General features: G+C 40.7%; 3 protein-coding genes across 4 annotated transcripts; 2 read left to right on the top strand and 1 right to left on the bottom strand.

Annotated features, from left to right (window-relative positions):
* Positions 1-52851: 52851 nt before the first annotated feature.
* Positions 52852-75575, top strand: tmc3 (transmembrane channel like 3; the record flags this gene model as incomplete). The annotated part of the gene is made up of 22 exons (XM_084574441.1): positions 52852-53237; positions 54532-54678; positions 57295-57370; positions 58890-58971; positions 59234-59340; positions 61316-61414; positions 61686-61828; positions 62510-62657; positions 63933-63976; positions 64512-64659; positions 65048-65157; positions 65279-65357; positions 65904-66176; positions 66485-66613; positions 68400-68467; positions 68770-68898; positions 71664-71774; positions 72284-72409; positions 72521-72599; positions 72922-72964; positions 73056-73329; positions 74690-75575. Exons 1-22 carry the CDS (start codon positions 53116-53118, stop codon positions 75573-75575), a joined length of 3423 nt encoding a protein of 1140 aa, XP_084430567.1. The 5' UTR covers positions 52852-53115.
* Positions 75576-76601: 1026 nt separating this feature from the next.
* stard5 (StAR related lipid transfer domain containing 5) lies at positions 76602-85656 on the top strand. 2 transcript variants are annotated; one of them, XM_084541970.1, is made up of 6 exons: positions 76602-77309; positions 77509-77558; positions 79035-79167; positions 79768-79885; positions 81946-82039; positions 82145-85656. In XM_084541970.1, the coding sequence occupies exons 1-6, from the start codon at positions 77208-77210 to the stop codon at positions 82293-82295; spliced, it is 648 nt and encodes a 215-aa protein (XP_084398096.1). In that variant the 5' UTR covers positions 76602-77207; the 3' UTR covers positions 82296-85656. The 2 variants fall into 2 exon arrangements, with proteins under 2 accessions (XP_084398096.1, XP_084398095.1); XM_084541969.1 differs by lacking the exon at positions 76602-77309 and having other exon boundaries at positions 77331-77558.
* A 112-nt stretch (positions 85657-85768) lies between these two features.
* Positions 85769-119622, bottom strand: il16 (interleukin 16; the record flags this gene model as incomplete). The annotated part of the gene is made up of 27 exons (XM_084541924.1): positions 85769-88406; positions 88494-88625; positions 89076-89307; positions 90018-90119; positions 92595-92760; positions 92925-93037; positions 93580-94751; positions 95434-95524; positions 96483-96539; positions 97490-97642; positions 98589-98726; positions 98949-99172; positions 99862-99949; positions 100324-100456; positions 100944-101061; positions 101650-101896; positions 103231-103304; positions 103925-104039; positions 104611-104721; positions 105479-105627; positions 107535-107640; positions 107879-108022; positions 109451-109568; positions 111560-111699; positions 114044-114320; positions 114612-114855; positions 119610-119622. The coding sequence occupies 27 exons, from the start codon at positions 119620-119622 to the stop codon at positions 88240-88242; spliced, it is 4824 nt and encodes a 1607-aa protein (XP_084398050.1). The 3' UTR covers positions 85769-88239.
* Between the last annotated feature and the right edge of the window lie 7504 nt (positions 119623-127126).

Below are 127126 nucleotides of genomic sequence, written 5' to 3' on the forward strand. Positions count from 1 at the left end.
CAACATGCCAGAAAAGTATGTGTAGATAATCAATAGTTATTAATTAATATATTAATAGTTACGCTCGCTTTTTGATCGATCTTTCACCCTTACTCATCCTAATCACAAGTTGCAATGGCTTCTAAAAGTGTAAAATTGTCAACCTCAAGAGGGAGATCCACAACCTCTATGACCGGCATGGCCGGCAGTGCCAGGTCTAAGGTGGGCTGAATTGGCCAGAATTCAAGCAGCGTATGCAACTAAAGCTGAATATAGAATCAGCTCTGGAGGCAAACACTAGAGATGTGAAGAAGAAAAGAAAGAGGAAGCTGAGACAGAGAAAAAGTTTGACACAGAACTAGAGGTAACAGCAGCAGATGCTGTTTTTTGCAAGTTATGGATGAAGCTACAGCGTCTGACAGTAAAATACAACGTTACCAGTGAATGTGTCCATTCATGAAACTCCCTGAAACTGAGTGGCCTCTCTCCACACTTGCTTCCTTATTGTTAATAAAAAACACAAGCACGTTTTGACTCTTGTATCATTCAAATATATCTACTTCATACTACTTGGGATGCCTTCATGTGTGGGAGAGAGAGAGAAGGAGTGACCTCACAGGTTACAGGGATAGTTCCCAGAGTTTCCAGCTCTTCTACTTTTGCCAAAATAACAAAACACCTATTATGCATGTTGGCATGTTTTGCCTAATTAACTATGTCATATTGACTTCAATTCAACATTTCAAAAACAATTTTAAAATTTTGAAAAACCTTGAAATATGTTTGTATTGGTGGATTGGAGCCTACAAGTGGATCAGGGTTAAGTGTGCATTTAAGAGCTGGACTGCCCAGGGGATGAAGTTCATCTTCCTACAGCCTGGACAGCCGAGTCTGCGTCCTGAGGGCCAGCCACTGAAACTCCTGTAAAATCCTGTGAGCTGATTTCACAGTCTGCTGATCATATACGGCAGTGAGAGTTCAAATAGGTTGTTCAGTGATTGAATATAACAGGCTGACCAGCACTGAATGTAATATATGGTACAGATTTTGAAAAAGCATTAATAGGAGGAAGAGGCCTTTCTTCTGAGACCATTAAATACCTGTACTCTCATGCAGCAGCAAGTAAGACAGTTGAGCCCATTATGCATGTGAAGCAAAATCACTAACTTCATTAACTGCTTACAATTCTAAATGATCTCCAACGTGGCAGATGGGATCTTAAAGCTTGTCTGGATCTTTACTCCAGACAAGTGAGCCATCCCACAGAGTCAAGGTTTTACAATTACAGTAAAATTCTGTTGCCCAGAGACTGTCATCAGGTTTCAGTCACAGCTGACACAGTGTTTTTAAGTTATTTGACTGTTAGTAAAAGTCAGATCCATTTACTGAAATCAATAAACTTTTTTTTTTTCTGTCACATCAAGTTTTATATTATGGAGAATTCTCCTTTTCAGACCCTTACAGCAGTGCAGTAGTGACTTTACTGGAGGAAAGGATGCTTTCCAACAAGATTCGGACTCTTTTGTGGACAAAAAAAGACAAGACCTTACATCCCTGTATTGACTACAGAGGTTCAGTTGACATCATTGTTAACCCTTGGATGCACGAGTGACTGGACCCTACACTCTTCCATACGTGGGCCAGAAATGACCCGTGTTAGAATGAATGTGTTTTTAGGCCACTTTTGTCATTTTGTTTAAAAATAATCATTTAATCGTTCAACAACAATTATTTCATGTTTGATCACTGGGGATAAATTGCTGTCTGCAGGTGAGCTAGGCTAATTTGTTGATACATGATAATAACACACACAGTAGTCATGAATGACATGCACATTTCTGATGTTAGAAAATGCAGATGATACTTACATGTATCAGATCTAGCTGTGTAAAAATGTATTCTTAAGGGGTGACACTTATGAAACAGTCTGTGTGGTCCACAAACTATATATTCCTGACAGTCACAGCTGATAAGAATCAAAGGTTCCCATGAAATTCCATAGGAAATGAAGGCAGGTTGTGAAGGCGTTAAACAGGTTTTTGTTTCGTACAGTATCCCGATGAAATTTCCTAAGAAGGCTAGAAAACTAGCAACCTGCAAGGACACCCCGCCAGTCAAAGCAGACACACCCTTAATTACTCAGAACTTTAAGACTTCACTTTGAATGGTTGACATAAAAATGATATTATTAAATGGAAATTCACTCCCACACCGTTATCATGAATGGCAGTTCTTGGGAATTCTGCAGTGGCTTCATTTTTTAGCACAGGAATTCACGCTACTGTTCTAGCTTATCTGCACTTATGTTGATGTTATTGTGAAACCCAGGCTAAGCACTGATAGAGGGAGTGGGATGACTTTTGCTGACTTAACTTGACATAACTTGACATAGCTTGAATGGTACGATTATTGAGTAAAAAATTCTAATTTCTGGTCTCTGCTATGCCCATAATGTCTCAGGATTCTAACAACACTTTTGCTCAATCTATATAAATTTATTGTCTTTGTGTTTGGTTTTGATTTGCCAACTATTATTTAACAGCTGGAGTGCTGTTCTGTTGTTCCTTTACAAGTTTTGTGTAAGAAATATGAGAACAGAAAAGTGTAGCCAGTTAAATTATGTATAATTTGAGAATAAAAAAGGTTAGAGTTTACCAACAATGTGTCATTTTACTAGTAATTTGGGTGAGATGATCATTTAAATAGCCCATGAAGTGAAAGGCCGTGGTCTATTTGACTGGGTGAAAACATTAATAATCTCCAGGAAGTTCCAAAACACAAAACACACACAAACAGGTTTTTGAGCGTATGTGTGTGTCTACTGTGCAACTACTAGACTGTAGCTTATAAAACATGAGCCTGTTTGACGATTCAGCTGCCCCAACTGGGAAAAAAACAACACTGTCATCTGCCATTAGACCCTGACCAATCCTGTCTCAGTGTCAGGGATCGTTAATAAATGTAACCCCCCAGGCTGCCCTTAGGTAAATGTATGTGCAAGTGGTCAGCAGATGTTAGCAGCAATATTTATATATACTATATTTATATATGATTTGGAGTAATACGAATGTGCATGTCCTTCAATTTCTGTTTCTTCAGTCTGTTTCCAGGAGACACTGGCTTCAGTTGTTGATTGCTAAAAGTATCAGTCAGGAGGAGCAAGAAACATGCACATAGTAAGTACTTTAACATGCACATTATTATCCTGATATAAATTTTAATCCCCGATTTCTTAATTTCTAAGACAATCAGTTCTTCAATAATTTACCACACCAACTAATGATGAACCCATTTAATGTCATGCTTCACTTTAGTTTCTCCACTGGTAATGGAAAGGAGCATGTGATTAGGATGCTTCAAAAAGCAACCAAACTTGTAGCTTAGCGTGAACAGCAAGTGACTGCTCAATTTCTTGCGACTGAGAACGATCACAGTCTTTCACCTCAGCGATATCAAACCGCGCTTCTAAAAATACCTAGTGAGCAAGACAACATGTGTTGAAGGGAGGAAATGATCAGTGGTATCGGAGCATGTAGCCTGTGTCCATCCTGTCTCCTCTCAGATATGAGGCAGGTCCTGGAGACCGTGTGGAAGATCTTATTGCTGCTCTCATCTGTTCTTCATACATGCGTGGGTATGTGTGAAGCATGAAAATACATTTGGCTCCTTCTAATGATGAACCAGTGCGTTCCTTATCGTTGCAGATTGGAAAGGTAGTAGACATCTGAACATGAATAGGTGTACTGTACATCTAGCTTGCTGTTGCTTTTATTGGCTCCTTTTTTATGACAACAAACTACTTGCAACTATAACACTTTACAGTCATAGTGCACATTAAAACCAGAGCTTCATTTGTGCCAGATTTTGTTCTGGGTGATAGGGCTAGCAGGGACACTATAGTAGCCATACTGTTGGGGTTGTGCAGCAAAACCACTTACTGTTTGAAAGAACTAGATCTGAGAAATTGCATTTGGTCAGCTGAATAAATGGACTTTTCTCTTGAACACAGTCTAATCCTGACAGACCATGCTGTTGCTGGAGAGTGCGACCAACTTAACACTTCCCATCAGATAGACAGCACTGAAGAAGGGCACCTACCTCTGTAAAGAAACAGTTCACTGCCCTACTTCCTTCTAAATAGGTCAGATCAAATCACCATAGGCCGTAATTTGCATCTCCAAGCACTAATTATAAAAACCCTCCTCTCACTTTCAGTGCAGTGCGGCTCTGAGCAGCACTACAAGCTGTTGCTAAATGCTTAATACATATACAGTTATACAGTACATACCAATTAAATTGTACCTCTGTGTCTAATTTAGGGGAAATAGTTGGAGCGTGTGGGTGGTCCCGAACAAAATGCTTCAGTACTTCTGGGTACTCTGGGAATCTGAAGAAGACTACGAGTGGAATTGAGATTGCAGATGGAGAAGCAAAAATAGTTGCATATACGGTAATTTTGGTTTCCAAACACAGTACACCGGTGTTTCTATTGTTAGGCAAAAGTGGACTCAGACCGTCAAGGATTATGGCCAAAAAAAGGCTAATTGCTGGTATTAAATAGGGATATATAAAAGTCAAATGTGCTACACCTATCATCTATCATTTTTACAATTGACATGTGTCATATTCATATTCCTCAAGGAATAGCAGTAAAAATAAGAGGTTTCTAGACGTTTCTATTTGTCTAGCCTTTTATTACCTCCAGATTTAGTTACAACACTCAACACCACCCCCAGATCCAGCTCACACTGTGTTGATTTCAGCAGTGAGACAGAAGGAAAACAGGGGATTTAGCAGTAAGACGAACCTCTTAAAATCACTGAATACACCATCATCCTATCTATCTATCTATCTATCTATCTATCTATCTATCTATCTATGTTATGAATGTTTTATGGTGTTGAGGCAGGCCAGAGGAGCCCTGAGAAACACAAAGCTGGCCAGCCTCCAGGCTACCAGAGAGAGCCTGGGTGAGAGGGAAAAACTGAGAAAGAGTGAGAGAGAGAGAGGGAGGGGGAGTGACAGAAGAGACAGAGGGATCTAAAAGTCAGACAGATGGGTGGTTGAGCTCAAAAGACAACCAAGGACAGTGTAAAACAAAAACAAGATGGGATTTAGAGGGATAGCGAGCAGAAACATACTATGATTTTATAGACACCACGGATGTCCAGACTAGTAAGTGAGTAAGCTAGTATCAAGTCCACTAGTAAACAAATAAACAGAAAACATGGTAGGCTGAGATCATTTTGTCAAACCGCTCCAAGAATGTACAATACATAGTGGACTTAAGAGGGTTTTTGATGGCTCTGGATAGTTTGATGATTGGTTTGTTGTCAGTGTGTTGGTTTATTCTGTTCTAAAGAGTTTGAAAATCCTTTTTTTTTTTTTAAATTACAGAGTAGTATACAACCAGACCACACTCAAAGGATTCTGTGGTCAAACAGGACAATAGTGGTTATACTTTATTTATTTTCCAGGGTCAGCGTCTGAATGTTACTTCGCTCTTGACGTCAATATCACGGTCCAGTGTTGAGAAGTCATGAACACATCTGGAGGTTAATACTTAATTCAGTAATTAGTTGAAGTAGTTGAACATCTTTGCTAGATTTGGGTGTTGGTGGTCACACAAAACAACATATTCTAATCTGGATGTAACTTTTTCAATATTTTATGTCAATTAAATAGAAAAAAAATAATTAGCGAATTAAAAAAAAGCAATAGTTGCAGCATTTGTAGTTTGTGTGACCGCATTCCTAAAATACTGGTTTCTATGGTTTTCATGTTGTAAACAAATCCCTCAGGAAACAAAAGTGCTGTCAGCGTCCCGAACATGTCTTTGGCTTTCAGCCCTTGGTTTCCGCTAAGAATGAAAATCTTCTCTACATAATTACAGCTCACAGCAATGAATTGGACAACAATGGAGCTCCTGCACACAGACAAATTAAATGTACAGCAGATGTGGGTCATGGTGTGAATGCAGATGTAATAATCGTTAGCAAAAGGTTTGTTTCATTGTTCACTGGGGTATTCACATTGGATAGTTTATGATAAGAAAAGAGAAATCTGCCTTGACTTTAAGAACAAAGTCTCTCCAACATGTTTTAAGGCCATCTGAGTCCCCACTATCTCAAGGTGTGTGTTGAAATACTACAGCTAATCCCCCCCCCCCCCCCCCCCCCATTAAATACTAAGACAGTATACAGCACTTCAACATGGAAGATGACAAAAAAGTCAGGGGTATCTAAGATAGTACTAGGAGTCATATTACCTACATGTACCCTGAATTATACTTCGACAGTAGGCTATAATTATTATTACATGGGGTGTATACCACCACATCTCTACCAAGTAAAACACCAAGGAACCAAGGATACTTGATAAAAGCAGTATTTTCAAGATGCAGCCCTTCCTAGGTGTTGCATTTAACCTTGGTTCAGTTTGTGTTGACAGGTCAATCAAGACCAAGTTCTGACATGCTCTCATCATTACATTCTTGCGCATAGTTATGTGTTTGGTCGTAATTTTGTCCTAATTTCTTTGTCCACTTGCATGTTTTGCTGTTCATGGCTATAGTCGTTCATTTTCTCCCTCTCTTGCGGAAAGTTCTTGGAACAGATGGTTGGCTTGGTCTGCGGGGTCCAAGACAATCCTTCCTGCCCTTTTCCAGAGCCTGCTGTCCCGAAGTGCTTAAATGGTGGACAGCTGACACTCTGGAACTTGTCATTTATTTCATTGTCATTTATTGTTAATAAACTGTTTTATCGCTCAAATTTCTTCTCGTGTAGGTCTCGGTCACTCATAATATTTTCTGTATTACTGCCAAGCTGCAAGGGTTATCCGTCTTAATTTAATAATGTTACACTTTACTGTAACGGATAGACATCAACCTCATTCTACTGTTGCGACCATTACTGTTATGGTGCAAATATGTATCCATGTCTCCACATTTCTATTAGAGCAATTTTGAGGATGCTGGTAGCTGAACTGTTTGTTTGGCCCTGCACTATCCACGGACTCTGGGGAAAAGGAGGCAGCAGAGAAGACAAGCTGCTCCCACTACCAGGCAGATGGCGCTGGAGTTAGGAGAGAGGGAGGCAGGGGAGGCAGGGCAGAAAGGGGAGGTGAAGGAATGCAGAAAAGAGATGATAGGGCGGGGTGGGGGTAATAAGAAAATATTGATTATTAAGACAGATAGGTACGCTGGAGGAGAAAAGAGACACAAACTGGTCCAGCAGATATTTTAGTATGGGTTTAGGAAAAACACAGTGAGCCAAAAGATGCTTTCAGTGACAGGCGAACACCTAGCATTGCATCCCTGCAACTGGTGTGTGAGTGTGTTAGTCTCACTTTATTTTTAAAGGGTTTTAATTATTTATACTTTGCTGTAATGTATTAATTTAAAGTCAATTTATCAGCTTCTGGTGCCTCCCATCTCGTGGTGCATGTCTTAAATGAAGTTGGCTCAAGACTACCAGTGAAAAGACTAAATCACGAACACTGAGCAACAGACATGGTATGAGGCATTAAAGGGAAACGGATTTGTGTATCTTACAAAATGAACTTTCGCTATCCTGTGATTGTTCCTTGTGGTCACAGCTGACAATAAACACTACTTTATATTTTAAGGTATTTTCCCTTCTAGTCATATGACTTCATCCTAAAATGGCAGCTGAATTAATGACTTCAATAACAAACTCCTAGGCTGTTTCTCGATACTAAGAGGGCAAACTGCAATACAGGCTCTGGAGGACGGCAGACAGCAGCAGCGCACTTGATGATTATTCTGCCATGCCTTGTACTAAGTTACCTCCTGATGCATCCCTGATGAAACAAGTGGGCCAAGAATATTGATAACCACCCCTAGACGCCCTGAGTCGTTTAATTTAGCTGTGGAATGCTAGGGACTGTGTTCCAGATTAGGTGTGATTAGACTAGAAGAAAATGTCAACAGAGATGCATTTATTTTGACAGGGATTCAATAGCAATTGGAATTGATTATACACACATGCACACTGGTTATGCATATAAGGCAGGGAACTGAAAAATACTGTGGAAAAAAAAAACACAGACAAATGTTTCAAGTTCTAGCCTGCATCTGTATTTACCAATTTTTATTATAGAATTGTTTTGTTCCTGCGTATTCACAGACTTTTCATATAGCAAAAAAAAAAAAAAATGTTGATCACACAAAACACCAATCCCATGGAGCGTAGATGAAAGGTGGCCGAGACAAAAGAGAAAAGATGGAGTCAGAATGTGGAGCTGATGAAGCTGGGGAGGTAGAGATGTTGTGTGTGGGAGACAGGGGACTGGAGGGAATTATAGATCTCTTTGCCAACGTGAGCAGCATAGAAAGTATTCCCCCTCAGGGCTGTGTTTGAATTCACTTCACAGATGAGGATAACAAGGAGGACTCAACTGTACCCATAAAAATAATATTCACTGCTGTAATAAAACAACCTGACTTTTGATACCAGTACATTTTATGGAGGAGGAGTAAGACATATCATCAACACTGACATTCCTGAATTGCCTGTAACTGCTGAGATAAATGTCTGTATCAGATACTGACTACGTGTGTGACCTGATAAATGAAGATGTCTGCAAAAAATTTGACTGAACTTCACCTTTATTTAAAATTGCAATGGAATTCAAAGACCAAAGAAGAAGTGCAGTAAATACTAGTGGTGTGGTTCTAGGATGATAATAGCATTTGGTCCACCTGGCCTTGCTGGCAAAGCTTTCCACTCTTAAAACCCTTAATTAAAAAACGAATTAAGGATTCTCTCTTCTTCAGAAACTGTTTGTGTTGTTTTGAGCTGACCACAGTGGACTATTTAATCAGTATTTCTCCACACAGTCTATTCTTCATGAATGATGAATGAATGCCTGCAGATCCAAAAGTATCCCTTTAGCTGCAGAGTGCACTAGTTTAGTCTATTAATGTGGTGAAATCTTATCATTACAATTCGTATATACAGCAATCAGCAACATTAAAACCACTGGAGTAGTAAATAACATTGACCATCTCGTGACTATTCATTGTTCTGCTGGGAAACTTTTGAACCTGGCATTCATGTGGATGTTACTTAGACATGTAGCACCCACCTAGACCAGACCAGGCACCCCCACCCCATAGCAATGACACTCCTTGATGGCAGCAGCCATCCCCAGCAGGATGCAGCCTGACACAGATACACACACACAAACAGTTTAGGAACAACTAAAAAAATCATTAAGAACAGCACAAGGTGTTGACCTGGCCTCCAAATTTACTTGTTACGGCCCCTGCCATTTCTGCCCTGTCAGGTATGCAGATAACACACAGGAATGTGCTGTCCCTCATCTGCCACTGGAGACTCATCACCACACCCCTTCGAAGGACCGATTGGTTGGGGTTCCTATTTAAATGTCGTGCTAACATCACTCTGCGACGACTGGAACTGAACTCCAACAGTTTGCCCCCTACACAAACAGTGTATTTCGACGTGTGCTTATCGTTAGTACGAATAACCTTAGAAATATTTAGTTAGTGAGAACTTTATTATTTAAGCACTATGTTTTGTTACCTAAGAGCTGGACTTCTCAGTTAAACACTTTTTGGTTCAGTCTGGCCAGATTTTCACAGAGGCCCCTCACCTCAACCCATAGGACCCAAAGGCCTACTACTGCTCAATTACTCAATTATTTGACACAATAAGCAAAACACAGACTAAAACGGGGCAGAATATTACAAAAAATACATGAATACAGCATACAAACACACAGCTGGAACTATATCTCTAGCAAAGAATTGTGATGTTCAACTTGGAAAATGTTTTAGTAATTGACCTTATGATACTCACTTTAATTTAATGTTTAAAGTTCTCATTTAAGCTAGATTTTGTTGAAATTCAAAACTCAGAAACTAATTTCACAATTTTACAATTTAACACCACAACATACAAGGAGCTCTGGTGTCCTCCCTTTGGGCTAATTGCAGCTCTGCTGGATAACTTCAGAGGGGTTTTCTTCTTTGTTCAAGAATGTGACTGGCATGCCAGAAGGCTGTCTTCACAGGAGCTGTTTTATGTATTTATTTTGTTTTCCATAACCTTAACGGGCTGAATGAAGCATGTCTCTGTAAGAGCAGCTTCTTTCTTAAGTGGCTGCTATTTTCTGCAGGGCAGTCAGGTAGGAGATGTGCCACTGCTGCCACTGCTGTCTGACTGTAAAAACATCCACTGCTTCTCTTTCACGTGCAGAAACAGATGTATGTGCACACACTTATATACAATAAAATACTGCTTTTGAGTTCTCCAGTGACTGACATCTTCAGGCAGTAGTGGCCCATTCATTGAACAAGCTAACCTTTTGGGATGGATAACGTGCCATGCGGTGTGAAAAATGAAATGAAATGTGGCGAGTGCAGAGTTAGAGTGAGGGGCGCACGTCCTTGCATTTATCTATCAGTGTGCTGGAGTGTGACCGCCTGCAGTAACCCCTTATCTCCTCTCTCGTCTAAAAGCTAACTGCTGGAACGTGCAGAATCCATTTAGACACACAAAGGTACAATGAGGCGGTGTCACATAAAAACCTAGGCTTTATATTTGATATAACATACAAATTTATCGGTAATAATAGGAATGCTGAAATTGTCACCTATTGGAATTCAGTAAAATAATCACAGAATTATAGAACAGAATTACAATATTCATGCACAGAGAAATTTGTATTAACAATCCAGCCAAATTATACTAATTCAATGGCAAATTCATCAAATCATGTTTTAAAATCTTGAATAAATAGTCAGTATTGGTTCTGAAACTCTGGGAGTGTGTTTGCTGAAGGTGCTGAAGCCACGCCCAATACTGCAGCCTGTCTGCTGTAGTGGCAGTGGTTGTACCTTCTGACCGATAACATGCTGGTATAACTGAATACTCAGTTTTACCAGCATGTTATTCGTTTTCCAGTGTGGAGGACAGTTAGCAACAATGTGGTATCTTCATTACTGATTTGCATCAGTATACTGCATACAGTATAATTCAGATTCAGAAAACTGTATTTGTCCCAGGGGGGCAATTCAAACAAAAAACAGAACAACAAACAATATGTACAAAAACTATGCCATAAATATTTGAAACTTTCCAAACCATCCAGAGGATGTAAACATGACTGTATAAATACAGCGCAGATAGGGTTAGTGTAAACAGAAGTAACAGGGATTACATATTTAAATTTTATAATATGGATAATAAATAATAATAAATAACAACAGAAGACAGGAAGAAAATCTGCATATTGATTTTAATGGAAGGAGAGAGTCTTCGGGTTAGAGTCCATTGTGAGTATGTGTGTTGGTGGGGGGGCTGGAAGGCTCGGAGGTGTGAATGTGCTGTGGTTGTGCGCTAGGGAAGAGACAGACAGCGGGACAGAGAGTAATGTGTGGGGGGATGGCGTGTTAGGAGTTGGAGTTCAGGACCAGGATAGCTCTGGGTACAAAGGTGGTCCTCCTCCTCTGGGTTCTGAGACGCTGTCCAGAGGGGAGCTACTCAAATGCTGAGTCGAAGACATATGGGGGGGGGTCTTTGGTGATCTTGCCAGCTAACCTGAGTGCCTGCTGGTCATGTACGTGTGTGATAGTTCTGACAGGCAGGTTAATGATCTACACACTGAGGCAGTGCTCTGCAGCCGGTTTCTGTTCTGGAGGCTGATGGAGTGGAACCAGCAGGTTATGGAGAATGTGTTGATGCTCTTGATAAATTTCAATCAGGCTTTCGACCTCACCACAGTACAGAAACAGCTCTCATTAGAGTGTTGAATGATATAAGGTTGAACACTGACTCAGGCAAGGTGTCAGTTCTGGTCCTGTTGGATCTCAGTGCTGCTTTCGACACTGTAGACCACAGTATACTGCTGAACAGGTTGGAAACCTGGGCAGGACTCAGCGGAACAGTACTACATTGGTTCAGGTCCTACTTGGAGGAGCGGAGTTATTTTGTGACCATTGGAAGCTATCAATCCGATCCAGTGGCTATGACATATGGAATTCCCCAGGGGTCAGTTCTTGGACCCCTTCTGTTCAGCCTATATATGTTGCCTTTGGGTCAAATTCTCCAGAATTCAAATGTCAACTATCATAGTTATGCAGATGACACACAGATATAGCTTGCATTGTCTCCAGATGACTGCAGTCAAATAGAGTCATTGTGTCACTGTTTAGAGAAAGTCAAAAATTGGATGAACCAAAACTTCCTGCAGTTAAATCAAGAAAAAACTGAGGTCATTGTTTTTGGCAATAAAGAGAAGAGGGTTACTGTCAGTAAACACCTTGAGTCACTGTCTCTAGAAACTAAAGACCAGGTCCGAAACCTTGGCGTGCTGATAGACTCAGATCTGACCTTCAACAGTCATATCAAATCAATCACCAAAACAGCCTTTTATCAACTTAAGAACATATCCAGAATTAAGGGCTTTATGTCGCAAACAGATCAGGAGAAGCTGATTCATGCTTTCATTTCCAATAGACTTGACTACTGTAACGGTCTTCTGACTGGACTCCCCCAAAAAAGTATCAAACAGCTGCAGCTCATCCAGAACGCTGCAGCTCGAGTTTTAACCAGAACAAAGAAATCAGAGCATATCACCCCAGTTCTTAAGTCTTTACATTGGCTCCCAGTCAGCTACAGAATAGATTTTAAAGTTCTGCTACTGGTTTACAAATCACTGAATGGTTTAGGTCCAGAATACATGAATGACATGTTAGCAATGTATAAACCCAGTCGAGCTCTGAGATCGACTGACTCAGGTCAGATAGTGGAGCACAGAGTTAAAGCCAAACACGGTGAAGCAGCATTTAGCTGTTACGCTGCACACAAATGGAACAAACTACCAGCAGAGCTGAAATCAGCCCCAACTGTAAGCACTTTTAAATCCAGGTTAAAAACATTTCTTTTTTCATGTGCATATGGCTGAGCCCTTTTAAATAATTTTAAATCGTAATCTTGGATTTACACTGTAAGTCCTCTTAATCGTTTTAATATATGTATATATATAATACACTTTTCTTTTTTTTTCTCTTTTCTTTTTTTCTTTTTCTTTGTTCTTGCTTTTAACTGTGTGTTCTAATTTGTTCTGTTTTTATGTAAAGCACATTGAGTTGCCTCTTGGTATGAAATGCGCTATATAAATAAAAATGCCTTGCCTTGCCTTGCCTTGCCTTGCCTTGCTCTCTATGAAAGAGTAATAAAATGTCAGTAGAACTTATACAGATCAATATTATTACTGGAAAATAGTGTTCCCTGAACAGATTTCACATTAGCAGATGGAATTTGTCTAGTTTAGCTTTTCATATTGTGCTGAAATCACATAACATTCTGCTTGAGGAGCCTATTTTTCAAAAGGTCTTGGTTCAGTTGTTTGGTCTACACCTGGGTACCACTGACTCAAGTGACTGAGCTCTCACATAGGTCATACATGAACCATATTAACTGGGAAAATGGTTCAATGGTTGATTTTAACCAAATCAAACTGGTTAGGTGTGAAATTGCAACACGTACTATAGAAAAAGAATACATTTAAAGATTGTAGCTCTGTGCTGTACCCTGTTTAAAACTACCCACCACTATGGCTGCAAGGTTTAGAAATTCTAACGTTTGGTTAGTGGTGGGAGCTAACTTTAACTTTGGACTCTCCTTCAAAGGCATGCTCCTCTTAGTCTGTATTTGCCTCTTCCCACAAACATAAAATCCTTACGTACAATTTATAGTATTTCCTGTCATAGCTACAGTATATGGATGCACAGATGAGGTTAGTCATAGCTTCTTTCACAGCTGACATTTTGACTTGTCAGTGATGGCTTTCCAAGATTCTCGAGGAGAATTTAAAACATCAGAACTTTCACACTTTTTAATAAAAATGTTTAAATCTTCACCTGTAACATAAAGACGTCATTTGTCTTTATTCATAAGTGCTGGTATCCCTTTGAAATTATGTTTTCTCATGTTTACCCGGTTATTACCTCCAATTTGTGTGGATAAACAGGGCAGCATCAGTCTGGGGTTATGATGTTGACACTATTTTGAGGTGCATCCATTAGGAATATCCACAGCATCAGCAGCAGACGGGAGGTCTGAATTTACTGATGTGAAACATCAACAGTCTTTCATTAAACCCCTAGAAATATGTTTACATTTGAGTGAACTTGTGGTGATAAATGTTGGGGTGGTGAGTCCTTCAGCTTTGGCCAGGGATTAGTAACTGACTTTAGGAATGAGATTAGGTCACGGTCATGGTCTACCGGCTGAGGTGTAGATCTCACCCCGACTGCTTCCATCAAATGTAGCAGGAGGTGACTGGCATCATAAATATTTGAGTTCATAAGGTTACAGAATTTCTGTTCAAAACATAAAGAATCATCTTCTTCTAAAGCACATACTCACATACTACATGCAGAAGGATCTTGTAGTTACTTCAGATTTTTGCATTTTTGTTTTCTTTTGCTGTTTGGTTAGGCAGACACCAAGATGGGGTTTGGAAAAAGATCACTGTTTGGATTAAAAGACACTTTCACAGATTTAAATACACTTTAATAGTCAAACGTCTCCTTTGACATAAGACTGTCTGACATATTCTTGGCTAGTACTGAGACGAGTCCTGACTGCAGGAGGGTGCTTAGCCCTGCAGTCAGGACTGGCAACACTCCTGGTCATCTATTTGTTAAATAAAACTATTCAGACAGGACAATTAACAAGGTTATTTGAAACTTGAACGTTGTAAATTACTGTGCAGGTGATTGCATAAAAGGTGATTGCTGAAAAAATATGTCACATACAATATCAAAATAGTATCATATCACAGACATAATTAAGGCTTTATGGGTTAAACTGTTTTGATGAATATTTTGTTAGACAGCTGACAATCACTGTGGGGTGCAAATCATTCCAGCACTTGAAGACACTAAATTATGTAAGAGTTAGCCGACATGAGAAAATAAGGTTTCATATTGTTTCTTTTTACAAAAATGCAATCAAAACATGCTTACGTCTACGGCCTCACACTTGTATATATATATTTTATATCTAGGACAGCGCTGTCATTAATAAATCTGACATGACTTAATAGCTGCACTCATAAACATCATCAGACCTGCAGACGGATGAATAATGCGACTGGCCTGCAGCCACCAAAATCAGGAAAGACTGACTGTCATTCACCAACCAGCATCAACCCGCCACCATCTGTTCACATAGGCTGTTTCTAGCAGGGCTGCTGGCACTCCATTCATGTGCATATCCAGTAGACACTGAGAATACAGCTAAATGAGTCTTGAGTTAAAATGATTGAGAACAGATTTTTTTATTAATGTAACACAGACAGCAGAAAGAATCCACAAGAAATTGTGAGATTTGGATAAAAATGTACAGGTTACAACAATTGATAATATCACTGCTAGTAGTATTAGGAGAGAGGCTGCTGTTTGCCTTGTATTTGAAGACTGCAAATGTCCACAATATTCTTTTTGACTGAAGAGTGTGTAACAGAGCACAACAGCAACGTTCAATCACACACAACAAACACATACAGTACACATATAGGGAGCTAGATGTGTTGGTTTTCAGTAGCCTTCTCAAATCACCACAGCACTGGTTCCATCTCCTTTATGTCCATAGCTGAGGTGCCTTGAACAAGCACCTCGACCCCATTAACCTATTAAACATGAATGTCTGAAGTTAATCAAAAGCAGTCAGTAATCTGAAGACACCCTAGTCTGCAGTGGGGCTGAAGGTCTACAAGATGGTATGATCTTCCCATAAAATAATTACAGAGCTGACAAGAAGATGTGCAAAGTGAAACGCTTAGAATATAAATTTTTGGGAGGCACTTTTTCAACTCTATTGGAGTAATTTGTAATTTGTAAGATACTTCAGCAACATAAAAAACACATTTAATATCATTGACTATTAATGGAGCAAAACAAGAGCAAGCCCTGATTTATTTACAGCACTGTAGCCAGGCTCAAAAGAAGTCATAGAGTCAAGGATGTTTTAGCCTTAATTAACTCGACCATATAAAATCACATGAATTAATCCTTAGTAACAGGCAGTGTGTCGCAACCTTTTAAGTTTGCAGTAATTAAGACTTCACTCAGAAAACTACCTTAGACCTAGGTGCCAACCACACAACCATACCCAACCCTCCTTATTCTTCTCGAATGAAAGAAAAATCTATCAGTCATGTTACCATTTAAGTAGAAAAGGTTAGTTGGGGTTTTCAGTCTTGTACTAGAACACATTCTAAAACAGAAACAGCATCGGTTTAAGTGTCTCCTTGTGGCTTCAGACAATGGACTTGTCTCAGAGCTTGTCCTGCTAGGTCTTAGTGCTGCATTTGACACTATTGATCACAATTTTACTTCAGAGACTGGAAAGTGTAATTAGGATTAAAAGAACCACGACTTGAATCCTGTTTATCAGACAGATTCTGATGTCTGTGTCAGAATAATCCTAAAGAGATCCACAGGGTTCTGTACTAGGACTACGGCCTTTTACATGACACGTTTCCATTAGGAAACATTATTAGAAAACACAGCATAAATTTCCATTGCTATGCTGATGACAACCAGCTGTATGCATGTATGAAGCCAGAAGGAACAAATCAGTTCTCAAACTCCAAGCATGCCTTGGAGACATAAAGGGTTGAATAACATGTAACTTTCTAAACTCAGACAAAACCAAAGCCATTGTATTTGGCCAGACTGCCTTTTTCCTGTGCAATATTGTTAAAATTAGGACCATGCTGTCTCAAGGTGATGCTGAAAAACTACTTCATGCATTTGTTACTTCCACACTGGATTAATGTAATTTATTATTGCCATGTTGTCCAAACAGCTCTCCAAAAAGTGGTCAACTGATTCAAAATGCTGCAACACTGATGGGAATCAGCAAGAGAGATCATATTACACCAGTTTCAGACTTTCTTCATTGGCTCCCTGTAAAGAATCAGAAGAGAATTTAAAATCCCTAGTCCTATTAGTCTGCCCTAAATGTCCAAGCTCCAACTTATCTAGATTTGATACACCCTATTATTCTCATAGAACGCTTTGCACTCAAACCACAGGCTTTGAGGTAGAATGGGAGGTAGAGCCTTCAGCTATCAGACCCCTCTCTTGTGGAACCAGCTCTCAGGTTTGGGTTTGTGAGGCAGACTCCCTCTCCACTTTTAAGGTAAGGCTTAAGACTTTCCTTTTTGATAAAGCTTATAGTTGAGGCTTGCACTATGAAGGAAGCTGTAAACACTTCCCAGGTGCATGATGGTTGTCGCCTGCCCATTGGGACTCTTGGCCCTTGATTGCTGTGTTGTGACTTTTGGCAGTGCAGAAGCATAATCTGCGTGCTTCAATTTTAGCATGTCTCCCGGGGGCCTTAGCGGTTATAACAGCTTGTCCCATCTTGCAAATGGCTATAGGTCCAAGCCATCTGGGGCACTTCCTCTATGCATTGAGCACTACATCCATCTACCCTCCTCTCTTTCACCATCTATGCATCCATGTGCTACCATGGCTAGTGATTAGCTCTATGTCTCTCTCTTTTATCAGCTTGCTTCTGTTGCTCTCTCCTCCTCCTCACCCTGTTTTATTTCTTTCTAGCTGGTTGGCCTCAAATAGATGGGCCCATTTGTATAAGCTTGGTTTGTCTTGGCTTCTGTACTTTCTCCTAGCCTCAGTGGCCTTAGAGCTTGCTCAGGGAGGTTTGAGCCCTGGGTTCTATAGAGCATCTTGAGACAATGTGGATTGTGTTTGATGTAAATAAAATTCAGTGGAACTGAATGAAACATCACAGGTCACAGAAAGCAGTATATTTAACAAGATGGAGTGCAGCATAGGGGTGAATTTTATGGCATGATAACATAAGTCCCATTTTATATTTTAGACATTTTGAAAAATTACATATCCTAAATTACCAATTAACAGTTAACAAATGTAATTACAAGATCCAAATTCATGCTGTTCCTGACTATTTTCAGGAACAGCAATCTACAACGCCCCACCCCATGTACAGTAATGTGCCGCTAGTGTTCAACTCTCCATGTTAACTTTAAATGGCAACTACGTATTCAAGTAACTATTCAGATAAGTAATTAACCTAATTTACACAAAGAATAAGTAAGGGATAATGCCCGACGAGGTGTCCATTAAATCCATTTAATGAATGTAGTCCCAAAACTTCAATGTTTTTCCGTTGACTTGATACATTCAGTATAATATCAACCCATCAAACGGTGCAACAGGTGTCACGAAACTCATGAAACTCAACACCTCCAGAATTTCAGGAACAGGATGTTTTGAGTGGTGTTGATGGCTGTACACCACTCAAAACATCCTGCACAGCAAAAAAGAAAATACTGAAACAAAAAAAAGAATATTATTTCTGTTATCTGTGTCAGTGTAAAGTACGAAAATACTGATACTGAACTTTGTGTTGTAGCCATGTTTATTATGCTCACCAAAGTTGAATATACACTACAAAATTTGTCAAATGAATGGTGGTCTACCTGTGGCTAGTGGACCTCTATTTGAACTTCTTCGAACTTAAGTAAATGTTGTAATAGTTAGATGTATTTTAGTTTCAGAGGTTTCCACACCTACTTCAGTCAGTATGGTTGTATGTGTGCCTAGACAAGTAAGAATTTGCTTGCACCTATGCCTGCATGAGGAATGCCAGATGTATTTAACTCTGACATCTCACATCCTCCGCACCATAATGGTTTTCTTCAACATGGCGAGGCAGAAGATTGATTGTATCTCTACTGCTCTCACAATAAGACCTTTGAGAGGCGATCTGCTGGGTCAGAGCACATAGAAATGGGGCAGGGGGTTCTCCACCTCTGGTGACATTCGACCCAAGCCCCCACCCACTGCCATCCCTGTGAATTGCCACTGCTTTGTGCTTGACTGGACACTTATTGAAGAAAACAGCGGTGGCCATGAGAGAAGGAATTCCCCCTTGTGGCGTTACACTAGACTGGTGCTGGTAAAGAAATCTTATTTTTATAGCAAAAGCACCTTCCTCCTAGGTGTGTGGAGGAGGAATATAAATATGTACAGTAAGAGATCAAGACTTCAGCAACACTTGTATTATATGGAACAACATTATCAGACTTTCAGGCTCAGGGCCTATATCACACTGCAAACAACCCTTTAAATAATGTATGAAGTTAAACAAATGATTTAACTGAATCTGAATTTCTCCCACTGCATCTGAGCCAGCACACAATAAATAAAAAATTTGGCTTAAGGACGCAGATTCAAGATGGAGATTTATCCCATCAAGACAGGACAGCACAATAACAGTCCCCTAACTGTTGTACTTGTCTCTCCTTCTTGGACCAGATCCCATCTTTGGAACATCAGCCAAACCTACATGTCAGGGCAAGATGATGAGATCCACCCAACGAACCTACAGTCCTTACAAAAAGCTGAAATGTGACCAGGGAATACCTAAATACCTATGGATGTGCTATATATGAGGAAATGAAATGAAAATCCTATATTCTAATCATAATCAAGCATAGCACTCGGGGTCATTTTTTATATATATATAAGAGAATCTAAGGTGGATTTTGAATTTGTTTTGTGTTGCTGAAATAATGGTAACAGTAATTAGTCTAACAGATGTAGTTTTAAGACGACAATTAAATGCTGGCAGTGCATTAGCACAAAACAAATTCCCTGGAACTTTTTGCTTTTTCTCTGGAGGTTTCATTCTTACATGGAAAGCACTGAAAAAATAATCTCCTTCAGTCAGCCCACATACAGCTTAAAATGTCTTTCTTTCTTGAGGATATGGAGAGTGTGTGATAAGATAAAGCAGCAGTCTGTGGCTTAAATTATCAGTGGCTGCCATGCAAAGCACACCTTTCCGCAAAATCCTGTTGTGCAGTGTTTAGTTAGTTGTCACGTAAGATTCTTGTAATAAGAAAAGGGTAAGTTAATATAAACTCATTGAGTGGTTTCACTCTCTGCATATCCAGACACTTGAGCAATCATGACTGACTACCACTGGCATAATAAATGAGCCTCTGCCAGCCCTGTCCACACCTCTTTAAAAGGAGGTTTTCATTATGACAGAAGAGTGTGTGTGATGGTGCGGGTGCATTCGTGTGTTTATTTGTGTGGTCTGGGATGCCAGCGCTGGGGCCCGACCAGTGATGTGTCTGAGATGTGGTCCTCCTCGGCGCACTGCTCCTTTCTCCTCACGAAGCTGAAATTCAGGTCAGTTTATTAAGTGAGTCTGGCAGTGGGCTGGGTGAGTCACCACTGACACAAACACGCAGAGCCAGTTCATTGAGCAACTGTAGATGTTTATGCACTCGCATATTCATAGAGGGAAACATAATATGACTGAAAAAGACGGCGTGCAGAATCTTTGTTTAAAGCTGCAGTAGGAAAGAATGAAAGGGCTTTATCAGAATGAAACACACCAGGACAAAAGCAGAGAAGAGTGTCTGTGTCAGTTCCACATTTATTTTTATTTTCATTTGTAGAAAAAGTATAATCTGTCTTCTTATACATATTTGCAGTGTACCTTCTAAACCATCAGTTGCTGAGACAAATGGTAAATGATGTTCCTTTCGACTCATTTCTTTAAACGCAACTGTTCTGTGTTTTCCATTTAAGCTTGCACACTTACAGCATCTTGACATGCATTATCGTGGGGTGACATGTGTTGACCCAGAGGCAGATTTGGGCCCCTGACAATATGTTGCCCTCAGCTGCCCATACTGGGAATTCGGGAAAAAAAATAAATAAATAAAAATTATCCGAACAGTTGTTACATATGTGTGATCGTTTTCCTATTGCCCTGCATGCCATGTCCTGTCAATTCAATACAGTCTCACTTTGAGAGTAGGCGCACTCCAACTTTCTGATGAGGAGTCAGTGTTCTGCTTGCTAGGCTGAAGATCTGGATGTGGGAGAATGTGATCCTGTGACCTTTCGGTCCCAAAGCTGCTTTTCTGACCACTACCCCACAGCCCCCCCACCCCATTCTCTATTAGTGTTTCACTAAGGCCTTTGATTCTACACAACTGACTGCAAGCACAACTACTTTCAACGATTCATTTTGTTCAAGCGTTTTGTATATTCAGCAGTTGAAGATGCAACACCCCACTGTCACAAACAATACTGTAAAATTTGAGTGGTGTATTTAATTGTTGATATACATTTATTTGTTTTTTGTTCATCCATTTGGTGTGAAACGTGTGAAAAGATTTTTACTATGTGAGTATACGTCTTGTCATGCTTCCATTTGTTACCTTGCTATCTGACCAACAACCCAGCATAACAGCGTGATCCTAAGGGCTACCTCTCTTTCAAAATATTATAATGAGATATCCATTGACTCATTTGTGGGAAGTTGGGAGCTTTAACCTGCTGAACATTACCTAAGCAACTAATGGATGTTTCTATCTACTACATGTAAAACTGCCCTGCCCTTAGTGGTGTTTACCATATATCATAATAACTACAACATAAAAGACTACTCCCAAACAATTCCAGGGATCCACAGGTGACATTTACTGTGGCTCCCTGACACACCATTGTTATTTGGGTTGTTATATATGTGTCATTGGTTGCCATAATAAAGAACTGCACGTTAGCTTTCATAAATAGAGCTGCACTTAACAGACCAACACAAACAGGAAACATCCATTTACATGGCAGCTACCTCCAGCTAATCCATGACTCCTTCCTTTTTTTATGCTCCATCTGGATATGATTTGACTGTAGAGGGGGGAGACATGCTGGCCCTACCATACCGAGCCAAGAAATACTTTTTCTATATTTGCTTTACTTCCTTGGGAAAATAGTGAGGGCCTTTAAGTTTTGATGGAGGAAAAGGAGGGCGAGTGAGCTTAGCAGTGAAGAATGGACCAAACAGAGTGTGGAATTGTCAAGAGGAAGAAAAAAAATTAGAAAGTGAGTTAAATGGCTCTCTTTCACTGGTCTTCATATGCTCAGAATACCAGGATAGCAAAGCTGAAACGAAAACAACTTTTGAACCTAGGCATTTGACAGATGTTAAAATGATGAGACTTTGGAAATGCATTTTATGCAAGTAAGCTTAATTCTGCCAACCCTTCTGTAGTAGCAAGTAAGGTGAGAAGAGCTGAGGACAAGAAAGAAAATATATGGGAAGAGGAAAAATGAAGAAATTTGGAAGGAAAGAAAAGCATCTGGTTGTGATTGCATGGAGAGGCATCTCCTCTGCCTCTCTCCCACAGTATTGTGCTTTCCTCCGACAGACTAAAAGAGCTGCAGGAGGTGAGCACTGCCAGGAAAAATAAAAGTACAGGCAGCATGTTCGGGAGTGGAGGCTGAGGAGGAGGAGGAGGAGGAGGAGGAGGCGGAGACGAGAGGGGTTAATGTTGGAGGGAATGGTGGTGGTGGGTTACTGTGAACAAAGGAAGTCAGTCAGGCCAGCTGCAGAGGGCTAGAGTAACATATAGGACGAATAGGTCTTAAAATAAACACAAGGTCCAGAGATGGATGTCTGGCTGGCGTGCACTCTGGGACCCACATCTGGAGGTCTAACTAGTTTCTATCATTAGACCTCATTACTGCTGCTCCTCCTCCTGCTTGCTGAAACCTCCACAGCCAGGGACAGCAACATCAAATTGAGTATCCATGTGTGTTTCAGGCTGTTTCTGGTGATATTTTCTGCTTGTTAGTGGCATGTTTTAGTCCTGCTCATTAGCCCTACAGAAGCCCTGGCATTTGGGAGTAAATACAGAGGCAGACCAGTTTTCATTGAGGCCAGTTTATATTATTTTTTCACCTCATAGCATTTGATTCATGATACTAACACTAAACAGTTCACCAGAAAGAATTAACATATAAGATGTTTCCTTTTTAACGGTGTATAAACGTGATATGTTGTACATGTTTAACCAACTGTTACCATTGGTTAAACTATTGTGTAACATCTATACAATGATGTGTTGGAAGTTTGAGGTTCACTCAAACTGCACCTTGTAGTTATACATAACATAACACCGTTCCTTATAGGGGGTACTGAGCTGCTGATCTTGGAAGCAGTATCCAACATAATAGTTCTCTAGAATCTCCACCCAGCAGTGGACCATCAAAGTAACTTTTCTACCAGTATTATTTGTGCAAAATGGCAAAACTATGTATTACCCATGTGTGTAAAAGTCTGGCAAATTTTAACTCTGCATGATCAATAAATGTAATCACAAGTTGAGAACTATCATTGCTTAAAACTAGGAGATGTTCACTCAGTCAGTGCAAGATGTCTCCGAGCAGCTCTCCATTATGGACAAGCCACTGAACTGACACAGCTCCACTGTAATGAAGAATGTTTCAGAAAATCATTCCTACCACTCTACCCTCCACCCTACCACACTTTACAAACGTTAACCTCTGTGTGGCTACAGGCATACAAGACATGTTATTATCAGAATTCTGCTGGATGCACATTGTGGCCAACGTGTCTGTTGTCAAAATCAAATCTAGCATAAAGGACCACTGTGCAAGGTTCAGTGGCATCTATGGGGTTCCAGATGGTGACTACCAATTGTACTGTCACTGTTGCAAGTTAAAATGTCAAAAACAAAATCATGTGTATGTGCCAACCTCATTCACTAAGCAGGTGTGGAAGACTGTATTTTCTTTCCATTACAGAGGCAACTCCCAATTTTCAGTTTTGGATACACTGTTTTTTAAAGAGTTGCACAAGTTAAAGTAAAGCTACAAAACTAAAACTAAAGTTTGTATGCCATGCCCTACTTAGTGTATGACCTGGAATGAAATATGTGTATGTGTTATGAAACCAGACCAGTGGAGTCCAGCAAATGACTTTCACATACACCCACCAGGGAAAAAACTGATCATGAATGGACAGACTACAACTAAACGTTGCATTACTTACAGTTACAATCAAAATTATTTAACCCCCACTGTAAATTAGGTTTATTGGTAAAATGTACAAACTAGAAGCTGTTTGCAATAAACAAATCAAACAAGAACAATTTAAATAGCTCTCCAAATTCAATACAAAGTTCCAGTTTTAATGACTGCTGCAGTCTCAAAATTATTCAAACCCCAGAAGAGAATTCCTCATAAGGGCACACATCAAGCATGGTCTCAAGCACACCTGATTCAACCAATCAAGGGCTTCATTAGATGCATCAGGTGTGCTTGAGATAGAAAACCTCAAATACCTCGACTGTTGATGGTGACATTTGATTGCATGTTAGAAACATGGCTAAGTCAAGAGAACTGTCCAAAAAGGTCAGAGAAGAGATCATTGCCTCTCAAACAAGGAGAAGGATACAAAAAGCTAGTCTGGCTTTCGCCAGCCTGATCTGACGGCGGATTCTTTTCCGCCCTGCAGATCAGTCTAGAAACCCACACATTCACTTCTCCTGCAGCCGATCCACTTTTTCTGGAGCCAATCACGAACGGGCTTATCCACCTGGCGCGCTATTGGTGGGTTCAAAACGATGACGTCAGAGAAGCGACGGTAAAGTCGGCAAGCTGCTTGTTGTTTACATGAAACATGGCAGCCACCAGAGCACAGCTATCCGTCGACGCCGCTGTCGCTGCTGTTTTAAAAGATTTCAAAGGCAAGTTTTCTTTGAAAACGGAACAGAAACTTTCTGCCATTGCTGCTTCTGCAGACCGCTGATCAATCCTACAAACCATCCACGTTTGTTGACACGTTTCCTGCCTGGAGTTTCGCGTCGCTCTGCAAAGTACGTCACCCGGATCAATGGTCTGATTGGTGAATGACTATCCAATTGCGTAGAGTCATTTGAACTATGCCCGTTGTTCACGCCTCTTGTGCAGTAGAAATTACATGGCAGACTCCCCAGACTAAGTTCAAAGATTGAACTTAGTCTGGCGAAAGCCAGACTAACTAAAAGCTAGCAAAGGCACTGAATGTTCCTAGAGATACAGTTGGAAGCATAGTTCACAAATTTAAAGTTAAAAGAACAGAGGCTACACTACCTGGACATGGCAGAAAAAGGAAGCTTCCTGAGGAAGCAGGTGGTCAAAAGCCCTTGACTGACTGCAAAAGACCTGCAGCAAGACTTGGTGGCAGCAGACACTGAGGTTTCAGTTTCCACAGTAGGGAGCTTAACGCTGAAGGGCTTCATGCCCGAACTCCAAGATGTACACTACTACTGACCCAAAGGCACAAGAAAAGCTGTCTCCAATTTGCTCAAAACTATATAAAAAAGCCAAAGAGGTTTTGGGAAACAAAACTGGAACTTTTTGGGGCCTATGGATCAGCAGTATGTCTAGAGGAGGAAGGACTGAAGCATAGGCTAAAAAGAACACCCTGCCTACAGTGAAGCATGGCAGTGGCTCAGTGATGCTCTGGGGCTGCTTTGGTTCCTGTGCCACTAGAATCCCGCAGCGTGTGTGTGGGGGGGGGCACGCGGGCAAGATGGATTCTATCAAGTATAAGGAAATGTGGGCCTTGCATGAACATGCCTGCACATCCACACTGACCGAAACCAGTCAGATCTGCAACTTCCAGCAGTGAGGTCATTTTAAGCTGCTGTGTGTGATCATCCACCCTTATGGTTTCTATCATACTGTATTATGGGTGCTTGCTGCTTGTTGCCATTTCTGGTGCCATTTCTGACGACTGATCAGGATTGTATCTAAATAATACTATCGACTATATAAGCCCCATTAAGCTTTTACCAGTGCAAAATGACTGAAGAGTATATATATGAGCATACCAGCCATGTACCTGTTTAGGCACTACTCTCTTTTTTTTAGTTACATCATTACAGAACTGTACATTCAAAAAAGCATACATTTGCCTTAGATTTGTTACAGTCAGTTTTCAAGTCCAGCTCCTTCCTTGCTTTATTCTGGTGCATCAAGCAGCAATAGGTTGCTTACCGCCATCTCAAGGGGTGGAGGGCCAAACACACCAGCTGGTACTTGCCAGATGCTGAGAACCACAGTTTGTTCCTCTACCATCCACAAAGGGCAACACCGAGCCAAATCCAGGTTTGGAAACAATCTTCAACAATAAACATAAAAGCTTTAGTTTATCCTTTATCAGAACTATTTTCAGACAACATTAACAAGACAAAGGACTTCAGGGATGAAAACCACATGGTTGGCTTTTCAAATGCACATATGGTTAACATCCCACCTTCTGATAAAAGGCACTTCCGGAGGATTTTTTATGGAACCATCCAAGACTTTTCCTACAAGTCATAAGTCAGGGTAAGATGGAATACAATACTGAGCGACCAGTACAGTGTCAGCAGTGATGATGTGTTCCCAGAGTGGAACTGTGTGCTGTGAATTCATCACTGCATCTTGTAACAACTATCAACAATGGTCACCAAAGAATTAAACTCAGTAATATGAGTAGCCAAGTGATAAACCGCCATTGTGGCAGTTTTATAGCAGTGCTGTAGGCAGTGGAGTACGTTTTAGGACCGAATTCCAAAACTAAAAAGTTTAAAACAGTGGCACAGATCATCCAAATCACTGCCAAATAGAGGAAAGCTGAATCATCAGCAGTTTTGCAGAATCATCGGGTGTTCTATTTGACATGTATATGTTGTGCCCTTTGAATGTCAGAGTGAATGACTGTGTGCTGCATGGACATGTCCAGAGTCAGAGTTAATTCCCCCACTGCCAGGTTCAACACTGGCTCTGCAGCAGCTGTCAGGTAGACTTCATCTGGCTACACCGCTCATAGACAGGAAGGTCATTTATCACAGCCCTGCAGCTCAGCCGGGCTCTTAATCAAATGCATATTATTCGAATCCGTTTGAAGACACAAGAGTTTGATTTCATCTTCTTTATTAATCATCCAAGAAGGCAAAGTTCCCTTTTCTCCCTCTAGCCGTTTCTGAGGTCATTGTAGGACACCTCTTTAGGAGGAGACCACACTGAGAGCAACACAGCACTGTCAAGTTGGGGATTTGCCAGCCTCATTAACCACCAGACAAGACAGCAGCTCATGTAGAGGCATCAAAACTGCTTTCTGTCACAGTCTACACATCCACTGGGACTTCTCTGCACAGTCGAAGTGAACAGACCGCAATAACACCTGGGCATTCTCAGTAAAGGGCACTTATCAGGTCATTCGAGTCGTATTAAGACTTAAGATTGAATTTAGATTTAAATTAACACAGGAGAAAGCCAGAGGAGTGAAACTATTCCACAGGTTTCCAGTTTTGTTGAATTTGTTTCAAGAGTTTATTATTGTATTGGCCCATTGATAATTGTATAGAAGCTTGCCAAAGCATTTAGTTAAATGTCTGGAAATAAGGAGATAACAGAACACTCGTCGCTTTTACTACAGTATTACTTAAATCTGTTGTGCAGGGATTGCTGTGGAGAGGGAGTTTTTTTGTCAGCATTTGATTTACAAGGAAAAATAGTCACGGAAAGAAAAGGAACAACAATGGACATGACACCCATTGAGAAATGGTAACAGAGGACAGGGTGATGATTTCGCAGTAACATGCCAGGAATGTTCAGCCAGCATGTGGTCTTTTTGAGTCTTTCTCCACACACTGTAAAGGACATGACCTAATCTTGCTTTTGTTATGAAGAGAAATTGGAACTAGTCTCGGGTACCACTTCAAGTCATCTTAGGTAAAACTGAAATAAACGTTTAAAAAAGTTCACGTTTCCTTCATGTTTATCCTTAGGGACAAAATGAAAGTGGTATGGCCTTCTCCAACTGCATGTGGGGGTAGGTGTTGCTGCACACAGTGCAATATTTTCCATAGTACAATTTACTTGATAGAGTGAACGTGAACCAACATGAGCCACACGTTACTTTAACAGTGAGTTCTTGCCTGTTCTGTCAGCATTTTTCAACAACAACTTCCAGGCACAACAGTCAAACTTCAAAGTTGATGTTTCTGTGTCTAACATTAACTTGTCACCTCAGAAGGCCTCTCAGCTCAACATTGTCCTGAAAGAAACTAGTTGGTAAATGCCTTACCTTGCCAAAGTTACCTCGAACATGTCGGATTGTAAATTGTCCAACAACCAATGGCAATTATTAAATGTATTTCCTCTGAAACATATTGGCTGTGGATGCTGCAGAGTAGTGCTAATATTATATCATCCCCTTTTACTGGCACAAAGGATTGTTGGGTATGGAAGAAGCGTGCATTAATAAAACAGTTTAAAAACTACAACAAGTTTTGGAAGCAGAGTATACAGAGCCTTCAGAATCCACTCGATACCAAGTGACATGGTCAACTTAATGGTGTCCGACTCTTACATCAAGAATAGACCCTCCACTCCCACCCCAGCTCCTGCGTAAATCCACTGTTTGTGTTTCTGAGGCTTGATGGCAGGTCAGGTCAGTTCCTGATGATTTGCCAACATCCAGCCCTTGTAGATGTTTGCGTAAGTGCGTGTGTTCATTTTTTTTTAAGTTTGCTGTGTCAGGGCTAAAGGATGCAGGGCACAAAGGCTGGTTTGTATTTCTGTGGATGGTGACATACCTCTATAACGCTAGCCTGAAGCTGGATGGCCTAGTGAATAGTCCATTCTGTAGCCAAAATGTAGTTAAGCGTAAACCCTAAAGATGCATGAAGAAATTTTAACCACTAGGGGCAGAAACTGATAAACAGCTGACTAGGCTGCTATGGCAAATGTGTTGGCAACGTAATCCACTGGGCAAAGCAGATCTTTATTCGTCCTTCTCACATGCAGTTGACAAAATAGATCTTCTTTTCACACACACTATAAGGTTGTAACCACATATTTGCTGTGGCTGTGCTCACAGTTGAATGGTTAACTTTGTTCAACAGTCACTCAAGCTGGTTTGGACTTGTAATGGCAGTTTGCTGTTTGAAGTTCATAGTTCGATTTTAACAATCATCAAAGAGACTTATGAACAACAGCTATTAAAATCACAAGAGGGTTAGATACTGACGTCATGTTTGAGATTTAACTGAAGGTTGAGATGAGCCATATGCAGGACGCAGGTGGAGGGAGGCAGGAGGAGGAAATGAAAGAGCTTTCAGTAACAGAGAGCAGGAGGTGCTGCAGTGACATGCCAGGAAGTCCAAAAACAATTAAACTATAACAGAGAAAGTCCAACAAAAGCTGCAATGCACAAAAGATTATCAAACAGAAGAGTTACAACAACACATGGTACACAGGTAGGAGCATCCTGCAATGAACAGCAACAAAGACACAAACTGACAGGAGACAGCAGGAGGGGGAGGACTATATACAGGTATGCACGCAGAACTAATTGGAAAACAAGACGCAGGCGGAACTAATGAGGGAAGAAGAACACACACTAGACAGGTGAGAGCAATCACAATGGAGGGAAAAAAGACACAGGGTAAGAGGCTATTACAAAGGAAAACCTAAAAGGTTATAAACACAACATGGTGGAGAGACAGGAAAGTCTAAAACAAATGGGGGTTTAATTTGAAACCCAAGTTCACATGAGTTTATAATAATCATGTCACGAATGATTGATTTTATGGCAATGACTGTAGAAATAGTCAGTTTAGAAGATGTTTTATACAAAGTGTTACATTAGCACAATCAGGGAATGTAAGCTCCTCACCTACTTCAAGTGTAATGACGAAAACGTGTGCTCTATCATCAGTCACTTTATTTTCTGAGGATACATTTCAAATTGGTAAAGCCAAATAGATGACGTCAGTATCTTTATTCAGTTTGGTCCTTACTGAATTTGATCTGTACATGAATTCTTCAAAATCAAAAAAAGGAATCTCAACAATAAACATACACAACATTATATAAGTAAAATTAGACTCGAGGAATCTGTTGTCTTTATTTGTTTTCTGTAATATATTATTTTTTCTTTCATCTTCCCTGATTATTGTTATAAATTATATTTATGAACTGGCATGGCTGAATGTTGTATAATGTTTCTTTTCTTTTCCTTTCCTTTTCTTGTTGTGTTCATATGAAAGCTGCTGATGTGTGGTGTTGCTGCATAGCTGGCTGTTGCCTGTTGGCTTACCACTATAACCACATAATGCACTTTAATGCGGGGTTGCTTTATTCTTGTCTTATTTTATTATTATTTTATTTTATTTTTTTACTTCAACTTGCTATTCAATAGCTAATTCCTTACTGTTGAAAGCTGACGTTCAGGAGTTGAAGGAGTAACTCAACACTATAATCACCAGTTCCCCATGAATGAAATGTCAATAACTTTTGAATAATGAATACACTTGAGGTACTTTGTGCTTCCTGTTCATCGAGCAAGAGTGGCAGAGACAGAGTGTCTGTGATCCTTATGTTTAATCAATGCTGAGTGATTAAGATATCCTGCTGTTATTCTGGCCTTACATCTTTAACAGGCTTCTGGTTCCCAATTAAGTTAATTTATGTCAGCTACAACAAACAGACAGTTCAAGCCAGAAGGAAACACACCCTATCAACACTACACCGTCACATTTCGAGTCAAAGTCTAACACTTTAATTGGAGACTGCCTTGAGTCTGTTATTTTGTACCCACTTACACAAGTTACTTTGACTTTCCCTCTTCAATATTAAATGTCCCTTAAACTGGTCTACTTATTTTGTTGTCTATCAGAAACCATATTGCATAAAAGCACAAAGAATACAAAGAAGAAGAATAAACTGAAAAACAAGATCCTAAATATTTAGTGTTCCCTGCATGGCATGGCAGTCTTTACATCATATTTCACAGTAACTGCCTCTTTTTTCACAATATCTATTCTTCTAGCTGTCACCTAATCTCTACTGTTCATCTGTGTTGTTTGGAGACATTTAAACCTCAACAGACTTGTGTTTGACCAAAAGCAGATTTAGTAAACACTTTCTTCCAGGGCAGTGTGACATGCTGTAAAAACGGTATTAACAGACAGCTGATTATTCAGGATAGGTTTTCATTTGGGTTAGCGGGTCCATAATTCACTCTGCCGAGGGACAAATAACAAAGATGTGAGCCGTTAGACTGAAACAAAGAGCTGAAAGATGCTAAAAATCCACTGTAAAGTTCATTTCCAAGGAGCTTCAACTTTTACATTACACCGAACCATTTGCTCGCTCACTGCTCATATAAAATAATAATAATTCAGCTTTCACTAAAAGCCATTCCATGTTATGCTGCTCTGTTTGGATAGCCATGTTAGCATCAGCAACAGGAAGGAACCAAAAATGCCGCTGGTGGAGACAACTGGCAGTTAACTACTAAATTGGCAGTTTCTTCCACTACCTTGCATCTCAGCCCCATGGGTGCTGTCACCCTTTTCTCCTGTTCTACATGGGTCAGTGGGTCCAGTATACTCATCAGCAAAGTTACTATAGCAAATGAGGGAAAAATAATGATCGGCAATTAGCAGAGTGGTCTCTCTAACACACCCTGACAGAGCGGCTGGGTGCTGCAGTGTTCACCTGTTCTGCTCTGTCTTCCTCTCCTTTTCCTTCCATCCCTCCAGTAGCACAGCAGTGTGTGAATGGTTGTGAATGTCGTCAGTGCTGCACTGTATCGAGCAGCATCATGCGCCGTGCAGCCAGACGGAGCCGAGCAGGGTGAAGTGAGGTCACAGGGAGGACAGCTGAGTGCACTGTAAATGTTTATTTGATTATAAACTGGAGGGGGGATGATTGTATACACATCTTTCTATTTCCTGGAAGAGTGTGTGTTCTAAATGTTAAAACCATACATGTCTACCTATTGTTCTTCTCTTCTGGGATGAGTGCTTCATTCCTGCTCTGTATAACTGCTGCTGCTGCATGTCTGTCTTTCATTCCCGATGAGCATCAGATATCTGTTTGATGTAGCTGCCAGAGAGCGATCACATGAGCCAGACATGACATTAACTGCTTGTGTGTGTGTCTGTGTATTAGTAAAGTGTGTCCCCCTTGCACGAGTATTTTCCCTCTGTATCAATAAATGTCACAACAATAAATGTAGAGAACTGAAGTTGCAGAGAGAGGAGACAGAAAGAGAGACCCCGCCCCAGAAAAGTCTACAGCACGGGACTGCTGCAGCAAGACAAAAACACTCACAGAGTCACTCTCACACATATCCATGCACACACATACACAAATGCACTTATAGAGGAAACAGAGAGAAGTGAGAGTGGGAGAGGGTCCCCACCCCTGTCTGTCTACATTGCAGCAGTGCTGCAGTCAGACAAAAGGGGAAGAAAGGTTTCATAACAAGGTGGCCGCCAGCGTTACAGCAGCCCCTAGTGGCCTAACATCAGAGTGGTTCAGAGCACCACTGACAACAACAGGGCATGTACACCAATCAGCCACAACATTAAAACTACTGACAGGAGAAGTAAACAGCACTGACCATCTTGTGACAATATAATGTTCTGCTGGGAAACTTTTGAACCTGGCATTCATGTGTATGTTACTTAGACATGTAGCACTCACCTAGACCAGACCAGGCATATAGATAAACATAGAATACACAATGTTTGTATAAAATATACGCCATATTATACAAAACATTTTTAAGGGACTCTTAAGGTGTCTAATTCTCAGCATGGTTATTCGACTGGAGCGATTGCTGCTTCAAGCCTTGCAGTTGTGACTGAGAGCAACAGAGTGCCTGTAGATTTGAGAGTATCAGCAGGGGTACAAGGGGTGAAAAGTTCAATTGTATAAGAAGAGGCAAGGACACACACTGATTTAAAAAAAAGCAATACATTTTTTAATCAATTCTAAACACTGCTGGTAATCAGTGCAATGCGCAAGAATTTCTTGTAAGAATCCAAGCACTGACATGGTGGTTGATTGATTTCTGGATCAGCCCAGAAAATAATGACTTACTATGATCTAGAAGCAAAACATGAATGAGAGTCTGTGCATCACTGCATGAAAGGATCTAATCTTGACAATACAGTATTACAGATTTGACCACTGGCTGATTTGGAGATTTGGCTGACATATTTTAAAAAGTGTTGTCATGGATGGAGTGTAAACCTCGGGAAACTCAAATTTGTTTCAAAACTCCTATGTGTTTTGGGACCGCCATCACTTATGTTTTGTCCTTGCTCAGAATTAAGAAATTGCTAGACTTCCAGTACTGTGTTAGGAAGACAAGCTGTGAGTGAGGCAACTTGAATGTGGTCTGTTAGATGAATAAGTGAATACACATTTGTGTATTGGCCGTATAAAAATAGAAAAGAAATATTCAAATTGGTGATAACTTGACCCAATGGTACTATTTATGGAGAACAGTAAAGGACCAAGAATAGACCCTTGAGGAATGCCACAGGCAATATTTGCATACTTAGATAGGCAAGGTTCTGTCACTCAGTTAAGAATTTAACCATTCTAGAGCAATCCCAACCACACCTTCTGTTCTCAATTTTCTCAGTCAGTCAGTTAAAATTCCATGATCAAACACATCAGAGTGGAATTTATCCTGTTATATCCTGTTATATCATTATAATATGTATGTTATCCTATTTTTAGAAGTGCACTTTCTGCACTATGGTGAATTTTAAAATGAGATTGAAACTTTTCAAAGAGTGAATAGTCACTCACAAAGGTTATGAGCTATAAATATGTTCACTTTCTCCAGGGGGAGGATTTCGTGTCATTAATCTTCTGTACCAAATATGACTGGGATATAAGGTAAAAGGAACAGACTTGAGGGTCCTAAATAATAACTTAAGTCGTAACCACAATTTGAAGCCCTGAGATGTGAGAAGTGTTTTGATCTCTCTCTTTACAGTGCTGGTAAAATATTTTTGAAGTATTTTTTTTTTCTTTCTTTTTTAAATGCCATTAAAATTATAGTTTAATTTGGTATATTTTGATTTCCTTTCTGGGTATGTACGTATGTTGGTACTAGGGCTTTCAATACGTTATTAAAGCATTAATGCAAAATCATGTAAGTTTTGACTTTTATTTTTAGCATGTGATTAGCAGACTTTTCTGTGATTTCCTGTAGTTTGGGTAATCAGAAGCGATGACATCCCACAATGTAGAAACAGCATATTGTCTCAGCATGCAGTAGCTTTGAATTTATTCTGTACAGTATTTGGCTTTGTGTTGGACTGTGAAAAAAAAAAAATCCATTTAAGGTACAGATTTAAAAAAAAAAAAAAAGAAAAAAATTCTTTGCTTTATGTTAATCGTGCTATTAACTGCAGTTCAATCTTTTAAATGACTGACAGCCCTAATTGTCACAGTTGGTGTGCAGTAATATGTCTGTTTCATGACAGATATAACAGCAACAGTCAAAGAAAAATGTATATCTATTAAACTGTATCCCTACTTAATGTAAGTATTTACTTAATGTAAAATCACATTAGTCCATGGTTTAAAGACCCCCACTTTTACACATTTAACAGCTACTCTTTACCCAAAACCCACAGTAAGTGCTCCTCGTAGAACGTAAGTGCTCTGACAAAGCCACATGACCTTGGAAAAGGTTTACATTAATTGGAGGCAAGCCACTAGAGTTTGGTAAAAAATAAAGTGGCTTAGTTATGTAACTTAAGATGCCACCCCACCAACAAAATGTCCACAATATTATCCATCAGCCACAACCTCTGTGTGGCTGATTGCTGCAATCAAACCCATGCGTCACCCCAGACTCTTCCACTGCCACTCGAAGGCCAGTGGGTGTGCATAAATGTAGCTTTGTGCAATTGTTTTGTCAAACAGACGAAAAGAGAAATAGATGCAGAAAGGTAAAAAATAGTAAAGAGGAAAAATGTCCTGGTAACTCACATATTAAAAGCACATATCCAACACTATCTTTATAACACGGTACAGTGTTGTACACAAAGAAACAAGGAAACGTTCAATGCTAGCATTAATGCATGTCGATGGGCATTGTTTGATATAAGGAGGCATAAAAAATGAAAAAAATAAAGAAAGAATCATCAGTTCTGTGCTTGTGCATGTCCTGCATTTGAGTCTCCAGTGTGTCTGCAGGTGTCTCCCCTCCCTCACTCTGCATCAGGTGATAGAGTGCACCTGCTCGCCCATCAAAGAAGGGGAGCACAAACATGAGAGAAGCCCCAGAGGGAAAGACCAGGCCATTTATTTTACAGTTTAAAAAAAATATTACTGTCACTCTCCTCATCTCTTTCTCAGGGAAGGCAACAGGATATAATTACTAGTGCCTTGTGCATATACATGAATATTGAATGTACCAATGATACCTCCCTCTGTATATATGATTTTAGAAGAAATCACATACTGTTCCTTACAGAGATGTAGTTTATGCCTTCACCTATGGTTTCTTTGATAAAGACTCCCCCCCACCCACCCCCACAACACACACACGCACATACTCCCATGAAACTGGAATTCAAATTCAATTTTCAATTCATTTTACAGAACCCAGAGCCTGACAGAGCAAGCACACAGATGGTGGCAAGGAAAAACTCCCTTTTCCCTTTTTCCTTTTCGCACACCGGGAATGAAAGACCCTTTAAAAGCAAGGAACCTAGAGCGGGGGGGGATCTGCCTACATTATCACGGTTTTGAATTATATTATTAATTTGCTGAAAAACCTCTCTACATGTACACCGATGAGCCACAACATTAAAACCACTGACAGGAGAAGTAAATAACACTGACCATCTTGTGACAAAACAATGTTCTGCTAGGAAACTTTTGGACCTGGCATTCATGTGGATGATACTTAGACATGATCCATAAAGACTCCTCCCCTCAGCCCACAGGACCCAAAGGCCCCCACTAACAACATTCTGTTGCCAGACACCACAGGACACGCTCAGAAGGCCCATGTCCATTCTCTGATGAGTCACAACTGTTTTGGAGGCACAAGGGAGACCTACACAATATTATGAAGGTGGTCATAATGTTATGCCTGATCGGTGTATTATACATATGGAGCTTTGGGACTGAAGGGTCACAGGTTTGCATCCCCCCGCATCCATGGTTGAGATGCCTTGAGCAAACACCTATAACTGCTCCCTGCAACTGCACAGGCACACTGCTCCGAGTGTACGCACTGCTTTGTGAATGAATGGCTGGGTCAAATGCAGAGAAGAATTCCTCCATGTGGGATCAATACTGACAAAATTATTATTATTATATGATTTAATTTGTTGGTAGATAAATGGGAGTGATCACAAAGCTTAATCTCGTGTTTCCGTACCACACCTTCACAATAACCTGGCAGAATAAAGCTTTAGTTAAGCCTTCAAGAATTGAAAATCTTACAGAGGAATTGAACTGAGCTATTTTGGCCAGTTAAGAAAGGTTGGAAATAGGGTTGGAACAGAACTAGGTTTCTGTGGTAAGAGCTGAAAACAAATCCCTTCGCTTTCATCAGATCCTGACACACACACACACACACACACACTGTAAAAAATAAAATAAAATAAAATAAAAGAAGCAAATCTGCAGGGACTCGATAATATTCAGCGTTAGCTTTAAGGTGTTTAATGAGATTAGGTGGTATTAATCATTGAGCCAGTGCTTCACTCATCACCCTAATTTAGGATGATGATCATCATGAAAGGACGAACCTTCTGCTAGAACAGATATATTTTTACTGCCCGGCTTTGACTCTAAGCTTGTCATGCTGGAACAGCAGGGTCTTGGTGACTGGCACTCATGCTTTCAGGACCTTAATCCACATTCACATCCACATCCACAGTTGACTTGCGCTCTCCTTCCCACCACGCATTTTCTGCTACATGATCAGACTGCATGGCGAAAAGAAACGATAAGGTGAAGAGCCCTTCCATCGCACCTTTGTGTGTCTATCTGTTTGTGAGGATGGATGCTGTCAGCACATTATTGCTTTCAAAATCCCCTTAACTAAAAATTAAAATGAGAAGAGCTTCATTCAATGAGGCTGGCCTGCTGATTTTTTTAATTTATTTATTTATTTATTTTTTGGTTGTGAAGAGAAAGAAAAATCTACAACATTTGCTTTCTACCTGGGACTTACTTGCATGTTGTCTGACAGGGCTATTTTCAATCTGATCGATTTGTCACACGTTTCTTCTCTGGGAGCAGCATGCACCAGTCATGTCAAACTGACCAGTGCATCAATCCATTCCTCTTAACTCAAGCTCTGATTTTGGTTTCATAGATTTCTGGAAAAGTCACTTACAGCCACCTTCAGAGTGAATTGGCAAGCTTCGTTTCTTGGGCACCTAAAGGGTTATGGTAAATGGTTTGGTGTTTATAAAGCACTCTTCTACTTATTGGTACTCAAAGCACTTTACAGTCACAGTGACACGTCCACCCACATCTGCACAAGCGCACGCACATTCACACAGTGCATGTGTCAGTGCCATGCAGCTGGTGGTTTAGTGTCTTGCTCGGCATGTGGCCCCATACAGCAAACTGGCTAACTCTGTGGACGGTGGACAACCCGCTCTACCTACTGGCACCAAATCCTCATGTTATATCAAATCATGTTTGCTGTTTTTATCTGTAAAGGTACCAGACGGTCAGCATACTGCTCAAGCTAACTGTTCAACCAAAATATTTTTTCCCCATCACTGGTGCACCATCAGTGGTTTAAAGAAATGAATCAGAGCCCTTTTCCTTTGTGCCAGAATGATACTGAGTTGAGCCAGACCATTCTCCAACACTGACACGATGCTGTGGAGATAGGTCTGGCTATGCAAAACTATTGAGTGAGTAATGCTGCTGTATTAGCATGAAATCAATACACGCAACCGCAGTTTGAAGATTGTTGTTAGATTTCACAGTGGTTCAATGGAGAGCCACCCACAGACCAGCCAAAGCACTTTCATTCATTTTCATGGAAAAAAATAGGAATAGACATACTGTCCATGACAAAATGACAACAACCTTCGTCTAATAGCAGCTTAGGAGCAGGGTCATGGGTAGGACGTTATCACTGTTGACAGAAGTGGTGCCAGTCATGACAAACAGGCTCAGTAGGGTTGACAGAACATTTACTTACATTTGTGACTTAGAATTCTCTTATTAGCATAACGTTAAAAATAAGAATCATCAATCTGTTGATACAAAACGTGTTTTTATGTCGAGCAGTTGGAAGGAGAACACAGTCGACCACATTCACACTTACTGAGCTACCTGTCAGCATGGACTGTCTGCCTTAGTAAGACGTATGTCAAAAAACTGCCTCAGCGATCAGGAACGTCACAGTATTTTTTGACATTTGAGAAACAATCGAGGCAGGAAGAATTACAGGAACGGATCTAAAACAGGCAGCAGCAGGAAATCTTGGAGCGTGTTGACTCTTCATTTGTAAGTAGAACAGACATCTCTGATTACACAGGTCTGGCATCACTTACTGTCTTTTTTTTTTTTTCTCTGGAGCTCTCTGTGTCTGATAAATATTGGAGTTACGTGTCAACCTTTTTGAAAGTTGTTGAATGTGCTTGTTGATTTATATGCATGGTGGGTTGTCAAGAAAAAAAAAGCCTGTGAGTCAAATCAATATGCTAATCCTACAGTTAGACACGTTGTTCAGCTTAAACTTTGTCTGTTGGCATAAGGATGGATTTTGCTGAATCTAATAGTAGACAACTGTATCAACTAATACTTATATAAAGAAAAGAAAACATGCCACTGCAACACACCAGTATTTTCACTATCATCTGTACGCCCCCCTTTTTTTTTACGTATTTCTTTATATCTTACCAGTCTGGTGGACAGAAAATGATATGATTGTCTCTTCTCTTGCATAATTGTGCAGCTCAATCTGACTTTCATTATATTTCATTCAATCATTCTTTTATTCTTCTTTGTTTAAGTAATACATGTGTTGTAAAGTGTCTTGATTGTCATGTTTGTACTCTCTTTCTACCAATTGCTAAATAACCAAAGCCATCCGCCAGTTTACCGTGATGAAGATGAGCCTATCAATCCCAATGTACAGAGTTCAGATGCGCGTTACCTCAGACTTCCTCCTCCCGCTCTGCAGTTCCATCAGAAAGCTGTGGAAAGATGAGAGAGTTCACAGCGAGTTCATTGGCACTCGCCCCGACTCCCTCAACTCTCTTTCATGTCTTCACAGCGAGGCGGCTGCAGTAAATGCAGTCTGTTTGAACATGCCTGGCTGCTCTGTCTGCATAATGAGCTTTTTACGCTGACTTCACATTCTGCTTCCAATAAATATACACTTACAGAAATCTGTGAGGATGATTAACACGTCCTAAAACTGTGCATCCAGTCAGTCTCTCTTTACCACACAATATCAAATAACAGGCTGACAGACGTGTAGAGTTTCTTGTAGATGTTCCACCTCTCATCCAAGTAGCTTATTCAGATCTAAATTTGCTTCTAATAGCTACTCGGATGAGTGGGGAAACGTCTTCAAGAAACTGTGCAAGTGCAGTTGCCCTTGTTTTCAGCCTTTTTTTGGATATACTAGGGCCTGGATGATTGCATGATAGGATATAGCATAGGATATGTATTGTGGTTGCACAGAATACACAAAAGCTGTCAAGAAAGCCCTGTACAGGTTATGAACCATACTCAGCTCTGTACTGCCCTTTAGTGGAGCTGTTGAGCATAACATTGCCAAAGAGATGGCGCCATGGTGATGGTGAAGGGACAATTTTAAGAACTGTCCTGATGAACAGAGGTCGACATTCAGTCCTCAGCATAGGCAAAGCTTCAAAAGCACTGAATCCTATACTTCCCTTGATGCACTGTGATCTTCATAGGACCCTTCATGTCTGGTAAATGTCCCTGAAGTTCTCCCTGAAGACATTGTGATGCAACTGAGCATCATATCCCTATAGAAGGATGTTGTCAAGATTTAAACAATCTGTGTGATCATGTTGAGATTTTGATCCAACCCTTACACATTATCTTAGCCTGCTTAACCTTATACATCTTCATACTTTAAACACCCCCCAATATGAGTCTCTTTCACCTCTGAGACTAGCATGCACTGTCAACTTGAATGTCTTTAAAAGGGGTGTGGTCAACTGTCTCTGTCTCTGTGAAGCAGTGTAACTTCCTATTTTTCCAACACTCTGTCTCTGTCTCTGTCGGAGTGGAGAATCGATAACTGTCTGTGACAGTCATTATCGCTGGAGTCTTCAAAATGGCCTGGGAAATTTGCCAGGCTTAAAGTCTTCATCTTCATTCTCTTCTCTGGACCTCTTTCTTGATCTTCCAGATACTAGTCCTTCTTTTTGTTGGGTGTCAACCTCTTCTCCATTAACTGCGTCTTCAAAAAGCTCATCACTGCTACTACTGTCACTACGATCATAAACAGTGTGAACACTAACTGTGTCACTGTTCACGAGGCTTCTGGTCTTTTTGCAGATGTGCTCATCTTCTTCCTCATCATCCTCCCTGGATCTCTTTTTAGATCCACCAGGCTGGGGGTCGTCTTTTGTGAACTCCTGGTTGGCGTCCATATAGACGTCTGCACCATCATCAGCATCAGAGTAATAAGAATCTGATCCGTCAGTGTCACTGTCAGAGGTGTGGTTGGAGTCACTATCGGTGAATTCAACCCACCACCAGAATCTTCCTCCTTCAACTTCTTCTCTGTCCTCCTCTCTAGACCTTCTTCTGGAGACACCAGGAAAGGGGTCCACTTCTGGGATGTATTGGTTGACCTCCACATCCAGATCGTCTTCAAATCCGTGATCAGCATCATCAATTACAATGCCAGCGGCAATTGCATTGTTGTTGCCAATGTTGTCAGCTTCATCTGGGTGCTCCGGTCCACGCAATATGCCCCACACCAGACCAAAGGCACCATCAAATATTCCAAGATCCATGAAAAAGCCCATCCATGCTAGGATTCCATTCAGAATTTGATTGGCTCGGGGCTGATCTCCTCCTGGAAAAGGTTGTCGGTAAACCGGTTGGCCTGCAGGAGTATTTAATAGTTAAATAAGATTTGATCTAAATTCATAACGTATAGTAAACACTCTATGTCTGGGGTTTGTGAAATGATACTTACGGTTACCACCACTGGAGGTCCCATCTCCTCTTCCATCCATTGTGTCTGAAACTACAATAACAAACATTATTAATAACAATATTAATGTTCGTCGTACAATTTCACAATGTTTTTATGCATTTAAAATATTTAAATCTTAATTCAGTGAATTGTAGCACAACTCCACCAATGGGTTTCTTGACTGTATGATTTAAACTGCACTTTTACTATGACATGACTTTTTTCCCGTCATGTAATATTTGTCCTTTTCACAAAATCACACACAGTTTAGCATCACTAAACACTGAGATGAATATTATTACAATGCATTTTCCTTGTGAAAAAGATATGATTAACTGCGGCATAATTTGTTTGCAAAGCACGATGTGACTTACATGTTACTTGCTTTACTTCTGATTCCCCCTATCATGTACCAACCACCCCTGCTGCTGATTGGCTATTGTGTTTGCTTGTTCAAAGCAAGTCAAGTTTCAACAGTTAGGAGACCATGAGGCGATATTTGCATAATTTCACAAAGAGTCGATTAGAATTCCAGCCTACAACTTAACAGTGCATGCAGAGTCTCAAAGGAATAGCTTCTGCTGACATGATTCTAGAACTCCTTTCATCCTTGGACGGACAGATCTCATGGAATGCACTGCTACTGAAAAGCTACTAATATAACAACTAATACAGAAAATAAATACATTATGTTTACAATGCACACAGATCAACATTTTCCAGACATCTTTAATATATTTCTCTTGATTAATTTGACCAGATAATATGCAGCCACTATTCATCAGGGTTTTTATTTATTTATATGTTTGTTTGTTTGTCTGCTTTTTGGCACATTTTAATCTTGCAGTGATAACTGTCTGAATCCTCTGACTGACTGACCTCTTCATGGTCTTTGAAACTGCGTTTTGGCTTATGCACATTATAAACACCAATCAGCCACAACATTAAAACCACTGACAGCAGAAGTAAATAACACTGACCATCTTATGTCAATTCAGTGTTCTACTGGGAAACTTTTGGACGTGGCATTCATGTGGATGTTACTTAGACATGTAGCACCCACCGAGACCAGACCAGGCACCCCCACCCCATAGCAATGACACTCCTTGATGGCAGCAGCCATCCTCAGCAGGATGCAGCCTGACACAGATATCAGGTTTGCACTCATGGCGTTCTCTCTGACAACATCTTGAGGTGGTCCCCTGGACTGATTTTCCAATAACACTCAAGGGCCACACATACACAGCACATTAGGTTGGGTGATTGTGGAGACCAGGACATCTAATGCAAAACTATTTCACTCTAATCTCATTCATGGTCAGATAGTGCTTACATAACCTAGAGCCACGGTTCCTAAACCAGGGGTGAGATGTAACTTGCTGGCTCAGGACATTTGGGCATCACTACGGCTGATCCACCCCCCTGAGATAAAAATCATTACAAAGTGCAGTGAGACCTTAGTGTTCTTTTTGAAATTGTTTGCCCTGTGAATTTCCAAAATGGACCTGCAGCATCATATGTCTTAAGCTCTATTGTTAGCTTCCAGTTGTGTGAGTAGTGTTGTGTAGTGCATGTTAATATCAGCCTTATTTTCAATTTAAATTAAAAAATCTCAGTTTGGTTCTCAGGTTTATCATTGCCTGGTCAAACCCTTCAAATAACCCATTTCCCTTATCCTCCCCCTACTTAGTACTAGTAATAGGATATTAGTACTTATTTTGGAGCCATACTGTATATCTAAAAAAGTGGTTGTTGATTTTTTATTTATCTATCTTGTAAATTATAAATTATACCTTATCATGTGTAGCAGTACCTTGCAGCAGCTTGCAACAGCTCTTATTCTATCTCTCTTTTTTCCAGTTAATTCACTTTTTGCTTCCCGTTTTGTGGAGAATACTTTTACTTTTTAAGACTGTATTGCACTTTCTTAGTTTTATTTTTTATTGGGAGTCTCGTCATATTTTTAACAACATCCAGACTGGCCGGCGTAACTATGCAAGAAATGGCCGGCGTGCGCATTGTCTACAGGAGGGAACAGCTGATCGCCCTGCGTAGCGCTGTAGTGCCACACGTAGGGTTGCCAACCGTCCCTTGAAAAACGGAATCGTCCCGTATTTAGAAACAAAAGTTCCCGTATTGAGCTGAAACGGGACGCACTTTGTCCCGTATTTCCGTTAGAATCAAAAATAGTGTATAAAATGTCAATCGAATTAATGAATAACAGGGCGCTTTATATGAACATTTACGGTAAACTGTGACCAATGAGGTGACAGCGGGAATCCCGCTCATCTCATTGGTCGAGGTACTGTCGCTTGCGAAGAAGATACCGGAAGACAACAAAGCAACAACTTCTCCTCACACTTTATGTTTGCACTTTTCTTATTGCACTATTAACAGAGGAATGTTCTGCTTTCTGTTGTTTTATATTCATTTCTACAGTTATAAGTTAAACAGGACAGGCTTTTGTTTAAGAAAGATATTTATTCTGTTAATTTTGTATTAAAATTAAATTGTTGAATAACAATTTAATTTCCAAAAGGGCTAAAAAAAAATTCACCACACCGGGAAGGGTGAAAGCAATCAGGTCTGCCGGTCCTGCCAATGAGGTGTCCCTTATTTATTTTTCAGGGAGTTGGCAACCCTAGCCACACGCCACTGTTATGCAGGACAATTTTCATCTTCTGCGGGCAGACAGAACAGCTGACAGTGGTAAGGAGGAGGCCTGGCTGTGTTCGTGAACGAGAGGTGGTGTAAATCTACACACTGCACGGTTAAAGCACAACTGTGTAGTAAGGACATTGAACTGTTAGCAGTTAGCATGAGGCCATACTATCTGCCACGGGAGTTTTCACATGCTATTGTGATAGCGGTGTACGTCCCCCCATCTGCTAAGACAGACACAGCTTCTGATGCCCTGCTTTCAGTTACCAGCAAGCTGCAGACACAGCACCCACAGGCCCTCTTCCTCATCTCTGGAGACTGAGGTGGACTGCGGAGAGTGAGGCAGCTCCCAGGGACTGCTTCAACACCACTGTGTGGACAGAACTCTGTGATCCACATGGGGAGGACATCAGTGCCATGACAGACTGCATTACAGGCTACATCAACTTCTGCTTTGAGAACACCGTTCCCTCCAGGGTGGTATGGTGCTTCTCAAATAACAAGCCGTGGGTTAACCCTGAGATTAAAGCTCTGCTGAAGGAGAAGAAGAGAGCCTTCAGATCAGGGAATAAGGAGGAGCTGAGGACTGTGCAGAAGGAGCTGAAAAAGAAGATCAGGGAGGGAAAGGCCAGCTACAGGAAGAAGATGGAGGAGCAGCTGCAGCGGCAGGACATCAGAGGGGTGTGGAGAATCCTGGAAACCATTTCGGGCTATAAAACACCCCATACACAGGTTGAGGGGGATCGACAGTGGGTCAACGATCTAAATCTACATTTCAATAGGTTTGATCAAGCACCCACTCCTCCCCCCATGCAGCTGGTCCCTCACTTGCTGACACCTGGCTTATGCCCTCCTCACTTAGGCCTCGTCCACACGTACGAAAACGATCTTTTCCCTCTCCGTTTTCCCTGGCATCGTTTCAAGAATATCTGCGTCCACACAGATCCGTTTCAACACGACTGAAAACGCTACTTCATATTCCAGGCCTATAGGTGGCGCTGTTTCAGTTTCAGAAATTCACCAAAAACGGAGAGGAAGAGGCGGAGCATGCACATAAAGCTTGAGCGCTGTTTACAAATCGGTTTTAGAAGAAACCAAACTCAAGGAGAAATGATATTTTGCCCTGGTAACCCTAATAGGCTCAATATCTTCTCCAGCAGGAACACGAGCATGTAGTCTGCCATTGTTGTTGATGTTGTTATGAGACGTCTCGCGGGATACAAGAGGTGGAAGGCTGCTCGAGGGGTGTGGCGATGGTGGCGATGACATCATCGCATGCGTATCTCTCCGTTTTCCTCTGTCCACACAAAAACGCAAGAGCTGCGTTTTCGGATTTTTCCACCCTGGGACCCGGTTTCAAAAAAGTGCGTTTTAGGGCTATGCGTTTACAGGATTCGTGTGGACGATGGGCCAAAACGATGCAAAACATCTGCGTTTACACCAAAAAGCGTTTCTGTGTGGACGGCCCCTCAGCCTCTCACACCTTTGGCTCACCAGACCATGTAGGCTACTCACATCTTCTCACCAAGATGGAGCCACTCATCCCCCACCCTTGTCCTTCACAGTAGACCAGGTGAGAAAAGAGCTCAGGAAGATAAAAGCGAGGAAAGCAGCTGGACCGGATGGTATCAGCTCCAGGCTCCTTAAGTCCTGTGCAGATGAACTGTGTGGAGTTATGGAGCATGTCTTCAACCTGAGCCTTGAGCTGAGAGTGGTACCACAGATTTGGAAGACCTCATGCGTGGTACCGGTGCCCAAAACACCGCACCCTAAAGACTTCAGCAGCTTCAGACCGGTGGCTCTAACATCCCACCTGATGAAGACACTGGAGAGACTGATGCTGGGACATCTCCGCTCTAAGGTGGGCCCATCCATGGACCCACTACAGTTTGCCTACCGTCCTAATGTTGGAGTGGAGGACGCTGTTATCTTCCTGCTACACTGAGCTCTCTCTCACCTGGAAGAGCCCGGCAGCACTGTGAGAATCACCTTTTTTTGATTTCTCCAGTGCGTTCAACACCATCCAGCCCGTGATTCTGAGGGACAAACTGGAGAGGATGGGTGTGGACCACCAGCTGTCCACATGGATCCTGGACTACCTCACAGACCGACCACAGTTTGTGAGAAACAGGAACTGTGTGTCTGACCTGCTCACCAGCAGCACGGGTGCCCCCCAGGGGACTGTCCTGGCCCCCTTTCTTTTCACCCTCTACACAGCAGACTTCAGACATAACACCAACAGCTGTGTACTGCTGAAGTTCTCTGATGACTCTGCGATTGTAGGCCTCATCAGAGACGATGATGACGCAGAGTACAGAGGACTGACGGGGAACTTTGTAGACTGGTGTCAGTGAAACCACCTCCTGATCAACGCGGGGAAAACCAAGGAGATGGTGGTGGATTTTCGTAGACGCCGTTCTGCCCTCCCCTCACCAGTGAACATCCAGGGAATGGACATTGAGCAAGTGGACTCTTGTAAGTACCTGGATGTTCACCTAAACACCAAATTGGACTGGTTGCACCACACTGATGCACTCTATAGGAAGGGACAGAGCAGGCTCTACCTTCTGAGGAAACTGAGGTCTTTTGGAGTGAAAGGGGCACTCCTGAAGACCTTCTATGACTCTGTAGTGGCATCAGCCATCTTGTATGGAGTGGTCTGCTGGAGCAGTGGCATCACAGAGAGGGAGAGGAAGAAGCTGGATAAGATCATCAGGAAGTCCAGCTCTGTCCTGGGCTGCCCCTTGGACTCATTGAGGGAGGTGGGTGACAGGAGAGTTCTGGCTAAACTGTCCTCCATGCTGGACAATGAGTCCCACCCCCTGCACGGTGACCTGACAGGACTGAGGAGCAGCTTCGGTGACAGACTGCTTCACACTCGATGTGTGAAGGAAAGATACAGAAGGTCTTTGCTTCCTGCTGCTGTTAGGCTCCACAACTAGCACTCCTAATATGTGCAATATATCTATTATTTATTATATCTCTGTCATTTCTGCATGCTGTTACAAACTGCAATTTCCCCATTGTGGGACAAGTAAAGGTTTTTCTTATTCTTATTCTTATTCTTATTCTTATATTTAATCCACTGGAATTTCAACCTATTTTGGCCTGGAAGAGTATAATGATTCATGTGTCTTCGACGGTTCAACAATCAGTGAGCCACTAGAGAGCGCCATAAAGCAGCATTAACACAGCTCACACAGAGCCAGATGAAATTTAGTGCCTGGTATCTCGAACAGGAGGCAGCACCATAATGGTATAAAGCCTCGCTGATTAATAGGCCCTGCAAAATAATATGCACACATAAGAATGCTCACTGGTAGATTTCATTGATTTGTTTTTATAACCAGATGCCTTCACACAGTTCAATAATAATGTGTGCTTGATTATTCCTCAGCTTGGTTTTATTTAGATTGAGGTGCCCCGCTTAAATGCACCATGTTTGCCCTCCATATAAATGATGCATCTGCATTAGTGTCAAGCTAATGAATATTAACTCTTAACTTTTTTCCAGAGCTTGGTGTCTCTGGATCCGGGTCCACATTGTTTCAAAGCATGTTATTATTGGAATATTGTATTATTTCTTTTCTACCTTACTGAGGATTGATTGCAAAGTGAGCATTTTTCGCCAGAGATTGTGCCGTCATCAAAATACAAGAGTAAGAAGATTTGTTTGAATATAATTTTGCCCCTTTGTTAGATCAGATACGGAAGGACTTTCAACGGTGGTCACTGTTGCCTCTTTCCCTTGTGGCCAGGGTTAATTCGGTTAAGATGAACATCCTCCCCAAATTGTCTTATCTCTTCCAGTGCATACCTGTCTTTCTCCCTCAGTCTTTTTTTCACAAATTGGACAAATCAATCACTGAGTTTATATGGAACAGGAAGGTCCCTCGTTTGCGGAAGGAGCTGTTGCAGAGACCAAAGCTCCTGGGGGGCTTGGCCCTTCCTAACTTGAGGTTTTATTACTGGGCTTCCATCCTTAGAGTAATTCAGTTTTGGATTTCTCTGGAAGGGGCACCAGCTCCTCCATGAAGGAGGAGCTGTTTAACAGAAAACAGATGTTTTCTGTTAAACCTGCTTCGTTGACTGCCCTTGTCCATCTCCTCTCAGCTTTTCTCTCGCCCCTTTTTGCAATAATATCTTAGTTAAATCTACTTTTAAAATTTGGAAGCAATTTCGACGCTGCTTTGGTCTACAGACCTTCTCTTTCCTAGCACCTTTGTCAGCTAACCCTGTTTTTCATCCTTCCTTAGTTGATAGGGCTTTTTCTTTGTGGTCTGACTACGGTATCAAGGCATTTAGGGACTTGTATATTGCTGGTACATTTGCATCCTTCCAGCAACTCTCAGAGAAATTCCATTTGCCTAGACAGCATTTTTTTAGATATCTTCAAGTTCGTAGTTTCACCCGCAATCTTAGCCCCAATTTCCCAAGTCTCCCGGAAGCCTCTCTAATAGACTCCTTTTTAACCCCATTTCCTACCATTAAGTGTGCTATTTCACGTTTATACAATCTTATCTATTCTTTGCAACTAGCCCCTCACCATAAAATTAAAACCCAATGGGAGGAGGATCTAGGGGAGGAGATCTCGGAGGATCTGTGGGATGCCATTTTGCACCGGGTTCATTCCTCATCTATTTGTGCTAGACATGGTCTGACCCAGTGCAAAATTCTACATCGTACCCATCTCACTCGAGTTAGGCTTTCCAGAATCTACAATGATGTCGATCCCATATGCATAAGATGTCATCAGGCTCCAGCTACCCATGTTCATATGTTTTGGTCTTGCCCTTCACTTCTTAATTTTTGGACACAGATATTCAACTCTATTTTTGTTTGTACAAGGGTTCAAATTGATCCAACAGCATTTACGGCTTTGTTTGGGGTTTTACCTCCTATTCTGCAGCTTCCTAAATATAAAGCTGACTTTGTGGCCTTCGTCTCCTTATTGGCTAGACGTTTGATTTTATTGAGGTGGAAGTCTCCTGCGCCGCCTTCTCACTCCTCCTGGATCAGGGACATCCTCCAGTTTGTGAAGTTGGAGAAAGTTAGGTGCTCGATTCATGGTTCTCTTGAAAAGTTTAATAAAACTTGGGGTCCATTTTTTGCACATGTTGAGGGATTGATTTTTACGGCTACCCTGATTGTCTTCTAATTGTGAGTTTTTCTTGTGGAATTTGTAGCATGCTGGGAATGTTTTTTATTTATGTCTGCTTAAGTGAACATATTAGATATTTATTTAGCAGTGGGTGACCAAGTTGTGTTTTTGTTTTGTTTTTATTATTAGTTATTCCGTATCTGATTTTATTTCATTTTTTATTTTATCTCTTATTTTTATTTATTTATTTTTAATTTTACTTGTTATACTTGACACTGTTTTGACTCTCGTAATGTCACCTCTTGATTTTGTTATGTCACTGAAAAATCAATAAACAAATGTTTAAAAAAAAAAATTACAAGAGTAATACTGTTGTATTTGACGATGCTGCTGCAAGGGTTTTGTCAGTGCATTTTTCCTCGTTTTATAGAGGGGTGAGAAACGTGCTGAGAGACAGCCAAATGGCTTCCTTCCTGTGAGAAAGCCTGTTTCTATACATCAATACAATTGAATACGATTTCATGATTAAAGTGTACACTAACTGAAAACCCTTTTTTTTTTATTTCAAATTCAGAGTGCCTGCTCACAGCACATACAGTATCACCATCAGATCACTTACTGACCACACATATCTTGACCACATCACTTGGACTGCTTTTATATCAGTAAATCTATTGGATATAAATCAGTAAGTGCATTGTACAGTGCCGATGTTTACATAGGATTAGAGCTTTCTCACCAGACTCATGACATTTTTAATTGTCTCAAATTAATAAAGCATGCAGCTGTTAAGTATATGTATGCCCAGCCTTAAGAGCCTGATGTTCTTAACCCCTCCATCTGTTGTTTGATGGAGACCAAATAAAAACCAGGAGGGAAGAAAACAACATGATTATGTACATGGTAAATTCTAGAATATTATACCATCGCCACAGTGAGGAAATTAAATAGATAGAAATAAAGACATAAATAATTATTCAAGCTATATCCTGTATGTAGATTCAGCTCACACAACAAAGGACAAAAAGAATGACAGAAGACATAGCTTTCATTTCCACCGGTCAATATGATGCTGCAGTGCTATTTTGGAAATTTAGAGCGGGCTAACGGCCTCAAACAGCACCGTGAGCAAAGCACTCATCGTATCATTTTCACAAGGAAAGTGCACTTTGAAGTGATTGTTTATGTCTCAAGGGAACGGGGCACAGGTTGTATTGACCTATGAATCACTGTAGTGGTTAATAATCCATTTTGACTGTAAAGGCTGATGATCTCTACAGAAGTGAAATACGAAAATATCTGCAGGACATCAAACAATGAGGACATGTTGTGTCACTGGACTTGGACTCCAATAACTAAAGCTAATGTGCTATAGTTTACAGCTGACGGGGACTCGCGAGTGTGAATGGTTGGACAACCTCTAATTCTGGCCAAGGTCAGAGATGTTGGTCTCTTCAAGTTGTAGCACGGTGCTGCACAAAGACAAATGTGGTCATTTGTACAGGAAGGCTCACCTTACATGGGTGGTCCAGGACTATAACTCTTCAAGCACCATCAAGCAAAACAGAGCTGAATCACAATGCTGGGAGGAATGAAGCAGCAGTCTCCTTCTGGCCTAAGCTTAAATTTTTAAGTAATGTTCATTTTCTAGAGTGTCCATGTGGATTAGACTGAAACCATGAGGTGGTCTGGTCTAGGCGGGTGCTACGTGTGTAAGTAACATCCACATGAATGCCAGGTCCAAAAGTTTCCCAGCAGAACACTGGATTGTGACAAGATGGTCAATGTTATCTACTTCTCCTGTGAGTGGTTTTAATGTTGTGGCTGATGGGTGTATACCGTGTAGATTTCTTGTGTCTCATCACACCGATAAGTAAAGGTGACAATGTATATGTTCAGTGTTGTGTGGCAGAGTGGATGTTTTCCTCCGCTATTCTACAATATAATATATATATATATATATATATATATATATATAATTGTATAAAAATAAAAATATAAAGGAAACCAAAACCTCACACCAAATCAAAACTCATATCTGATACTTACCTCCCAGCACCACCGTCATTCCCAGAGTCAGTTGTCATATCAGAATTCTAGAGCACTTGAACATCTTTTTGTGTTTTTTTTTTTAATGTTCATTATACTGTATATTTGTCTCCAGTGCCGTTTCTCCTTTGTTCTTATCATCTGGTTTGATGTGAACCTAATCAGGATGAAGGTAGCTTTGTCAGGTTGCAGTAGAACTCTATTACTCTCTAGAGCATTGTTTGTGTGTGTATGTGTCTGCGTGTACCACTGGGTTATTGAAACATCTGGGTTGTCACACATACTACACCCCAGACGTGGTACAACATTCACCATGCCTGTTAAGGGATCTGCCTTTGTTACAGGATCTCTAGCGTCAGACACAGCTGCCCTGACCACAGCAGAGAGGACAGAGAAGTGCCAAAAACAAGTGCTTCACATAAGGCAGCGGATTAAAATCAAGGTTTAAACAAGAGTAATGTGGTCACAGCTTTGAGTTCTGCCTTAAAGACTGGCAGCTGACTTGTAATCAATCAAAACATTTTTGTATGAGTACTCCACAGAGTCCAGTTAAAGAGTCACCAATTAAACGGGAGACATCTGTCTGGCCCTGTCTATGTGCCTTCTGATGATGCTTCTGCCCCTCAGCTTTAGTGACAACTGAACATAGCCTGGAGCCAAATGAACAAAAGGCACATCCTAAAATAAGCCTTATGCAGATGTATAATGGTTGAATTAACATGCAGACTGCAGTTTAATATGAACCATTTTATATCAAATGCGTCTTCTACTATCACCAATACATCTGCTGTTAGCTCTGACCAACATTTTTGAATCATGGAGTGTAGTAAATATTGCTTGTCTAAATTCTTATGCATAACCCTAACCCTAACAATTTATATATAGAGTATTTTTATAGAGTCACTTCTGTGTTGGACATCCAAATATTACATGATCTCAATGACACAAGGTGTGTGTGTGTTGATTCCCTTTTTACAATTGGTTCCTCTCATAAAGGCTTATACTCATAGAAGCGGGAAGACAGCTGATCGATAAACATTTTCAGAAGTTTTTACTCAATGTAAGTTAACGTTCCTGAAAATGAGAACAATCTGACTTGTTTTTGCATTTCAATATCTCCTCAGAGAGACCACAGATATCTCAAAATGAGTGGTTTCAGTCTAAAAACAAGTATAATGCAGGAAAAGGTGCTTAAATTTAGTATGTTGCTAGCGCCATCATCTTTAAATAATAGTTATATGTTAAACAACATATCTTAACATATCTTACCGCTACAGTAAAATCAAGTAAATTTGTCAGTGGTATGGGAATATTCTTGAAAAGAGGTTAAATAAACACTGGAATTTACAGATACTGAAAATCCGTAATCCTAGCAAGAACTGCTGAAGACTTATCAAAATTATGTTTCTGCTTGTGGTCGTGATAAATGTAATGGCAAACTTTATCCTTCCGATGAGATAAACATAGTGTTCACTCACTTTAATGTGATAAAGGATAGACCGGTTGAACAGAACAGTTTACTCAGTTGTGACTTTAAGTGCTGTCATTGCTCTGTACTGTTTTTTACCTATGGACATATCTAATTGCGGTGCTGTGTTGTAAGACCGATATTAAAACAATAAATTACATTTAGTCATTATATGTTTTTAATATGTTAAGAAATGAAACGAAGAAGATGCTTGAAATAAGAAATTCTAACTTTTTATGAGGTGGCTTTGCCCTTGTCTGTGTTCACCTAAAACCTTTTGAATTGTGGTTTTAAGCACTAGCATAAGCATTTTAAGCATTAACTTATAAGAACCTGTAAACAACTCAAAAACAAGTTCTAATAGCTTAGTTAGATAATTTAGGAACAAACACTTAAAGCAAGTCAAATGGTCTCACATAAGAACTGCCTTGTAAGAAGAATAGCATACTTAGCTCACATACTTAGCTTGATTTAGAACTACAGATGGAATTTATTCATTCATTCATCACCCCTGCTGCGTCCATCTTTTCTTTTTTTCTTTAAAAGGATTAATGTAAGCATGCTGTCCTTAAACTGAATAAAATCAAATTTAAAGATATTTCATCTTTGTTAGATTTCAGTTTTTATAGTACAATAGAACAACTTAAGCAGGACAAAACACGTCACACGTCAAACAAGCAGTATTTATAGTATTTATGTGTATAAATCAGTCACAAGCTTATTTGTGCTATTAACAATTCTCAAAACTGTATACTGTATATATATATTGCATAGGTGTGCATATGTGCGTGCATGCGGTGCTGTCCCTTTAAGCAGTCAGGAGAGGCTCTGATTGGGCAGATGAGTGAATGTGTTTCAGTCTTTTCTCTGCTGTACTGTTGCTCCAGAGCAGCAGGTAGCTCAAGTACAGATGCTCCAGTAGAGTCCGAACGCATACACACCCGGACAGCATGAGTACAGTGTCTGATCCTCTGGTTGGGAGCAGTAGGTCCCTGTCTACAGCCAAGAGACACAAGAGTATCAGGAAGAACTCCAGGAGGATTTATTCAGCCTACCAGGACCACCAGCAGGGGTGAGTCCACTCACTCTTGTTTTATTGGATAAATCTTACTTTGATGAGGATTTCTGGGAAGCGTTTGTTCTTTTCTCTCACAATCTCTTCTACTCTTAATGACTGTCATTTTTCTGAGCCTTAATTGACATCCTGTGGGTTACGCAATTAGTCATTTACTAAATCTAATCATCAGGGGAAACTACAAAGACTCTCCTGTGTTCTGTTTTACTACACTTCCATCCGGGATCATGCTTGTTGGACCACTCATTTATTCAGTCTGAATTCATTTATTCCACTAGATAGACAGGTTTAGAAATGTAATTACTGGAATAAAGAAATGTACTTTATCTGCCTGAAGATGGTTGAACACAGACCAACATATTTGTATCCCATCCAATTAATCTAAATTCATATTTACATTAAAATACTTGAAATGTGCTGTTTCTGTCAGGGTAGTGTATTTTAGTCAAGCTGTAATAATCAAGGTCAATTGAGATGTGTATAATAAGCTATAATAAGCTTTTTGTGTTATCAATCACACAACTGTATCAGATATGTGTAGCAGATATTTACAAGTGAGAAATCAGCTGAACTCTGTTTAGAAGCCCTTCAAACAGCTGTCTTTTTCGAAACATTATTGTTAACTGTACGCAAAGCCTGCTTGTCCACAGCATTTTACTGCAAATTTTGTTTTGGATGATTGTGGATGGTGTGCATGCTCCGGGGATTTCAGTCTGTTGACCTGTTAAACATCTTGAAATAATTTCTAGTTTTATTGGCACTATATAAATTAAACTGAATTAAATTGAAACGTCTCAGGCTGATCTGAATTTGTTCGTCGGGATAGTGAAAGAAGAGTAACTTCTGGTTAAGATTATTAGGCTGATTATTAGACTAGGCTGATTGTTATTTAATGCTCACCTTCTTAATGCACAAAATGTACAGTACAGTTTATCCTCTATTTATATTTTTTGTATATTTCTTTATTGTTCAATTTGCATGGACTCATGTTTATGTGTATTGTACTAACCAAAAAAACAAATTCCTCATATGTGTGAACATATGTGGCAAAAAAGAGAAATCAGATTCTGATTCTTTAAAGGCTGTATGTAGCACTCATGCTCCTCGTCTTTGTCCTAAAAGTCGTGTGGCAGTTGCAACTGAAGTCCCCGTCTAGAATCAAACCAGGGACAATGCTACCATGCCGCACACACTGTGACCGATTGCCTAATGAGGTGCTCCATGTTATTTTATCAAGTACAGTTATGGAGCAGCCCCCTTTTTCACTGTGCTCTTGTGTTTTATGCTGTAGTTCGTCAGATGATGAAGATAAAGAAGATGAGCGGGTGGACAGCAACGACCCAGAAGAGATGTTCCAGAACATTCAGTACCAGAAGGAGATCATTGCCAACATTCGGACCAGGCCCTGGCCAATGAGACGCAAGCTGAAAGTCCTAAAGTACCTTTCTGCTGCATAACGCTGTTATTTTCATTCTATTCCTGAACACACACACACGCACACACACACACATGCATGTTACATTAGTACATATATTTGAGGACTCTGGACAAACTGCTAAATTAAACAGTATTACCTTATAAGTTTTGTAATATTTGCTGAAACATTTTTTTTGTAAAGAAATGAAACTTAGGTCTTTTATGTGTATGTACCACAAGCATTTCATTTGCTTTTATCGTCATTTACCACCAACATGTCTCATATGTATTTTAATTGTAAACTTAGTTGCTCAAAATCCACATCGAACTTGTTGGAGTTCCTGTCTAATGATGTTTTTTTAAGTGTTGCAGTTATATTGCGAGCCTGTGAAGGCTGTGGGTAACCTTTGACTAAGTGTAATTAGAGTTGTGGACAGAGAACAACCTGAACCACAGAGAGCTAGAGAAGATAGAGAGCTTCTAAGATGTGCTGAGTATGTGCCATGGATAACAGGTTTTATATGGGCAGTTTGTTATTACCGCAGAGGTTTTATTACCATCATCAGAGGTGGGAAGCAAGTCTGCGTTTTTTACGCCCTCTTTAATCTCAGGCTGAATGTCTGCGATTACTCTCTCTGCAACAACAGCTTGTATTTCACGTCACAAATCAGTGATTTCTTCCTACTTTTTTTCTGACTAGTGTTATTATTCAAATTTTGACTAACCTCGGGAATTTAAATGGACCAGTGTGAATTCCACAATTATAAAAGCTACAGTTGTCTTTTTTTGTGTAAAGTGTGTGTAAAGTGCACGATGACTGTCTTTCTCATAGTTAATCCATGGCTCATAGCCCTTTCAATTTTCCCTGGTGCTGTGACTGGATGAGCTGGTTTTACCTTATTATACTTTGGACTTAAAAATCTTTGGACAATTTATTATAACAGGACCAGTCTGATGTGGCTGCTTTTAGAAGCAATACTACTGGTTTGCAATATGATTTAAAAAATATCCATGTTGTACTGGCCATACTGTTTGAGCATAATATGTAATGTCAGTATGTACAGAACAAACACTAAAAAAACAGAACCTCAGAAGTGTTTTGGGCGGCTGTGGCTCAGATGGTAGATGGTAGAGTAGGTTGCGAGTGTAATTCCTGGACCCTCTTTAAGAGCCCATCCTTGGGCAAAAAACTGAACCCGAAATTGGGATAGGTGTGTGAGTGTGTGTGTGTGTGTGTGAACAAGTGAATGAGAAGCACTGTGAAGCGCTTTGAGTACTGCTAAGGTAGAAACTTCACTGCACTACATTGTGCACTTACTGTTGTGTGTTACTGTTACATTTAAGTTGTGCACTCGCTAAAAATGACGTTGGATCATGAAAGAATACTAAATTAACCCAATAAACATACTAATTGCTTCTATGTGATGACATTATAGTGGCGCCTAGTGATAAATGAACATTCTGTCCATTCATGTTTAATTTAAAATTGGAAAATGCAGCATCCACCATTCTAACTGCCACAGCTGTAGATTCCTCGGCTGTAATTTTGACACAGCATATGAAAACCGTGGCAAAGGTGTCAACCACTAAGAGGGATAAGGCAAGAAAACAATAAAATGACAAATTACAAAGACAGCAACACAATGGACAAAGTTATTCAGTGAGAGGATAGAGATCACACACAAGAGTTGAGGCAGAAATTTGTCTTTTGTCAGTATTTGTACATAGTATCGCAAGAGTTATTTCAAGAATTATAATTTAAAAGAACTGGACTCCTCCCATCGAAAGTCGACCCCATTAGGAGTTCATTCATCCTTCATTCTCCACTATAGGGTCGCGGGGGGGGGGCTGGAACCTATCCCAACTGTCAGAGGTGGGGTATACCACACTAACATGCACACCTACAACCAATTTAGAATCACCAATTAACCTAACGAACATGTCTTTGGACTGTGGGGAAGATGGAGTACCTGGAGAACACCCACACAGGCACAGGGAGAGCATGCAAACAGAAAGGCCCCAGCTGGCCGGTGGGTTTGAACCCCCAACTTTTACCAAGGCTTAGCCCCTCAACAGCTCAACCCATGTGACCACTGTACATAGCAAGGTCCTCAAAAATAGGCTGGATTGGTCCATATAGTGACAAGCTCTGGCCGACACTGCTGCTACACACCTCCCTCGAGGCTCCACCAACGATGCTTCAGACTGTGCTGACAGTGCAGTGAACGAGCAGTTGGTGGACATTGACTGCACCTTAGATTGGGAGCTACTTGTCTTCTACCTTGTTGCCATTGGACACTTCCATTATCATCTGGGTGCCTGCTAGTTCACAGCACTTGTAGGCAACAAGATCCACTCTGGCCAAGGTGACCGTACCATGGTTTGCCCACCAGCAGCAAACCAGAGCACGTTATGTGGAACAGTTGTATCCTGTAACATCTTGTAAAGCTGTCACAAATACAAGGAATTTATCTTGGTGTTAGGAGCAATAAAAAAAAAATTACTTACACTGCATATCTTTCCATTAGAAGTCGGATGAAGTTTTATTTTACAAAAAAAATAAAGTGTTGCAGTGAAAGAGCGCAAAACTTTGAGCAAATGTAATAAGTGGTCTTCCACATGTGTGTTTGTTTTCCAGGCAAGCCAGAGAGATTGTTCTGAAGTATGAGGGCCGACTAACCAGAACCAGAGGTTACCAGACTGCAGGCGCTGATGTATGTACACAACAAACCACCCTTATTTACACCCACAGAGGATGCTGTGATCCCACCTTAAAATGCAGCTTGTTGTGTAGTATGGGGGGTTGTAAACATTTATTTTTATTTTTTTCATTTTTAGTAGCTGTTTAATTCTTTACCTGAATCTTTCATTCATTCCAATAATGACACATCATAAAAGGACATTAATACGTTAATAAATTTCAGCTTTAAATGATACTGTTCATCCCAAATGTTTGGATTTATGCAGACCTAATTAGGAAAGGTTCTATTTATTATACTCTGTCTTCATCTTGCTGTTTTAAGGTTGGATGATTGTGGTTCTGTTATGCCATTTTTATTCCTTTATTTTTTCATTGCTGCAGCCAAAGTTAGAATGCTATCTAATGTATGTGATATATATGACGGTAAATATGTTAATGTTCAGGGGTTGTAAAAGTTAAAGCAACAAAGTGAGCACTACTGATTAAAATACGAGCACAAGCAATTGAGAGGAAGACTCCCAAATACAGTATTTGAATCAAGGTGTCTAAATATCTTGTATTCTTCAAGGTTATTCTCGTACATCCGTTGAGCAAAGCGCCTACACTCATCATTGGTTGTCCAAGCCACAACATGTCCCAATATGAACCCAGCTTTTCCAGATCTCTAACTGCACAGAAACAGAATGCAAATTTCTTCATAGATCATATCCACATAGATCATGTCCACAGCACAAAGCACATCCATGGTATAGCAGTACTCAACAGAAATATAAAATGCCTCCACTGCTGACTTGAGATCCTTTATCATCCAATGTGTCACCGTGGAACTTCAGTGAAATGTGTTTACCATGCTGCAGTGCCACAGCTCCATTTATTCTGTCTGAGTGTATGCTGACATGAGATTCTCTGTGTTATTGCACTGCACTGCAGTGGCCCGGTGTTCAGAGGAGAAACCTGTTGGATTTCCTTTGTGCAGACTTCTGAGTCCTCATTTTACAAACCCTTTCCTGAGTGCTCAACGCACATGTACACCTTCCTCTTCTTCATTTGTCTTTTTGTTACACATACGGACAGAGTACACAAAGAGGAAGACAGAGTGAAAGATAGCTCCGCTGCTCAGCTGCATGAGTGAATTTATAGCCTGTTGTTATAGCTGAGTTTAATTAAAATGTTCAGGCTGCTTCAGGTCCATTAGAATAAATTGACTTTTAGTGAGCAGTCTGATGATGAGTTATTAATACTACAGTTCGGCTCCCTGGTAATTGAAAATCAGAACCATTAGTCCAGCTGACCTTATCTTATTTAATAATTGCAGTTGTATCAGTCACAGTTTAACACTTCTTGAGTGGACTACACAGAACCTGGTTGTTTGTTCAGATTCACATACCTACTGAATATGCTAATTATTGTTCAGAAAGCAAAAACAGGAGTGATTTTTATTCTATTACTTACTCTCTGAAAAACCTCTGTTAGTGTTGTGTGTTGTCTGTTTGTATGTTTAGTGTCTCGGTGTTCTTTTACCCTATCTGCAGCTACTGAAGAAACTGTCTCGTGTGCTTTACAACATTGTGGTTTTGTTCGTTCCCTGGGAAGTGAGGATCAAGAAAATTGAAAGTGAGTTCTCACTTAGCTTAATTAATCAGCGTAATCTCTTCACTGGCTCTATCATTTATTCTGATTACTTTCTGTAAGGTACTATCATGTCCAAGGATGTAGTGGAGTATTATGCTATGCTGTGCTATGCTATGCTATGCTATGCTATGCTATGCCATGCTATGCTATGCTATGCTATGCTATGATAGACTTTCAGTGTAAATGTTGATGATCTGGAATATGCCAGTCTCTCACAGTCAAATGCATCCTCTTACTTGTTGAGGTCACTTCGGCTCAGGCGTGGCCTCCTACTTTATCTTCCTCCGCTGGCTGTTTGGGATCAACATTGTCCTCACCATCATGACTGGAGCCTTCATTGTTTTACCAGAGGTAAACAGGTGTCTGCCATGTGTCATACTTGCTTGTACAGTATATGTGAGCAACTTATTAATTGCATAAATTTAATGTTAATTTAATTTAATGTTTGTTTTGAACTGATTTCGTGCGCCAACATTTTATTCACAGTGGGAGAGTTTTTTTGAACGGGCTCAGTCCTCCTGAGACCTCCCAGACCTCTGCTCATAATTAATAATTGAAAAGTTAGTAGAATTTTAAATAGTATATTTAAATATTACCATGTATATTTTACTATTTTATTTATCGCTACAGTATACCCACTAAAACACATGCTCTATTAGACATAGCCAGCAACATGAATAAATTGGGCCCATGCTCTGCTGTTGTACACCTCACTATTAAATTCCCAATATTCAAAAGAAATCGGAATTTTGTTAGATACCTCTCTATGGCATGCCAGGCTATGGCCTCATGTGGCCATGTGTGCAGGAGAAAGTGATTTTTTTGTGTGTGTAACTATATACTCAACTGTACTCTACTGTACACATTAACTATTGCCTCGCAGCTTAACTTATTCAAGAGAGGAATGTGGGCTTTTACTACGTTTACTACACATAATGTGTGTTTGTAAAAACTTATATTGTGTCTCTGCGTATGGTAAGTAATTTAAAACTAAGAAAAAACTGCTGTATTCTGCATATGTGTGTACAGAGCAAACATTTATGAACATTTTCATAGTAAAGCCATCATTTGTAACTGTGTACACTGGACAAATGGAGGCAGAAATAGAATAGAGGAAACAATGAAAGTCCTTTTTCTGTTCTACAGAAGAAAAAAAATCTGCAAATCTGTTACACACACAAGTTAACTTAATTCACTTGGTCTTTTAAAGAAAATATACCGCCGTTTTGTTTATCTCTTTGATTCAATTGTATATTATTTTCTAATCATTGACTTTGGTTATACAAAAAACTTCTGCCATATAAAAGTTGTATAATCATATATTTAGATTATTAGATTTGGAATTATTGTTCTTCACTTCCCTTCCCTTACCTGTATTCATATTTACATTAGTACATATCAGAGTGTTTTTTTTTACAGTCAAGAACAAACTGCAGGCAAGAACAGAAGAAGAAATGCGTCTGGATTTATGCATTTCACCGAAATGCAGACACAAGCAATTTCTCCAGACATGACTTATCCTGTCATTCCCACTGCGTAATCTTTTTCTTCCATTTATTTCTTGTACATCTCTCTCTCCCTCTGTGGTGCATTGGATCTAACCTTCCACCGTAACCCCTCACACAGCCCACCTTTATCTCACCTCTGCTTAGTGAGCAATATCACCCTCTATCAAATTACATGGATGTAGTGTCAGATTTTATGTCTGTGTTTGTTTCGGGCTGTAAATTATTTGACCAAAGATGAAAATGTGAGGGCATTTCACCAAACGGATTTCTCACATCTTCATAACACTCCCAGTCAAGAAGGCAGGTTTGCCTCCTTTTTGGGATAATTCTGTAGATACACTAGGTTCTCTAATTGTGTCTGTTCATTGCATTGCACAAAATACAAGACATGCTTGGGCCTAGTTACATCTAGAGTTATAACATTTGAACTTAATGGTGTTCATATGTCTGGAATTAATGTGATTTGCTCAACGTAAATCTGCATCAGGTGATCTCCTCAAACATGCACTTCATTAGCAAATCATTATGAGTCGACCCTTAAATAATGTCCAAAAAGATATTATTTTTCATGATCCCTATAATCTACAATGGTTTCTTGGAACTATGACTGATGTGTTTTCCTGACTGCGGCCAAATTAAAATTACTGTAACCATGATGACTGTATAACCCCTATAATCAAACCCGTAACTTTACCCTAAACTCACCAAGTTTTGCTGGAATAAAAACCTTTTCCATACCAATGAGGCATGCATGGACAAAGAATTCTCTGCACTATTATCACAGTGCATTGAACTGGTCGTCTGTTTGTGTGTACTAGCTGCTGGCTGGAGCTCCGTTTGGGACAACGAGGAGTAAAACTATCCCCAAGGAGCATCTGGCTTCAGCCCAGGACTTGGACACCATCTGGTCTCTTGGGGCAAGCCTCTCTTTCCTTTTACTTCTCTGTCAATAGTACTTTACTTACAGATACAATGAGGCATTATATAAACATTAGTGCCTCGCTGACCTCTGCTGCAGGGCCAATTTAACTCATATTTGAAATAAGTTTAGACTTACAAAAAAATACTCTGCTGGTTCTACATGTACATCATACTTCGTTTAATGGTAAGAATACATCTTTAGTTAATTTCATGTCATCTGTATGTCATGTTCTTATTTAGCTTTCTGTTGTGTTTGACTCTCCACAGGGCTACCTGCAGTACTCTGTATTATTCTATGGTTACTACGGCAGGGTGAGGAAAATTGGCAGTGCAGGATACCGACTGCCCCTCGCCTACTTCCTGGTTGGGATGGCTGTCTTTGCCTACAGTTTCATCATTCTGTTGCGAAAGTAATCATTTTGCTCTATACAGGTTATACTGATATTAGATTGATCCCATGGAATACTAATGCAGTACCCGAGGCTGACTGGATCAGGTTCTGTTTTAGATGATGAGTACATCATCTATCTGAAAATAGAACAAAATTAATCAGAGATGACAGAAAATAAATAATAGTCTTCAGCTGAGTTCAGATTCAGAGGATTTCTCACCCACATTCATCCAGTAGCAGTATTAAAAAAATTACAACAAGCTGTTGCACCACAGTGTCTAAATTGCTTACATTTGCTTTCCTGTGAGATTATGTAAAATCACATGAAGTGGTGCATTCAATACTCCCTGATATGGCACTATAAGTAATATCCTGTAGTCTGTTGTGCCAGTTTATGGGAATAATATCTGTGGAGCTACTCCATAAAGTGTTTCTTAAAAAAAGGTATACAGATGTTTTGGAGAACATAGAGACGTAAAAAGTAGACCTGTTGTGTAGTGCTATTAAAATATTGTCCTGATGGTGGTGCCAGAGGAAAGGTTAAGAGGTCAAATCAGCCACGCTATTGTAAACATAAATATCCACAAATCTTTGCAGAAATCTGTCCAGGGTATGTCAGCAGTCAGCCTCTAAAAGTGCTGAGATACTCAGCTGATCATTCTAAATGTGCTGTTGTCATAATACATTGTATGTCCTGCAGAATGGCCAAGAACTCTCGTTTGAGCCTGGCCAGTGCCTCTGATGAGAACTTCACGTTCTGCTGGAGAGTCTTCTGCGCCTGGGATTACCTGATAGGAAACCCGGAGGCTGCAGAGAGCAAAGGAGCTGCCATTGTCAACAACATCAGGGTCAGAAATGTTCATCAACACATAGCACAGACTCAGTGACCTTTACACGTCCTTTTTATGCCTCACTGCCAGCGTTGTGTTGTGTTTTTTTTAGGTTGTCATCCCATTATTGTGAACGAATGATCTCAAAGAATGCCTCGAGGGCTTCTTTTTCCAAATTTGACTTAAGGATGAACTGATTAAAACTTTTTGTTTTCACTTAGACTAAAGACGAATGGATTAGATTTTGGTAATCAAAAATCAAGGGTTCAGGTCCTCGTGTGTCCTCAAGTCTTCAAATTTAACACATTCATCTTGATGAAAAGATGAAGTCATCAGTTTTCAGAGGTTAAAGGCCACGGTGACTTCACAAACCACATTTTTTTACTCAACATCTCAAGAATGACTAGAGGGAATGTTTTTAACATTCACTTGTACTCACTATTGTTTACTGGCCACTTGAAGCCATACACCATTTCACATAAATGTCTAATTATGAAGTAATGACATTTTAGATGGTGGACTTCACTTTGACTTCATTCTGATTGGAACATGGAGACAAGAGGGAAGATCATGACCATATTTCTGAATATTCTTAATTGTTGACATTAATTGAGGTGCCAGTCAGTGGACCCAAGTCTTAGCTATTGGAATCCACAATTCCAACAATCCATAACCATGACTACATTCCATTTCATACAGTTTTATTCTACAGTCATCTTCTTATGGCGCAATACATGTATCATTAAATGCACCAATTTGATGCAGTGTTTGTTCAGGAGGTTTTTTTTTGTGTTTCTCAATAGGCTACACTACAGGGCCACCTTAAATCACATTTTCTCATATTATGGAAGTGGGCTATAGCCTAATTGTAGCAGCTGACTGCAGTCACATTACCTGCTTACTCCCAGCTTACTCTAAATATTGACAGTAAAGCGCTTTTTTTGCTAATCTCTATTAATTTACTCAAACCATCTGACCTGGGATAAGGGCCAACCTACCCACCAACTGATTACAGCAGTTTATCAATGTTTATTTGGTAAACGGTTTCATATACTGTATGTCCATATAGTAACAAATTTGGTTTTGATAAATACTATCCTTCAAATATTTCACTGTCTGTATCATATGGACAGACATGGATGTAAATTGACTAAACATATACAGCCACAAGGCAGTAGTTAATTGTAGTTATTGTGATACATCTCTTACCTATGCACAGAATATTGTAGATCATAAATATAGACTGAAACAAAAAATCATGATGAATCTTTTTTGTTTTGTTTTTTTGCACAGGAAGCTATTGTTGAGGAGCAGGAAAAGAAGAAGGATACCAGTCTGTAGGTGTCTGTTATCTGTGTGTCTTATTTTTGTACTTTCTGTTCAGGGCCTTTTTAGGGTTCATTAAGTTAAGTCCACTGCAAGGAAACAGTGAACCCATAAGCCTTCTGACTTATTTGAGTTATTATAAATTCCATCTTAACAGCACTGAGAGGACAAGATTACTACAGTTGGTACAGTGAGCCACACTCGTTCTGATATAGAAGCGGAGAGTAAATTACCAAAAGGACAAGACTGGAATGAAGATTTGTCTTTCCTTCTGTATCTCAGCCATCAGTTATCATGGTACTGAAGTCCCCCTGTACTCTGAACATACAGTATCCTTGCCTGATTAAAAAAAAAAAAAAAGTTTCATATATTTTTTTCACTAATTTTTCCCTAGTTGTATTAGCATAAGCTTTTGTTTTAAGTATATATGTTTATCCATAGCTAATCCACTATGAAGAGTATGCTGTCTGTGGCAGATTGAGTAAAGCAACAATAATTATAATTCATTCTTTACTGGTCAATGACAATCAGTGTGTATTTCTACAGGGCGGTTCTCATCAGTCTACGCATCTTAGCCAACATCCTGGTGCTGCTGTCCCTAGCAGGCAGCATCTACATCATCTACTTTGTGGTTGACCGTTCTCAGAAACTCGAGCAGGAGAAGCCGGAGCTGACGCTGTGGGAGAAGAATGAGGTAGAGGAGCAAAGCAGACATCATCCTCCTCCTCATCATTAGTTTGATTAAATTATTCCACATATGAACAACAGTTGATGAAAGTGGACATCTGAGAAAGATCCATTCGAAGACAACTATTGAGTGTATTGAGTGTCCGCATCAGTCTGTGAGTGACAGCATATGATTGCATTCACTGCAGAGGCCATTAGTCACACTAAAGCATCTCTGCTGTTCTACCAGTATAGAGGCTGCTGGAGCAGCTTCGTGAATCCATGACCAGTTATCATTTCTGGATCAAAATACAGAAACATGGGACAATTTATTTAGTATTTTTTGTTGTCAGTTGCAAAAAAAAGAAAGAATTTCCCCATACACCTTTCACATCAGTGACTTTTGTGTCCTCAAGGTGAGTGTGGTGGTTTCTCTCATCACGATGATTGCCCCATCTGCCTTTGAGTTGGTGGCCCAGCTGGAGATGTACCATCCGCGGACCTCGCTGCGATTCCAGCTGGCCAGGTACTCCATCAGTCCAGCAAGAGCAGCCTAATGCAGGATAAATGACTCAATACTGTACCGTATAGAAGACATTCCAGGTCTTACTGCACACTGACACTGTTATATGATTATGTCTTCACAGAGTGCTTGTTTTATACCTGGGGAATCTCTACAGCCTCATTATTGCCCTCCTTGATAAAGTCAACAGTATGAGCTCTGCTGTGAGTATAGAAAGCCACTGTGTGCCTTTGACATAGAAACCTACTTCTGTATGGTAGCAACATGACCGGTCACAAGTTGTGACAGTCACTTATTAGTTTAGAGTTAATTCATCCAAATTAAAAACACAAGACTTTCTCACTTACCTCAAGTGATGTTTGGCCACACAGATGGATGCAACAAGATTTTGAGGCCTCTACCATTATATATTTATTTATTTAGACATACTCTAAATAAGTTACGGTAGAGTGTATCCAAACCTTCTAACTTAGCAGTGGCAAGAGGAAACATGTTCGTTTTTGTAATTAGGGTGTACTGATCCGATTGTAGACCACGGCACGGATGAAAAGAGGAGATGTCCAGATATCTTTCTGCTTACTGCTTACACAAGGAAGTAGTTATAGCTAACATGTTGACAGTGAGAAAAACTGGATTTAAAGTGCTCTGAGTTTGTTTTGGAATCTTTGTACATTTGTACATGGAGTACATAATCTGTGATCTGTATCATAGCACATAGGCTGATGGACAGTACTATGCTTGTCTTCCAGATCCAAGTGAGTCCAACTAACTGGACTGATTCCAGCTCTTTTCTGGCCACCATATCTCAGCCTGAGGTAGACAGCCTCTCCACCCTGGTGTCAGGGATCACAACATCCTCGGTCTCGGGACATCACAACACCACCATAGCAACCATTGCCACAGTGCTGGAAGTTACCAATAGCAGCAGGAGGAGCTCAGGGACCTCCTCCAACCACACAGCTCTGTTTGAGAAGAATACCCGCTCTCAGCAGGACCAATGCTGGGAGACTTACGTTGGCCAGGTATTCTCTTCTGATTGGTGAAAACTTTATTTTACTGTGGCTTATTTCTTGTCTTTCCCGCAGTAAGAAGAGGGTATATTTTAAAGTGACTGAACTGACTGACCTGCCAAAAAGATATACATTTCTGTTGATGCACAGTATATACTATTAAGCATTATTATGTGTCTATGTCATCTATTTTTATTGAGGCAACAAGATCACAGCTAAAGGCATTTCTCAAATGCTCATCTTTGTTAGGCTCTATTGTCTTTTCCCCTATGAGTCCCTGACATGCAGGTGGTTTGCCCATGTGTCTGCTGTGTCCCCAGGAGATGCTGAAGCTGTCCATCATTGACATGATCTTTACAGTGGCCAGCATCTTGCTGATTGACTTCATCAGAGGTCTGGTTGTTCGCTACCTGAGTGACTGCTGCTGCTGGGATTTAGAAAGCAAGTTTGTGAGTTGTTCACACGTTTTTGTCTTTTAAAACTGGCTGCCTGGGCGCTAATGCAAACAGTGAAGACGTCAGGAAGTTGATAACGAAGAAATAGTCTAGCATGCAACACATCACACCAGGGGTGTGAAACAGCTACTGAAAGGTATAGCACTTTAACTCTACTTACAGTTGAACCAGATGTTCACATACACTGTGTTAAGACACATAAACATTTTTTCCTGACTGTCTGAAGTTAAATCAGACTAAATCTCTCCTGTTTTAGGTCAGTTAGGATTACCAAAATTATTTCTATTTGCTAAATGCCACAATAATGAGAGAGAGAATTTCTTAGAGAAGTTTTTATTACTTTCTTCAAAGTCAGAAGTTTACATACACAAAGATTACTATGTCTTTAAACAATGAAGGAAAGCCCTGATGATAATGTCATGGCTTTGGAAGCTTCTGATAGGTTAACAGACAACATTTGCGTTAACTTGGAGGCACACCTGTGGATGTATTTTAAGGTTACACCTATCATACAGATAGAGCAATTATGTGAGGTTGTTTTTGCAGCAAATATTAACTTGCACTCAAAGTTAAAAAAAAAAAAAGTTCTACCTCTGTCAATTCTGTCTTAAGCCCCTTTAAACATAGATCAATCAGTATCCCATGCATATAATAAAACATCCATCACATGCAGTTCATTGTTTGTTAATTGCAGCATTTCTTCAAAATTACACGATTACACTGTGTAAACTATTCTAACCTTGAGTCATTACGACGTATAGTAGAACATCCTTGTATTGTTATAGTACACTAACTTGTTGTGTCTTTGCAAAGCACTCCTTTCAGCTTGATGAATCCCATTTGTTCATGTAGTGGTTTGTGTTCGTGACTGTAGCTGTGATTAGGGCTGCAGCCTCGGGCAAACTTAGTTGCCACCGAGACTGTGGCTGTGGTTGTGGACATGATGGCATTTGGTTGTTACAGTTATGGCTGTGACACATACATTTTTAATGGCGCCTCCATTGAAAGTGCATGGATGCAACAAGAGTGCAGCAATGGAAGTAACACATCTGTCAATGACTCATAGAAAAAATAACAACTGGACATAGTCCCACAGATTGAACCACATCAGCATCCTAAGCCCAGACAACAAACTTGCCATCCACAGCTTCATCCATTACAACCAGGCTGCAGCTGCAGTCAGGCTCACAGCCAGCAGCTGTATACTATCAGAGATCAGCTTTTGTAATGAGAGATGAGCAATAAATGTGTCACAAACGTCACAGTGTCACATCATCTCTAATTTCTGTACGTTTTAAGTACCAGGAAGTTGAGGAGTGTTGTAATTTATCTAAAATCAATCATACCTAGTATCACTAAAAAGCTTAAAGCCTAAAGCTTGGATTCTATAGAAGAGACATTTCAGAGGATTATAATGTACACTAAGTCCTCGTCATGGCTCATAAAAACACAACAGCAAGCAAGACCAGGCAGGCAGACAAGAACACCCAGTGGGAGTCTAATGCTGCATCCAAAAGACATTTTTTTTCTTGAGTCTGTTAGACAATGGAGCTATTAGACATGTATCAGCCTTTTTGTTTGCTTTTGTTTTGTGGTCTTATTCTACTTATCAATCCAGTATGGGTGATTTTGGTTAGGGCACGTTTTAAGATTTCCTAGGTTACATGAAAACATATAAAATTATTTGAAATGATCATTGGTGTCACATACTGAATGTGAAGCTTGACACAACACAAACAGTACAACATTAATGTTTTTGTTTCTTTCTGTCTTTTCCCAGCCTGAATATGGAGAATTCAAAATAGCTGAGAATGTCTTGCACCTAATTTATAACCAAGGAATGATCTGGTAAGTCCGAAAATCTATTTATAATTCCAATGACATACGACCTGATTCAGGGCTAATAATCTGGCTGGTGCTGACCTGTCTCCCTGACCCCATTTAAAGGACTGTGGCACACTCTAATCTCTCCATTACACCTCAGTGGCTGATATGACTGTATTTCCTCAACTAATTTCAGAAATGTCGCCTTGAAGCTATAAAGATAATGAAGTGAAACCATGGACCACTGGATGTAATGACTTTTATATGGGTAGAGACACCAGTGATAATGTGTGTGTTTTACTGTCATTTTTCTTTCATTCCTTCAGGATGGGAGCCTTTTTCTCTCCCTGTCTCCCTGCCTTCAACGTGTTGAAACTGATCGGTCTGATGTATCTGAGGAGCTGGGCAGTCCTCACCTGTAATGTTCCCCATCAGCAGGTCTTCCGAGCTTCAAGGTCTGATGCACGCACACATATACACGCAACCATGTATCGCTATATTTGTAGGAGCTTATTCCATTTCCACAGTGTCTCATCTGGCCCCTTACCTTACCACTAACCAACACAACTAAATGCAAAATTTTATTTTATTCCTAAACTTAATCTATTGTAAATCTAACACTAACCCTGAACCCCGGTCACCATGTCTTAGCCTCCATCTAAAGGGTGAACTTTGTGGGGTCCTACTATAGACTGTATATAAATATGGACAACTCGTCCCCACTTCTTTGCATTGGTCAAACTGGCGCTAGTTTCCCGGGGATACTGGTGGTGCCATCTTGTGAGTTTGGAGAGTAGAGCCACACGGAGCTGCGTTAGCATCACATAACTAACTAAAACAAAACATATAAAAAAAGGTCACTTGAGTATGCACCAGCATTATATTAACTACCTAAAATGACAGAAAAACATCCTTGAAAAAAAATTTATTTGACAAGTATTTTATTGTTTGAATTTGGCCCAAGTCCTATCTACAAACATGGAGGGGGTGGGGTTTATGATCTATACTACAGCCAGCCACCAGGGGGAGCTCTATTTGTTTTCGCTTCAGTTTTGAGGAGATGTTCCATCGTCCATCTTTATAGTCTATGGGTCCTGTAACCTTATACTGTTAATATTGTGACTTTTTTTTGTCAGAATATTACATGTTTCTCTCAATCTGTTCCTTTACCTATTAGTGTGATGTAGTTCTTTTTTTACCCAGTCCATATTATCATATAAATCCTGTAACTGAAAAGAAAAATCATAGACACATAGGAAGATATATAAAAGCATTTGATCTCACTCATGCTCAGAGTCATTTTATGCCCAGAATTTCTTTCATGTCACATTCTGCACAATTTGTGCATGTGATTCTGTGTGCTTTGATAAACACACTACTCTTATTACACATTATCACCAATTCAGGCTGTTTTATTTCAACCTTTTTATGAGATGTGGAAAAGTCTACGTGTATTCCTGCAGTACAGGATATACGTCCTCCTCTACATTCTCACGATAATAGGTCTATGGCGCTCAGCCCACTCAGATTTATGTAACAAGGCAGTGATTGCCTTTTCAGTCCTTATCAGTCACTCCCAGATGTGGTGGAAAATCCAAGCAGCCACACGCCCACACACAGACAGACAGAGAGGCAGTCCACTACGCAGACAGTCCACTATATATCTAAGAGGACATTTCATGTGAGAGCCATTAAATCCTTTTCTGCTGTGTGTGAGAGAGAGGCTGATACTGATATATGTTACTAATGCAGTAATGAGTTAACATTTTTACGCCCCAGTCATAATTATGGAGTGCTGAGCTACTCCATTATTACGATGCAAAACACTGGCAATATTTCTGCAGCTGATTATTTGGATATTTGTTTCAGCATCATTAAAGTAGTGTGTAGTGTAGAACTCATGATATTGGCCTCAGTATTGCTCCAACTAAAATGGAAGAGTGGTTTGTCTCTCACAGGTGGTATGTGGTGTGGTGTGGTCAGAGCTGAAAACTGTCGAAGACAACAATATTCATAGCACATAAAAATGCCCCCTTACACACAACATGACTATATACAGTATTACTATGTTATCAAACAGAATTTGTATAAACATGTTTCGTATTGGTGCTAGAATTTTATTAAATGGTCATCACAGTCTCTGGCTTTTCAAACCGAATCAAATCAAAATCAAATCATCTTTATTTGTCATGTGCAGTGTATTTATGTACATATATACAAGGAATCTGTTCTATGGATTGAGCCCATCCAAGTGAGCACACATGGAGCAGTGGGCAGCCATGCAAGGTGCCGGTGGAGTAGTTTTTCTAGGTCATAGACGCTTGCTCAAGGCACCAGCCATGGACATAGGAGGGACCAGACCAGTGATGTCACATTCCCAAAGTTGCTTCACTAGCCACTGTATGGGCTTGGATTTTGTATTGTCATTCAGTGCAGTTACCTTGGGTAAAAAAAAAAACATTATTTGTCTCTTGTTGGGGAATACTGTCCGTATTTCTGCCAAAATAAGGTCCCATGTTGTCCACCGGATAGGGCGGGATGTGACTTACTGATATGATTAGCAAGGAATGAAATGCTTCAGTCATATTCTCTTTTCAAGCAACAAGGAAACACATTTTGCATTGGTGAGACAAACTGCATGGGAATGCAACAGTGTTTTTTGTATAGATATGCAGTTGATTAATAACTACAATTTGATATTGGAATAATAATAATAATGGTAATCATAATCATAACAATTCAGTGTTTAATTCTCAACCCCCAAAGTACAAAAATCCCCTCTTTATTCAGAAGAATGCTAATCAAAAAAAGAAGAACTGCTGATGTCCTGAATGAACAATTGTGGCACTACCCTAGGCAGAAGCCAAGGCTTTGAAGTGCAGCATATAGAATAAATAAATAAATTAGACTTTGTTCTTTTCAGCGTGTCTTGTTAAGAACTAAGCATATTTGACTGGGACTGCTTCAGTAGATCTAAATGGGACGCCAGCACTATAAATGCCTGTGTAACCTGAATTCCGTGTCAGTGAGGTTTTACTTTTCCATGACAATACAAGGCGGCAGAAGTGTATGGAAGTGTAAGAAATGTTTTCCACATCAACTTAAATTTCTGCTGTCATTTACCACAATGATCGCCACATTGAAGCAGCATTAGCACAAAGGCCTGAATACAGGAAAACATTTCTCAATTTAACACTATTTCTTTGTTTTGCTTCTTCAGATCAAATAATTTCTACCTGGCCATGTTACTTTTCATGCTGTTTCTGTGTATGCTGCCCACCATCTTTGCCATAGTGAGATACAGACCGTCACAGCACTGTGGGCCATTCAGGTAAAGACTTCATTTAGAAAGCATCAAACAACAGTTTACCAAGATATCACTTCCATCTGTTCTTATTATTATTTCTCGTGTTCGAAAGATAGAGGTTGGCAAGGAACAGTTTCCAAAAATACATTTCGGAATTAGTTTTTATTACATATTGCTTAAGTATATATCCTGCAGTCATTAACTCAGGAAGGGAAGCTGGGCAAAGCCATGTAAGCATCATCAGTTTCCCTCATAGTGGTTTATATTGGCTTAGCGAACACACAACATCATATGTATCACTGATTTGCTGTTCAAGAACCTTGTCATCTATGAGGATGACTTAAGGTGTTTTCCATCCTCTATCAATGCAATAATCAAGTGTTTTTAAATGCTTTGTGTCTGTATTCAGGAGTTCTCCAGCCAGCTGTTTGTGCATTGCTCACATCTGAATGAGGAGCTGCTTCTTGTACCCTCTTAGGTGTTGTTGCGGTAGAAGTGTCTGAAAATGTTAACACCACTTAAAATGCTTTCAGTGGGCAGGAGAAGATTTATGACATCATCTCTGAGACCGTGGCCAGTGACTTCCCACTGTGGTTCAGTAAAGTGATGAGTTACATCACCAGCCCTATTGTAGTGCTGCCAGCTCTGCTGCTGTTGTTGTAAGACTGCACACACTACGCACACACACACACAGACATCCATACACTGTGTTCACACATCTACGTATCACCATGCCATCGTGACTTTTCAGCCGTCCCTGTATGTTTCAGCATGCTGATATACTATCTCCAGGCGATTGCCAGATCCCTCAAATTCACCAACAACCAGCTGAGGATGCAGCTCCAGACTGTAAGTTCCTGATGAACCACTGCCAGGGTGGATCGAGTAATATTTATTTTCAGCATGTGTAGTTTATATGACTGAATGAAAATACATTGTTGTGCTTCTTAGTTACAATATATTGGTATTTAGTAGCTATGCTGTCCCTATATGTCAGGAAAAACATACTATGAAAGTATGTTGCAGGCAGAGAGTGTCTTCAACGCTCTGAATTGTTTCTTGCAGAAACTACATCTTAGCAAAGCATGACGAAATTCAAAAAAGCCCTTAACTGACCATTACAGGACGATATATCATGTTAAAATGTGTCTAAAAGCGGAATTTTCCCTAGGAGCGGACTGAAGACAAGAAGAAAGTCTTCCAGATGGCTGCAGGTATGTCTGGGTTTGGTCAGGTCTTCTGTGTGTACTATTATTCGTTGTGGATTTGCAACCTTGACCCTGTGTCTTCAAACCCATACCATAGCCAGACTGCAGGCTCCAGAGGCTGCTGCGGACAAGAAGCCTGATCAGCAGGAGAGTGACATCACAAGCCAAGAGGCCTCTATTAACACCCCATCTCCCAGACGAAACGGCAGCGTCACAAGCTTTCAGTCTCCTGTCCATCGTGGCAATAGCATCCGCACCATCACCCAGTCGGCATCTAGAGCAGACCTGAACAGAGGAAGTGTGGCTGGATCCGTCAAAAGCCCAGCAGTGACAGTACTGCCCAAACACCGGCTGGAACACATACCTAACAGGTCTTATGCACTGAGAAATTACCTAGCCAATCATGCTGACAACGTTAGGCGACCTCTTACATGATGGATTTAGTGATATTGTATTGAAATAAATGTATTGCTGAATTGATCAATAGGTAACATAATAGTGAACATACACTAATCAGGCATAACATTAAAACCACTGACAGGAGAAGTAAATAACATTGACCATCTTGTGACAATACAATGTTCTGCTTTTGGGCCTGACATTCATGTGGATGCTACTTAGACATGTAGCACCCACCTAGACCAGACCAGACACCCCCAGCCATAGCGATGACACTCCTTGATGGCAGCAGCCATCCCCAGCAGGATGCAGTCTGACATAGACACACACAGAAACGGTGTTGACCTGGCCTCCAAATTCACTAGATCCCAAACTGATCAAGTATCTGGTGTAATAGCCAAAATAAAGTACAAGAGTTGAGAGTCACAGAATATAAAAAAATAAAGAAATTCTACTTTGGCAGCATTATTTCTTGGGTAAACTAGGTCTGTCTAGATCTGTGGGTGGATTTGAGCATATCCTCACTTAGAAGCTATCTCATCCTGTACTACAAAGTGGTGTTATTAGAAGTGATTGCAAGCTGCTACGCATGCTAACTTTAGTAGAAATTTCTGCAACACAGTACACATATTTCTTTGCCTTGAAAATACCAACTGTTCTACCCTCATTGGTACTGAACTAGCATTGACTTGGGTTTTATCAGTGGAGAGTTTTCTAAATGCTGTCTGTTTTTTGTTTTTTTTCTTTTCTTTCCATTCTGACAAGAATAATATTCTGTGGAAAAAAGTGACTACTTGTAAGTTATGGGAATGTCTTCTGGCATGACATGGGTCAAATTAACTGACTTTAAAGGATCATTCAGTTTTGTTTAAGACCGATTCAGTAAACATGGCATACACATCTCATCACTGCTGACCAATATGGAAATCCTGACAAAGTTATGGGTTTTTTAATGTATTTTTCAAGATCCCATTAAGTCATTGCCTTTCACAAGTGCATTAACTGTACTTAACAGCTATTCAGTTTTCCATCAGTTAACATCATGTTTGCTTTCATTTTGTCAGAATTATTGGTTGTTATGATGCAAGGCAGTGGAGACATTTCAAATCGGTCCATGCTTCTACGTAGCATTAAGCAGCAATAACTTACCATCAAAAATATGCCATCATGATAATCACATAACCTGATGATTATTGTTGTTCTTTCTTGTGACAGGCACCCACCATTTCTTGGTGGCCCTAGTCATGCCTGCAGGTCCAAGTCCTACCACCAAATGGCATACAATCCTCCATCTCCCTATTCTGACAGCATCCACTCTGACCCCTTGTACAGGAAGACTATACGCTCCATACATCCTGTTGAGGCCGCTGGTATCATCACTGCTCAGAGTTATGGAGGACAGCGCGGTCACGCCACCCGCTATGTCATTGTCAATGAGCATGAGCCCAGGAAGAAGCTGCTGCGCTCAACCACACGTGTCCCACGCCATTACCTCATGCCTCAGCCTGCAGAGATCCTGGAGCTGTATCCACGCAACATCAGACGCTACACACCCCGCGCAGCTCACCATCAACCACATTCTCACCGGTCCCACCCATCACAGCAGCATCTGAGCGAGGAGGAAGAGGAGGAAGAACAAGGAAAGGGCAGACGGAGAATGTCGCTGGGGAAAGCTCATCGGCCGCATTCCCTGTCTGATCTCCACCAGCCAGCACACTTCTATATCGGTGACTGTGTAGAGAGCCACAAGAGCAAGGCTAAAGACAACCACACTGATCGAAGAAGATATGGAGTGCAAGAAGAGGATGAAGAGGAGGATGGTGATGCAGAAATGGACTGGGGTGATTTAGAGTTACACGCTCGGCCACAGACCAATGTGAGAGCAGCTGACCCTGTACTTGTGCGAACCAGGCGTCACATTCACTCCCCAGGAGGACAATGTCACTCCCCGGCCAGGGCCAGACACATGGAGTCTCACGTGAAGCCCAAGACAAGACCAAAGCTGGAGACCCCACTGACTGAGTCCGACTCAGCCTCCCTGGCTTCCAGCAGTGACCAGCAGAACAGCAGCACTGACCAGTACATTCAGGTCATCCACAACAAGGAGCGCTATCTCAAATCTGACGCAAGGCAAGGAAAGCTGGCCAAAAAGAAATCTAAAACCAGCTTTGATCTGAATGCCACTGAGTCAAATGACTTGGTCTGTTCCAATGTTTGACATTTTTGTTAGTTCTCAAAATATCATACATTGTATATAATATGGATTAATACGTCGCATGGAAAGCACACATAGTATTGTTCTAAATGTGATTTCTTTCTCCCATGTGCATGGTCATGTATCATTTTGAAATGGGTTGTTATTTTGAAACAGGAATTTCAACTAATAAGAGGCATTATTGTAGCAGTGCATATAACAATAAAACCCGACTTCTGTCTCATCACTTCATCAACCATAAAAACACACTTACGATATTCATTATAACCAGCAGAAATTGATATTAATAATTATAATTATTAATGTAGATAAAGGTATACTATATCAGATTTGTCACTTGTCAGTTCCAACTCCCTGACTCAACAACTAAGAGAGAGAGAACACAACGCAGGTCATGAAAGCAAGAGTGTATGAAGAGAAGGAGCAGCATTAGTGAGAATAATATTACATTTACAATTAAACCCCACCTCCCCACGACCCCACAGAAGGCTAGTAACTGATGTCAGTCCTAGCTTTTGAGATGATGTTGCACATTATGATTAGTTGTAATTTATTTAGTACTTTAGGTTGAAGACAGTCATAGCTGATGTGACAGATCTGGCTGATGTTTGGTTCTTTCACTTTAAAAATAAATGACATTTTTCAGCTGTGTATGTGGTTTACCTACACTTTCGGGCATAGGCCCACAGCCAGCCATTTGTATGACATCAGCTGTAAACACAATGGACTCCCTGGGTTAAAAGACATACAGATTTGCGTCTCTTTATATATCCATTGGCATCAAGTAGGAATAACACACACTAACATGCTGAAACACGCTTCTAGTGGGACATACGGGATGATTGAGAGGGAGTAGGCTACTTTTGTATGATGTCAGTGAATGAATAACGTTTTGCCTGAGAGCACTACAATTCCCAGCTTGCTTTGCTGCAACAGGCCACGATTCCAGGATTCCAGCCGCAAGCGCGTGAAGCCAGCCAGATGCGCATTCAAAATAAAACATGCGGAACATTGCGCTTATATCTCCTGCTGTGTTGTGTGATCAAAGACGGCATTGTTAAATCCCCGAACACAACAAAAATATCAAGAAAATGTTTCGGTTGCGCATAGTTTTTTGTTTTTTTTCATAATTATGTAAGTTTATAAATATGGCTTTTCCTTTGAAAAGCTATTACCGGAAGATATTTTTTTTGTTCTTGATGACGTGTAGCTCGGGAAACGATTCGGGTCACACTGAAGGGAATTAATTGTCCTATTTTTTAAATGTAATATTTTAAATAAGGCAGATGTGGTCCGTGGCGCGGTTTTTACCCAATATAGAATTTACCGTAAGCGTGTTGCGGGTGCTGTCTTGACCGAACGTAAAGCTACCTCGTAGCTGTAAACTAGCTTTCTCCTGGTCCACGAGAAGGATATTCCGTAGCACCTTTCATTCATTTTGGCTAATGCTAGCTTGACAGCGGCGGTTTGTGCTCACCTGTGCGGTACGTTACCTTTGACTGCTGCACCTGGCTTTTTTTTTTTTCTTTTTCACTGAATAAGGGAGTGACTCTCTCATGTCAGCCACTTAGCCACTGGAGCGTCACTTAGCCCGTGAAGTATATTAGGTTAGAAACATATTGTTGTCTTTTATTAATGTCATCTATCATGGATTATGAACTTAAAGCGAAGTCGGTGGCTGAGTGCTTAGAGAACTACAGGAGGGATGAGTCCGGGTGGAAAGTCTGCAAGAAATCGGTAAAGGTTTTCTGTTATTAATGCTATGGAAATGTACGATATGTATGTGATTTCTCTGGTTCTTAGTAGTAATCGATCGTACAGACCTATTTTGACATGTGTATTGTGTCACAGAGTTCAGTATGTACCCGGACCACTGGTCATACAAAGGGAAATATTGCTCACTGTAAATGTTTCGTGTGTTTTTTTTCTTTGGCAGAATGATGTGGTTGTGTCTTGGCGTCCCTCCTCTGAGTTCCCTGGGAATGTGTGAGGAACCTCAACTTTTTTTCTGTCTTGTCTGTTTAGAATTTCAGAATAACACAGCATTGATCAACCTTAGAGCAGTGTCCCAACAGCATGCTTCTCAACAGCGGATCTTCTTTTGTAGCAAAGAAGATGAGCTTCTTGCGAGTTAATCTCAGATTCTTCCTTGTGTCTGGCTCGTTTTATTAGCTACCACTAGCACATATTGTTATTCCACTTTTCTAGACACTAGACACATATGTCTGAAGTCCAGAGTTGCATTACATCTGAAAATCTGTGAAGTTATGCCAGACCATGAACCACCAATTACCTAATTTAGCTGTGATGTGAAGAGAGATGACCTCAGAATCTAAGTCGGTCAAAGGTGTCACATAAAAACGTAAGAATTGTGGGGCAGTGTGTGGATGGACTGCTGTTAATGTGTAATCATCCAGCCAAGCAGTAATGTGAAGTTGACAAAATCAAGTGAAAATCAAAATGAACCACAGTACGCTGTAGTGACTTCACAGTGACTTCATTTGATGCAAACAAAGCATTTCGCCCGTAGCTTCTTCAAGTTTGTGCAGCAAAATTACATGAACACTGACTCAGGTGCTCAATAAATATGCACGGGTCACATGACTAATTATCACAGTCTTTCAATTTTTCTTTTTTTCCACACAGGCACACATTACATTTGTTGGAAAACGTGGCAGTGTTAAAGGCACATAGCCCAACACATTTTTGCACAATCGTGACATAATAATAATAGTCAATAGTAATAAAAAGAAATGCTATGTGCCATGCACATACCTGCCATACAGCTGTCTCTTTACACCATCAAATGGAAAGAGTGAGTAAAAGGGTACCTTATAGCCAATCTCTCTCTAAGGCCCCAAACCACCTGTGGAGAGATAAAAGTCACAGGAACTAACTCGCATCACATGTCTCATTCCTCAATGGTGTTCAGATCATAAATCCGAAATGGAAGACATGGTTAATCAAATTACCCACTCTTGGACTGTGTCCCACTCTTTCGAGACCAGTACATTTGAGGGAAGTAGCAGACCTATAATATTTCTGTTTGTTGTGCCTAGCAATGGGATTACCCATGTATCAATTTCTAATGCCATTCCTTGGCTCAGTAACTCTTACTATGGGGTGTAGCTGTTCATATGATCTGGGTGGAAACTTGAAGAAGATACAGTGGTGTATCTCTTTTTGATAGATCAGGTCAAAGCAAGAAACTTACAGTACTAGGCTGTAAAAGAATACTTTGAATTTCCACCACATTATATTATTGTTAAGTCTAAGGAAAGTGTGGTTTAGTAATCGACTGGCTTCATTTCTTGAAACAGAGAGTGCAGAGTGGATGGACTGTTTATCTGTGTGCATGGGTTAAATCGTTTTCTTTTCCAATAATGTATGAATCTAATTTACTGCAGAGTCATGCCGAAATAATCTACTCTCCTGTGTGCTGTCATCTGATTGATTCGGTAGTTATAAGGGGGAGGGGATTGTCAACGGCAGTCCTGAGAAAGTGTGGGAGTGCCTGAAACCAGTTCCCAACGGGCTCAGGGTCAAGTGGGACAACAACGTCAAAAAATTTGAACTTCTGGAGCAAATTGCAGAGGTGTGTTATTACATAGCTCTCTTTTGGTTTAATGCTGTTTTGTCATGATGCCTATGTATACAGTGCTCAGTTTCCATGCAGTTTTTATGTCACTCTTTTGATTTCAATCATGCATTGCCTAAATTAAACTTAAAGCTGCACCAGGTGGTTTTACAGTTTGGAAATGCAGCAGAAATCCTTGCTACCGTCGCCATAGTGCTTAGTGGGTGGTTCCTTCTCTGCGTTCTGTAATGATTTTGAGACAATATGGATTGTTATTGACGTTACAGAAACAATGTTTAATTTAATTAAATGTCAGGACACTACATAACTTTAACTGCATAGATTTGTTGTTTTTATTTATATACCCAAGGATGCTGGGGAAGACCAGAGACAAAATACCATTTACACAATATAAAGTATATAAATATTATCTTTTCTCATGATGGCTTTTTTGTCAGGTACCGTTTTCAAAAATACTGAGTCAAGACAACTGAAGAAACTGCTTTAAAATGACTTTACCTGGTGCAGCTTTAAGTGTAAACATATGATGCCATTTTTGCACTTTCTTTGTTCAGCTCAGTCTTTGAGTACATACACTTGTCTCCCACTCTTGTACAGGACACCTCTATCTGCCGAACAGTCACGCCCTCAGCAGCTATGGGTATCATAGCCCCACGAGACTTTGTAGATGTTATTTTAATTAAGCAATACGAAGATGGCACCATTTCATCAAATGGTGCGTAATGACTAATTTTTGTCTCATCTATTTCTGTTGTTTGTCTTTTTCGTTTAATTTCTAAGATTCTTTGTGACTCACAGAAGGGGGCTTTAAAGGTTTTACTTCTAGGTGTGCTCTGGGCGCAAGACCGTTTGAGATTACAGTATGATGATGATGCACTACAGGTCTAAACGGACTAAATAGATGAAATGACACATATTAATGACACATTTTCATTTTCTCATTTGTGTGGTTTATTACTGCACGGTAAAATACTGCTTTCCCTTTTCCTTTCTCTTTGTCTTCAATCACATTTCTGAAAATGTCAGAACAGAACCCTCATATCCACTTTAGAAAACTAGCAGAAGTTTTACTTTCTAAATCAATCGTATTTTGATGAGTGTGGGATTATAGGCCTATTGTTAAGCAACACTAAATGTCACAGATTTGCTTAGAGACTGTGGTTACAACCACCATTTTTAATAGAGGGGAAAAAAGCAACAGTGTGCTCCATCATCCCTTTACATATACAGTTGATGTTGTGCTCTAGTCGCAAAGCAAATGCCAAAGAACCACAGCTACAGCTACGGTATTACAACGTTACATTTCCCTGGCAGCAAAGTGGCCGACGTGTGTCCGAATGAGACTGTTCAGTAAGAAGAGATGGGGTAGCCACTAAAACAGTCTGTCAATCTCCACATGACACCATCAGCTTTGGTCCTGTGTACTTTTGAGCAAATGAGAAGTCTGCCGGCACTCGTTGTGAGTTGCTATGTTGTGCTTTTCTGGGTTAATCATGGTTAGAACTGGCCGAGCACAGACATGCAGTGTGGCTCACTCAGAACTGAAGTGTTCATGCAGTGTTTGGTGCAAGCATTATCAAGGATGATGTAACCGTTGCGTCCTCTGGTTTTATATGCAGTCTACTGACGTGTTCTTGTAGGATATACTTTAAAGAGTATTCTGGTTTATGACTACTCAGCAGTATGACTAACCAGCAGTTCTCTTAGTTATCACACCAGAGTACTGTACTTAACAAAGTACATTTTCTTAAATGCTTCCAACAGAACAGCATAATGTAGAAGAAGATATACATGTCCGGGTTATACTAGCATTGCAACTTGATCATGAAAATATTAAATGATTCCATAAGGTTATATAAGATGTTCACCCAGCTCACTGGTTCCCAGCAAGGTTGTCCATTATAATCCACGGATTCAGATTTTATGGTCTGTTGACTGAATATAGTAATGCCCCTATTTTAAAAAATGTGTTGTCACAGTAGGGTGTTATATTTTACAAATTGTCTGTGGAGTCGGAACTGAGTGTTAATTTAAAATCCATGTGTAAATGTACCAGTAATACCGGCGATGGACTTTCTTTTGGAAGAATCCGTTTTTCCATAATAGTTTCTCATAGTTTAGATAAAGTGAATCAACAGTTGGCTTAACATATTGTGTGTCTGCTTGGGTTTCTTGCATCATTAGACTTTCCTTCCTCTTAGCAATTCTTTGCTGGGTAGAATATGAAGCAAATAGTTGCCCAAACTATTCAGTCCTGAGTGCCAGATTTAGCTGTTTTGAGTATTTAAGTGTGATCTCAACCATGTGTGTTCATCATCTGCTTTTCTGCCCTCAGACGGTCTCTGAAAGATGCATCATGTGGATTTTTAGAGAACTATTTTATGACGTTTAGATCACCCGCTTAAGTGTTTAAAGAAAGAGTTAGATCTTTGTTCTTATTCACTTCCTTGCTAGTAAAACCCAAAATGAGAAGCTCAATACCACTTGCACATCTATTGATTAAGTTTGGTTTTACTAGTAAAAGATGGTTAGCTTGTGGCTGTAGCTCAAATTGAGTGGACAGATATGAGAGCAATATGGATCTTGCATCCAACGTTCACCAAAAACACCATGCAACGATGTGTTCCCACAACTACAACTTTCTTGAAATGAAAACCTTGTCTTCTCTGGTTTAATGTCTGAGCTCACATGGTTGAGAAGCACAGTTCGGGCCCGTGGAAGACCATTAATACAGACAAATACGCCTCCTTGTGTCTTTTGTGTGATCTCAAACAGCCATCAATGTGATTCACCCGAGCTGTCCTCCCCAGTCTGGCTACGTGAGAGGATTCAACCATTCATGTGGTTGCATCTGTGTCCCCATTTCAGGGTGAGTACACTGAAAACAAACGCTAAACAGGCAGCATCTGAGGATTACTGTTCCACTTTCATTTCATTTTTCTTGTATGTGTTCTTTTTTCCCCATTTATTACAGAGAACCCAACAAAACCCAGGTGTTCAGTTTCTTCCACACAGACCTGGGTGGCTTCCTCCCTCGCTCTGTGGTTGACTCGTTCTTCCCCTCCAGCATGGCTGAGTTCTACAGCAACTTGGCCAAGTCTGTTAAATCCCTCAAAGATTTTTGACACAAAGAGTAAGAAAATCTCTCTCAAACCCTGATGCTCACTGAACAGTCAGGCCAGATGTTCACAACGTTTTACTCCGAGATCATGAATCCAAAAATTGAGTCCACATAGAGCTGGGTCATGTTTTATGTTTAATGTGCGTTCCTTAAGTCCTGTGTTTCTGCAGGAGGAATCACGTAAATCTTTAATGCACAATAGCCATATTTTGAAAACTCCTAGAAAACAGGGACTTGGATTTGATTTCAGCTCCTTTGTTGTCACCATATGTGGGATCACTTTATTTCCTCAAATTTTAGAATGGAAATAGACTTTAAATCTATATACATGTGATCAAATGATAGAATACATTTCTTTTTACCGGACTAATGTGGCAAACATTTCTTCTTCTAACTGCATACTTAAGTGTTTACAGGTGACATGCATGTTGCATGAAAATGATTTACCCTGTGCTGGTATCAGATTGTTTGTTTATACTGACTCATACCTCATATTTACTTGTTTGTGTTGTAACTGAAATGCCGTAGTTTTCCTCATTTCTGCTCACATGTTAAAAAAAACAATGGATATCTGCCTCTTTTGCCGGCTACACCGAAACGCTAGAGCAGGTGGGATGGCATGTGTGGCCTTTTTTAACAAAGGCAGCTTCTTTTTTTTATTTTTTTTTATTTCTTTCCAAAAGAATGCCTTTTGAATAGGACGTGTTCAAAGGACATCGTGCTGCTCTACTGAGCAGAAATGTGTCTTCCTTTTAGTCAAGCATTGGATTCTAGTACATTTCCCTTTCTTTTTCTCTATACACAGCCACTGAAAGAACAGTGGCTCTTCTGCTTAACGGTGCCCACGAAAGAGGTCAACAGCTGACTAATTTTCCAGTCCACCTATTGCTGGGTGTTTTTACAATCAAAGGGATTTGATGTAGAGGTAAAAATACACAATAAGTAAGCCCATATATGGACAGTATGTGTACGGTAACATGACTTAGGGGGTAGAGCATGTTATTAAATGCAAATGCATCTTTTCAAGATTTTTGACAATTGTAGTAACTAGAGCTATAAAGTGGCCACTAGAAAGAACTAGTCACTGTCATTTGTATTCTTCTCTGCAGGTGGAACTTGCGCTATCTAAATTATTTCTTATTATTACACAGTTACCAACAAATGATTACTTCATTGTGTCACTTACCACATTCAGCCTTTCAATAAGAGCATCCATATGGAATAGGCAAAAGCTTGATCCATTTTTTATTTTATGTTTTGATATTACATGTTAAAAAAGACTCAAAGATCCACTTTGAACTGTTGTATTAGTGTTTCTAGTAATATTGTAGTAGTCTTACATATGCAGTACATTGTAGTTCTGTATGGGCACAAGTAATGGGAAATGTATTTTGGGAATTCGGGTATGGTACATGGTATAATTTTAATTCTTAATACTTATTTTTTGAAGTATAGTAAGAGCTGAACAGAAGTCCAACTTCACTAATCAGTGGTTTTATTTACGGCATGTGTTCTTGTTTTTTTAATTGTAAAATCTAATTTTCAGGCTTAACAGAAAAACCTTCCTATATGCAAACTAAAGCTAAGGACACTCAAAAGAAAAATCTAGGACCATATATTTATTTAGTTACCGCACTTAACTGTATAAAAGTTGCTATTGTAAGATACTGCTTAAACTCTGACTATCCATACGTTATATAGAGAATATACTACTGTAACTTATTTCACAACTGCCAGAATCCTCTTCAGGTATTCAGAAAAAAGAAGTGGGCACACAAATGTACTGTACTGTACTGCACTCATTTTACTCTTGATGGTTTAAAGGCATCCCTTCATTCCTTCCTTGTCCGGGGTGAGGTGGACAGTACTTTAAAAACCATGGGATTTCCTCACACCATTAATCAGATGAAATACTGTATACTGCTTGAACAATATCAGCACTTTATTAAGCGCTCCCTCTGTACGCGTATTTAAGGAGACGGAGAGCCTTTCACGTGTGTGATAAGCCATATACATTGTCATGTTTTAAGTTCCTTCAGAAATGGTCGTGCTGCTGTACCTGTAGCATCTTATACCTCACAATGTAGCCAATAATTGAAATGACAAATCTTCTTAATCACATTCCAACATGTCCAGGTTCAAATGTTAGCTTGTGATGCTTCTGCTTAAATGTGGATCTAAAGATATATTCATGTGTGTAATATTAAATTGCAGCCAGCAGTTTTTTAGGTAGCTGCTAAAAGTAGTTTCAGAAAATCCCACATATAAAATGAGAGGAAGTCAACAAAGCACAGTGTAAGGCATTTAATCGCTACTGAATTACCCTTTTGACTTCATTTCCCCATCTCCAACTGGTATTACCTGTACCTGACAACATTACGTGGAAGAGCTGATGGTAGTGTTTTGCATTTACACTTGCTGTTGATATCCCTTCTGCCCTCCTGGTGATTAGATATTAACATTTGGACAGGTGGAATTGGCAGACTTGTCAACAGGCATGGGGGAGAGTGTCTTAGGTTAACTGAGTGACATGACACACACCGTTGAAGACTTCCAGTTCCAGATAATATGATGGACATACATCACATGATAAGTTAATACTAAATGAAAATGGGGTCTTTGTCTTGCTAACAGGAAGTACTGTTGTTGTTTTTTGTTTTATTTTTAATCTCTGTTAGGTCTCCCTATAACCTAAAGATTCTGAGTGATCTACCAGCATTTTATTTGTTCACCAGTAGAGGACCTGATTTTAACCGTTTCCTCCCTCTGACAAAAAGAGCCCATGTTTTATTGCCACGCTGGGCAGAAACATTCTGGCTGATAATTTCATGTTTTTTATTTTGTGAAAGCACAAGGAGTCCCAGTAAACTTGATTTCTGAATCATGCAGAGCAGTGCAACAGCATGCACGTCAGTATTTGTTGAAGTCTTTCAGTGTTGCGGTATCCAGAATGACATTGTGATCAAATAGCATGTGAACTATGGCAGACCTAGTCCTACTGGAACTCTTCCCAGTATTAGATTGTGCCTGCAACAGGCTTTTTGACCACCACTGAGACCAAATACCCAGAGTAAGTTTGTGTTCTGTGACTGAGATTCAGATGCCAATTCAGACTTTCCTTACATACATTGTCATGGCAACTTGTGGTCCTACCACGGGTTGCAGGGTATCCTGAGTACACGTGCAACTTGTTGTAATTTAATGACACTGAATATATGTAAAATGATATTTGTCAAACGTTTATAGTTTACTCTAGTTACTGAGTTTTACATGTTGAGTCAGAAGACATGAAACCTTTTCTCTTGTACTGTTCTGCATCCGATTAGTTTTGTATTTCACCAGCATTAAAACGATTGAAAGGAACACCTTGTTGTCAAGCACTGGTTTTCTGTTTCGCACTGTACACAACTCGGAAATGGAACATCACACCACACAGTTTTACTCCGTTCTGAGCATTTTATTAAGACATTTGAGATCTTACAGTAGATGTAACTGACTCTATAAACATGTTTGGTAAATTTATGTTTCCGCATTTTTGGGTTGCAAGGCATTCTGGGACATTGTATGTGTGTCGTAATCCTGAGTGCACAGTGGGACATTTTGATTCCAATAAAGACAATGCAATCAAGTTATATTTTTAAAAGAAAACGATGACAATGCAAAGAATATTTAAATTTTGTTGCATTGTGTGAACCCCCTGGACACGTGATATTTGTTTGAATATTCAACATGCAAATACATTTATTTAGCACAGGAGAGACTGGATGAGCAATATTTTACCAAATGTTCTTAAATGCCCCATTGAGCACCCAGGATTCAGACACACTGCAGCTGAGGTTGGTTTGATGGATAACTTAAAGAGGGCATCAACAAAAGTACCTAACAGTGATTCATCATTTGATTCTACATACATACAGTACCACTGCTGAGAAAAATAGACTTTTACTCTGATATATATATATATAATTCTCTCCTTTTATATGTTACTGCATATTTTTGTTTTTCATACCATTACATAGTAGACATACAGTACAGGAACATTAAAAACAACACTGATTGAACATTTCAGTTAACAGCAGCACAGAGTTGTGGGGCTGTTGGAGATGATTTTCTTACTTTTTTTTTTTTTTTACTATAGCCCGTCTACTTTAGAAAGTTTCTACTGATTTGTAAAGCGAGGGGGGAAAAAAATCTCAGATCACCTGCCTCACATTAGCTACAATCAGTCATTCATGATGTATGAAGCTGCTCACATGGCCTGACTGGTGGCTGTATTCTAGAGGTTAGAGGGAATAAGACTGCTTATCCCACATCACTGCTGCTAAATGAAAAGATACTTGAGTGTGCTCCAATGCACTATATTTTCATACACCACTCATCGCATCATTCTTGAGATAATGAACATGAGCTGCGGCTCTTCAGTGACACCACAGAAGCTTTTACAGTCTTCTGTGTACTATGGAGGTGTCATGGAGAAAGAAGTGGTTGCATAATCTTGCTATTCAATCAGTAACGGAGCCATACTTTATGCTCTCAACATCATTTGAAAAGGATTTCAAAGCATTTAAAAATATTCCCATGATGGATGTGTGTCATGTGTGCTGAGAAAAACACAAAAGAAAGCTGATGCCAGTAGGGCAGAGGAGAGACAGAGTGAACACATATGACTATTTTCATGTCATGGAAGGACCAGTTGGGCAGCATTAGGTAAAGACCCTCCAATGCCAGCCAATCGCTCTGCAATGTAGGCCAGGAACACTTCCAAGACAGTGAAGTTCAAAAGGATCCCCTCAACACTTTTGTCATACAGTTATGATGAGGCATTACAAGCATGGGCTGCAATCAGTTAGCATCGCACGCATCACTGAGTAGCGTAATGCAGGCAAAATCAAAATGGCGGTTGTCAAACTGCAAACAAAACTAGACTAGGGGCCGACTTGAAATGGGATCTCACCAGGTGGGATGATGTGTTCTTGTGTTATGTTGAGCATGTTCTCACAGAACGATTCATAGATGTTATCTTGCAAAGCTCAAATATCTGTTTGTGTCTCAAGTACCAGTTAGTAAAAGTTAAGTAATTCAAGGACAGCAATTGTACACCGATCAGGCATAACATTATGACCACCTTCCTAATACTGTGTAGGTCTCCTGTAGATCAGGCTTGTTCTAGTGCATCCTACAAATACTTGATCAGTTTGTGATCTAGTGAATTTGGAGGCCAGGTCAACGCCTTGTGCTGTTCTTCATGTTTTTTGAGTTGTTCCTAAAGCGTTTTTGTGTGTGTGTCTGTGTCAGGCTGCATCCTGCTGGGGATAGCTGCTGCCATCAAGGAGTGTCATTGCTATGGGGTGGGGGTGCCTGGTCTGGTCTAGGTGGGTGGTACATGTCTAAGTAACATCCACATGAATGCCAGGTCCAAAAGTTGGTCAGTGTTATTTACTTCACCTATCACTGGTTTTAATGTTGTGGTTGATCGGTATATTTGTGGCTTAGTTCATTCCGTTGACAGCATGATTGAGTCAGATTTTAATACAATGTCAATAACACACTAATGTCACATTTCACTATTTCTAGTGAAAGCCCTAGATTCCACAATGACTGGGATGCAACGCTTTAAGCTTGGTACCAGTAAGGGCATAGGGAAATGTTGGGTCTTGTGGGGGATTTTGGTAAACTGACCCTTTAATAAACATTTAGATCTGGTCAGAAATGGGATATAAAAATAATATAAATATATTAAGAAGTTGTTCTCTGAATCACAATGTCAACGGTGGACCACAGTGACTGGCTGATACCTGATTTATGAGATTGTTAATAAAAGTCAAACATTTGTGCGCCTCAAGCACTATGGAGGCGCTGATGCTGTGTTTTTTTTTTGTTTGTTTTTTTCTTTCTTTTCGTTTTTTTAGGCCTCTTTGTTTTTAAGCAGCTTCAAGCAGCCACATCTATCACTCCGCACCCCCTTGCCTCCTCCTGATGACCACCGTAACCGGTCCTTCAGGTAAGGCCTTGATCATATTCCAGGCCTCAAATCGAGTCATGTCCTGTAGACTGACTCCCTGGACCTGCAGCACTTCATCTCCACTCTGTAGACCACTCTGCTCTGCTGCGCCACCTGAAGCAAATACAGCACATTTAGATTTTTATTTAATTCGACAACAAGCGGAGGATGAGTCCTCTTTTGCCTGCATCATGAGTATACCTGCAAAGAGCCTGTTGATGACTAAAGGTTTGTCTCCGTGGATTGAGCCTTTTCCTCCCTCCAGAGTGAAGCCGACCCCCCCAGCACCTTTCTCTAGCTGAATACTCACTGGAGGTCCCTGCTCCTGCTCCACTGCAACACAAGAAAAATACCGGTAAATAATGAAAGGTGTTACTGATTTCATAGTAAGTCTGTGAAGGTTCTCAGCCATCCGGGTCACAGTATATGCAAAAAACAGAGCAAACCAAAAACACCACTCATCCACATAGTTTTTCAGACTGTTGGGGAGTTGGGCTTTTAATAGGAACATCTGCGGGCATTGCCCACCTAAAACTCCAGTGACTAGGGTCTGTTAACAAGCACATACTTGCCTGTTAATTGGAGGAATCTGTTTTGACCAAACAAGCTACTTGGATGAGCGCCAAAGCAATAAAACCCTGAAAGTCCAGTTTTCCTTGTTTCAGCTTGTTTTATGGATGATCTCAAGGTACAAAATGTGAAACTACATAAAACGCAAGGCTTATTTTCTGCATGAATAAAAATCCTGTTTTAGAAAAGCAGTGGCTCCGGCGTATGACTCACCTGCAGGGTTGGGCTCCTCGCCACCACAGCCTCCCGCCTCACTTGCTTCCTCCCCGGCTCTCTTGCAGACGACTACCACAGCCAGTTTCAGGGTGCGAACTTGACGCAGAGTGGCAGTGGCTTCAGTGTGAGTGACACCTCGCAGGGTTTGTCCGTTTATAGACAACACCTCGTCCCCTTTCTGAATGGTGCCCTCCTGAGCCGCCAAGCCGCTAGGAAACACCTTGTGGACCTAGACAGAAGACATATTCCGTATAACAACAAACAAATCTTTGTCGCCGTGGAGCAAGATTTAATAATGCTCAATTCTACAATCTGTATTTAGGGTGGGGACCTGCAAGTCTGCAAGCAGGATATGTGACATCACAACTAGTTTGGGAAGTCAGTTGTGCTTCATGGGTAACAGGAAGTCAAACGTTTTGAAATCAAGTGTATAACTAGTCACCTTAGACACTCATTAATATATGATATACAGTATACTCTTAACCAACCCCTACCATTTCCTCCTCAAGGCTCCTGCAACTACTAATACTACAACTACTAATTACCTTTCCAACTTGATAGACTTGATAGTATCACATATGATAACATTAGACTAAATGAAGGTCCTTTCATGGTCTTAACTGTTTCGGGGGTTTTTTTGCCTCAGTTTCCTTCAGTGGTTTTAAATAATTTGCATGTCATATAATTTGTATAAAATGTCTACAAAGTTACTTTCCGTTCTAAAAAAAAAACTACTCAGCTGTAAGTCAGCAAGTTCCTTATGAGTCTTCACACATGAAAAGCTCTCAACATATGTCTGCCCCTTCTTCCTGAATGCAGACCAGTCAGAGTGCTTGCATTATCTAGTATCTAACTGTACCTAGAATAAAACCCTATCATATCTTATATATGTATATGATGACATATGCTCACTATAAATCTGTAGTGAGTGCAACTTACTGTAATAGCTTTGCTCTCCAGGTCACACCCTCCAGCGATGGTGAAACCCAGCCCAGCTCCCTCCTCTTTATGGAGAATCACAACATGTATGTCCACCAGTTGCTGTGGAAAAAGAGGCACAGTAATATTACCATTTTTTTCTGTCATTATTTAGATTAAGTACATCACATTAGCTGGTTTATTACTATGAATTGAGACTCATTCACATGCACAGAACATTCTTTTCATTTCTGGATCAGGTTTCAATTTCATTTGAAACACTCAAAGAAAACACTGTGTTTTTCCAAAGAGTCCTAGCCAGAATAGAAGTATAATTAGGCTACACAAACAATCCTGGAAGCCAAACACACAAAAATGACTAGAATGATAAGTGGGTACGAAAAATAAGTCTGTGGCCATGCTATTTATCTGTAGAGCTGTAGTGTTGAGCACAGTGCTAATACTAGCATGCTAACACGGATACAATGGCAGGCTTAAATATGCTGCTGCTAAGCAGGTGTATGTTCATTATCATCATCATCTGTGTTTACTGTGTTGTTATAGGTCTGTGAAGGTTCTCAGTCATCATCAAGTCATAAAGAAAGGGGACTTGTTATGAACATAAAGTGGCAGGCAAAATCTCTAAAAAGCTTAACCTGATGACGGCGCTTGGGTCAAAGGACATTTAGGGGAATGCCATTAAAGTTAGAAAAGTTATCACAATCCACCTTACGTTAACGTGTATACCAAGTTTCATTGCAACGCAGCCATGAAACCTGAAAACACTAACACAAACCTTATGGTGGCGCTAAAGGAAAAGACAATAAATCTCTAGGCTGATGAGTTCCGTTGACTAAAGCTGTGCTCAGGACCCTGGATTTCCCCTCTGTTAGACGGGAGGCATGAATCAGGGATAAATCATCCCAAGGCTCCTGTAGTCACAGGCCAGCTTAAGACTTGAGTATCAGTGAATGCAGTTTCAGGCAGAAAGTGTGTTCAGTGTTCAGATATTTCTCAGATTAAATGAAAACTTATTTTCATTCTGAATCAAAGTTATTAACAGACTGGCACACTTCTAGTATGGCAGAACCTTAAAGTGGGCATATACATACAGTAGAACCCAGAAATTGGGGCACTGAATATTCAGGTTCCCTGTATCCTCGGAAGGATCTCAGTATGATATAATACATAGCAGATGTGGAGCACATGATAACCTCCAGAGGGCCGGATATTTGAGCTGTAACTGAGATTTCCTTTTGACCAGGAAACATGTTAAGTTTCTCTCAAGTCATGCACAGACGCACATACACACAGGCACGAGACACACAAAGAGCATAACATACCACATAATTGAAATCTGTCACAAGGGGTTGGAGACAGTCACAGTATGACCCGCACAATATACTTCAGAATCCAATCCAAGAACACCACAAACCAGAAATATAGCAGCATTACATTATACCGAAACATGTATATAAACTGATGAAAACATTTTTAGCACATACTCCATTACTCTATTGCTCTACTGGCATAAAGACATAGGTTTTCCAACTGTAAGACCTACCATTTGATAAAGCGTCTCGAGACAATTTGTGTTTAATACACCGATCAGCCACAACATTAAAACCACTGACAGGAGAAGTAAATTACATTGACGATCTCGTTACTTAGACATGTACCACCCACCTAGACCAGACCAGGCAACCCCACCCCATAGCAATGACACTCCTTGATGGCAAAAGCCAAACACAGACACACACACACAAAAATGGTTTGGCAACAACTCAAAAAACATGAAGAACAGCACAAGGTGTTGACCTGGCCTCCAAATTCACTAGATCCCAAACTGATCAACTATCTGTGGGATGAGCCACAGAGGCCCCTCCCCTCAACCCATAGGACCCAAAGGCCCCCACTAACAACATTCTGTTGCCAGGCACCACAGGACACCCTCAGAAGGACCATGTCCATTCTCTGATGAGTGAGGACTGTTTTGGCGGCACAAGGGAGACCTACACTATATTAGGAAGTTAATGTTATGACTGATTCGTGTATATCCTAGAGGGACATATAGTATTCAGATCAAACTTAGACCTGTACATTGCAGAAGTCAAAACGTGAATCATCCATCTTAGATTAGCAAAGAGCTGGTCTGAATTTTGGTGGAAATATTTTGGTGATATTTCTTGACCATCAATATTTGTGTCCATTTGCCCATTACAGTCTGTGTTTTAATATATGTACCAAACTACTACTGTGACAAAAAGACCCAGAAGCTGCTCACAGGGAGACAAATAAAGACACCTTGACCTTCATTCGACTGTTATTTTAGTTTTGGCCTGAGCCAGAATTTAGCAACAAGGGGAAGTTACAATTGCTCTGCATTACAATAGATGTATTCTGGGCATAGCGAGGACAGTTTTACAGGCCTAACTTGTGCAGAGCCAAATTGAATGCTGACATTTTCTTGTTGTGTTTGATTTATAACCATCTGAAAGAATTTTCAGTGCAATGTTGGTCAAATCAGAATAGCTTTCAAACCTTTCAAACTTGTATCCATAATGTGACCGCATGAAATTGTATCTTTTCTTTCTTTACCTTAAGTGTCTCTTCGTCTAGAGCTTTGACTTCCTGGATCATCTCTTGTATTTCCTGTGAAGGGATGGCTGAGATGACAGAGTGAGCCGAAGCAGAAGTGAATGCTCCCTCGTCGTGAGTTCCCCCCTCCCCTCGCTCAATGGTACAGTCTCTCAGTGTGGCCAAACTGAGTTCAAAACAAAAAGGAAACATGTTGCAGATGAAGTGTCATGTTAGTTACACACTGTTGGGCACTGTGCACGTCACAAGTGTGTATCTGTGCTGCACTTGACATCTGTTTTGACAGTAAATTGCATAATGTGCACCCATACTACTAAGCGGCAGTCTTACCTCACGGAAAATCCTTTTTCAGTGCTGTCCGAGCTTGCATCAGCAGAATCGTTTTCAGAGTGAGGGTTACCATGGCAGGAGGTGGGTAGAGATCGCATCAGAGCTTGTGAAACCTGGAACAAAAACAACACATAATAGAATATGACTGAGAATATTGCAACTGCATAAAATAATACTATAGATGTACACATAAAGCAAAACCTAAGGCAAACAAAATATGCAGTTGAAAATATTCAATGCATCCAGGCGATTCATTATAAGAAACAGGATTAGAGTTAGGGGAAATATGAGTTGCAAAGGAAAGAATAAATGATTCTATAAGGATTATTCATCTATTATAACTTTGAGTCTTAATTTTATTAAGTTTATCAGCACATTGTACTCACTAAGGTAATTGCTGATACCCAGGAACGCCCAACCAGTGGTTTAAAACAATCAGTCAGATAAACAGTCAGGTTGGAAACAACGCCCCAGGTCAGAAAAACTTATTTGCAAGAGAAATATTGAATTGAATGCCTTGCAAAGCAAAGTCCTATGAAGGAAATATGAACATAGAAGCATTTTGAGGCACTGAGCTGGTATTTTAGCCTTTGCTACACTAAATAACACTAAATAAAGGACATTACCACAGTTCTTTAGATCTGTAACAGTTTACCTGGTTACTGAAGGCAATGATTTTCCCTAAACTTTCCCCTTCTGGGCTTCTCATGGGGTCAGTCTCTGTGGGTGGAACAGCACTAGGAGTCGCCCTCGGCAGCTTGTCGTGGTCATGTTTTCCATCCTCCTCTTTTTGGTCCGAAGTATTTTCCCCCTCTGCTTGACTGGACCTCATGGATGTTTCAGGGGATAGGACCCTAGACTCTGTGGACCCGCTGAGATCTTCTTTTTCTTGCTCAGACTCGGGCTTGGATGGTAAGACGTTCTCATAATCATGGTCTGTAGTTGAATGAGACTCATTTAATCCTGAGTCCACATCAGTGCTGATGGTGTCAGCAGGTAGGGGATCAGAGGGGGACTGGATGGAGGGAGGTTCATCTTCAGAAGTCTTGATTGTTGAAGCTTCATCTGAGGTCTCTGAGGAGATGGCAGATGGAGCATCAGAGACAGCTTTGATATTTGCTTGCCTTGTAGATACAGATGGCTCTGATTCAATCTCTTTGGAGACTTCATTTTTGTTCCTCTCATAATCCCTATGTGAGGCAGAGTTGGAACTTCTACGCTCCTTCTCCAGCAGAGGAAGGGATGAAGAAGGGGCCACCGGCCTCCTGTTGATCCCCTTCTCTGGACCCTCTGGACTGGAAAATGTCTCAAAAGAGTGAATTTTTTGTTTGATTGACTGGTTGGTTGAAGATGAAGCAGATCTGACTCCAAAGCTTCTGGTGGAGCCTGTAGCAGACCTCGGCTCTAAAGCTTTAGCTTCCTTCTTGTGGTCCTGCTCATCCCGGATTTTTCTCAGACTCTGGCGAAACCAAGTAGGTTTGGGTGCCACTGGGGGCGCCGCCTTTGATTCTGCAAGAGATTCAGGAGTGTTTTCAGGAGCTGAGTTGGATGGAGGATCAGAAGTCAAATCGCTGGCTGCCCCATTGAGCTCATGGGTGCTATTTTCATCACTCATGGTAGCAGGGACGCTGTGGATGCTGACAGGCTCTGTGCGGTCTGTAGCGTGTCGGTGGCGATGGTGGTGGATTTCAGGCTGCTTTTCGGGAGAGCTGTTTGAAAGGCGAACCCAAGGATCCTGAAGTTGTTCTTGGGGATGTTCTTCAACACAAGCCTGTCGCCTCAGAGCTCCTTTCTTTGGCTGTGAGCAGAGCAGAGCTGATGAATCACCTGTAGACACAATACACGAGAGAGCACAAGACCTGAGCATGCGTCTCAAACATTTACACAGATATTACTGTGTATTCACACTGTGAACAGGGCAGAAATGCCATCATCCAGGCCTCTACTGGTATTAAAGACAAAGTGAGGAGACCCAGTGAAGTGAAAGAACAATGAAGTTGATCTTCCAAACATAATTAAAAGTAATTTTTAAGTAATGTCACAAAAATGAAGGCAAAGATTATTCCAATTCATCCTGGAGGGACACAACCTAAAGCACATGTGTTATGTGCAACATTTTAATGCACTTAATGCACAATTGCTGATGTAGATGATAAGTGGACGGTTAAATCAAACACATTTATGTCCACTCCTAATGTGGCAATTCCACTGCAACCTTAAACATGTGATTCCACAGTGAAATAACTTTACAATTAGTGCTACTCCTCAGGGATCCCTGACAACTTTGGTGCATCTACAACTGGTGATCAGAAGCATTACTGCATCCCCAGTTGAAGGCCATCGCACCACGGTTGAATTTCTGACAAACACTGCCTCAAACAGGAAATGGAGTCACAGTCACCTTCCGTGGAAATGCTGCAGTTTGCTGTCACATTGTTGGTAGAATGGATGATCAGCTAGTTCTGAAGTTGCCTTCAGGTGCTTAATTGTAAAGTAAGAACACTCCTACCTGTGTGTAGTCGGTTGCCGGTGCACAGTGCAGCTGTGTGAGAGAAATCTTCTTGGCTCCTTTCCGCCTGTTCTCTTAAACGTACTCCTTCCTGCATCAAAACAGGAAGTATTGTATCACATCAACTTCTCTAGCAATAACCACAGAGAGGTGCAGTAATGTACCCTGCTTCCGCTCAGACATTCAGCCACATCATTCATTCTGCTTGTGTTACTCAGTATAGACGCATCCCAAAGCATGCACAAAAATACACACAAAGACATATGTATTAGGAAAAAAACATGCAGTAGTAAGCAACATAAACCACCATCAACCATATTATGCTTTTGTACTAATTATTCTTCCTGAATTATTCATGCATTTTCGAGACCGTTTCCACACAAGGAGAAGCACAGCCATCTACCCTGCAGGGCCAAAAGTATGTGTACACCTGAACATTACACTCCAGCCAAGTAGTTATGTTGTGATGTTGGAAATAAGAATAGATCACTGCCAAAGGTTAACCTACACAGTCATTGCTACACACAGAGTGTAAGAATAAGTAATTTTTAAAATCTTCCACGTTTTGCTCACATACTTTTGGCCTTTGCATAAAAGTACAAAAATAAATCAGAACTGTGGCTACACAAGTGATGCATGCAGCAGTCTGCATATTTTAGTTCAGCTTTACTTGAAAGCCTTTCTTTGTCAAGTGTTATATGATGTAACTTTTTCTTTTATCAACTCAAAATCATTTATTGCATGATTTATAAGTTAGTTATAAACCATGCATTACTTGTTGGAAGGGATTATAATTGATTGGTAAAGCATAATCCTTAAAGGGCATATTCGTTAAAACTTAAAATCCCAGGAAAAGATTGCTTTATTAGAAAGTAGCGCCATAAATATATACAAAAAAAATATAGCACCAAAAAAAAAAAAAAAAACGGCCCATTCACTGTAATGCCTATGACTGGGCTGAAGTTGTTTTGTTAAAAGATAGAAAAGCCAAGCACAAAACAACGTTGCTGTCAGTAGCAAAACAATTAAAGTCACTTCTCTTCACATACATTTCTTAAGAGTAACCTCAGGAGTTTTTGCAAGGCCTTGTATATGCTGCTGAAGAGCTGCATGGAGTGGGAGGAGTGGACCATGTTACATGGGACTCTTTTTAGAAGAAGCATGACTAGTACATTGAAAGAGACATGATTAGTACAAGCAAGATCAGCACACTGAGAAAGACAGCGAAGTGAGAAGATAACATTAGCCCAGCCACCTCTTTAGCTGTGTTTCAGAGAAGGAACTTGAGAGTGGAAGTGAAAACGAGCAGCAGATGACTATTCGTTCTGTCTCATACTAAGTGTCAACTTCCTTATATGGACACTTTCTTACTGCTTGAGAAACCAAATGAGTTGTATGATTGACTTCTCTCATAGTGGACAGGTCAATACAGGACAAAACACATGAGGAAACGCTAGATCAGCTGACCTATTTGGCACATACATGCACCTGACGTGGAACCACCTTCATCAAATGTGTTATAAACAGGAAGCGTAATGTTGTAAGTAAGTTGGAGTCAGTAAGTTAGTTATTTCTCTCCCTCTCTCTCTCTCTCTCTCTCTCTCTCTCTCTCTCTCTTGGCTTTGAGACAGCTATTACTGGATATCACTGGATTTAACCACATAATGTGTTTTAGAACTGCTCTGTGTGTGCTTTGCAGAAATGGTTTTGTCTGGGCTGCATAGCAGTTGGTGTAATAGTGTGCGTCATGAAAAAAAAAACTGCATGTGTGATCAACATGAAACCACAGACAGAAATCTGTTTCTGTTATATTACAATGGTGTACCCTCAAAGTCTATGCTTGTATAGCCAAAGGTACATGACAATGAAGGTCAGGTGTTAAGGGCTAATTAGAAAATTCAGTTTTCTTACAGTGTGAGATATCATGTAGGACTTTAGAATACTGGTGCTTGTCAACTGAGGAAAAACTAATCTAATGTGTCAAAATTCTTTAACAGATTTGAAGCTACAGCGACTTTATTTGTAACCCATTGTTCAACACTTAGAGCGTGGGTACCTGGCAGCTGGTTTGTGACGAGGCCTCCAGTCCTTCTTCTCGAACTGGAGATCCTCTGCTGGAGCCACTGGAGTCACCATTATAACCCTCCTCGCTGTTCACATCCTGAGGCCAGCATGGCCGACGAGGACCAGCCCGCAGTCTGCATGTGGACTACACACACACACACACATAGGGCTATACCGAAAGTACAAAAAGTGAGAATAACATGGTGTGATTGCTTCCTGCCTGAGGCACTGATTCCAACAGTCTCCCTCAGAGATCTTATCACTACAGTTTACAGAGACCACAATGTCAGACCTCAAGAGTCTAGGAAATAAATGATAAAGTCCATGTGTCATTGGACTGGTGGAAAATTTAGAGTTACAAAAAAAAATTAAAGATTTACACCAATCAGGCATAACATTATAACCACCTTCCTAATATAGTGTAGGTCTCCCTTGTGCCTCCAAAACAGTTGTGACTCATCAGAGAATGGACATGGGCCTTCTGAGGGTGTCCTGTGGTGTCTGGTAACAGAATGTTGTTAGTGGGGGCCTTTGGGTCCTTCGGGTTGAGGGGAGGGGCCTCTTTGGATCATCCCACAGATACTTGATCAGTTTGGGATCTAGTGAATTTGGAGGCCAGGTCAACACCCTGTGCTGTTCTTCATGTTTTTTGAGTTGTTCCTAAAGCTTTTTTGTGTGTGTGTCTGTGTCAGGCTGCATCCTGCTGGGGATGGCTGCTGCCATCAAGGAGTGTCATTGCTATGGGGTGGGGGTGCCTGGTCTGGTCTAGGTGGGTGCTACAAGTAACATCCACATGAATGCCAGCTCCAAAAGTTTCACAGCAGAACAATGAACTGTCACAAGATTGTTAATGTTATTTAATTCTCCTGTTATAGCTGATTGGTGTGTTCTCTTTTGTACCACCTAAAGCTTGTACGAACATTTGGAACATGTATCGTGCGAAAATAAATTAACATTGTTACATTTAGTTGCTGTATGGACACATTCTGTTGTGCCTCAATTCACAAACTGCTCCCCTGACTCTAAACTCTGCAGTGAAGTCAGCTTTTGTGCCTTATCACACTGATTACAGAGGGAAGGAAAGTAGGTACCTTGTTGCCCCTGTGGGCCTGATTCAGGGCCTGCTGAGTGGACAGGTTGGCAGCAGGGGAGTTGTACGGGACATTATAGTCTTCGTCAGGATACACAGGCACTGACAGTCTGTTGTCGGACCATGGCTCTGTCACACACTACAGGAGAGAGAAAGAGTCAAGAAAACACAACAATAATATATTATCAATCATACATGAAGATACATCAAACACATACAGAGTGATGAATACACCGAATATCTATGAAAGATAATCATAGTAGCAGGTACAGCAGCAGAAGTTAGTTCTTTAAATACTGATCCCAGAACTGTACATTGCAGTCAACTCCTCTCTCCATGCAACCACAGACGTGTTGTCTACCTTGGGTGTGTCCAGGCTGTGGACACGGACTGATGGGTTATGGTGTGCGTTGTGATGGTTGTGGATTGTTAGGTAGCGGCTGTGGTGATGGCTGCTGGTGTTGTCGCTGCAGGAGCGCGTCATGCTCTTCTGTGCTTGTCGAACTGTCAGCTGACTGATACTCCTCTCCAGACAGCGTTCACATCTCTGCCGGCTGTGGGAGCATGCCTCTAGTCTACGCAGTCCTGATTGAGGAAAAGGAATGAAGAAATAAAGTACAGACTTAATGAAGTAATGATATAATGGATTGACTGAGGTGCCATCAAGATTAAACTTGAACTGGGTTGGGGCACATTTTATAACTGAGGTGTTTGAAAAATGTGTTCATGGACAAGCTAGCTTCTGATAATTCTGCTATGTTGCATGACAAGCTGTTGAATATGGAAAAAGGATAAGCATGGTGGTGCAGAAGTTAGCACTGTTGCCAGCTGGGTCCTTTCTGTATAGACATGTTCTCCCTGTGCCTGTGGATTTTCTCTGGGTGCTGCAACTTCCTCAAAATCCAAAGACATGAATATTAGGGGGAATTGTTATTTTGAACTGGCCATATTTAGCACTGCCCATAGCCTGTGAGCGTGAATGGTTGTTTGTTTCTGTCTAAGCCCTGTGATGACTTGCCAGGGTGTGCCCTGACAGTCACCCAATGCAAACTGGGACAGGCTCCAGTACGTGTCAACAGGATACATTATGACTCAACTGAACAGGTTTTGTAAATAAAGGTCAATTTTATGAGAAGACAAACATTTAATTGCAGGTGAGCCAGAATGCTGGCAAGACAACAAAAGCCAAAAATAACAGATGTTGCGGCCTAATAATGAGTCTAAACAGGAACATGTTGGTGGAAAATGGATAATTAATGGAATAAAACGTCTACCATCAATGCTCCACTGGCTCCTTTCCTTTCTCAGTTTGGTGTTTTTCACTGCCTTGGCGATAGCATCATTCAACTGCTGCTCTGATACCTATGAAACATGGAGTAGAAATGGGACTGTTAACATTACAGTATAAAAATTACAGTTGTCAGGTCAAGGCGGTCTGCAACTACCATTAGTATCTGGGAAGCACCAATACACACATACCCATGCCTACATTTAGACACAGGCATACTAGTCTCCAGTCCAACCAGCTGGTGTTTGGAAAGGGGAAGAAGCCAGAATGCCAAGTTGAAAGCCAGATGCAGTCCATGCCAGCAGCACAGAGGCCTACAGTTGAACCCTTAAGGCAGCGTTAACCATGAGCAAGCAGAGGCTTAGCCTTGTAGGCCCTTAAATCTACCTGTAAACGTGAGTGTCCTATTGGAACTGTTCAGAGTAAATAAAGTGGAGACATTGCATACTTTGGGGTCGGGATGTCGACTGATGATGATGTGGACTGGACCGGGCGTGCACTGGCTCAGAACTGTGTAGACGTCATTCAGTGCCATGTTGTAAACCACAGTGTCATTGATCTCCATGATCTCATCACCACACCTAAAGGCAGGAGGGTGGAAAAAAAACTCAGAAAAAAATCCTTCACAACAGCGTCCTAACATCTCCAATACAGTACACCCTATGGATTTCTATAGCCATAGAACACTGTCCAGCCAATCATTACATTTGTCTCTGTAATTTAAAGCCAAGGTTGGGTACAAGAGTTTATGCACCTAAGAAACTAGGCTATGTTAATTATTGTATTTTAATGGGAAGCACAGAGATACAGTATGACATATTGTATGTTAAGCCAATACTTAATGAGAAGTTCAGTTGCCTTTGTTTTAGCTTTGTTTTTGTTTTTACTGATTAAATACTGAATATAACATAGATTATTACATGCTATACTCTAAGTTTTATTACATAATATTACATGTATGACATTATAACATTTTCCTTCTTTGTTGCATTTTATCACAGTTGGTACTTATGCGCTGTTTGTACCGTTTGGATTCCCGTATAAACCCCTGCAGTAATGTCTCCTTACCGGAGTCTACCGTCCATGTGTGCTACAGATCCTGGAGAGAGGGTGTGAATGTAGATCCCTGGGCACCCGTCAGCAGATGGAACACAGCACAGTCCAATACCCAGACCAACACCAAGCTCTAGCATATCACACATGAAATTCCATATTCCAAATTACCATACTATGGTTAGAACTGTCCTTTGGATTTCAAGAGACATTTAGTATTTAAACCTCAATAATGCACATATTACTGAGGTTAACAACTACAGTACATTTTTAAAGAAGTTACTGAAAAACATTTCCTTATTGAATAACTAATGAATTATAAATATTGCTATATATTGCTATTATTGCTATTTTGGACATAAATCCAAAATAGCAAAGCCTGAAGTGATCTTAATGGTGATTTCTGGCAATTTTGCACATAGAGTCTGTGCCAGTTTACTAGTTGTAGGGAGTTTGTAATCCTTGTAAAAACAGGCTCATCTTGGCTCACACACATGTGCCTTAAAACCTGCATTACACACAGAGTGGAGAATTTAAAGGTGGGTGTTTAACAGACAGGGAGGGTATAACTAAAAGATGTTACAGGTTTGACTTAAAGAAAGTTAACATTCAGCTTTTCTGGAGGATGAAAAAAACCTCACCCAGTAATAGGTGCAACAGCACACACAATTAAAATTGGATTTTTTAAACACAAAGCTTGTGTACGTGTCCCAAGGCTGACCTTTCTGCAGGATGATCTCCATCATGATGCGGTCTCTGGGCTTAGCAGGCGGACCCGGGATGTTCTCTGTGTTACTGCACATGTTCAGGTAGTTGTAGTCTCCCATGTCAGCACTGATCCTGGCCATGCCGGCGGTGGAGCTGAGGGAGCGTGACCTGCACAGCTGAGCGACCTGCGCCTGACCGCACACGGCTCCAACGCGCAGGCTGGTCCTCACCACCAGAGTCAGGAGGCCCTTTTTGATTTGCTGCACAGAGACATTAAAAATAACAAACATACATGAATAAATGGAAATTTCAAATTAACAGCTGAATATTAGCTGCTCAGTTTGGTGTTTTTGGTTGGAGTTAGTGGTTTAGCTGTAAATGGATTTGGCCATTTGTTGGAAATGGAAGCAGGCCTGGAGTAACTCTCCAGAGCAAAAATTAGCTGTCGGCCCTACCAAAGTATCTGTTTGTCTTTCTCTCTGTACATTGTGTATGTAGGCACAGATTTATTTAGGCATATACACCATGTAAGTACAAATAACACTGACAGAGGCCACAAAACATTCCGAAAGAAGTATGTTTCTTCTTGACATACTGTAAATCTCAAAAAAACAAAACCTCTTTGCTTACAAGCTGTACAGTAGAGCAGAATAGAAAGACACTTCTAACAAAAAAGCATATAGTTTGTCCACTGAATGGCGTACTTAAACATCTGCAGTATAGAATACCCTACGGCCTCTGTCCAGCTTATAAATATCATGGCTTCAAGTGGAACTTCAACATCATATGATCTCACATGCTTTTGCTTTTAATTTGCGACATGGCTACTTTCATCTTCCATTCTATAACTCACATTCCTTAAAGTCCAGATGCCTTTAATGACACGCTGAGTGTTGTCACAGCTTGCATATCAACTGAACAACATCTGCTTCGACTGATTCATTTCAATGTGGTTGAAATCTTAGTTACCAGCCTTACTAGCAGGTTGATACTAGCAGAATACCTAACCTACCTAACACAACGAGACAGACAACCATTCGCACTCATACCTACAACCAATTTAGAACCAATTTAGAACCAATTTAGAATTCACTTAACTAGTGCTATGCTGAAAAATAATAATTATATATATTATATAATAGGAAAAGTCTCAGTCTGCCATCTAATGCAGCAATATTTTACTAATTTCTTTAACATCAGCATTTCTGTAACCATGGTAAACAATACAAGACTAAAAAAAACTTTCCTTGCCAGCATTATGTGTCTTACAGATTATTCTGTGTGGACGTGTAACTTCTAGACGATCATTTTGCATTATATACCGTATGTGGACACTGATTCATCTGGTATGTGGGATTTCTGTTGTGGACATTAGCATATGTGGGTTAAGCAGTTCTATTCAAAATAGTGTGATCCGGTGCTTCAGCCTGTATGTAATTCACTGCAAACAATCAATAAATCAATAAGGAAACAATCATAAATAATGTTGTACAAACAGCAACGTTAAGTCCCAAAAAAACATTTCAGGAGTATGCGTCACGTTTGTGTCATCACGTCTGATTCATTGTGTCTGACTGAATGCTGTTGTCCTTACTTTGAACTTGTGCAGTGCTTCATCATGAGTCAGGCCATGAAGTGACTCTCCATTCAGCTCCAGGATTTCATCACCTGTGCAGACAAAGAAACAGAAAGTCTAAAAGTACTGAAGTCTGCAAATCTATGTCAATTTGCCTAGTACGGAAGAAGTTCATGGTAAGTAATCTAGTTTAGAAACATGTACGGGACCATAATGAATATGACCTAAATGCATCATAGAGCAGTGACGTGCATGAACACAGTCTTTGGTAATTAAATTGGATCGCACCAATTTGTTCCAAGATGGCCTGACTTCCAGTTATAACACTGCAATTGACTGGATATTTGCCAGTCTGTACTAATATCATTGCTGATAGTAGAAGGAGAGCAGCGGTCATCATGAACAGAGTGGAAAAATGTCTGCCTTTAGAAGGAAAGCTTAAAGTATGGAATGGAATACTATTTAAAGACATATTTTATTTCTTGTGGATGGCACTGTGTCACAGACAGGCTGTGTGAGAGGAGAATTTCAGGAAAATGTGCTCACAAATTAAATTTCCAGGGAAGTGTGAAATAGAACTCTATATTAAACAGCAGAAATGTGTAGTTTTCTTGTTGTATCTTTCTAAATCACCTTTTTCCCCATATTTTTATCTATCTGAAAATGCAACTGTCCTCATGTACAGCATGTTGTTTGTAGGGTATGTTCTCACCCTCCTGCAGTCTTCCATCAGCAGCTGCTGCTCCTGCGGGAAAAATGGTCTTGACATAGATCCCCATTGGTCCATACAAGCTGTCCCTCCCACCCACTATACTGAAGCCCAGGCCCTGGGGAAGGCAGCAGAATCATTATTAGTAACTATTGGACATATTTAAACAGCAATAGCCATGCAATCATAGGCAAAGAAACAGCTTGGTACTGATATAGATAAGAGTAGAATTCCAGCATTCAGGACCTGTTATTAAACAGTGCAAAGACTTGATGTCATTACAGTGGAATGCCACAGAAATATGAAGAAAAAAGCTGACAAGTGGAATTTTGGTTCTTATTATTTTGTCAAACAGACAAATATGATTTATATTACATATAAAGTATAGACAGCTTTGTACTACGGTACAACAAGTGCATTGCAAAACAAATATAAATACAAATTTCTTGAGGGATCAAAGTGCCTTCTGTCTGCAGATAACAGTGCAATCTGAGAGAAATAAAGATCTAAAACTTGTAGTTGGAAAGGTCAAGCCCAGTTTGAAGTGTAGTTGACTTCCTGACCAGCAGTTATAACAGTGGTGACTGAAAAGCTGCAGGGGTAGAAGACTTGTGATAACTTTGAATTAATCACACTATGATGCTAATGAGACTTGGGCTGCTTCCGTTGTGGTAGTGTATGGTTCCTACCTTGCCATGGCCCTTCATCAGCACAATATTACAAATGATGAAGGCTTGCACATTGCTGCAGGAGTGGACCAGCTGGGCAGAGCTGACGGAGCGGGAAGGACGGTGCACTGGCTGAAGAAGGAGCAGCATGCAACACAAAAGGCAGATTATTATGCCACAGTTTCATTCCTCTCTTTAATACCAGTAAGTAGTAAGCTTTTGTTGTTGTTCTTATTTGCATTTTTTTTACCTCATCTTTACCTTATTTATATCATGCAGTTGCCTAACATAAAAGAAGGCAGTTTTAGAAAACCCAGAAAGTGTATTGTTCGAAAGTGCTTTTAGCAGATAGTCCCATCAAGAGCTTCCTCATTGGACTTTAAAGGGTCCATTGTTTGTCCTTGTTTTACCTAAGGCAACACAATAAGAATCTGATCTGATAAGAACTGATCTTCCTTGATGGCTTTCAGCTGCTGTCTTTTCTGTTCTCTTTCATCAGTACTGCAACTGATTAATGAGATTACACACAAAAAGGAAATGACAGAATGTAGAAAATAACACAAGACCCACCAGAACCTGATCGTTTGATTTAAGCTGCTCTAGTAGTACAGTTTGGTTAGAGGGGTGGCTGAGGCTTAGTAGGTACAGGTTTGTCCATGAACCAAAGGGTTAGCAGTTGGATTGATGTCCTAAGTGAGTTGCTGGTAATATTATATAATGTACATAACATGTATTTCTGTGTTGTTTAATACACATATTTAAACTTCATTTGAGCCCTGCTACCTCTGCCTTCTTTCCAAGCGACATGATACTCCCACCAGTGAACATGTACGGTAAACATACGCGATCTTAAATATATTCTGCTTGTACTGTCAGATGAACCACATACCTGCGTAGTGGTGTGAGCAAACTCCAGCTGCTGAGACAGAGACTTCCTGTTTCCATATAAGCCCCCGTTCCCATGGGGATGACTGGTATACAGCTCCGGGGTTTTCATGATGATGGTGTCCAGATCCCCGATCCAATAAGGATGAACACCTGATTATGAGCAGTATTATCAGAAGATGGTAACGATGAGCGATGACATTAATTTGCTTCAGTATTTGTAGAGAGTAAAAGATACAGAGCTAGCATTTCAATCACTGGGAGGCAGTGCATTTTCCTTCCATCATCTATTACTGCTTATCATGTACAGGGTCCCCGGGAGATGGGGTCAGGTCAGGTTGACAATATACCACAGGGGTTAACACAAAAGGAAGCACATCTATGGCCGCATTAGAGTCATGTTGTTAAACTGTGGGAGGAAGCTAGAGGACCTGGAAAAAAACCATGTATGGCCATCAAATTTAATGAACCCAGAGAGAAAAGGTCCGCTATTAAATACTCAACACTTCATTTAAGATGTTCAATTCATGCTAAGGCTGCTAGAACTGTGTTGACTCAGTTCTGTGCTAATGACTCACACTGACACATAAAATATTAGGTCAGTGGTGGTGCCACGGTCAAGGGACCAAGAAACGGTAGACTTTGACCTGGTGATGGTGCTAAAGGAGGAGTTGGAGGATTATCAAATATATGCAGAAAATATTAAGGCAGGTCATTCTATAAGTGTTGAGATACGTAAATAACCACCCAGTAGATCACCCTGACACTGTCATCACTAGAACTCAGGCCTCTTTGTTAATAACAAGATCATTTTCTGACTTCAACTTTAAAAGGACTGCAATGATCCTTGGAGATTCTATAAACAAATAAAGGTATATTTATTTTTTCAAACTGATGAATTCATTGCTCCTAATCAATGTGAGAATGAACTTTTTCCTGCTCTCTGCTTTCAGAATCTCTACAAGGGTATCTACAAGATCACATGGACCACATACCAAAGTGTCCCTGAGCACTGAACACTGAACCCCAAGTTGCTCCCAGTGCACGTCACCGGTGAGTGAATGTGTGTGTGTTTGTCAAGTGAGTAGGTGTGTTATTGTGACTGTAAAGTGCATTGAGGAGCAATAGGAAAGAAAAGTGCTACATAAATACAAGAGCTCTTACCCTAAACTCATGTAAAACACATAAAGCCAAACTACAGCAGCTTTCTACTAATGGAATGGAAACCGGTTACCGCAAATTAGATCAATACCTCTCGTCTGACCCCTTTCCCTTTTTACTCAAATGTGATGAAGTATTATCTCATCACCAAAAGTGACACAGAATGCCTACTTTTGCACTTGCATGCCACATACTGTGAACAAGGTGATACGGCCAGCTCAGTTAGTGCATGATTCTCTGGGTAAAAGATTTGTTAGGAAGTAAGTCAGAAACATCTGATGCAAGGTAATTGATTTAGACTGTTACTGAAGAATTGGATTGAGAATATCACCCGAGCTTTAAATCAAAACATTCAAAACAATAAATAATAAAGCCCCTGTCCCCAACTGATTTTGTAAAAGATTGCAGGATAAACTGGCCCTATTATTGCTTGCTGCAACTAAGGATTCCTATAAGATCTCCTCCTTTTACGTTAAGACAATCCTCCCTATGTCTGCTGTCAAAAAAAGACTAATTATGGGTGCTATGAGCCTTGCTATGGCTCAATCCCTGTCCCAACTATCTTTTCAGATGGTCAAACCTGATTCACAAAAACATGCCGGTTGTTCTGTAATGTCCATACCCTCTTAAATACAATCTACACTAACACTACTATAACTACACCCAAAAAAGTGATATTGGCCAATACTGGAAAATTTATTTATTATACGGGTACAAACTGATCTTTACCTCTTCCTGTATTTCCACTAATGACATGCAATCCAGAGTTTTCACTTTGTCACGTGGCACCCAACAGTTTACTTGACAGCCTTTCCCATATTCACTGGGATAACACCATTGACCATGCAACTTATGCTTCTTCTTAATCTTTTTTGAGAGATGACAGGTGATATACACACTTGTTGAATTGGACCGCGTCCTATTGTTGGCCACCGGTCCAGACGGGATCTGCTCAGTCTTCTCCACCTCCCAGCGTCTTTCCTCATTCACCTCTGGGATGGGTAACTACATGCAAACAGAGACACACTACCCTAAGCACAATGATTGCCATAAGGACATGCTCGAAACTAAACTTACACTAACAATTTTAACCTAAAACTGAATGACTTAAATTCTGATAATTGTTTTTCACACACAGGGACCCTAGAGTTGGCAGTTTTTTATATTGCTGTGTAAGAATAGACAGAAAAAAAAGTATACTAAAATTAATATCGACACAGACTACAATCCCAGATGAGTTTACCTTGAGGTGATTGTTGTTGGCCATTAGTTCTTCCTCTGTGTATCCAGGTAATGATGAAGGATCAGGAGGAGAAACCAGGGCTGGATGCTGTGGGCTCACAGTCAGACTGTGTGACTGGTGAGTGTCCTCACATGTGGAAATGTCCTAAAGCACATAACAATAATAAATAATGCATTAGATTAGAATGTATTAGATTATAGTATAGGGACCACTATAATATAGTTTACTGGAATGGAGAGCAGAATTTGTGCAACTGGAATCATTGAGTCTATAGATCTTCTGTAATATGACAAGACAGTCTTTAGAACTACATGCAAGGAGCCGTTTAATTCCTGAAGAGAGCCATTACCAGAAATAAAACAGTCACAGTGTTGAGTTGGCCGAGCCTTGTCGTCACATGTTAAACATTTTTTCCTACTGCTGTTTTTTTCTCATTTTTTCCCTTCGTTTCGATGTCCAGGTTTCCACAACCTTCAAGAAGTGACTTAAATAGACTTGGCAGGCCCAGCAGGAAAGATCTCCTAGCAACTAAAATCCTAAAATCTAAAATAAGAAAAGTCTGCCTTCTCAGGAGCACTGAAACGCACCATGCTGAGCTCAGTGTACCTCTGATCCAAAATGACATACGTGTGCTGCTCTGATGTATGATCTTTTACTTGACTTGGGGAACACAAAAGTGTAAGTTGTTAGAGTAGTGAAGGAGTAGTTAGTGTTTTGTACTGCTCAGTGATCAAGACAAACTCATGAAGAAAGTACAGAGAGTAGGAACAATGTACAGATATCTGTGATGTAATCATTACCCAGTGAACACTCTTTTAAAAAAGTTACCTTTGAAAATGATCAAATTAGAAGTAACTTATTTAAGAAACAAATCGTGACCTTTTTCTCCTAAAGTAATACACTCAAAATTTAATATTTTGGATTTTACAGTGGCTTTCTCTGAATACCCAGAGAGTTTACCAAACTGTCAGTGATGTCAGGTTGTGTTCAATTCTCTTTCTGTCCCTATCTGAAGTAGCTATCATTTATAGACTAGTGTCATTTAAGAATTACAACCAAATTTACATTTGGCAAGTTAAGCAAATATCCTCGAATGCCGACATTTTTTCACTGCACTCCACAGAGTGTGTGGGAAGGCTGGAAATGTGCCTGCATCTTGATAAGAATGCCATGCCCACACTGAAATAGTTACTGTCATTTTTATCCCATTGCCAGCGTCTGGGTGCTCTGTCTAGCTAGCAAATGCTCACACATATTAGAAGTTAGTATACTGAAGCCTATGCATGCATTTAACTATTTATAACGTCCACATGGATTGACCATGACATGATGAATTTAAAGATGTCAATCAATATGCAACAAATTCACCGTAGTGGGAATAAGCTGCTTGCGTTAGCAGGTCAATGCCAAAGTACAGAACCTATGGAAACTATTGATCCATTAATGTTCCAGCTACCAATAGATTGTAGACATAAATACTAATATATCAAAGACATTATGGTAGTTTGTTCTTAAAGAATAAGGGATAGAGAAGCACAATGCCTGAGCATATGATGTGTCAGTTAGTGTTACCTCAGTAAAGGCTTTAATGTGAATGCTCTTTATTCTCTCCCCGCCCATCCAAGCGCTGCTGTTCAGAAACTCTCCGTTAAAGGGTGCCAGCTTGTCTGGGCTCGGGATGCTGCAGTGTCTGCGGAGAGAAAATGCACAGAAGCAACTGAAAACAAAGAAGGCCCCAAATGTAGTGGTGAAAAAACAAAACATACTGCATGCATTCAGAAGTCTCTTTTCTTTTGAAACTAAAAGCTGTATGCTATGATGTCAGGTGTTTTTGAGTTAGCAGACTAAAGGCATCCCGAGGAGACTGTGACCCTAGCAGGACTATGGAACAGTGTTTCTATTAGTGGGTCTGCTCTCAAAGACACGCACTACTGCTACCACACATTCAGTATGTTATTCCACTGACTGACAGCAGATGGCAGTAATCCTCAAGGAATTCAGCCAGACGTCAAAAAATGGAGTACAGAAGAAAACTGTGTATTCAATAAAGATGCATATCATCAACAACACTGAGGGCCTCCTAAGACAGAACAGAGCAGGCTGATCTGGTTGAGGACGCTCAGATCATGTGTTCTAAGCTGTACAGCTGTGTCTTCTGTGCTGTGTTGTCCTGGAGTGGTGGCACTGAAATTTGTGGTGCCAACAAACTGGGCAAAATGGTGAGCTTTGTGGTGGGGGTCAAATTATCACAGACATTGCATGTATTTGCCACAAGTAGTGTACATGTTTAATATTATTACTATTATATAATAGTCCAGACTATTTGGACTCTTACTCAGTCTTGCTCATCTGTCACTGTTCTTGTTGTTTTATTTGTTATCTTTCCTTCCATGTGACCTAATGCCAACATCCTTCCAAATAATATTTTGAAAGACCTTTTTGTCATCATGATTTTTAAAAAGACTCAGTGTGATTCAGTGTGACAGTGCAACTTTGACACCACTATGTCCACTAACGCCAATTGATTATCTGGCTAAGTTGGACGTTCACTAACTTTTAGAGAACAGCAAAAAGGCTCAATTCATATATCCTTTCACAAAAAAAGTCCAATAAACGTCGTCTCAGTCTTTCAAAGAACTGTTACTGTTTGGTGTGAAACTAATGTGTAGGCTTCTGTGTCAATTACTGTTAATGAGCTGCCTGAACAGACTTCTTCTACACTATTATCACTGCTCTATAAAAATGATCAAAGCAAAGGGCAAAGCTAGGGGAAAGAAACTAAACCGTTAAAGTGTACAGCCAACATTATACTCTGGCAGGAAGTCACTTACAAAACTAATCATCAATACAGACAACACTGGTGGTGCACCATATTTAAATTGTATATATAACATAAGCCAGATAAAAGAATCTTCAACACCGAATTCTCAAGCTCAGTTGAGAGTCCTCAGAGTCACCAGTGTCAATGGCTGTCTATTCCTACATCAACAATCCAGAGCCAGGGCAAAGGCATTTTAGACACCTCCACTTTGGCACCAACAGTTGCGAGAGGTAGCTGCAGATCCTATAATGACATTTTGGGATTCTTCAACCCTAACAGCCTTTTCCTGAGGTGAATTTTCTGGAGTGACTAAAATGGGAAATCATCTGAAATCCACGCCTCACAGATAAATGATTCCTTTCATTTTTCCTTACAGATTTTAATATATTTCAAATAAAATCTGAAGGTCTTAGGTAGCCCTTTAGATCTTGACATGATGACACCACTCAGTCAGTTTCCACCTGTCATCCCTGAAGGGTGTTCATATTATTTTGGCACCTTGTCTGATTTGAAGGTGTGATCACGGGTAGCGATATACTTACTTTTTCACCAACAGTGATGTTTTCTTTCATGAGTGAGAAGCCTACATCAACTACAAAGCTGCGACAGCTACAACTGATAATGAATTAAGCTTCACTTCCTGGTTGCCTGTACAGGTCCACCAGCACTTCATTCACCTTCAAAGAGTGAATCAGTCCTTTCTTTATTAGCGATGAGTGATGACAGCATGCTTTTCTTTTGCTCATTTAGCAAAGATGAGTGTCTTTGTGTGTGTCTAACACATTCAAGCTATCACCTTTTACTCTTTCAAGGACATCACATTAAATAAAGCAAAGGACATAAAGAGTGTCTTTTATTACCTGTGCAGAGCCCCTCCATTCCTCCCCGGCTCCACATTAGTGTCTTTGTCCTCTGTCTGCACGCTGTTATCAGCCATTTGTGGACCACGCACCTCCTCAGTGGGCCCTGTGGCTACACACATCCTCCAGATACTACTCTCCTGTACACAACCAGACAAATACATACATGCCGAGAACAAGCATAAGTGGACCTCTGTACAATGCTGAAGAAAGCATACTTTATGAGCATTAAACAAACTGGGTGAGCATGACCAGACCAAGGAATAAGAAAACAACTGTATGTTTTTATAGGTGCATGAACCAGGGCATAGATTTGGGAGGATAAGCCCATGATGAAAAGTCATGTACCCCTCAATGGCTCTTAAAACAACATCATGTGACCAGGTTATATGATATAATAATAGAATGGCTGTGTCTTCAAATGAGGCTTATGGGAATTTATTTATGTCAAATACAAAGGCATCACCACGAAGGCAGCATGTTATCATGTGAAATAAAATAATCCAGTATTTAATAACCATGAACAGTACTTTGAGACAACGTGGCATATGTCGCTCTATTCACAACGTCCATTCATAAATCTCTCCTTTGACTGTGAAGGATTTAGTCTGGATTCAAAAGCCGGGAGGGTATAGGTGCGACATTGTAGCTGTCTGGTAGGCAATTAAAAGTGATTGATGTTAAATGTGGCATGAATTAGCCCCAGAGGAAAGCCCCTGCTCCATTAAATTACTCTTGAGCTCAGTTTTGGCCAGGGTTGTTTAGTAGCCTGGGCTTGAGTCCATAAAATGGTATAGTCAGCTGTAAAGTCCTCACTACGACTGGTATAATAGATATTATTGCAATAGAAATAGCAGCTTTTCTCAGTAACTTCAGATTTAGTGCATCATGTTACTTGACAATGATACATGAGCTGCATAGCTGAAGGGATGTCAGTGTTGACCCATCACTTCGGTCCAGGCAGAAATATCTTAACAACTGCAGTATGCAACACTAATGTGAGGGATAAATATATCTGACAATGCATTGTCAGATATATTTATTCCTCACATTAGTGTTCCCCTCATAAGGGAGACTGTATCCAATTTCCTTTTTGTTCAGCACTATAATCAGGTCAATTAAAAATACATACATAAATGAATAAATACATAACATTCCTATCAGTCTCAGCTGTACTTTGGGTTTTGTGGTCTTAGTAACGTGCCTAACTGAGACAGTGACCAGGTGAACATCACTTGCTCCACATACATTAGCACACAGCACCAATGCTAACATAATACACTTATGGTCAGCCTAAATTATGTTAGAGCACAAGATGCGGACATATAATTCGATTTAATGCTTCAATGGTATGAATAACGTGTTACTAAATGAATAAGGTCATTTCCCTTCCTTCAAAGAGAAAAAGTAAATAAAACAATGTTCACTCAGTCATACAGCAGTATGCACTGCAGGATGAGCATTGCATGTAATGTATTCACATGACATGCTCGCGCCACTGCAACAAGGAGTGTACTGCCTGAACAAGTTTGCAGGCTCAGTACATCTTAATTTAACAAAAGTTTAGACATTTGCTTAAAACAGCAGCTATTGAAGCATAACCAGTGATGCACATTAGCCCAGATCTAAATATTATTATAAGGTTAGTATTGACCATTATCAAAAACTAGTGTCAGTTTAACCTGTGTGTACAGCCAATAGCAGTTTTTAAACAGTATCAGTCACTCATTTATGTACGGTGAGTGACGAGTGACTGTCAGTCGAACCGTACTCAACATTAGTGGAATGTGCTGTGAGGTTGAGCTGTAGAAACGGAACATCACAACAAACCCTGTCTTTGTCTGAATGGCTGACATTCAAGCTGGCCAATCTACCAACACACCAGCACCGGGCATGTGATTATCATTTCATTTAGACGAGAAACATTCTCCGCAGCAAACGAGAAGAAGAAAAAAAAAACACTAATTTCTGCATGAAAATAGGCGTTTTGGGTTTTGGGCTAAATCAACTGTCTAGAAGAACTTGTAAGATTGTCTGATTGTTTCCATCAGTCACCAGGCTAGAACGAATCGCTCTTTACCGGGAGGCTGAGGCATGTGTGTTGAAACACGTGTTGAACATGTTGCTGTCAGTGTGAAATGAATATTGGAATTCATCCGCGTATAAACCTCAAGGTCAGGAAGCTCACTATGGCCAAAGGCTGTGACACAACGCTGAACGCAAACACCTTGTGACACAGTACTAAATAGCAATATTATTAGGAAACACTGCATGAAGCACTGTTGCTATATTTATCTGCAATGCCGGATTAAACAAATCACTTGGTCAGACCTCAAGCATATCTTGAAGACATGAATTCTTGGATGATGTGTCATTCCTCCTACTTACTAAATTTAGAATTAAAGTTGCAGTATTTGAATCCTCGTAATTATGACATTCCTGTTTCACAATCACAATATTTTATAGAACAAACCGCAGTTGTACCTTGATGCTGAAGGACCTCCTTAAGCTCCTTTTGTTTTCCCTGAGTGCGGTTGTTTGATGCTGGTTTGCTGCCTCGGTGTCGCCTCTTTTCTCCGTGGGTGATTGCTGGGTCGTCCTCCATTGTCCGTTTTGTGCATCCTTGCACCCTGTGTGATCCCCAGAAACCCCGTTTGACGTCCAGCTTGAACCCCATGTCCTGCACTCATCTGAGACTTCGCGTGCATGTTTCTCCTCTGGACAGTCATCGTTAGTCTTAGAGTGACACAGGATCAGGGACCTGGACGGTCAGTGACAGTCAGAAAGTGAATTCCAGTGATTAAATGACTAGAATAGCAGCATAGTGAGACTGGAGTAGTGCAAACATAAAAGCCATATGGATGTGGAAGAACATGCATGGCACAAGTGACATAAAAAAGTACTCAAACTTCCTTACAGTATATCTGGCTGTCATAATACTTATATTCTTTTCTGGCCTCTGCTGTGTAAAGGTAAGTAACCAAACTTTTAAATGTTGCACGCTTCCTGCATAGCTCCACCTCTAAGCCTCTGAGCGACACTCCATACATACCTGGAGAGCATGGCCAGCTTCTTGGAGCGGTGGTTGTAGCTGCTGGTTGGGTTGTTGTTGCTGCTTTTCCCCTGGTCCCTGCTTCTCCTCTCCATCCTCCTAGCAGCCGCCGTGCAAGCTTTCCTCCTCTGGTGGGAGTATCTCTGAGGCATGGCTGTCAGTGAGTGTGTATGTGTGTGTTCCGGGTGCTCAGGAACCAACACACTCCTCCCCTCCAGCCTGAAGCCTAATGGAGTGGGACGCTCTGGAGGGCAATTAGAAAATTCAGTTAGGACAGTCAGACTGCATCCATGTGTAAGTGTTCTGAGAAACTGCTGAGGCAATTGTGGAGGCTCACAGAAATAAAAGCGCTTTTCTTTGCCGGCTTTGAAAAAAAGGAAAGTTCTCCTCGGTTGTCCTCATGACAGCAGCCTAATCAGACTGTTGTTGAGAGAAACACAAAAACGACAACTCAGAGTAGCACAGATCGGGCTTAGTCCAGTATCTGTTTTTCCCGTGTACATCTGTACTGTGTGGGAACAGATAATGATGTTAGCCATGGCCTACTGGTCCCATTAATGGGCTGGAGTGAATGATGGTCTACACACACTTCACACTCCAGAGAGCACTACAGGATGACCCTCAAATACATTATACATGCTAGTGTAGATGGCCTCTCACACGCCTTGAACACTTAGTAAACAATGTGCAGAGGCTCTTTAACCGAAACCCAGAAGGCCTTTGGTCTGACGTCATTATTTTGCCACTTCCTCTCCTAGCTCCCTCTCAGAGCCTGACTGGCCTCTGTTGTGATGTTCATTCATTTATTCATGCATCTTCTGCAACCACTTGTCCCGTGAAGGGCCGTGGGGGGGGCTGGAGCCTATCCCAGCTGTCATTGGGTGAGATGACATTGGGTACACCCTGGACAGGTCGCCAGTCCATCACAGTGCCCAAACAAGAATTTTCCATCTATTGACATTTTATTCAGCAGGGTCAACATTCCTTGTATTGTTGTTGAAGTACATGCAGACTATGCTTTCTTGTCTAAATGTCAAAAAAGATAACACTTTTTAAACTTCCATACCCATTTCTTTTTCACATGACAAACTAAACCGCTCAGGCCAAACATTAAAATCACTGACAGAAGTAAATAACATTGACCATCTTGTGACAATCCAGTGTTCTGCTGGGAAACTTTTGGACCTGGCATTCATGTGGATGTTACTTAGACATGTACCACCCACCTAGACCAGACCAGACACCCCCACCCCATAGCAATGACACTCCTTGATGGCAGCAGCCATCCCCAGCAGGATACAGCCTGACACAGACACACACACAAAAACGCTTTAGGAACAACTCAAAAAACATGAAGAACAGCACAAGGTGTTGACCTGGCCTCCAAATTCACTAGATCCCAAACTGATCAAGTATCTGTGGGATGATCCACAGAGGCCCCTCCCCTCAACCCATACGACCCAAGGGCCCCCACTAACAACATTCTGTTGCCAGACACCACAGGACACATGAAGCATGGCAGCCATATATATTCCAGAGGGCATGATATAAAGCTCTAAGTAGTCATTATAAAAGCAGCGGTCAGTGGAACACAGCAGAGACAGCAGTGAACTATGCCAGCAAAGAACTGACAGAAGCCCTTGAGAACGAGTGGCATATGGTAGTGGAACAAGAGCAACAGTGTCATAAGCATCAAAATATAACTGCATTACAGCACTCGCACCCTACAAATGTAACAATTAAAGTGGCATACCATCAGTCACTTTTAAATCTTACCACCGCTGTACAGGACGTTAAAGGCCCAGCTCAGGTCTCTGCTTGAGGTCAATGCAGACCTCAAGTGGTGCGTTCAAGTTACTACAACAAGTAGGAAGCTAATCATGAAAAAAGTAGAGATTTTTTAAAGGGAAGATAAAAGCCTAATGTGTGTGTTATCCCATCGTGTAATTATGCTGAATAAACCTTACAATTATTCCAGTCAACCCCATCCACTATACAAAAAAGTTTGACAATCCGTGGTCTAGAAGTTTCCAGTACAGGCGTTTCACGTTAAAATCTCATGAAGTTAATAGTGGAAAGCACTCTGTAGAGAACTCTTTAAGCTATGACTCTGTATCTTTGGTTTGAGCTTGGCGAAGGAGTTGTAAATATCGAAGTGCTCCGTGCAGCTGGCTGATGTGGCTGGAGGCCCATATGCTGACAAATGCCTCTCTGTGCTGTGAATACTACAGCGTGCAGGTGGAATATAACAGAGCTCCACAAACCAAATATGCTGTTTGAGACATGTAGGGAGCTGGAGTCTCACCAAAACACTAAAATGATGAGTTTTATTAATTGCATGCACACGTAGATTGTATCGTAACAGTATGCAACATAAATTAAGTATGTGATAATGGAATGCTAAATAAATAAATGTCTGATAATTACTACCAGGCTCCGCTGAACGGATATAGAAGCAAAAGCTTTAGTTTCTGGTGTATCAGTGGCTCTGACCCTGGAAGTGTGTTAGCAATTATTGAGCATTAGTCTGCTGTTCTGTAGCCCAGATAGACAGGAAGCACAGACACAGATCTCTCTGCTAGAGGTCTGTGTGCACCACATACTCCATCTCTCCCTCTCTCTATTATGCTCTCTTCGCTGGCTTCTATATTCTGCAGCTGGGAGCATGCGAGTGGAGGGAGTACTCTTACAGTAGTAGGATGGAAATCAGTATCATCTATCATCAGCCACAACATTATGACCGGACAGGAGAAGTGAATAACACAGACTATCTTGGGACAATTTAATGTTCTGCTGGGAATCCTTGGGGCTTGTCATTCATGTGGATGTTACTGGCATGTAGCACCCACCTAGACCAGACCAGACACCCCCACCCCATAGCAATGACACTCCTTGATGGCAGCGGGATGCAGCCTGACACACACACAAAAACTGGTTAAAAAAAAAAATGAACAAAACAAAGGCCCCCACTAACAACATTCTGTTGCCAGACACCACAGGACACCCTCAGAAGGACCATGTCCATTCTCTGAGTCACAGCTGTTGTGGAGGCACAAGGGACGCCTACACAATATTAGGAAGGAAGGTGGTCATAATGTTATGCCTTTGTCTATCATTACTTAAAAAATTAAGTATAGCATCAAGTCAGTTAAACTCTGGGATACCGATGTAGTCAGTTAAGTAGCAGAAGGGGTTGTTAATCAGTTTCAGCTGCTTTGGTGTAAATTAAATCAACACCAGGTTCACTAGAGGGGCAACAGTAAGATGACCCCCAAACCAGGAATGGTTTTACAGGTAGAGGCACTGATATTTTTTTCCTCCTCATCGTTTCTGCTTTTTACTACTTTTGTATTTGGCTAGGGTCATTGTCGCTAATGGTAGCATGAGTTGATGCCTGGACCCTTCAGAGGTCGAAAAAGGCAGTCCAACTCCTCCAGGATGGCACATTACTGCATGCCATCGCCAGAATGTTTGCTGTGTCTCTCAGCACAGTCTCAAAACAGAAGGTCCTCAACCCATCAGCAGGACGGGTATCTGCTTCTTTGTGCAATGAGGAACAGGAGGAGCACTGGAAGAACCCTGCAAAATGACCTCCACTGGTGTGAACGTCTTGGACCGAACAATTAGAAACAGACTTCATGAGGGTGGCCTGAGGGACGGACGTCCTAGTGGGCCCTGTGCTCACTGCCTGGCACCGTGGAGCTCGACTGGCATTTGCCATAGAACACCAGAACTGGCAGGTCCACCACTTGCACCCTGTGTTTTTGACAGGCGAGAGTAGGCTCACCCTGAGCACATGTGACAGATATGAAAGACTCTGGAGAAGCCGTGGAGAGCGTAATGTTGCCTGTAACATCATTCAGCATGGCCGGTTTGGTGACGGTGTGGGAAGGCATATCCATGGAGGGACCCCGACTGCCATTAAGTATCGGGATGAACTCCTTGGAGACATTGTCAAACCCTACACTGGCTTCCTCCTGGTGTACGACAATGCCCAGCCTCATGGGGCGAGAGTATGCAGGCAGTTCCTGGAGGATGAAGGAATTGATTCGCTCGCCTGCTCTAAATCCAATAGAACACATCTAGGACATTATGTGGCATCCTCTCGTTCTTAATACATTATTAGTATCAATATCCAGCATCAGTGTTTCTCCCTTTGAGAGCTGATGTGTTTTCAAAGTGTTCCTTTAATTTTTTTGAGCAGTGTGTATTGGTGTGTGTGTGTTCTATTTGCCACTAACACAGGGGCTCCCTTCTAACAGAACCTGATTGAGAGAAAGTGGGTGGGGTGCGCAGCGGAACAACGTGTGTGCTGTTTGGAGTTTTCACTGGGGATTTTTCCAGTCCGTGAGACAGAGCAGGACCTATAGAGTACAGCCAAGAGAGTCATCTGAAAGGAAAACTTCAGCTGCAAATGAATAATCCACCACTTTTCCAAGGTGCCAAATTTGGGTCTGAAAGGGACACAGCTGATCTAATTCCCGTTCCGTAAATGATGTCACATTCTCAGGGGAGGCTCTGCTAGTCTGGCCTCTGCTGTATTAGTGTCGAATGACAACTGCGTGCTGTGTATGGCCATGTGGTTGTATCTCAGATTTTGCGTGGCGGTGGGGAGAGCAGAGAAGAAGAGGGAACTGGCCTCACTGGCCTGTGCTCTAAATGTTGCCTTGGAATGGACATAGACAATGTTATGTAATTTGTTTTCCTAAAAAGATCTGTCTCTACACTGGTCCATGAATCCGCACACGCTTTATTAGGTTATTCCGCACACCCAGCCCCCAGAACAACAAGTGCAGCATTTAACTTTCCTGCTCTGCAACTAATTTTGACAGTTACACAATACTGAGAGACTGATACTCCTTCTTTTGCTCTTCTGTCATATATCCTCATGCATGCACGTGACTTTGGATTCCAGTCTCAGAGACACATGGTTCTGATAATTCCTGTTGGACTTATATTGCTAAAAACAATCCATTGGCAGTGGAAGTTCTTACTCACCGTAGTCGATCATCATACTGAAGGTGCAAACTGGGAATCAAAAAGCGCTTCACTCCAGACAGAAAGGCAGATGTTCAGACAGAACATCCGGTCAGACACCGACGTATCACTCAGAGCATGGCTTTCTCGCTGTGATTCATCTGGGGTAATGCGCCTGTACCTCTTCTCCTCCCCTGTCTTCCTCCTCCTCCTCCCACTTTTGCCTCCCCTCCTGCCTGGAGAACACAACAGTGTGTCTCAGAAAGGCATGGCTCCCCAAAATTACTGCCCCTTTCCTGTGAGCCCGCTCCAGAGAGGAAAACACACCGCAGTTAGCTGGGCCTGACCTCACACCTACTTTGCGTCACACACTGGTTGTAGTCTTTTACAAGGTTCTGTGAGTGTGTCTGTGTGTGTGTGTGCCCACAGGGTACGTACTGTGTGCTGCAGAGGATGAATAGAGTCTCTGTGGAACACTCTAGTTTACATAGAAACACACACTCTTCATTTGAGTGCATGTGTGTGTGTGTGTGTGTGTGTGTGTGAGACCCTAGTTTTCTGTCTGGCTCAGTGGTGGGCAGCAAACACACAAAACCGGGCTGAATTTGGTGGAAGCTGTGGACGCAGGGAACCATTTTTGGTTGAACTCAGTTTGCTTTAGACAGTCTGTGATGGGAGGTGAGGCCTTTACAGGGTTTGGTATGTGGTTTAGGACATGGACGAACATTAAATGCGGGCTATTTCCAAACTCAGAGGAAACCAACATTCTTAACAAAAAGGGTGGTGTCCAGGAGGAGCTGCGCAAACTTTTTTTTTTGTCTCACAAACCCCTCTATGGTGAGTTTTAAGGCTTCCAAAGAATATTTTTCAGATAAAACAAATTGTATATTTATCATAACAAAAGACAAAAGGTAATATTAATAATAATGATTAATAATAAAATCAATGTTCACATCATAATTAGGTGTAAACTGTTTTTTGTAAAGGGCATGAAAACTTTAAGTAAAAGAGACCTCCATTTACCATGCACAGCTCTTGCAGTGACTCAGAAAATAAAAAGTGTGTCTTTATAGATCCATATAACCAGTTTCTTTAGCTTCCATGCCCATAAACAGGATTTTGCAACAGTTGCAAACATTTGTGGATGCTCATGATTGATGACTCAGATGTTGTGTGCGTGGAGAATGTGTCATGTGCTTTGCTGTGGCTCCCTCTAGCGTCTCAGATGCGTAACTACGGTTGGTTGGGGTTAAACCCATACAGTAAATTCCTTTGACAGCGAGGAGTTAGAGTTTGTAAGAACAGTTTACCTACAGGTGTCTGTGTACAGGAAGTAGATATCCAAGTGAACTATATATGAGTTATTAAAAGCTCCAAATAAAACTGCAGGTGGGTTTGTTATAGTGTGTGACAATTCTTTACGCGGTTTGGTTGGCAGACACCCGCTCTACTTTTTTGACTCGTAGTTATCCATTCCTACATGAATTCATAATTATCCAACCTACCTATGTTACCTCTTATAGTCAATCATTTATACCAACTAACTCACCTGTAACAAACCTACCATTGTCACTTAACGTTTTATGCCTATGTGCTCTTGTTATTCCTGTTACATTAACTTTATAAGCACTCCGTATGCTCACTAAACATTTATACAATGAATATTTTGAATTCCAGCTCTATCCATTCTTTTTTATTCACTATCAGTCCCTCATGTAACATGCATCAGCTAAACCTTGTGCTCTTGTTTGTTTCATGTTTAGATGCAGCATGTATGTTTTGATCAGATGTACTTATTGTCTTGTTACTCCTGCTGCTCTCCTCCCCTCTCCTCCTCTCCTCCTCTCCTCTCTGTTCTCACTTTATTTGGCTGGCTGACCAGATGGGTCCCTCCATATGAGCTGGTTTCTTCTCAAGGTAAGAGTTTTCTTGCCACCGTCATGTTAGTACTTGATCTGGGCGTTTCAGGCTGGGTTTTGTAAAGCATCTTGAGGCCATCTGTCAAGGTCAATTACATTGCGTTTAAGTGTGCTATATAAATAAACTTGACTTGACTTGACTTGACTTGTTATTGGTATGTAAATAAAATTTTATTTAATTGCAAGCAATCTCTGTCACTGCTGTATTTTTTTTTTTCTGTCACAGTTTGTTTGTCTGAACTGACTCTCTAAACTGCCCTGCTTTTTCACATGCTGCATCACCTGGCTTTCCCTGCCTACTGCTGACTTGCCTCCACTCTGCTCATTAGTTCTTGAATATACAGTATATACTATGCCATAGTATTCTTATATTCTGACAATTCTAGAACACATCTTTTGCTTGATCCCTTTGCCTGCCTGCCTGCTCTGTAATGTATGTCGTGCATTCAGCTCGATTATTTGAGTCATAGTACTGAGACTACAATTTGTCAGCATATGCCTCGTTCAACAATTTATGTTTCACCAGGATGATAGATCAGAGATTGTAACCGTCACACTGTGTGGCAAGGAGTGGAGGACAAAAATGCAGACAGACGGGGGAGGAAGGAGCAGGAAAGAAAAAAAGTTCGATGAAACTTGCTTTCCACATAACAAAAGACGTTGCAACGATAAGGCAGGGTAATTCAAACAATCAGACTCTATGCAAACAAAGGTAATCCAACAGAAGTACCAAGAAATGACAAAAACCACACATTCCACAGAAAGTCCACAAGGAACAGGAAAAGCAAGTAAACAAAACAGAAGAACTGACAAGAACCAAATGCAAAGACGGGACTATATATACAGTCAGGGGCTGATAAGAGAGGGACAGGTGAGACTAATGAGGAGAGGAGGATAAGTGGAGCACAGGCGAGAGCTATCACACAGGAGGAGAAAATACAAAGACAGGAAGTAGAACTATGTCAATATGAAACAAGAATCTCAATACCATGACAGTCACAGTATTTCTAGTTATTTTATATCATAAATATGAGTAAAGTAAAATAAAGTTTGTAATACACTCATATTATTTTAGTTAATTCGTAGCATGTAGGAGAATCAAAGGAAATATTAAAGTACCTCAATCTATTTAAGTACTTCAGTAAATGTGCTTAGGTACTTCAGTGTATGATGGGAATCATTTTCCTGTGTTTTATGCTTGAAAATGTAATGTCACATGTAATCTTCTGTGGTTAATAGGAACATTAGAGGTTTAAAACCAACCTGTGTGTTGTAAATGTTACACCATTTATTATGATATAAAAGTAAATGCCTTTTGTTTCCTCCTGGCCTGGATGTCTCAGTGGAGAAATGAACTCAACCACAGTGATCTAATAGCACACAGTAGACAGGCTGTGTGTCTGTACGGCACTGTGTGAAGGAAATGGACCACACCTCAGAGAAAAAAGAGGGTAAAAACATCCCCAGTAAACAGCCTGAGAGCAGGAAACTCTCTCTGTTCTATTTGGCCCTGACCGGACAGCGTTTCACTTCCATCTCTGGGCTGACTCAGTAGACACTGCAGGGCTATGCAGAACTGGACCTTTATTTAAACAATACAGTGTTCCCCTCCCTCTCCTGAACAATGAATGAAGTAGATCTGCTTTGGACATCTGTCCAAAAAAGATGTATTGTCTTTTAGTCAATTCAAATCTCCCTATTTTCACTTTCAAATGAATGATAAATGATATTTTTTTCTGTCATTCTTTCCTTTACTGGCAGTGACAGTTCCAGATGTCCTTGCTTACACCCACTTTTGGAATTGGGTTTTGCAGACCATTTTGCACACGTGTTGAGGTAGGAAGGAACTACAGTGGATCTGGGTTGACAGATCCTGTATTGTTTAAGGTAAATACGTTAAGTTGTGTTAGCGTAGCCATAGCCACTGCTTTTTTTTTTTTTTTTTTTTTTTTTTTTTTACAGGTATTTGTACTGGACCAGGCTAATGAGTAAATGCTGCGTAGAAAAGCGTTTTGTCAAGTGGGTGTGACCCCCTTAGTCCTCATATCTTAGTTTCTTTTCCTGTTTTTACTGGTTAAACAGGATGGTGTACATATGATGTGCCATTCTTACCCTTGTGGTGGTGTATTGTGGTAACTGTGCACTTCAATTTGGTGGCTAAGATTGTCATGATACTTTTTAGACTTATTTCTGTTTGATTTTCCATGTGCTTCTTGTTCATTCATTCATCTTCTGTAACCGCTTGTCCTGTGAAGGGTCGCAGGGGTCTGCTGGAGCCTATCCCAGCTGTCATCGGGCGAGAGGCGAGAGGCGGGGTACGCCCTGGACAGGTCGCCAGTCTATCTCAGGGCTAACACAGAGAGACAATTCAATTCAATTTTATTTATATAGCGTCAATAACAATACAAATTGTCTCAAGACGCTTTACAAAAACCCGGCCTGAAACCCCCAGAGCAAGCCTGAAGGCAACGGTGGCAAGGGAAAAACTCCCTTTTAACAGGAAGAAACCTCGAGCAGAACCCAGCTCATATGGAGGGACCCATCTGCCTAAGGCCAGCCGGGTACAGACAGAAGAAAGAGAGAAGAGAACAGCAAAGAGAGAAGAGAAGAGAACAGCAAGATAAACATACATCTGTCACAGATACACATATCTGACTAAAGTGTACATGTGGAATCTTATGATACAAACTGATGATGTTACATGACAGTTTGAAAATGTAAGAGGAATCATAGGCAGGTTGGAGAATTGTTCATTCAGGTATGCAGTAGACAGACAACCATTCACACTCACATGCACACCTACGGCCAATTTAGAATCACCAGTTAACCTTTTTCCCTGCTTGTAGGATCGTTTGCTCCTCCATCATTAGAACTGTATATACTCCTGGTTCATTGTGTTATTTAGCTTCTTTTGTGTTTTGCATTTCTTCATTGTCCCCATTTTCTTTTGTTGGACAGTCTTTTGTTTGGGCTCAGTTTGGATTACTTGCTAATCAATGCAGCATCTTTGTTAGTTTCATTAACAGATCATCATACTAGGTCATCATATAGTCATATAGTAAATGTCTTTAACAGACTTTTGTTTTCTCATTTGGCTTCATTTGTTTGTGTCCTGCGTTTGGAACCTACCACTTTTGGTTCAATCGAGACAGTAGGGGCTGACCGCAACTGGGCACAGTGGATACAAACAACCACATGGCTGAGCTTTTACTTACTTTACTCCACATATAGGATATTATTGAGGATATCTGACACACTGAGCACTGGCTGAAAGGTAGGTTCTTAGTTAAAGAGTAGTTTAAGAGTATTCTACCAGCGTGCTGTGATGGCCCTTTCAGCCACCTTACCTATAAGACCCTCAAGGCCCCCTGCCCTAACTCACACGTTGCTCGCTGACATACCTGTTGTCTCAGAGCGGGTTCCACTGTCAGCTGGTGCACCTCTGTTCCCATTTCTTGTTCTGTTGCCACAGCTCCTGTTTTTTTGTTCCTTGTTCTTTCAACATCACCTCTTCTCCAGGCTCTTCCAATGTCAGATCTGTCAGGGTCTACAAGCATTGCCCTTGCAGTTGCTGCCACAAGTGTCCTGGCTCCACGCCCTGAGGGTCTTTCCAGCCACCCTTCTGCCCATCCTACAGGGGTGTTCTGTTCTTCCAGAGAGGTTTTCGTCCACCAGAGATGGTCTTTCTTGCTTAGCCTTCTGAGGGTCTTTTCCATCGCTGTTGGACCATACTGTCTCATTGGCCTCCAGCCCAAGCCCCTGAGTGGCCCTTCCTGTCTCCCTAACCCCCTAAACTCTGTTTCCCTCGCTCATATTTTAGCATCTATACTCCCAGTTGTAGATTTGTATGTAATGAGAGTGTTTTCCAGTTGCAGAAAATGTTTTTAAAAAAGCACATGTTAAAGAATGTAGTTAATATATGAATGGCATCCTGTCCCTCAAGTCGACATGTGGTATCTGAATAGGGTGTAAACGCAAGCTGGAATTCCAGAGTTTGACTGTAAAAGCTTAGCAACAGAATTTCCTTGCTTTAAAGCTTTTGGAGGTCCACTTTGACAATGTGTTTTGTGATACTGACTTGTGATATGATAAGTCATTGCACAAACAGTCCAAAGGAAGGTAGATTTTAACACTGGATGTTAAGAAGCAGCTACCGTGAGGTGGAAGATGTACACTGACACTCTACTGACAAGACAAGGCAATCCTTCAGGGCCATAGAGAGTTTCTTTAAGAAAACAGACACTCTGCACAGAATTAAAGACAATATAAAGAAAAAGCACAGTAGTTGAAGCCAAAAGTTGTATTTCTGATACAGGAGAAAGAATGCAGACCTTGGACCAGGCTATGCTAAACTTCTTGAAGCTACCAATGAGACTGGAAGCTACTCACCAAGAGAATTCTCTGTATAATGGTCAGAAGATAATTCCCCATTGGCGATGGCTTTTGTGAGAAATTTTGCCAAAACAGAAACTGGAAATTTGTGATACAAAATCTCAAGACTGAAAAGGGCCCTGGGTGCCCCCTGGGAGTCCCTTGGTCACAGCTGAAGAGGAAACATTAAAGATAAACTGTCAGAAAAGGTGTATATGAAATATGAGGAGAGATGAATGAAGAAGAATGATTTTGAACCATAGCCTCACCCAAGAGGTTTTCAGAAGCTGACAGGAATACACAGAGACATAGAAGATGTTAAAGCGTAAGTAAGATAGACATGTGCCCAACTCTGTAGAGGTGACCACCAGGTACGTTGTGAAGGCAGATCCCCCCATGATTTATTTTAACCCCCACTGAAGAGGACAGACAGAATCCAATACCTGATACCTGAGCTTTGAAATTAAGAGAGGATACAACCAGGACACAAAAATAAAGTTGGATGCTTTCAGAGGAGTGTAACATGCTGATACACTTGTTTTAATCCTGGAATCACACTACGCCGTGGTAACATCGTTACATATTACTTATGTAATAAACTCCTGAAGGTGGAAGCAACTGGGATCAAATACACAGTGACGCAGTGATAGTGAATAGATGTTGCAATCTATAATAGGCAACAAGAGTATGTCTAAAGGAAGCTAATCCTTAATTTTTGTACAATGATAATAAAGACATTCTATTCTAATCTATCACTAGAAATCGTGTTAAATTAGGTTAGAGAAAACTCTAACAAAGAACCTTATTTCAAAATTATATTACACTGCCAATGCTTCAAAAGTGGCTTTAAATTCAGAATCAGACCATCCCTGTGTAAAATTCAGCTACATTAGTCTTGCAAACCAGGACAGTGTTCAGTGACTACAGTATGTGTATCTAACTGGAAAGTCCTGTACATGGGTAACATGAATGAGAAAGAGCTGGGCCCACAGGCAGAGGGGATGCATGACGTCATACCTTTTGAATGTTACTGCTGGTTCACATTAGCACACATGAACACACACTGACACACAAACACACTCACAGGACTCTGAAGCCCACTACGTGGACCCTCATGAGTATGTTTGGATAGTATATATATATATAGTTTCTGTTTTAATGATGATGCTGCTGATCCCATGCAATACATTTATTTATTTTTTTTGAACTTATGATATGACACCACTGTGAATGTTTTCCATCCTGTTG

Source organism: Chelon labrosus (assembly GCF_963514085.1).
Source record: "Chelon labrosus genome assembly, chromosome: 3".
Lineage (NCBI taxonomy): Eukaryota > Metazoa > Chordata > Actinopteri > Mugiliformes > Mugilidae > Chelon > Chelon labrosus.

What these genes read in the sequence shown, in the direction of transcription:
- stard5 (XM_084541969.1), top strand. Translation starts at nt 77,335, where the DNA reads ATGGAAATGTACGATATGTATGTGATTTCTCTGGTTCTTAGTAGTAAT. An exon ending in TCTGAGTTCCCTGGGAATGT is followed by an intron (nt 77,559 to 79,034) that starts GTGAGGAACCTC and finishes TTGATTCGGTAG; the next exon opens with TTATAAGGGGGAGGGGATTG. An exon ending in TTCTGGAGCAAATTGCAGAG is followed by an intron (nt 79,168 to 79,767) that starts GTGTGTTATTAC and finishes ACTCTTGTACAG; the next exon opens with GACACCTCTATCTGCCGAAC.